Genomic DNA, 144,179 nt, shown 5'->3' on the forward strand with positions numbered 1-144,179 from the left:
AGTCTGCTGCATCCTTGAAGTGGGTCCTGAAGCCACCATTGTCAGTATTAATACAATTTTCACCTAATGCACCTGAAGAGCTCCACAGCCTGAGTGTGAGGAGTTTCTGAAGGGTTTCAGGTCCCCTTGAGAGGCTAATTAGGCTCAGAGTTCATACTTGGGGGCTTAGCTACTATTATGTAAAGGGCTTAGTGGCTGTAGCGGAAAGAAACGCCACAATCTAAAGAATGATAGTAGTATGGATTTCATGCATTTGCATAGCTAGAATCATACAGTAATGTACAAGTACATGATGGTTTCTTGTACTGCAGAGATCATTTTTCACACTGATGACATTTCCATTTTAAATCCTTCATATTAAATACCTCATTTGCAGAAGTAATGACTGCGCAACATCACTGATGCTCCGCTCACTAATTTTTACTCATTTCCTTTGAATTATTTATATGAGAGATTCTCCATATGCTCTCTGAGGATTCATGTCCATTCGTTTCAGAGAGAATTAGCATTTTACAGTGAAGAGTATAAAGAGCTTAACTGCCCCAATCAAATAGGGTGAATTAAATCCTGTCTAATCAAGATGTTTAATGGGTGTGTGTGTGTCTGTGTGTGTGTGTGTGTGTGTGGAGAGGTGCAGCTGGATGAACTGAACTAAATGGTCTGAAAATATCCTGGGTCAAAATCCCCCAGCAAAATCAGGGTCATTTCACCTGAAACAGTGTTTGAAATAAAATCCCTTTGAGGGAGTGATGCATTAAAAAAAATAATAGCAAAATTGACAAAATTATCTGATACAATAAATTCAGTTAAACATGATCTAATAACGAAAATCTGAAAAACAGCTCAGGGACTGACCCCAGAGAAGCTTCTTTGTGACTGGCCTGCTGCTATAATTAGTGATGCCTTATGAAGAGGTAATTTGTCCGCTAAAGTTTAATTGTTCAATTATCACTGGATGTGAGAGGATGCCTTGATGCCATTTCATCAGGTCTGAAAATAGTGTTGAACCCCTCGTGCCACGTTTTGTAATAGTTGGCAATTACAGAGAGAGCCCTCTACCTAAGTTGAGTGATGGAGGCTGGCCCTGCTGAAAAGCCTTTGCTACCTGCCTGCTGCAGTTGTTGGCAGTGAAGAGTGGGTCCATTCAGGCTCCAGAGCTGAACCAGACAGGCTCTCAGTGCAGAAAAGGACCTCAACCAGCTGCTGATAGACAGCGTAAATACCAACTATATAAGCACTGCTGAGGACTACATGTCAAAACAACATTATCGTAGAGTAAACAAGAGAGGACGGCGTAAGCTATCATTCTGTTCAGAAAAGAGACACTTGTTTCTTCAGGCTTTGAAACAAAGGAGGAATCAGTATGAGCTGAAATAAATTGCTTCATCCTCAGTGTCATTTCACCCTGTAAAACTTTGCACAGATACACTACAGCTTCTCAGTGCTTTTGTTGTTGCAGGTCACTCGCTGCTGAAGTGCTGGAGTGAGAGACAATAAAATAAAACAATGAACAAATGCACTATTACTCCTTTTCAAATACTGTTTTCCTCAATGTCCTTAATGTCCGATTCATTATTTTTGTTTTCTTATAAAATATTTCAAAACATTAAAAATCAACGATATTCAAGTAAATTACAAGGCAATCAAAATTCAAGAAATCCATAGTATAAAAGATTAAGATTAATATAGTCTATATGTTAAAGCAAGCTAAAAAAATGTTTTCTATATTTTGTGAGACGTTAAATTGAATTTGATCAACATATTAGGCTTTGTGGAATGATTCTCGTCATCTGTGTGTGTGTGTTGGGGGTCTGTAATACTGACATTTATCATGTAATTACAGCACTATAGTCAGTTTCAAATGACCTGGGTTGTTGACCAGTGATTATGGTCTTTTCAGGGGCCCAGATGGAAATCCAGGAGACAAAAGGGGACGCTTTCCTCTCACCCAGCAGCTTTTCAATATTCTCATTAGTGCTCTAAATTACCACGCGTGACCAATGCGTGATTAGTTCCTATAGAGCCAGGGGTGACGCAACAGGGAAAAGGTCTGCTCTATTAAAGGTCCCTCTGTGACAACACGAGATGTCTGCAATCATTTTTAATCTACATGGACGAAACTGTAAAATCTGTTTTATTTCTCTGCCCCTTTCCAATTGATAGACAATGAAAAATAACAATTAAAAAATTTTAGATTTCTTTTTTTTTAGTAGCCAGGTCATGATTTCTGTGTTGACTAAAACTTGAGACAATTTCTGTATATTTTTTTATTTTAGTTTGTTTTATGAGTACAAAATGTTCTTCCAGTTAGTTTCCATTGTTGTGAAGCCCAGGTGTTTTATTTTTATTTCAATAGATTTTTTTTTTTCCATCTGTTTTACCCTTTTCATTTAATTTCAGTTAACTATAACAACATTCAACATTATAACAATAACACATCAGTTATCTGGGTAACACACTTTCCACAAAATCAATTGGTTTTGTGCATTTATTTACCGTAAGTTAAACCTGTTTGGTTTGAATTGTATGGTAGTCCTGCTGTTACAATAAATAAATAACAAAGATCATTCTCCTTCTCACTACTACAGCCTGTGGTAGTGACAATGACAGTCTCTTTGATGAGGGATTTGTTAAACCAGGTATAACGACAGATATTTTCAGCTTTATCCAAACAGTAAATTCACCTTTCATGTTCCTCCAATGTGACATTCACAATCTGAAACAAGGGTACAATTGTGGTTGTCACCAAACAATGACATTTTTCCTTTCTTTTTACTCCCTAAATTTCCCGTATCATCTCTACACAGATGCACAATTTGTCTGTCATGAAGTCTGGGGCATCGGCCCACTCTGGGCCTATTTCCACTGACAACACTGTTATTAGCGGTAAGCTGAGCCAGTGGCCAATGAATCTGCTTACTGTTCACAAGGCCGGGGTTCTTTTCAGCGATTAATTTGATAAATGTATTAATTATGAATCTGGATGACAGTACAATCAGATTGTCAGGCTTCCAGACTTGGCCTTTGTGATAATTTGGCTTTGAGATTAGGGCTCCTCAGATTTCAGGAGCTATCATCCCCAGGGCTCAGCCTCTTATCAGCGCCTGACCCATTCACTCAGTAATTTCCTGTGTGTTGTAATTAAATGGGGGCTTTCTGATTGCAAGTGACTCTCTTTAAGAGGTCCTTCTTGGGTTTCAGGTGGAAGGGATGCTCAGTGGACTGGCTGTCTGCCTCGCCCTCTGCAGGACCTAGTAGGCACTGGAATTGTCCTACACAGCAGTGTGTACAATTTTAACAAGTCAGCTCTTTATCAGCAAAACATGCTGCCTTTTGTCTGTCTAGCTGGATATATATATATATATATATATATATATATATATATATATATATATATATATATATATATATATATATATATATATATATATAGTATTTAAGCTGTTTTGTCTCATCACAAATCTAATTAAATGATCTTAATAACAGAATCTAAATAAATTTAATAAAATTAAATCGAAATGTATTAATTGCATTTGCCATTTTTGTTGTTTTACTTCAGGCTGGCCCCAGTCACTACTCTCATATTGACAGTGGACTACTGTTTACAGAGTACCAGCTTCTTGGTTATCAGATATCTTTGCTCTTTGTAACTTGACTGATGGTATAGTTACTGATGTGCCAGGATCTTGTGTCTGCTGCTGCAAGGTTTAGGAAATCCTCTGCTGGCTGATGACAGTAGTTCATGGAGGTCCATTGTCAGTGGAGACTCTACCTGTCTATCTCCACGTGGATACTGTTACAGAACTGGCCGATCAGCCTCCCAAGCTAAGGTGGGGCTGAAAGAAGCAGCAGCCTGTCAGTGTTGCCTGAGTTTTTACAGTGAATCACCTCTTGCTGCTGTATAATTTATATCCTTGCAATTAAAAAAAAATAAAGGAATAAAAATGTAATTTCAAGTGTCTTTGTAAAGTCAAGGCCTAAGAAGGCAGATAACTTTGGCCCATTAACTGTGGCAAATTTAAAAGAAGGGCTAATTTTGACCGCGTCCAAATAGAATAGAAACATTTTGAAAACAAATAGAATTCCATTTGTGCCAGGGGACAGTAATAAGAGAAATGGAAGAAAGAAGACCAACAACACCACCTCGGGAATTGCACCCCAGGAAATATGAATCTAATAAATCTTAATTATATTAATAATTGGTAGCAAAAGCACACAGATTTGTTACTGGCAGGTCAGAGGTCAGGTCAGATTACTTTGGACAGTTTATCTGACAAATCAGTGAATCAATAATTAGACTGGGGCTGCAACAAAGCCAAAAAACCCCACAGAATGTGATAACTAAAATCTTACTTTTAAAAGCATTATTTTGAAGAGCTTGCTGCTGCCCCTCTTTCTCATTTTCCCTCTTTTATCACTGATGCCTACAGTTTAAATCAATTTTTTTTTTCATGTGGCCACGGAGCGCCATTAATATAGAGAATGGAGCCATTATGGCGGTTGCGGCTCCCAGGGTAGCACTGGGGAAGAGGTGGGACAATGACTCCTCAGCATTAATGGCTCCTGTGTGCACTTGTTATTAATCTCAACAAGGGCTGAAGTGGTGTTATGGCAGCTGCAGAAGCAGGACAACGCTCCCAAAACGATGCCGAGATTAAATGGAGTTAGTCATGGGTCCTTTACTCTGACCTCTGACATTAACATAGCCCCCAATTTACATTTACTTAACATTACTTTGTCTATAAAATCAAGAATATTGTTATGCTTGAAATCCAGTTTTAGCACAAGCATCTTGGCATTTTGTACTGCCTTAAAAAAAAAAAAATCTGCCTTGGCTGAAAGCCATATTTATGGGACAATCCTGTTTAGCTTCAGAAATGTCAAATAATTCATGTGACTGTGACAAGCCGGGCAAGCAATTTAGAGATTAAGTTCAAGGAGGCAGGTACTATAGCAGAAGGAATATGACAAAGTGGATAAAACAAGCACTGACCTTGCTTTGCCACAAGGAGGAACCACTGATTAAATTTTGCTGCAGTCTCATTCAGTCCAACAAACACTAGATGGCAGGAGTACAAGAGTTAACGAGCAAGATCCTGGTAATTAACTTCCAAGATAATCTCTTCTAGAAGCCGACCACCTGAACCAACAGGACAGCCACACTTTCTGCTTTTTAGTCTGAGCAGCAATGATCACTGAGCTGCGACCGAGGTTTCTCTGTAGTATAATAATTAAATATTGTCTGCTGTTAAATCCCGTGTGTGTTTGTGTTATAATACCAGGCTACATCACAAGCCTTCAGAAACTTAATTAAGCTTGTCATTCAGCAACCTGATCGGGTTTCCATCTGCACAACATTACATGTGTTAAAAGAAGACTGATAACTTAATACATTAATGATACATTAATGGTTATATCAGTGTATGAGCTGTATGCTGCACATGAGACACCAGAGGTTAATTGCAGTCTCCTTCAAGCTTGATAGGGTGCTTCCATGCAAACTGGGTGGGGGGAATTAGACCCTCATATATTCATGTAAACATGCCGATACGAGATAATTTTTTTTAAGCTGAAATCTGCTGTCATCCCCTTGTTCTATTGTAGTCGTGTGCTGCCTATGTTAAGCCGGAAATAAAAGAATAATTAGCGTTTCTAATTAGGGCTTCTCTCAAAGGTGAATGGAACGTTGATGAAATTTTGGGGGGGACTTATTAAATTACTGTGAAATCAAATTAGAAAGGCAAATTAATCCTTGGAATGAATTAGATCAGTGAATGAGAAAATTGACTTTTCAACACAAAGCAGGGATGAGAAGGGGGGATTGGTGTAGAGCACAAGACAGACTGCAAGTAGCTGAGCTCAGATTATTATCAAGGATGCATGGCAGCAGCTCTTATTTCACTGAACACACAAGCACTTTATTTACATTTAGGTGGGAGCAGAGAATCCACAACAAATTCAGAGGAGCAAGAAACTGATTCTTCTTTTAGTCTATGAGTAATAAGTAAGGGTCTAGTCCCTTTGATTCATAGTTGCTGATACACTTTCGTTTATCCCTTCTCACATAAGCAGATGCATACGTGACACACACTGTAGGCATGCTCTTGCATCCCATCACTGTATTTTGCTGGTATTCCCTCAGTGCCCTCAGACTAAACCATAGCCAGGTAATACATTATTTGCTTAAATTGCTTATATTTACTTAAAAAGAAAGGTGATTTCAGAGACTTTGATTTCTAGAACTGCTGATCTGTTGGGATATTTCCGCCCTATCATTTTTAGGGTTTACAGAGAAGGAGAAAAATACTGGAAAAGAGAAAATATCCAGTGAGCAGCGGTTATCCTCGTGAAAATACCTCATTGATGTCAGAGGTCAATAGCAATTCAAATAACAGCTTATTACAGCCAGGTTTTGCAGAAGAACGTCTCTGAATGCACAACACATTGACGCTTGAGGCAGATGGGCTACAGCAGCAGAAGACCACACCAGGTGTCACATTAGAAGCTTCGAAAAACAATGCCTGGTCTGATGAGCCTCAATTTCTACTGCAACATTTGGATGATAGATCGGAATTTGATGTGAATAACATGAACGTATAGATCCATCCTAACTTGTATTAGTGGTTCAGCATGTTGGTACTGGTGCAGTTGATATTTTTTTGGCACCCTTTGGGCCCCTTAGTATCAACTCAGCATCGTTTAAACCCCGTGAACTACCTGGCTGCTGACCATGCCAATACCTTTGTGATCACATCTTCTGTTGGCTACTTCCATTAGAATAACGCGCCATGTCTGAATCCAATAGGGCAACTTTGGGATATGGTGGAAAATCTCAGGAATGTTTCCAACACCTTGTTAAACCTATGCCATGAAGCATTAAGGTGGTTCTGAAAGGAAAATGGGATCCAACACAGTACTAGCAAGGTATAACTAATAAAGTGGCTGGTGAATGTACATACAAAAACACATAAATTTATTAATAAACTTTAATAATTGTAAAGTATAGTTATTCTGTTCTTGATGATAAGAGCAATCTCAGAACTCAAAGAGTTGCCAGTGGGCAAATTTTGCTTTGAATGCAACTGTTTCTCATCTATTTCTTCAGTCTTTTTTGCTGAGCTAGGCTAACATCTTCCCAGGTCCAGCTTCATGTGGACAAATTTCTGACAGACATGAGATTGTTATCAATGTTTTAGACTGCAAACAAACACATTTCCCAGCAATCTTGAACTATTAGTCTGATCTGGAATATTCAATATGAGATTTTTGCTAAATAATATTCAATATGAGATTTTTGCTAAATAATGATCATGCTGAAAGACAATTGATGGTAAAAATGTTTTCACACGATTAGTCAAATTCTACTTTAACTTTGTTTAAGGCATGTGGAAAGTTGGTTTAAATTTTCCCTTTTTTCATTTTTCCTTTCTTTTTTTTAACTATCTTGGTTATGATCACGATATCATTACACCCTAATTTTTTTTTTTTTTAATTTGATTTCAGTAATTAACTGAAGCAGATGGTTCCTGGATGGTCTTCATTACAGGAACACCAAATCTGATGGATTATTTATACTTTTTATGCCTGCCTTTACTGCCACTGAAGCAGGTTTCACTTAAAGCTCAGTGGGGGGATAACGCCAACACTTAAAAAAAAAACAAATTTGGCACAGTGAATTAACTGTTGCTATTAACAGCATAAATTTTGCGACCTGATATCAAAGAAAGATAAAAATGCAACAGAAGTGAAATTCAGTGGTATTAGATTCAGGTTTTATTAGGGTCACAAGGTTCAGTCACTCCAGCCTTTATGCCTCAGTGGCTCACAGGCTGAACTGATTACCTGTCAGATATGCTCTTTAATTTTTTTTTAGCCTTGTATTAAGGTGACTGACTCTTATCAAATTGTTGGTAGTAATAGACTATCTAGGTCTACAGGAAAAAAGAGGATTGCTTTCTGTTTTATGTATCTGAATGAAAAAGTGATTTAAATGCTGCTGGGGGGAAGGATTCAGATCACAGTCCAGCTTGGGGGAGGAATCTAATCAAGTCCAAGTGAACTGCTTTATGAAAAAATACAGACCACTAAAGTGCACTACAACAAAAAGCTCTCTAGAAACACTAAACGAAACATAATTATCTGATCACTGCTCATCTGGATACTTCCAAATAATAATGATTAAAAAAAACTCCGCAGCTTCACATCCTGACACTTTGTGTTCTGCCAGAGAATTGCTAATAATGCGATCAATACACTGCAAATTGTGTTTGCGTTATGTCTTTGATGTACCACAGGCGTCAAGGAACGACTGACAGTGTCACTGTGAACTCCTCTGTGAAATCAAGAGATGAAAGACGGATGCATTTGACTTGATAAATGACCTGAATTTACAAGGATGAACGTGTCTTTTATTCTGAAGCTTTTATGGAACAAATCCTTCTGGTATAAAAACTCCCTTGGACTTTTTTCCCCTGTGCCAACATAAAAAACAAAACAAAACAGCTATTTCCAGCTCTTTTCTGCAAGGTTCAATAGTTTTACATAATTATACTATAAAGCTGACACCATCCTACAAAGTCTGGGCAGCAAATGTTTGCATAAAACTGTCCTGCTAAAGATAATTATTGCACCCCAATGTTTTAGAGTGCAAATACTAAGAATGAGGCTGAAAGCAATTTGCCGGCACCTATAATAAAACACTGTCAAACTGGAATGCTTTGTGCTTGTGCCTGTAACAGTTGGCCAGCCTTGAATATACACAGGCGCTGCCTTCCAGGATCCATAATGAAAATAAGCTTGTGCTCAATAGTAATAGTGTCTGTATAATCCGTGTACTGATTATGTGGAAAGATGGGCCTCAGATACCACAGGATGATCGTTATGGTGAGTTGCTCAGCCTGGACATACGTATGGAGGGCATGAACAAAAGCTTCTTATGAGAGAGGCGTCTTGAATTCATGTGCAGCACTCAGCATTTTCCGTGATCACATTACTGTATTATTGCGACTGATGCATTATGCACACGAGCATCGGTTGCTTTTAATGTAGCGACTGATCAAGTTGGAACAAATTTGAAGTACTCCTGGAGCTTGGTGCATTAATAATAAATTATAATTTAATATAATTTTTAAAAGTTTGTAAATGCATTTGGTGGAGCGCATCGTTTTAACTTAATTTGTAATCGTGTGTAAAGTGACAGGAGTAAAATGTAAAAATTATGAGTGAAATGTAGTTGCTAATTTGTCCATTTAAAAAAAAATGCAATGGGTCTGGTACACAAATCAGTACCTACCTCAGTACTTTTAAGTACTTTTACTACTTTCGGTACTTTTACTACACTGTGGCCACACTGTGATATTTAATAATTCTACTGAATAAATACTGATGACATTTTGTTTTGACATTTAAAATGGCCCCCACACTCACCAGATCTCAATCCAACACACCACCTTTGGGAAGTGGTGAAACAAGAGATTCACATCATGGATGTGCAGCCAACAGCTCTGCAGCGACTGTGTGATGCTGTCATGTCAATATCGCTCATAATCAATGAGCTATGTTTCCAACACCTTGTAGAATCAACACCATGAAGCACTCAGTACACTGATATCAATGTACCTAATAAATTGACCAGTGTTTGTATATCAACATTTCAAATCACTGCTCACTTTATGGTTCCTAGACGACGACTCAAACTGACTCTGGTAATCATCTGACTTTTCATACGGCATCATGAATTATTTTGGGGTGAAGTTATAAAAATGTACCTTTTATTGGTGTAGCTATTCTCTACTTGTATGCACTTTTTACTGATACGGCAGAATTGAGTAATTTACAGGAAATTATTGTTAAATTATGGGTTACACATCTCTGGGGGTTCTGGGACTCCACTTTGGTGTAAGTTTTAGAGGCTTCACTAAGTTCACTGCTGCTTTAAATAACTCCTTTGTTTTTTAACATATGTACAAACTCTGTTAGATATCAGACTGGTTGCAGTGGTGATGACTAAGTGAGGAGTGACAGGAAACTGGCCTCTCAGCGTTACTGTTAGCTGTGTCAACATCTTCCTTTCTCCTTACTTGCAGAGTGGCAGTTCACTGTATTTATATAAAGCTTCTTGTGTGAGTGAGCGTCCCTCCTGTCTTCACTGTGAGACCTTTGTGAGCCATAGGACTGCTGTTCTACAGCTTGTATGTACTCTTCTGAGTTACATAACAGTCTCAAGTCTTAGGTTCACAAGTTTTCCAGTTGTCACATGTGCAGCACAACTTCTTCTCAACTCAACTTAGAAATCCTGAATCTTTTTTTTTTTTTTTTTTTTTTTTAAGATATGTTGGAAAAATAAGCCAACCTATCTATATTCACAAGAGTCAGGAAAACCAAGAAGCTAAAGCACAGCCTATATCAACTGTAGGTTTTAAATTTATACTAGCCTGCCAGTCAGAGGGAAGTCAAGTGTGGAACTGGAACTGGCAGCAAATTCAAATCCACACTGTCACAGCATAAAGGAGGAGTGCTGCAGGCTCTCTCTCAACCTACTGTCTCTCCACTTGTTAAATCTTTTGACAAGAGGAATTATCTTCAAAGTGAAGATCTGCAGACGTGAGATTTTGTCTCAGCCACAGTAAACCCAAAGGATTCCCCTACAAAATGAAGATTTTTAACTGAGAAATAACCCTAAGTTACATACTCTGGGGTGTCGTGATATGCTGGTATTTTGAAAAATAAATAAACATCATATCAATATAATGCAATAATGATAATAATTTGTATAATGTCGTCTTACACACAAACTGTCCCCAGCCCTGCTCTAGTGATGATATTTCAGTTGACAGTGTATTGACAGCAGGTGTTAGGCCTTGGCAGATATTTTATTTATCAGTTCACCTGGTTGCCTTATCATCTATTAAATGCAATTGTTCTTTTTGTGCCTTTTTCTAGAGTGATGCTATAGACTCCCTCCACCTCTGTCTATCTATTGATATTGTTAGCATGTTAATTCTTGATTATTGTTAGTTGTTTTTCTCCAGATGACCTTGGGCTGTATCTGTAAAGTGAAGCCTTTGCAGAAATGTCTTAAATCTGCATTATTTTTAATGACCCGCAGGGGGTAATTTCTCTGATTGCAGCTGGGTAGAAGTGCTGATGAAGTGATGCTCTTAACTGCTAGTTTCAAGTTTTGTTTAATAAATGATTTTAATTTTGGAACTTATATGGTCCCCATTAATGTCCAGAAGGACGAAAGCAGGGAATGCTTTGGTGTGGGCCTAGCTTGTGATTGACAATTTATAAGAGTGCAGTGTTCCTCGGTTTCACAGCCTGATCTGCTAAGTACTCATATTGCCTTGTGTCAAAAAGTTAAAATGACAGCAGTGAAAATCCTTCGTTCAAGGATTCAGAAATGTTACTTTGTATTGGGTGTACCTTTTATGTATTTTATAGTTTTTGTTTAAACACTCACCACTTTATTAGGTACGCTTTGCTGGTACTAGATTGGGCCCAATTTACTTTCAGAGCTGCCTTAATTCTTTGTGGCATAAATTCAACAAGCTGCTGGAAACATTCCTCTGAGATTTTGGTCCATGTTGACATAATCACACAGTTGCCACTGATTTGTCAGCTCACTTTCCACAATATCCCACAGATGCTCTGTTGGATCAAGATCTAGTGATTGTGCAGGCCATTTGAGTACAGTAAACTCATTGTCATGTTTAAAAAATCGGTTTGTGATTATGTGAGCTTTGTGACGCAGTGCATTATCCTGCTAGAAGCAGCCATCAGAAGATGGGTACACTGTGGTCATATGGGGATGGACATGGTCAGTGCACATTTGTATAATGTGATATGGTGCTCTGGATCAATGTGAATGTTCATCATTACAAATTTTAAGCAAAAATCTTAATCTTTGTCATTTTTTAAAGATAATTTTCTACCTAGAACAACAATATTCATAATAAGTAATATCCCCTCACCCATGCACATTATTCATCTATGCTCTTAGAGAACCTTCCTTTATAGACCTTATTGTCTCTGGACATTTAATAACAAAAAGAATAATTAAAGTGACATGTACAAAAATGCAATTGTGCTGGAGATCAACTGGTGGCTCTATACTGATAAGTCCTCTTTAGTGACAAGAGAGTGCCGCAGAAGCAGTTGACAGTACACAAGTGCCCCTTCCTGCAGAAACTGATTGTCCCATCACATGTACAACATGCTGATAATGCATCCATCACAGCCAAAGCCTTGTGGGGTCCAAGATGGAGCTCCATTTCAGCCTAATCACACCCAGCAGCTGCCAGGGTTGCCCTCCCCTGGAGCCACCTTCTCTTTGCATCAAGAACAAACATCAACACTTATACGCCAAAATCGCAGGACATAATTATTTAACAAGGCTCACTTTCAACACTCCTGTTTCAGTTCACATTTTGCCAAAGAAGGAGGACAAGGTAGACTGCGTGTATCACATCTTCACACTCAAATATCATGCGTATGGGTGTGCGGTAACAATAACTCCTTCCACCCACACGCTCTGACTCCCCCCCTCCCCTTGTGGCAACCACAACCACCACCTCACACACACTGCTCCAGCGCCTTCAGTAGCTCACGTGCAACAGCACACTCTGATGAGTCCCACGCTTCAGAGGAAAAATTCTCCCCACACTGAAGTCCAGAGGGACAGCAGAGTGCCGGGGCATTATCCAGCTTTCAGGGGAGCAGAAGATGTTGCTACTTTATCAATGTGATGATGCAGACTTAATGAGTAAAGATGAAGAAGAGATGCTGCTGGAATGCAATCATGATTTGAAAGAATGAGCTAAGAATCAGGCACCACAACATATATTAATCTCCATTTTATTAATGAGTTTGGTGGGTTTAATTAAGGTTTTAGATGATTTGGTGAAAAGTCAGAGACATTCCTCTTAATGGGGTACTTTGTATGCTCTATGGTGCAGTATTTGAATGTTTCTTTTACTTGAATACGTTATCTATTTTGTATTTATTGTCATGATATTTCTCATGATCAGTCTCCTTTTACAAGAGATCTGAAAGAAATATTAAATAAAACCTTTTATGCCCTTTATGAGTATAAGATTCCTAATCATCCACAATAAAAATTGTTTTAAATTGTTGAATAAATGAACAAAGAAGCTCATTTTAAACAGATCTGTCATTTCCTGTTAAATGTGTTTCAAAATGTCTCATTTTAGATGTTACTAATGCTTAATTTCTTTTACTTTTACCCAGAAGAGCTGAGAGGAGAGATCAAGTTGCCCACACACTGTGCAGTGTGTGCGGAGGGGTGATGCCTCGGGAGCGCATCACAGGACACAAAACCCCACTGCAAGACGCAGTGCCAGAATAGAGCAGCTTTGGCAAGAGAGCTTGTTTTCTGTAGATTAGAGGGGGGAAAGAGGGCGAGTTAGTCTCTTTAAAAAAAACAAACAAATATAGGTTTTTATCATGCCGGAATCCTCCTGATCATCTTTGCCGAAGATTTAAAAGAAAAAAAATGTAGTGGAAAGAAAAGGGAATCTCCACCGGTGAAGTGATCCGGAGATGCATGGACACGGTTACGGGTGATTAGTGTAATTTTGCTGCTGCAAAATAAGACCGGATATGCGCAGAAAAAGTGGGGAGAAGTGAGTTTCGGGTGTCCACAGGATGGACACTGCGGAGGTAATTCTCTCTGTGTTGGTGGTTGTGATTATTATAGTGTCGTTGCTGTCCAACGTCCTGGTGCTGATCTGCTTTCTGTACAACCCGGAGATCCGCAAGCAAGTCCCCGGTCTGTTCAACCTCAACCTAACCTTCTGCAACTTGTTGCTGACCGTGTCCAACATGCCGCTTACTTTGGTAGGACTTGTCAGTAAAGCTCAGCCGGGGGGAGACAGCTTCTGCCAGATAGTGGGCTTCCTGGAGACTTTCCTGTCCACGAACTCGATGCTGAGCATGGCAGCTCTGAGCATCGACAGGTGGATCGCGGTGGTGTTCCCCCTGAGGTACCACTCCAAAATGCGCCACAAAGACGCGGCTTTTGTGCTCGGGTACACGTGGGCGCACTCCATGTCCTTCTCCACGGTGGCCGCCTGTCTCTCCTGGGTTGGATACCACCGGCTTTACGCATCCTGTACCCTGTCCAACCCGAGGGCGAGCAATCGGACCCAGTTTGTTATCTTTACGGTCTTTTTCCACTCCTTCACCTTTCTTCTGTCTTTCATAGTATTATGTGTCACATACCTCAAAGTCCTTAAAGTAGCAAGGTTTCACTGTAAGAGGATCGACGTTATTACAATGCAAACTTTGGTGCTTCTGGTGGATATACACCCCAGGTGAGCTCCTTTGAGTTTTTCCTGTAATTATAATGTTATATGCTATAGCAATTTGATCTTTATATCTGTAAAGTATTAAAAGTATTTCAAGATTAATTAGAAGAAAGGATTTAAACTCTTTTGTTCTGTTTTCTAAAGGAGTGAATCTAAAGATGCCTTTCTTTGCTCTTATATTTGGATTGAGTCCTCACTCAAAATCTAATATAACTGAAATGTCATCTGGGGTTATTGCGTTACTCTGTCTCCATACAGAATAGCAAAAATGAAAATACTTTCTGTGTGTGTATGCGTGCATGTGTGTGTGTAAAATGTCAATCAGGGAGAGCCTGGTTGCATAGCCTACTGTAGATTACAGCTGCTGTTTGTATGCTGGGCTTATAAACCTTGATATTACTCACACAGATGACCTCCATTTCATATAAAAATTGCCCAAACCAATGTGTCACCATGGCATCACAGCTGTGGTGCACTCAGGTAACACACAAAGTCATACATACACAGAAAAAATGAACAAACTGAAATTCCTAAAACAAAAATCCCCACTTTGAGCGTTGTTTTACCCAGTTAATTTACCTGAACTCAGTCCATACTGGCTCTCCCTATGCTTTACCCCTACATAACACCCACTCCCTGTTGTTTCATATTAGACATTTTGTGGGCGTCCTTTTTTTTATGTGTCCCTCCGTCTGTGCTTGTAGTGTTCGTCAGCGTTGTCTGGAGGAGCAGAAGAGGCGACGACAGAGAGCAACAAGGAAGATCAGCACCTTTATTGGCACCTTCATGCTCTGCTTCGCTCCCTATGTGATTACAAGGTTAGTAGTTAAAAAGTGGAGGTGACGACAGGGAAACTGTGCTGGACCACAAGGCAGTGTATGCAACCCCTGGGTACCTCCCTGCTCTCCAGTCATAGCCACCAATATCCCTCCCCTCCTGCTTCCTTGCTCCCTTCTGCTTCCTCCCCATGCTGGCCAGAGCTGGAGGATGAGATTGGCTGACCTTGTGATAAGTAATATGCCTCTGCTGCTGCATTAGCACTTTTCTCTTCAAGTTCACGGGATGCATATCAGTTTGTCAGGTAGAATCCACTTGCATCAATCACTGAACAAAAAGATGATGCTAAATCAGGCCTGTAGTGAGCGAGACACATGACACATTGCTGTTTACCATGCAAACCTGTTAAATATATGTATTTGTGCCCCAAATCCACAGGCCACTTGGCAAAATATCCATTACAACAGGCAGACATACAGACCATCACAGTGACATCACTTTAAGAGGTTTTTATAATTTAGTGCCCCCATAGCTAAAGTAAAGTTTACCTACTGTCAGTAAGCTGTTAGTGTGAGTTACACGAAGACTAGATGACTATCTGACAACACATTAAATGCAGAAGATTTTGTTGTCTTAATTTTAAACTGTGCTAATTAAAATCTTAAAGGAAGATAGGGACTTTTTGAAATAAATATATATTGTGAGTTAAACACTGGAGGTTTTGACAGTAACCTTTTCCTCAACAAATGCTTCTAATTTACTATGATATCAGTAGTTAACAAAGCAGAGCTGTAAGCGTGGGTATAAGATCCCAAATTATTTTGTTGTCTCACTGGAAAACAGTTTTGTCCTCCTCAGAGTGTCACTGTGAATATATCTACAGTAGCCTATATTATGAGATAATATGCACTGAAAGCTCTTGTACTAATTATGTATGAAAAACAATGCATTTGAGGATTTGAAAAATGGACTCTGCTTAACAGGGCTTTGGTCCACTGCCTGCCATTCCCTAACTTCTTTACTTCAGCCATTTATTATAATAGAACATACATACTTGATGAATTTTTCAACCAGTTTTCAAGAGGTTCAGTCTGGGGTATTAATTTCTTATAAAATGATCAGATTTCCTGTGAACCCCTCCTTCATGGAGTTATAGTTTCCTTTCTGTTAACCCATGTGAAAAACATAGAAAACACCTCTGCAGCTGCGTAGTGCTGTTGCTGACTTACCGTCTTTGGTTCTGTGGAGTGTGCACACAAATGTCAGTGATGGCTACTAGCCCATGTAGGGCCGGTGGTAATATGCTGACAGAGCTCTATTTTGGATGGCCTAATCATACAGAGTGCAAGAGTAGACAATCAGCGACTTTTATACAGCTTTATGATGGTTTAATAGGTTACACTTCACACAAATGTGTGCAAAAATAAAAATATGTTTGGACTGCCATCAACTGCTTTGAGATGCCGTTAGTACAAGACTATAAAACTTATTAGGAGCAGCTTTGAATTAAATAAATATATTATATTAGGCACTGCGGAGCTGGGGGGGGGGGGGGGGGGGGGGTTGCCCAGACTGGAAGAATTCAATATCTGCCATTTTCTGCTCAGCCTTCAGTCTAATCTGGCAGTCAAGCATTCTTGTTTCCAGATACTTGTTACTGTTTGCCTGTTTTATTCTTCTTTTGCCTTTTCTGACATTCAGTACTGCTGACTACAAATAAGAAATTAAATAAAATGCAGCCTCACTCTGTAAATCCATACTCATGAGAAAGAGGGGGTGAATCTTGTACTTTCAGTTGACAGCTACCTACATTTTATCTTGTGGGTGGGTGCAAACAATAACATTGTACAAATAAGAACTTAATGAGATGACTGTATTTATACAGAAGCAAGATATTTTCATAAGAAACACCCTGCTGACAACGGGAAAAAAAAATAGAACAGTGTGTTGCAAATGTATTTCTGTTTCTGTATAATAAGCTTAAGGCATGCATGTCTTTTCCAGCATGTTGACTCGCCTTTCTACCACTCTCTCACTCTCTCTCACCACCCTCTGTGTATGCTTCCCTGCAGGATTGTGGAGTTATTTCCAGCGGTGCCTATCAACCCTCACTGGGGAATTGTTTCCAAGTGCTTAGCTTACAGCAAGGCCGCTTGCGACCCCTTTGTGTACTCCCTCCTCCGACACCAGTACAAGAAGACATGCACTGACATCATCAACAAGCTGCTGAAACGCAGCTCCTTGAATGCATCTGGGCGCCGACTTGAGAACCAGGTCAACAGCATACCCACTGTAGAATGACGGTCAGTGCCTTGATGGGAAGGCTGACCCGGCAACTGTCAGGGAAATATGAACCCAGTTTAATGTCGATGAAGAAAAGGAATACATACTGTTCCTGTCCATGTCTGCTTGAATTTGGTCTACAAAAAGAAAGAAAGAAAGAAAACAAAACAGACAAGGTCAAATCCCTGTACAGGAATGCCACTACATGCCCAGAGCAGCAGATCAGTGCAGTGAACTTGCTGTGAGGACAACAAAGAACAGCAGAGTCCATGACCACCTGGAAAGACAGATGAGCTCACCCAGGATGAATGCCTAGTTAACAGCATCATTATTTTAGGGTAGCTTTCAATCAGATATGACATGCAGTTTATTATATGTTGATTTTGCAGTGTGTCTGTTTTGACATAACTGTGGTATTCATCTTATCTTAAAAAAATAATGGGGTTGGCTGTATGTCTGTTTTAGTCTGTGCAAAGTGTTTGCAGTAGTTTATACATTAATTCTCTATGTAGCACTGAAGTCTAGCGTAACCAAAACTTGATAAAGTATAAGTCCAAGTCCCCTAATTGTATTAAAGATGAAAAAATAGAGTACAGCAGATGGTGTCACTGCACAGTACGGCTCAGGTAAAGCCCAGTCTGAATTAAACAAATTCTTTGGGTATTTTTATTTTTTATTACATTGTCTGGATGTATTAGTATCAGTGGATGGAAATAGCAAGATTACAGTATGTGCTTTATTTTGTTATATACGTACTGACATTGTTTGTGCTTTCAGCACCCATTTTTAAGGACTTACTGACATGTCCAAGCAGAGTTTCAATGGGAAAAATAACCCTTCAAACCGGCTGCCATTCCTGTCATGACTGACATGTGCCCCACAGGTTGTTTAGTCAAGTGAAGCATGATCAACTGTACTTGCCTGGGTTTGTACTCACAGTCACAAGTGACCCGTAGAGATTGCTTGATGCTCTTTCACACATAAAAGAAGGAAGAGGTACAGGATATGTTTTTGGGGGGAAAGACCAGATGATTCAATAGACATGACAGCCACAGATATAGGCAAATCTTAGAATAAAGCACCTCTGGAAGCAGAAATAATTAGTTTCAATGCTAAAAAAAAAAAAAAAAAAAAAATCGGTCTCTGAATAGCTAGAGCCCACTAAATGTGAAATGGTGATACCTGATAATATATTAAATCAGTCTGAATTTTTGAGTCTGCCCAAACTAGGTAGGATAATGATAGACTGATTGTTTTTTGCACCCAAAAACTGAATGATATTCTAGTCAGTGATTCCTAGAAGAGTTTCTTTCTTCGACTGTCAGCAGGTTTTACAACAACAAGTTGGCAGCTAAGCTACTAACACAGATTTTCTCATTATCACTAGATTGCATTATTGATACTAATACAAGGACAAATACAAGGACTTAGGAATATAGCATATTATTGTCTCCTCTGATAAATAGATTTCTACCTCCTCAAGATAACTTTTGTTTAAAAATAAATAACAAAAGCAAGAGAAAGCACTTGAAAATCATCCAGTGGTGCTCATATTTGCAGAAGAAATTACAAAATACAGGCTAAACATTTGTTTGGAAAGGCTTTGGCAATTGATTTTGAAAGGAATGACATGGAAATTATTAAAACTTTATAAATTTTATTTAATGGGGACCTATAACCTGCAAGACTCAATAGTGGGCTAGAATTGATTGGCTGGACCCTTCTAACCCCTGAACCAAACAGAGTCTAGCTGGAAGGAAAAGAGAAAAGCGGAATGACATTTTACACAAAATAAGCTACTGATACTATAAAAAATGTATTTGATTTTTTCCTGATAAAGAAATGAAATGAATAATTTTAATTATTAATTTAATTATAATTATATTATAAGAGAACATCCAAAGATATATTTTTTGTGTACAGTGCAATGTTTGATTGATCTGGAAACATTAAACTGAACATCTGACAGTGAGATAGGGTGCAGTGCCAAAATTATTGTTGATGCCCAGTGAGTCAAATATAAGGAGATATAATTCATTTTCCATCCAGCCCATTTTCTTCCACTTATCCAGGGATGGGTCGAGGGGGCAGCAGCCTAAGCAGAGAAACCCAGACCTCCCTCTCCCCAGCCACCTCCACCTTCTCTACTCTGAGCCCGTCATGGATGACCGCACTCCTCACTCTATCTCTAAGGGAGAGGAAGCTCATCATCTGCTTGTGTCCATGATCTTGTTCTTTCCCTCACTACCCAAAGCTCACGACCATAGGTGAGGGTAGGGATGTATATCAACTGTTAAATTGACAGCTTTGCTTTTACTCTCAGCTCTCTCTTTACCATGACGGACCAGTGCAGCATCCGCATCACTGCAGACGCAGCCACAATCTGTCTGTCAATCTACCGCTCCCTTCTCCCATTACTTGTGAACAAGACCCCGAGATACTTAACTCCTCAACGTGGGGCAGGAACTCATCCCTGACCCAGAGTGGGCACCAATTAGAGGTGTTAATTCTCATACCCGATGTTTCCTACTTGGTTGTGAAGTGTGCCAGTGTGAACTGGAGGCCACCACCTTTTGAAGCCAACAGGACTAAATCATCCGCAAAAAGCAGAGATGAGATTCTGAGGCCTCCAAGGTGGAAGCCTTCTGCCACTTGGCTATGCCTAGAAATTCTCTCAATACAGACCAAGCTCTCGCTGCAGTTGTACAGGGACTGACACGCCATACTACTCTTGAATCTGAGGTTTGACTAACAGACAAACTCTCCTTTCAGCACCCTGGCATAGACCTTCCCAGGGAGGCTGAAGAGTGTGATCCCCTGATAGCTGGAGCACACCCTTTGGTACCCCTTCTTGAAGATGGGGACCACTACCCCAGTCTGCCAATCCATTGGCACCACCCCAGATCCCTACGCAACATTGTAGAGGCATGCCAACCAAGATAGCCCTACAACATACAGAGCCTTCAGGAACTCAGGGTGAATCTCATTTACCCCAGTGGGCCTGCAACCAAGGAGTTGTTTAACTACCTCAGTGACCTCATCCCTAGTGCTGAGCAAATCATTCCCCATGTCCCCAGACTCTGCTTCCTCTACAGATGGCGTGCCAGTGGGATTAAGGAGGTCCTTGAAGTATTCCTTCCAACACCTGACTATATTCTCAGTTGAAGTCAGCAGCACCCCACCCATGCTGTACACCATGTGAGTAGAGAACTGCTTTCCCCTCCTGGTCTCTTGATGGTTTGCCAGAATTACTTTGAGGCAGTCTGAAAGTCTTTTTCCATAGCCTCACCAAACAGTGCTTCAGCCACTGTCTGAGCCATGTTCCACTTGGCCTACTGGTACTGGTACTCCTTCTTTGGCTTGATGGCTCCCTTCACCATCAGTGTCCACAATTTCGTTCTGGGATTACCTCCACAACAGGCACCAACTACCTTGCAGCCACAGCTGTGTGCAGCAGCCTCAACAATGGAGTTGCACAACATGGTCTGTTTAGACTCAATGTGCTCAGCCTCCCTTGAAATGCTTTTGAAGTTCTGCTGGAGGTGGACTGGGGCCTCTGCCGGGTGTTCCCAGCGTACCCTCACTATACGTTTAGGTGCCCCAGGTCTGTGCAGCATCTTCCCCCACCACCTGATCCAACTGACCACCAGTTGGTGATCAGTTAATAGCTCAGCTCCTCTCTTCACCCAAGTGTCCAGAACATACAGCTGCAGATCTGATGAAAAAATTTAGAAAATCTATCAATGACCTGCAACCTAGTGTGTCTTGGTGCCATGTGCGCTTTTTGACGTCCTAATGTTCAAACATGGTTTTCATTATGGACAAACTGTGGTTTGCACAGAAGTCCAATAACAGAACACCACTCGGGTTCAGATCGAGTAGGTCGTTCTTCACGATCACACCCCTCCTGGTCTCACTGTTGTTTCCTACGTGAGTGCTGAAGTCTCCCAGTAGAACAATGGAGCCACCGGGTGGAGTACCATAGAACACCCCGCCCATTGACTCAAAGAAGGGTGGGTATTCTGAACTGTCATTTGATGCACAAGTGCAAACAACAGTCAGGACCTGTTCCCTGGCCCAAAGGTGCAGGGAAGCAACCCTCTTGTCCACCAGTTAAAATGCCGATGTACAAACAGCAAGCTGAGGGGATTTAAGGATACCTACCACAGCCTGCTGCCTCTCACAGAGAACAACTCCAGACTGAAACAGAGTCTAGCCCCTCTCCAAGAGACTAGGTTCAAAGCCCAGGCCAAGCGTTGAGGTGAGCCCTACTATATCATGCTTGTATCTGTCAACCTCGACACCCGACGTGTCCTACGGGTGGTGTGTCTACAGGCGGGCCGGGCCATGTCTCATCTTTGGGCTGTGACAAAAGCCCCCAGACAACATAGCCCCTGGGATCACTGGGACACACAAACCCCTCCACTATGAAAAGGTGGGGATTTGTGGAGGTGGGGTAATTCATTTTCATAAAGAAAAGAAATGAAAACTATTTTATGTAGACTTAAAGGATTTATGATTACACAGAGGAGAAGCAGTTGTCTTGACTATATCATGCATTGTATAGAGTTCCATGACACTCCAAGACAGTTAATGCCTTAAATTATGTAATATGTAATAGTTTAAAGTTTTTCCAGTCAATGAAATATAGATATCTTGAACTATATTACTAGAATAATTGCCTTATTCACTTATGTTCATCAACATTACTCAGAATCTGCCTCCATATTTCTGTCCTCTAATTCTGATTTTCTGAAGTTTTCATTGATGCACATTAAGTTTTTATCATAAATGATGACTAAAGGGAAACAGAAAAGGATATGTATTGACATATTTAGATAAAGACAATGTGAAAAGTATTTTGGGGTCTTTTGATATGTGTACATGTAATTTATTAAGATGATGTAAATGTCTGAGTTTTACAGAATGTGCTGCTACAAATGCAAATTAAGTTTAAGCTGTTGTGGATAGGTGGCAATGAGTGGAGTGTAATACCTCATTTTGTTTAGTGGTGACTGACCTGTTTTGTTACGTACCTCCTAATTTATCAAACCATGGCTCGATGCTGCTAACGATGGCTAAGATAACAAACTGATGATGGTGGTGGCGATGGGATGACAGGTGGTAATGAGGAGATGAGTGCTGTTTCACAATAACTTGTTTGTTTTTTTGTTTTTTTGATGAGATTGTAATTGTTATGTTGGTGAAAATGAGGAAGATGATTGTTTTAGATTTTGATCATGATGATTAAACTGATGATAACTACTGTTGTTGGTGTGACAACAAAGCAAAGCTTACTCTTATACTTACACCATGGTATTTAAAGCCCAACAAAACACAGCTCACACACTCGTTGGATAAGAGGTCTCTTAGTTTCTTACAGATTATCTATGATCATATACTAGTGCATCTCAAAAAATTTGAATATTGTGAAAAGTTCATATTTTTCAAAAGGTAAAATGTCATATGTCCTCCTGAAAAACCAAGGAAAAAACTATCTTTCAATTTAACTTTTTTGTGACCACTACAGAGGAGATAACGTCTCAGGAGAACATTCTATATTAATTATATACAATGTGAAATGTTTTAGACCCTTTTGTTTTAATGTTGATGATTTCAACTTACAACTCATGATAATCCAGTACCTCAAATTATGAGTTGGAGTATATTACTGTTCAGACAGTCTAAATACCATGTATCTCTTGTTCACTACATGCAACCACCATTACTGGGAAGACTGCAGATTTCGCAGTTGTTCAGATGATGATCATTGACACCCTCCACAAGGACCCACAGAAGGTCACTGCTGAAAAGGCTGGCTGTTCGCAAAGTGCTGTATCAAATCATATTATTGGAAAGTTGACTGAAGGGAAAAGTGCAGGAGGAAAAGTTACACAATCAACAGGGATGACAGCAGCCTTGAGGGGATTGTTGAGCAAGGCTGATTCAAGAACTTGGGAGAGCTTCAGAAGGAGTGGACTAAGGCTGGTGTGAGTGCATCAAGAGCCACTATACACAAGTCTTGAGGAAAGGAGTTACAACTGATGCATTTCTAATATCAAGCCACTCCTGAACCAGAGACATCAGAAGCATCTTTAATGGGCTGAGAAGAAAAAGAACTGGAATATTGCTCAGTGGTCCAAAGCCTTTATTTTTTTTTCAGATGAAAGTACGTTTTTTATTTCATTTGGAAATCAATGTCCTGGAGTCTTGAGGAAGAATGTTTGAAGTCAAGTATGAAGTTTCTGCAGCTTGTGATGATTAAGGGTGATGCGTCATCTGCTGGTGTTGGTGGTGGTTGGTCCACTGTGACTTATCAAGACCACAGCATCAAATGATGCAGTAATTTATGGTAAAGGAGCCCCAACCAAGTATTGAGTGTATGAATATACTTTTCAGAAAGTAGACATTTCTGTATTGTAAATTGATCTTGATTTATCTCAGAAAATATTCAAATAATTTGAAATTCTGGATTCCTGATTTTCATGACCCATGAGTCATACTCACCAAAAGGTTGAAATATTTCACTTTGCACGTAATGAGTACAGAAAATAATGATATGCCGTGAAGAGAGCTGCAGGGAAGAGATCCAGCATTGTGTAAGTGGTCAGAATGGGACTTAGAGTATTCTGAAAAATAACAGTACCACTGGAAGTGGTCCAGAGGTGAAATGAAAAAACATTAAGGCCAAATCTCTTTTCCTTTTTGTTTCTTTTTCTTAGTATGGTTAGGATCACATGACTTTCTGCTACAGTACCTTATAAAAGCAATGACTATTTATCAAGTAAATATAGGTTTTTCTGTCTTGCTCTGACACATGTTCTTAGCTGAATTCAGCACCCACGTTTTTTCAAAACAAGGACCTTTATCAGTTTGCTAGCAAAGCAACTTTTTCTCAAAATAAACTGCACTGGTTCTGAATTAAGCAACCAAAAACCAAAAAAGACATTCAGTCAAAAGGATGAAATGATGCTACTTTATAATTCAGAAAGGGTCAGTTTAGGACAGAAAGGGGAAAAAATGCAAGGGTTTGACTATCATGTATTTTTGGCAATTCAAACTGTTACCACCAGTCTGAGTCAGAGGGAAGCCATTTCTCTGTTCACACTACAATGCAGGTGGTAATGAAACAGCACCAGCTGACAGAGAAGGGCTTGGCTGACATTCTGTACCACCTCAGGAGCCAGTGATTATCTACAGGTGGGTGGCACTGACCATCTAACACGGTTTAATGGTGGTTGGCTTCAACCCACTTGGGCAACTGACTCCCTTCAGTGAGAAATATACCACAACTCAAAGTGAGAAGTGGACACCTCAGATTGTAAAACGAAGGAATAGTTTTTTTTGTTTTTTTTTTACATGTCCACAACAGCAATATACAACAGTCTTAATCATGCCTTGTGTCTGGTTTCCCATAAAGATGTTGAGCTTTTCCTCCTTCCTTCATTAGCATCACATGCAGGATGCATACAGTGAATTTAAATGGAGTGCATACCTGTATAAAGGATTTTTTTATCATTTAATCCTCAGTTTCAGCAATGGTAAAGATAAAAACGATAACAATTTTACTAAATTCAATTTTATTTATATAGCGCCAAATCAAAACAAACAGTCACCTCAAGGCACTTTGTATTGTGGGTAAAGACCCTACAAAAATACAGAGAAAATCCAGCAATCAGAACGACCCCCTATGACCAAGCATTTGGGGACAGTGGGAAGGAAAAACTCCCTTTTAACAGGAAGAAACCTCCAGCAGAACCAGGCTAAGGGAGGGGCAGCCATCTGCTGCGACCAGTTGGGGCTGAGGGGAGAGAAAGACATGCTGTGGAAGAGAGCCAGAGATTAATAATAATTAATGATTAAATACAGAGTGTAGTATAAACAAAGTAAATAAGGTAAATGAAAAGAAACAGTGCATTATGGGAACCGCCCAGCAGCCTAGGCCTATAGCAGCATAACTAAGGGGTGGTTCAGGGTCACCTGATCCAGCCCTAACTAGAAGCTTGATCATAAAGGAAAGTTTTAAGCCTAAGCTTAAAAATAGTGAAAATGAAATGAAAAATAACTCCAAATTTAGAAACTGAAAATACTACTGGTAAAATACAGCACTTAAAATACAACACAAGCTAGGTTTGTATACAAATAAAATAAAGAAAGAAGAAAGAAAAAAAGGAACGTACATAAAAGTGTCAGTGGGGATCAGCCAACCTTATTACTCTGCTACACATACATAGTGAAGATGTCCAATTTAACAACTCAAAGTACTGGATGGGCCTGGCAGACTCCAACTGGGATACTTGCTAGATACTAGTTTGATGTTGTAGCATGGGGGTCTATGGGGATTGACCTACAGGCAATCTGGCAATCTCAAACGGCCATTCGAGAAACTACAGTTTTTTTTTTCATCAGTGAACCTAACACTGATGTACAGCAGCCTACAAAACCTCCCATGTTCGGCAATATAAGATTTTACTGAATACAGATCTTTCAGAAAACCATCTGTGTGATCACTTCCCACACTGTAGTGGCTGCAGTTGGTTTGCTCATAGCCTGCGACATCTGTGCTGGGGCTGCTACAGTTTAAAAGGTGCATCTCACTGGGTGGTAACCTCTTCTTGCAGCTTTTTTTGTAGCCTCCCACACAAGGCTCCACCACTGGTCTGTGCTTTCTGTTCTAATAGTCCTTCGCTGCATAGGAAAACTTTTCATGCTCAGTAAGAGGCTAAATCTGAAACCAAGCTGGCCTGCAGATTGCGACGCCTTCTTTAAGAATAATCTGGGCAATATATCTTTGTTCAAAACTTTTCGATCATCTGACTGCCCATGTTTCTTGCTTCATCAGACTTTATGTTAGTGATATCTCCAGATTTTCAGATTAGGATTTACTTTCTTGTACAGGCTACATAGTATATGGCCAGGCCTGAAAACTGAAGCTAATACAAAAGTGCATGTAACTTGAATTTCCCCCATGATTTAACTAAAACAACTAAATCAGACTTTCTGAAATATTTGTATTATGCTCATTAAGGAAATATAAACACAGTATAATGTGTCCAGACTTGGTAAATGAATCAAGAATTTACAAAACTTTTCAACCACCCTCCCTTTCTTCACTGATCTGCTTGTTGTATTAGATCAAAACCACAGTGTCTAATCTGTCTTTGAGGCTCCAGAGCAGCAGAGGGAAGACAGGTTAAGAGCTGGTTTACCAAAGCTGCATGACGACTCACTCCTGTTATATCCAGAATGACGCTCTAACACTTCAAAGGCTGGCCAGACTTCTGAAGAAGCACTGGCCTTTTAGCTTTTGGCAAGGTCGGCTGCTGCCTGTGTTTTCCCACACATGTGCACAGTATCACAGCTGCGGGTCACAGCAACTACACTGCACACATCCTGCACACTGTACAACTCCCCGACCCTCCTATCCTGTCATGATTTACATCCATCTTATCTCACAGGGATTGTCTGTTGTCCATATGGAGCAAGTTTGGACATCAGTTTGTCTTACAAGTTATTATCATTCATGAACATCACCACTGTTTAATAATCATTATCCCCTTTTCAGCAAGTGAATTGCTTCTTTGCTTCTGGATTCAGCAGTAGTTAGCAGATGTTTGACATTCAAAGGTAAGGATATAAATGTGAATTAAATGCAATTATCAGGTCTTTTTTGAGTCCCTGTATTAGAAGGTGTTGTCAAATAAAAATAATCACATTTCTTCTCTTACAGTAGAAGAAAGGGGAAGATCTAATTTTTTTCTTTTAAATCAAAGCTGTATAACTGTTGGACATTTACAAAAATAATATATGATGCTATACTATGTGAGTTACTCAAGTGTTGGTTTTATTCATGCTGGGATGGTGATTTTGGTCGGTCACTCAGTTCAGCTGAAATCAAGACTAATAAATTTAGATAGATCCACTGATCCACTGGGGTTTTCCTGCACAACCGTCTCCAGGTTTTCAGAGAATGGTCCAAAATAGAGAAAACATCCAATGAGCTGCAGTTTTCCAGGTGAAAAGGCCTTATTGATTCCAGAGGTCAGAGGACAATAACCAGACTGCCTCAGGTTGATAGGAAGGAAGTAACTCACATAACCACTCATTACAACCAAGGTATGCAGAAGAGCATCTCTAAATGTACAAATGTTGACCGTGAAGCAGTCCAAACCTACACTAGGTGTCGCGCCTGCCAGCTAAGTACAGGAAACTGAACCTGCAATTCATACAGTCTCCCCAAAATTGGACAGTAGAAGATTTGAAAAATGTTACCTGGGCTGATGAGATTTCTGTTGCAACATTCAGATGGTAGGGTCAGAATTTGGCATCAACAACATGAACGCATGGCTTTAACAGGAGTTTTAACAAGGAGTTTTTAGGACAACCTGATAACGATGAATTACAATACTCCAGCCTATCAGTAATAAATGCATGAACTAGTTTTTCAGCATCACTAATATGTGCATTGAAGGACATCCAGAGTACATAAGTATCTAGTTAGACCATGTTTCTAAGATTTTTGGAGCTGAGTACAATAACCCCAGTTTCATCTGAATTTAGAAATAGGAAATTAGAGGTCATCCAGGTCTTTATGTCTTTATGACATTCCTCCAGTTTAACTAATTGGTGCATGTCATTTGGCTTCATGGATAGATAAAGCTGGGTATCATCTGCATAGCAATGAAAATGTATACTGTGCCTTCTAATAATACTGCCTAAGGGAAGCATGTATAGTGTAAATAGAATTGGTCCTATCACAGAACCCTGTGGAACCCCATAATTAACCTTATTGTGTGAAAAAGACTCCCTGTTTACATGAACACATGAATGTACAACCCAGTTCTAGCAAGGTGTGCGTTATGAAGTGACTGGTGAGTGCATCTCAAAAGAACTGCCATTAAATTACCACACAAGCATTATCTCAATAAAAATAATTAATTAAGGAAATTCTTTGGATTTTCCTCTTTAGTCAAGAGTTAGAAATTTGTGGTGTCAACAAAAAACAGTACAGACTGGCATGTAATGATCTAGCACCACTGACAGATTTATTTAGTCTGATTACTAAATATCTGTAGCAGTGCTAACACCACTCTGGGTGCTGCAAAGTATAAATAATGTTTTCTTTTCTTGTGGTTTGCATTCAGTGATTTAAAACTAACAAAATAAAATTCTCTCCACCTCACCATCTGGACGTCATATACATCTCCTCTGTTTCACTTGCTGTGATATATATCAGCAGAAAATACATCAAATTAACAGGCTCTGTTATGTCAAATTCTCCAGTACTCTGAGATGATGACAGGTGTGCGAGCCTGCAATCAATAACCTTTGAAGAATGAGTTAAGAAGCTGAGGTCTTCCTCTAATTGCATGTTGGTCAGACAGAAAGAAGGCTGGTGTTGTTGTCAGAATAAGCCAGTTATCTGTAAAAGCCCAGTGGAGTTATGATAATTAGAGTCTTCCTCTCTGACACTCCCAAGATGCACCACTCACCACTGCAGAAATCAAATTAGGTGATGCTTAAAATTAACCACAGCCGTTACAGCCACAGTATGTTAAGGGGAATGAAATGAATTTTATTTTCCATTAGACTTTCAGTCAAGCAGCTGGAAGTAAAATATGTCCTAATTTGAAAATTAATCATACACATAACTTGCAACATCATAGTGAATCCCTTGTGTCTCTAAATGCTTAATCACCTTATGACTTTGCTTGGCTTTTTCTTCTTCTTAGTATTGAACTGCCCCCCCACCCCCACCCCACCCCACCCCCCTGAAATGTGCATGTTAGATGGGCTGAATGCTCACCACTGGATGGATGGATTTGAGGGTAGGTGTCAGGTCCCTGTCAGTATGTGTTAGCAATGTGCTGGAATGATTCTCTTCTTTCACTCAGTGGATGCTCTGGACAAAAATCCATCCATGTTGCTTTGGTAGCGATCAGTGAGAATACTTTCAGTATCACCTGAATATTTTTGTCATTTATCACCCTTTCCAAGAAGCACTAATATAGCACAAACTTTGTTGGGGTGTATTTTATTAATACTAGCATACGCCCATGCTACAGTATTGTTTGGCCTGTTTGCGCAAAGTCAGAGTGTCAGAACATATCCTGCATAATTCAGCTTTTATGAACATAAATGAAATGTCATTGTCTGAAATTAAAATGATACAATGCTTTTATAAATTGTAATAGGTGGAGAGATGCTTAAAGTGCTTAATTTTAGGTCCTAATATCTAGGAAGAGCTCACAGACAGACAGACTTTGTGTATCATAGTAGATGTAGATGTTAGCAGTAATTATCTGTGTAGTAGTATCTGTGGATTCATCCATAGTGTTTTTAGATCATTCACACCCTTTTCAAATTATCCAAATTATCCAAATATAACCTTTTCTTGCAAGATGGCAATAATCAATGGCAATGATGTGTAAATTTTATGGTTTAAAACTTGGAGGCATATAATGATTGATGTGAAATTTTAGCTTCATATATCAAATATTTCTATAGGTAAGCTTGAAAAGCCTACTAGCCAGTTGGATTAGGGGGTCAGGAGTGAGAGTTAGGGTCTTGGCAACATAGCCTTGCACAACATAGCATGAGTTACTAATGAGTTAATAATGAGTTACTAATCCTCTTTTCATTGCTCTTAATTGTCTTGTTACATTTATTTTTATGTACAAAAATGTTTACTTGTTGCATTTTTAATGCCTCTTAGTACATTTTACATTCAGATGCCTCCAGGGCAATATGCATACCTATGAAGTGATACTTGAAAAATACAAATATAAATATATTTAACAAAATTATTTTCTCTGTTATTACTATCTGTTGTCATATTTGCTCAATTCCAGCATGAAAATTGAATGAAAATAGCATTTTCTTCATTTTTATGAATGTTAAAACAAGTTCTACATGTTTGATTTTGTATTATTGTGAAATGCAACTATAAACCATTTAAAAATTGTCATAGTTGTCTTTTGCAAGGTGATCTTTTTTTTTTTTTTTTTAGTGTGTGCTGAAAGGGGAGACTTTACAGGATGGCTTTTTCATATTTTAACTATCCAGCACTCGGATATTTATTTGATATTTCTGAACAAAATTAAATATCCTTATTTATTTTAATGGTAAGAGAGGCCAGGGAAAATTTCAGGCTTTTATTCTTAATTGTTTTTTTTCCCGCTATTATTTAAGATGGAATGACCCAGTTTAAGATTTTTTCAAATTCAGCTGATAAGAAGTGCACTGTTTAAAAGGCACTAATAGTCAATCAAAATCAATGGTGTTTTCTCTACAATCAGCCAAAAAATATTTAGCTCTTTTTAGGATATCTCTTTCAAATTATTCAGAGATTGTTCTAAAGTTTTATACGTAGGCTACATATAGACATACTGAAGTGCAGAAATCTGCAAGGAAATTGCATTACAGTTTGGCTTCATTTTAACGGTGCTTATTATGAGTGTCATACACTACATAACCAGCTAAACAACATCACTTAGTGCAAACACAGCCTTTATTTTAAAAAGAAAAGAAAAATGTATAAAACAGAATCAATGACAAACCAAGGTCACTAAGTCCACAAGCTTTTTTAAGGACTCAACATTATACAATTGTTGGTAATAAAGCTTTTGTAACTGTTTACATAACTGTGTTACATAAGTTATTAAGTATGTACATAATGACATTCATGGCAGTTCCTCACAGTGGCATAAAGTTTCCATTCTCATTTATTGAAAAAAAAAAAAAAGCTCTAATATGATGGCAATCTCTTATCACTAATATCTGTATTTATAGCTCATGCCACAAGATTTGTTCTATTAATGAACAAGCCTGACCTGGGACCAAATGTAATGCTTAAATGTTTACCACGTATATGACGAAAAGTTGAGATGACGGCAGTAAACACAGACAAGCTCTAACCAAACAAAAATCAAATAGAGTGCCCTGTTTAAATTAATCCACATTTTTAGTCCCAAAACACTAATTCCACTGACAGCACTCTGAAGGAATCTGACACAGGTCCAAACCCAGGCTTGGACTTCTCCCCAGTCTGATCAGAGCAGATGTTTGTTTTAATTCTTCCTCCAGCTACCTCATACAGTCATTATGTTCCTCGACGTCTCCTTCTGGACTTGCTGGCTGGGAGCGGCCTTATGGGAAATCTGATGGGCTGCTTGTGGAATTTTTTCATTATTTCTTTAATTCGTGACATGTTGGTGCGGACAATGGTGAAGTCGCAGCGCGTGGCGCCCATCTCGTAGCCCACCTCACACTTCTTGCTCACGAGGCTGTATCCCTCAGCCCTGGCCGCTACTCTGTACTCTCCGGGGTTCAGCAGGCGCCAGTAATCACCATCAGCAGCTGAAGATGCAAACACACAGAAAATTAACATTTTTCAACATTGTTCACTTTACATTTGCGCTTCAAGAAAGTGCTATAGATGCCACGGCTGTCACTGAATGAAAAGGTGAACTGATTTTGAAAATATGTCATCACTATGCATGTTGCATAGTGACTGGCAAACTAAGGAAGAGCCCCAGCTAACCCTCATGTCAGAGCAGGAGAGTCCATATTTACAACTTGAATGAGAGCCACTCAGTTTATTTTAGCTCCTCTCAGAGCCCAAACGGTCAGCAGGTTTATGGGGCTTTTGTGCTTACAGCCCAAACTGTGTGTCTCAAAAGACCATGTTAGGAATATCCCCTCTCTCTGCGATTGTAAATAACCAAGAATTAAAGGAAAAAAAAAGCCCTGTCTAAATCAGGGCAATTTGTTAAAATCTGAATTATTGGGTCATAGGGATTACATCTACATAGCTTATTATTTGAAACTTTTGCCGTGTTTTATATGAGCTTCCATCAATGTAACAGTTGGCTTTACATACAGTAATGTGCAAAAGTCTTGAGCCACACTTAATTTCTTTATATTTTGTTAAGAAAACAGGTGCACTGATTTCTTAAAACATGTGAAAATACAGATGGGAATATAGTATATAAGGAAAAAACAAAGTTTGTACAGTTTTAACAAGCTTGAAAGTCAATAACTGGTATGGCCGCCTTTATTTTTCAACATAGTCTGAGCTCTCTGAGCCAACCTTGGGAATCACCTTGTTGGTGCCACAATACCATTTTTTTTTTGGTCAAACTGTGTTATCTTTGGTTTTTTTCAACAAAAGAAATGGCAACAAATTTGGTGTTTTTATGACAGACTACTAGTAACTGTTCTTTGCTAAGCTGTCTGTTGAATGAAAAAGCAGCCAATGCCCAAAGAAAAACTGTGAAACCTTTGAAAATCTAATGAAAGCCTGGAGAACTATTGTTCAAGACCACTTTAAAAAATTACAGCAAAGTCCTGGCTCCTTGGAAGCAAAATATAAAGAAATGAGGGGTGGCTCAAGACTTTTGTACTGTACAGTATATGACAGAAAATAAGGAGCATATGTCCATTTTAGGATTCCACAGAAAACTCTTATTCTACATTTGCAATTGATTTTGCCTTTATTAAAAGTGTCAGTCCTAAGAAGAGAAAAAAAAATCTATTTACCACGTTTATTTAATTGAAACAGTGCAATTAATTAGTTACTTTTTATCAGATGACAGCACCGTCACCTGCCTGTGTTGTCTGTGTACTAGCTGTATAGCCATATTATTATTCACTTCAGCTATACTGTTGGCAGACTAGTTTTTTTTTTCAAAAGCACAATGAACACATTGATCAGGAGTAAATTTTGCTAATAACATCTTCATGACTTGAGGAAAATATGCACTGAGTCAGCATTTCATCAAAGAAGCTGATACTGTACTTACTGAATAAGAGTCTACTGGATCCAAAGTTTTGCACCTTTACTGACACTAGATCTTAAAGCTTTCCCCCCTGCAGCTTCATTTTTCTAATCCAGTGGCTACGTCCATCGTTAATATACAGGTCATGATGTAAAGTTGAAGCATAAATTGCGGCGAAATTTATTTGTATAGTCTTGGCAGAACGATGAGTAAGAAATTTTATGATAGAATTTGCACCCTTAAGTGTTTTACATATTAAGAACCATGAAACACATTAAAATACAATATATATATATATATATTTTGCAACAGTTGCAAAATGCAAACTGTGTCCTAGAAATCTGAATTTGAACAGCCTACTAAGCAGTGGCAGAAAAGCAAGCATTATAAAAGCCTTCATTTAGAGCCTAAAATAAATGCTGGAGAGTCCTGTGCGCTCTACTTTTGAGGTGTTCTATAAATGTAGAAAGACGCTCTTTTCAAAGGAGCTCTTCTTTGTCATGTTGGATTTTCTTGTTCCCTCTGTGCTGAACACTGCTTTTACGTGACCTCAGCACACCAGTGCGCTTATGGAATATTTTCAGTCTTTGAGTCACTCACAAAAACGACAGTGTTGCATCCCTTCTGTCATCCAAACACCCACCTGACACGTCTGAACAACCACCGAGACAAATGAAATATGAAGGCAGGTCTGCTTCTGCTGCTGTCAGTCCAAATAGTTACACAAGAGCATCCATGCTCATATTACTGACACTTAGATAGAACACGGGATTTGAATTGTTTCCTGAAATTATTGCATTCAAAATGCAATGGAACTAATGTATTTTCACTCAGGAAATGCAGCAAAACTGTCTGTTGTCTCTTTTTGGTGACTACAGCTGTTTTATCTTGATAAGAAAAAAGTGCCTTGCAAATGTCTGCTTCTGACGGTTCACAAAGTTCCAAAGCAAATTTGAAGCAGCTGAAAAGGTACAATCATCAAAGTAAATACCCTGAAATATTTCCTCTATGCTGCTGAGAATAGCAAGAATTCTAAGAGGAAGAAGTGACTTAAACGTAGTTCCAGGAATAATAATGGCTAATGTCCTTTTGAACATTTGATTTCACGCTCTAAGAACAAAACTACTTTGGCTTGGAAGGTTGCATTTTTTTAAGGCATCAGAAGAGATTGCCTTGAGGACTCACACTCGATTGTTAAATTCAGAGCAGGAGGCCTTGACAGCACAGGCTATGACTGTGAATTGAGTCAGAGCTCTGCTAAAATACATAACCTGCTTTTGTTTGTGCCTTTTATTCTATCTTATACTGAAATACCAACTCGTTGTAGGAATGATTCATTTCTGAAGAATAAGCTGGGCTGTAGAGACAGTTGAGTCAGTGTGCCCCGAGGCAGCTTCTTCTGCTTTGATTGCAAAATCTGAGCTTACTCACAAAAAATTTCAGACAAAGGCAAAAACGCTGCTGCAAAACAGACGATGGCAGCTACCCATGTCCAGAAAATGGGACCAGGATTTTCTAGTGAATATGTTTACTTTGTACTGGGTTAGTAGCTCAAACCATTACTGACTCAGAGTACACACACAGAGATCATCAGTGAACTGGCTCTTCATTTAGATGTCAAGCACACACTTAAAAAAAGTTGGCAGACATATAAACACCCAGCAAAGTGCCCAAAAACAACTTTGTGGTCATTTCTGATGCAGCGCCACTCACCAGGATACGATTTTGCCATGTTTACACACATGCACAGACTGCAAAGACTGAATAATGCAGCACTTTACCTGTGCGGATGTCATGGCTGATGCCCTCCACAGAGATAATGGCATTAGCTATTCCACGACCTTGCTGGTCCCTGACTACACCTTTGATCCCACGTTGCACCTGCATGGAAAGCATGACACATACTGTCATGTGTAATTTAGTATGATGTGTACCACATCTTGTACCACATCTTGACAGTTGACGATGTTATAATATATTTCCACCAAGGTTCAAACTGGCAAGTAAAAAAGCCTGTTTTTGACAATAACAATAATTTAGAGCTGGTGTAACACTTTCAAGTAAGTACTTAAGGGAGCAGGTAGACAGAAAGGAAATTAGAGTAAAACCATAACATCATAAAACTGCTTTAAAAAAAATAATAATAATAATAATAATAATGAAGAATGTGTTTAAGTACCTTTATTGGTTATTTGTTTTTTTGTGTACATGTGTAAGATTCAGGGGCTCCTTTATTTCTGTACCTGCTCCATGAATACAAGAAGAGACTCGCGATTGTTCTCCCACTCCTCAGGCAGCTCACTCTCATGAGGAAATTTGTCACAACCCACATACATCGACAGCTCAAAGCAATTGGTGTGCAAATAGCTGAAATCATTCATACCTGCCAAGAAAAAGAAAGAGCAGAAGCTGGCAGAATTAGGTCAGAATTTAGTACACTGACTGGCCAGATCTGTGAAACCAGAAGTGGGTTTGAAACATCCTTTTGTTATTATTTGTTTGTCTGTGAATTGTTACATAATGCCTCAGGCTAAAACCTAGAAGCTTTGAAAGCAGAAGTTTTCTGAATATGCAGATTTATGCTAAACAGAGCTACAGCTCAAAGGCTCAGAGCTGAGCAGAGAAATCCTGTATAACACAGTGAGAAAACACCCAGATATGGACACTAACTGCCGGCTGCAGTGTGCCAGGATGCTCCATTGATGGTGCCGTCCTCCTTCGCAAAGTCTTGTGTGTGGCAGACCCGTCGGTTGGCATCAGTCATCAGACGGTGGGTGGACGCGTAGGAGAAGGCCAGCCAGCGGAAGATGTGGTCATCTGGGGTAGGAGTTTGCTCCCTGACCACCCCTTGGGAGCGAGTTCTGTCATATGGGAAGGTCACCACCAGCTCCCCACCCTGAAGGTTACCACCCAGCACAAAGGGCATCTTCTCCATCCATGCTATCAGAGCTCGTGTCTCCAAGGCAACCTACAGGCGGGGATACAGAAGAGGCAAGGATAATGTAATTTTTGCAATCATCTCAGCACAATCACTAAATTAACTCCCTCATGCTGAAAACAATTTCACTGCAATGTGCTCTAAAGAGGGAGTAATAGAGGTATTTAAATGTTAAAATACTGCAGTATAATTTCAGTAAAATGCATTTTGAAAAGTGAACAAATATTCATTAAGAGGCAGGAAATTGATAAAATTGCCCCTGCCGTTTGGGCTCATGTAACCCCTTTTATCTCTAAGCACATGCTGAACAAGTTAACCAGGCAGGCAAGGATAGTTTTCACAGCTTTGTGAGCACAGATGGGGATCCCGGCTCTACAGCTGCAGCAGCTATTCTGGAGGCTTCGTATGACTCACTCGGGGCTCTCGCCAACGTCAAAACACTCGTGAGGATGAGCTTTAAATAGATTGCCGGGTATATTTTAGCTCACAGCCTCTTTGTCGTCACACAGCAAATGCACCCACTTCTCCCAAAATAGACAGCGTTGATGTGCCCTTGTGAAAGGTTTACCCTTTTCAAAAGGCTGATGGTCTGCGCCGTGAAATTTGTTTGCTACGCTACTCGGGAATGCAGGACAAAAATACAGTGTGAAAATTTGTCACCTGAAGGAAAAGTCACTGGAAACCAAATGGCAATCACAATTTTAAAGATGCAGCAGCACTTGAAAGACTTCATGACTTACTGAGGCATTTGTGGACTGGTACCAATCTGGGATGGGCACATGGTGGTTGAACATCTTGCGAGGAAGCCACTTCTTGGCCTCGGCTGCCCACAGAATCGAGTTAAGATCAGGGAAGTTATGGTGAATGTCTATTCCATTGTTGCTCCATCGACCCCGAGACCAGCCGCTGAGCTCTGAACCCTGTGTAAAACAAAGGAAAACCACAATATTTTGGAAATTCAAAGACAGTGGGAGTACCGTTCTATGATTACAGATGGAATTCTGTGAGTGGTTAAGGTGGGAAGTGTGGAGTTGTCTTCATCAAATCATTAAGAAGCTTGGAAGAGGTATCAAGCCAGTCGCAGGAGGGACAGGGGTTGCAATGGCTGATAAGAAAAAAAAAAAAAATCCTGTGGTCCACTCGCACAATTTGCCAAATAAACAACATTCTATAAAACGGAAGGCCATCACCTGCAAGCAAAAAGGGCTTAAAGCTGCTTTAAATCATTTTTGGATCACATTTAAAGGATTCTGAATAGAAATTTATGGAAGATACTGTTTCCCGCCCCGCCCCTGCCCTCTTTTTTAAAAACAGCATTTTGGGGCAAAGTCATTTTTAATCAGATTTGACTGATGATGCATGCAGCACTTATACCCACTGAAATTAAAGTTAGCGGTCTTGTAACCCAAAATAACTCTGCCAAGTGGCGAGGCTTAAAAGTCTGTGGAAAGCAACATACATATCCATCAGACTTAGATCAACTCCACTATTTCATGTCATTTTTAATTTGGTCAATAAAAACTCAATTTTTAATTTTTATATAAATACATACCTGTGTTCTTAGCTTGTTCAAGTCATTTGCTGTTTCTATCTTTACATTTGTTGTTTGCTTGGGACTGTACACTCTGATAGTGTTTGCTGAAATGAACTGGTTATGGTTTCATGGCACTTGGGGCTAGTGAGAGCCAACTCAACCTTAAAGGGTATGTGCAGCCAGCGGACCAACTGCTAAGTTGAGATGCAGAGCTGAGTAAGTAGTTTGAGTGAACGCTCTTTCTTCTTAAAAAAATAACTTTAACTGCTGCATCAGCCATGATAATGTGATTATATAAGTAATATAAAAATGGTTTGTATGACGCCTTTCTGAAAGCATCCCAGGTACTGGAATAACACTGAAATTGGTTGTTAGCTTTTATGAAAAGTGTGTTACCGTATGTAGAGTGCACTCACGTTGTTCAAACTAATTTTCCAGAATGCACCAGCACTGCATGCACCTTTTTTAGGGTGAGACCAAGCAGAGAGATGCTGCTTTCACCAGAGGCCAGCTTGTGGTATGAGGTCACAGATGGCTGTCTTGCAGACCTACCACTTCAAAGGCTTTCTCGTACCCATCAGGGTTGACAGATGGCAGTAGATGGATTCTAGTCTCTTCCACCAGGTGACGTATCCGCTGGTTCCCAGATAGGTACTCCAAACACATGAACTGCATCAGCAGGAGGAGCAGCTCTCGTCCCAGCACCTCGTTACCATGTGATCCTGCCGTGTAACGAAACTCTGGTTCACCTGATCCACAGGTTCATATTAAGGGAGAGATAGAGGAAAAACATAAAGGTTTATAGTGCCAGCAGTACAGTCTCAGAACACTTTTTCTGTATTAAATTCAGCAAATATAACCCACTACTTAACTACTCACCAACTTCATGTTCTCCTGGATTGTCAGAGATCTCAATGGCATATAATTTCAGGCCACTGTGACTCTTTCCTATGTTATAGATCCGGGTGATGTTGGGGCACATTTCATTAACCACCTTCATTAGCTGTGAAAAGTAAATAAAGAAGCATTAACTGCTGATACATTGTATAAAATCTGACCTAAATGTGTGAATTACTATCTATTGCAGCACTCACATTATCTTGCAGAGGTACAAGAGACCAAAAAATACATTTATTCAAACACCTAAGTGCAATTTACAGTTCAGATACAAAATTTTCAAAGTCACAAAAGTGCTCAGAATAACAGAAAATTGGAACATCAATCGTTCCATGACAAGAGAACAGCTGTCATGTACTGAAAGCTGTCCAACAAACGAGCAAATCGACCTTGAGCTGAGATTGTTTTGTCAACTGCTGTTTTCAAGATAATGAACTGTTGAGCTCAACATTACACAGTCAGCATTACAGTCTCTAAATCTCCTAGAATAAAAATGTACTAGTTCAGTATTTAATTTATTTTACTAGTTAGTCATTCAGTCACTAATTTAACAATCTGAGAAGATCTGTTCTTCATTATTCATCATGTTCCCAGATGAACTGCTAATAGATTTGGCTATTTTTCACAGTATTTCTTTCTGTTTGTGCTCTTTTCACTTGTTTAAAGGGGCTCTTGTAGAAAATACTAAGTTATAAAAGTTTCAATCAGAAAATTATTACAAGTTGGTTGTTTGGTCATCAAACCATCTCTCACAACAATGCAGTTAAAGCTTGTTCCTGAGTTACATTATATAAGGACAAAACAGCAACGACTGGGGCTGAAAAATGTGGAAATGCCAAAAAACAAAGTGCTGTTTTTTGAATGGCCTTGGGGCTGACTACAAAAGTGAATCAATCTGCATAGATTTGCTGGAAACAATCACATTTAAATGAGCAAAATATATATATATATATATATATATATATATATATATATATATGGCTTCAATAGGTAATTCCCTGTCTTGAAAACTGTATGGTTTTTTTATAAAACTCGCCCATTTAAATGTTATTAAGGTTTCAACTTGTGCATTAATAGGGGCATGACCACGATGAAAGAAGTGAATGCCATATTCTTTTGAAGTGCCACACTAATGTGTCACCTTAGCTAACTGCACCTCTCCACTTTGTGTTGTTGGTGCCCTTTGGAGCGAGTCTAATCTGACAAACAATACTGCTTGCTGTGAGGTTCCTTACTAATAGCTTATCCAAGAGAGCCCTAGAGTGCTAGTATTTAGCACTAGCGATAATTAGCCAATTAGATACATCTACCTGTTCAGCCCATTCAACTTAATGGATGCACTTTACCAACCAAGCTTGCTAGTATTAGATGCTAATTCAGCACACCATCTTCTTGCTTCATCAAAGGTGGCTGTAGTCATAATTCAAACTAGAGACTTCAGAATAGCATGTGTCACAGTGGGTATCTTTTATCTACAGTCCACCATAATAACGGCTTAAGATGATTTTAACTTCAATTTCTATTTATTTTGTCATAAATATAATTTATGTTTTGCTTAGTTTTAAAGATATGTAAACATGTAATTAAAACTAAAATATAAAAATATTCCAAAAACAGTGTCATAGTGCTGTGCAACAGTCCACATTTAATAACACCGTAGTCATTGAGAGGTGCTTTGTAGCAGCAGTCAAGGCAATTATGAAACCTGGAAGACAGGCCCATACAGAGGCTGATTAAAATAGTAACAATTATCATGTACTCCGCTGCACGACTGGTGACACAAAGAACATGTGCAGTTGGAGAAAGCCTAACTGGCTGTTAAGTTAAGCAATTAATGTCAGATGTGTGTGTGTGTGTGTGAGTGTGTGTGTGTGTGTGTGTGTGTGTGTGTGTGTGTGTGTGTGTGTGTGTGTGTGTGTACTCTCCCTTCTAGCTGCAGCAGAACCTACTAACCCGTCAGGCACGATGGGATTTTAAGCAAGTCTGTGTTTAACTTAACTTTTCAAGCAAATCATTAAACAAATGTCTGCTTTTTATTGATAAAAATATGGGATCCCAAGTCTCAGTTTAATAAAGCGCAGCATGCCCTTGATAAATAAAACTGGACTGTTATTTACCATAACCGTTGTAGGATATCCTTAGAAGACTACCAATTCTTTATGTGTCATTTTTTCCTTACTGAAACATAATATGTGTGCTTCAACTTTATACTTACTCTAATGCTGTTATTAAAGAGAAGCATCTTGGCCAGGGTGTTCCCAGGCGATATTAATTTAGAATGTGAAAAGTGCTCTTTCCTCCCCATTTATAATGCCTTTTCACTGTCTGTGCTTTGGCAATATCAGTAATCCCAAGGGCACTGTATTATAATCAGCTGTGGTCTCAGAAAAGGACAGTCCTTGAGCAATACGGGGGATATCTTTTTCATTACTTTCATTGGGCATGTACTTTATTTGAGAACCCGTGAAGGGGCTATTTCCACTTTAAAGTTCTGGCACAACACTATTTAAGCAGTTACAGATGAAGGGGAGATATGGTACCTACAAGAAGAAGCAAAATGTCAAGGGTGGAAGGGCCCTACAAAAGGAGTTTTAAAAATAGCCATTCCTCTCTGTGGAGGCCTATTGAGGCTGAACTCCCAGTGTGATGCACTTTAGCTTTAAAAGAAAAGAAAGCAAAGAAAAACAGATTGTGTTATTCACTTTGATATTCCTATAGTGTAATTTCAAGCAGTCACAACAGCTCTCCAAAGAGCTATACATAGCAGTCCTAGTGTGCTAAAGAGCAGTTCAGAAACCCGCAGTTGAGTGTATGACACATAGAGCTGCTACATTACAGACAATTACGATTCATAATCACTCCAGCAGAGTGTACACAGTGACAAATACAGCTGTCCACCTTCTTGGTACAAACCGGGCTACTGCTCATGACAACTATATGAATAAGTAATGTCACAACCAGAGATGCTTTATGAATTTTTATGTGGCTGGCACTGTTCACTTCATTTGTTACAAGGGTACACTTTGTTCTTGCAAAGGACACAACTTGTCTACCGTTGGCTCGTAGTTACACAAAATGTTTTATTGCTTCGTGCCCTGGCCTGAATAAGAAATAGGCTGAGTCTTTTTAAGGAGGCCCATATCTGTCTGTTCGCTGTGACTCACCTGCCTCATTTCTTTGTAGCTGTGATGTCTGAAGTCTAAGTCATCTGTTGTTATGATTTCATTGCGTCTATGATAATAATTATTTGGATCTGGAATCAGAAGATATACAGTTATTGGTATTCAGAGAATTTAAAAAGTAGACTTTTATTTGCAATGATACCTGCAGAAAAAAATTAATCAGGCATGCCAGGTGGTTCAAGACTGTAAAAGATATGCACCTGCTCTCTTGGCTTCAGTTTAGGTTTATCTCATGCAAAATTAAAACATTTTCTTTCTTTGCCAAGACTCTGAGATAGCTGTTTTTGAGATTTCTACCACAACCCCAACACAAATTTCATAATTGCGCTTTTAGTCTTGTCTTTTCCAGCAAGTGTCTCAGTTACTGTGCATAATCTCTATAGAGCTTGAGTGAAAAACGTATCACTATTTGAGTAGAAAATATTCCAGGAAAGAAGAAAATGCATAAAAGCAAAACTAGCCCTGCAAGAAAAATTAAGGGTTAATTGTTCATGTGTTTGCTTTTTCCATACAAACCCGTCACCTGGCAAAGGACAGCCAAGGATCTCCGCTCTCATACAGATGCTGCCTCTGTTAAACCAAGAGCGAGGGTTAATTCGAATGTATCGAGCAACCACGGGCGTTGGGAAGATGTTCCGGACTGGGATCTCTTTTTCCCTGTTGCCTCTGAATATCTACTGAGACAAACAGATAGGCTTACATAAAATACGTGCTAAAGAGGCTTTAAAAATATTTTTAAAAGTTGAGGTTTTACAGTTAGTACATGCAAAGAACAATGAAAAAAAATATATAAAAACAGTTCCTATTGTTAACCCAAAAGCAAACGCACATCCATGCACCTGTACAATGTCATTAAACTCTGATGCCACTGGGAGTTTATTGCAAATTTTCACACCCATGGTTGGAGTTCTTATCTGCACCTTGTGGCATTTTGAAAGACCAACAGAGCAGTTTGGCATTTGGCACAAAAGGTAGGTGAGAGGGAAGCTCGTAACAGACACTAAATTACCATTGGGATATTATCTCCCACATCGATGACACCACCAGCCAAGGGAGTGCACAGTTACACCAAAATTTAATTAACTGGGATGTGCACCATAGTAGGGTGCAATGAGGATATGATTTTCCTCAAAAATATTAACGTAATCCAATTTGCATAAGTGATTATTAATCTTTCTTTCTTTCTTTCTTTCTTTCTTTCTTTCTTTCTTTCTTTCTTTCTTTCTTTCTTTCTTTCTTTCTTTCTTTCTTTCTTTCTTTCTTTCTTTCTTTCTTTCTTTCTTTCAGCTGTATTTGGATTCTATCTATTCAGTTACGTCAAATGCAGAAGTATCAAGTGGGAAAAAAAGATGGCTCTCTGACAATGAGCCAGGCTAAAGTTCCCATCTGCTTGAGTCTCCTCAGTGTTTACTACTTTTTCTCGGCTAAGCTAGGATATAAGCAGGCATCTAAATCTTTCTTTGTAATTGCTCCATAGCCATTTAAAAGTTCAAGTCAATGGTTCCATCAATGATGATGCTCAAAATCTTTACACCATCATAGAATTTTGTACATAATAGATATGTCACAATTCACAAAAATCTTGAGTCACCCTTCATTTCTATATATTTTTCTAGGAACATTAGAAAAAAGGTGCAGTTAAGCATTGAAACATCTACAAACATAAATAAAAATGCAGTAGATAAGGCAAAAACAGAGTTTGTGGAATTCTGACAAGCTTGAAAGTCAATATTTGGTATGACCACCTTTATTTTTCAGCACAGCCTTCAACACAACAAGAGGCAAGCGTTCTTGCCATTCTTTAAGCAGTCTTCAGGAATAGTTCTCCAGGCTTCTTGAAGGACATTCAAAACTCTTCTTTGGATGTTGACTGTCTTTTGTTGCATTCTCTGTCTGGCTTTGGAGAACAGTAGATGGATCAACTGACGGGCCAAATGCATCTCTCAGGTAATTTTTTCCTATTTCTTTAGAACATGACTTTCAGACATTAATAAAGTGGCTAAAGCTACAATTTCATTTTTTTTCTTTGCTATGTTGTCTGTCATTTGTTCCTCTGAAAATGGTCAGGTAGTTTCAAAAGGCCTGTAGAACTATCATTCAAGACTATTTTAAAAAAAGTTACAACGAAGTCTGGCTCCTTGGAAGCAAAATATAATGAATTGATGGGTGGCTCAAGACTTTTGTATAATGATGTAAATGTCTAGATTGTTACTCACCAAGTCTATTGAGCCATTCTTCAGCATTATCCAGGTATGGCTGTCATTGCTAAACATGACTTTGTACGAGGTGACCCAATCACTCCTGTTAAAAATCATTAAAAAAATCAGAGAAAGAGGGAGAAATGTCATTTGTGGCCTTTGTTACTTACTTTGCCTAATAATCACACTGAACTGCCATTTTGTTATATTTTATACATTTGAATCACTGGGTGATATTTTACTGACCCAAAGACAGCAAAGAGTAAGACCCCACATATTTCCAATTCTAATAAAATGCGGCAAATATTAGAAGATGTTTTTCAGGACTGTTAGCTGTTTTCTTGCTCACCACACATCCAGACACATTTAAATTGTGTGAAAACTCATTTACAAAGAGTATACCTGGAGAAGAGGTCAAGGAATTTATATCTGATGCAACCGCTCCAGGATCTACATCGCCCTTTGCCCCATGACAGCTGGCATATGTTCCAGTCCCTAACAACTTAGGGTTGCAGGGGGCTGGTAAACAAATGGATGGATGGTTAATTGGTGATTATAAATTGTGAGTGAGAATGGTTGTCTGTCTCTCTGTGTTAGCCCTGCAACAGACTGGCGACCTGTACAGGGTGTACCCTTCGTCTCACCCTATGATAGGTGGGATAAGCCCCCCCCCCCCCCCCCACGACCCTGAATAGGATAAGTGGAAGAGCATGGATGGATGGATGGATGGATGGTTGGTTAGGTTTAGCAATCACAATGAAGTTTCTATTTGATAAACTTGTCTCACTGTTGGCAAGTATGCAAAAACGTGGGGGCTATTCCAGGAAAACTTGAACCCAACAAAGTAATCTGAAACACTGTACTGTTTCAGGTTCAGTAATTTTGTTTTGTGGAGTTCAAGTGCATTAGAAAACTATATTGAGATTTTACACAGCGTTAACCATGTTAAATAAAAGGAACATTCAAGGCTAGGCCAAGCAGTATGCCAGATTCACTGGTGGGGGGGTCTACAGGGAAACACTTCTTTAAGGCTCTAAAGAAGTTACCTTATTTACATGGGCCCCATGCTCTGCAAACCATGTTGTCTTTTAGTCATTTTAATCTATTTTCCAGGCTTTTCCAGGCATCACTTGAGCTCTATTAATCTCCTTAAAGAATAAAATCCATTAGTGCACTCTTGTAACTTGCTCAAGCTGTTTAATCCATCACAGTGAGCATCAAATCTGTGAGACCAAGGAGAATATGCATTAATCTTTCCTAAAGTTACACCGTGCCAACTTTTAAAACCAGTCTTAAACTGCATTATCATACAACAATCAGTTCCATTGCTTCCACTAAAGATGCAGTTCTTCTTTGGGGAGATGAGGAGATGTAGGCTGGCTACACTGCACATTTAAAACTTAGTATTCTGACTGTTACATAGGCAGATTCCTGCGATATAACATAAATACGAATGAAAAATGAAAACTAAATGGTCAAGTGAATAAACAAAATATGAAAAATCCAGTCACGCATGTTTTTATATAGAGTAAAATAAATGACACAGAAAGTAAAAAAAAAAAATGTTAAAGAAAAAAACCCAAATAAACAAGCCTGGCACTTTTAAACATTAGAAAAGAGAGGATACAGTTAATTAATACTCCAGCTATGCCCTTTAGAGGTACTTTATGTAGAACACAGACAGGTGAGACATCAATCAGTACAATGCCTTTTAAGTATGCCTATAAAAAGAACTCACAGATGGTTTAATGTCCCATCATATCAGACAGAGCTCTAACCAAAGGCTGCAGAATGTAGGTTGGCAGTGACTCCCTTGTGCCTCCTATGCTTCTGGATAAAGACATCAGTGCTGAGCTGGTCCAGCCTGGTAAGAATTCCCAGCTCTGTTAATTAAAGCACTGTTATAGAAGGAAGCCCCTGAGCTGGCACCACAGACAGTTACATGCCCTACAGAGCTAATTGCAGAGAAATTCTGTCTCGGGCATCTGTGTCTTCCGTGCCATTAGGCTGCACCACCCTTGAAGGAAAATTACAAACACTGCTTGGCAAAGTATCTCCTCTTGCTCTCTAACTAAATAGCAGTTTTCGATGTGGTCCGTGTCACCTGTTCCAATTAATAAGTGCAAAGGTCCAAAGTTTTCAAATAATATTACAGAGAAAAGTCAGGAAAAGTAGATAGCGGGGGAAATGTGTCGGTTTTCTCACTTAAATGCAAATGTAGTCCTCAGTTCCCTCCGGTTTACCACTTTTTTGCTGTCAAAATTTATCTTAAAGTCATTCTAACAGTTTCCAAAAAAGAAGAGTTGCCACAGCTTGTAGCATTTTATACAAGTTCAAGACCAAATATATTTATTTAAGGCTTTCATGCTTAATAGATAAGAAGTTATTTGTAAGAAAAAATGTGTTATGCTAACATTAAACTGTTCATTAGTACAACAAATTGCTAGTTTTATACAGTCACAGTAAAAAGAAAGTACACGCTCCTTAAATTCTAGGGTTTTACATAAGAAAACATAATTAAAAATCATGTGGATCTGAGCAGGTCTTAAAATTGCTTAAATACAACCTCAGATGCACAACAACATATGACATATTACACTGTGTTATTATTTATTTAACAAAAATTAAGCCAAAATATAGAAGCAGTGTGTGAAAAACTGTGCATCCTTATTGCTTCCATAAGAATTAAGAAGGTAAGTAGCAGCCAGGTTATTGTTGCTAAAAGGGGTCCCACAAGCCGAATTGACCTGAGTGAAAAGGTGCAACACAAATATTTTCATTAAGCTTAATTTTAGCCCATCTTTTTTTTATCTTTTGGCTACATAGGGCTCAATTAAATCTAGTTTAAAGGTAATTTATTCGCATTCGCAGAGGAAGACTTGTGGGTCTGATGCACTAACATGTATAACTGCAGTCATCATGGCTATATAAACCTGTTTAAAGTCTTATTCCATTCTTTAAAAACACAACCCTTTCAGTGAGTGAATGAGTCTTCTTTCTTGCTAATACAGTACACACACCAACCAAATGAATTCGGTGTTTGCCTTTAAGTTGTTCTTCTTCTTATATTCACTGATTTCTAAGGAAAAAGCTAATTATTTTATGATTAATTACAGCTCATAAATCATCCCTTAGCATTCTTTATTCAAAATACTATCAAAAGGCCATTATTGAAATCTAGTTTAGGGAACAAGCCTAAAGTGACTTTTCTATAATGCAGCCAAACCTAATATGAAGTTCTAGTCTGGTCTTGTTAAAAAATGTGGGCTGTATTATGACTAAATATCTCTATCCTAAATAAAATACTCACATAATCCCTTTTTTAGGGCAGAGTGAAGATGACAAGGCTGTGTGGAATCATGTATCTATAAAGTATATCCTCTGTGCTATTCTTATACACATGCAAAAGCACACAAAATGAAACAAAGATGGCTTTAAAATCAGTACGCACTGTGGGACAGTAATTCAAGAACTAGTGATTTGTAGGTGGTTTCTAAATTTAAGAGTAAATGCATGTGTGGATACTCAAAGAAGACCTGGCACACTTGTTGCTGAGATGTGGCAGTGGGAGGTGGGAGATACTTATAATTAAGTGCATAAGATTCCACTGAGCCATTATGGTGTTGTAATTTTTGTCTTGCATACACTCTTAGCGGCACACTATGGTCAGGAAACACTCTTTTTAAAGTGTTTTTATATAAGAATCCCTACTTCCCCCTCTACTTCCCCCTCTACGTCTGATCATGTTCAACAAGTAGTCTATTTTCTCTGTAGTGTTATTTCTAAAATGTGGTGACCTTTTAAGAGTAATGAAAGAATCAAGCTGCACTCCAATCAGTCATATTCATAAATCCTTAATCCCACTGTGAGGGGATCAGAAAGGCCTCATGAAAAGGCCAAGTTCAGTGCCATGCAGACAAGACTGAAAAGCTTGTTTTGTTTATGTCCGTGGAGTTAAATTTTCCAGATGGGTTCAAGGGAAAATCTGGGAGTTTTGGAATGATTATTACTGTCTGTCTGCATTCAGTTTTATTATGCCGCGTCGTTTTACAACTCATGCCATATGCAGTCTGATTTTTGGCCATTACTGTGTTTGAGTTTGTATTAGCAACGTTAAGGGCATGGCTCCATGAATGGCAAAGCTAAATTTGGGAATCTGCCGGGCCACACTCTTACTCATACTTTTATGCAAACTGCATGTGGAGGTTGCATGTTTTCCCCATGTTTGAGTGGGTTTTCTCAAGGTACTCTGGTTTCCTCCCACAGTCCAAAGACATGTGTTTAGTGGGGGTCATGTTAATTGGTGATTCTAAATTGCCCATAGGTATGAATGATTGTCTATATCTCTGTGTTAGCCCTCCGACAGACTGGCGACCTGTACACAGTGTACCCCACCTCTCGCCCTATGACAGCTGGGATAGGCTCCCGCCCCCCCTTGACCCTGAAAAGGATAAGTGGAAGAGGATGGATGGATGGATGGATGGATGGATGCATAATAATCATTTTTTCATTTGATCTCTCTGTTATACAGAACAGGAAAAAAAGAACTTAATCAAGGTAAGTGGTTAATGCAAAGATCAACGCCTGCACTGACAAACCTTACATGATTCTGCCCATTTAGATTCCAGTATATATCTCCTTGCAGATTTTCTTTAGAGAAAAAGTTTTTCACGAATATATGAAACCAGCTTCCAGAAACACTCCACCGCCTTGCATAAACTCCATCCCACATATTTATATTATGTTTTATGGACAAGAAAAATCTAGATCCTCACTGTGCAGCAATCTGCAACTCTTCATACATGTCTACTACTCACGACCAGAGGGAGCTCCTGCCTTGTGTGACGACCCCAGTGAACTTAGTCAGCCTCCTGGCATCCACCTCTAACCACTGCAGAGGGTCATCTCTCCCAGCACACCAAGCACCGTCATAGAGGTCATCTTCATAAAGGCCAGCCTGCAGATCAGAAAAAGCCATGTGGAGGGCAATTTAATTCCACACATGCGTACAGTCCCAATATGGTATAACGCACTGACTGGTAAATGAGTTTTTTTTGTTGTTAAAATTGTATGAAAGGTTATTATTTCTGTCTTTTACACTGGAGACAGTGAAGTTAAAAAAAAATCTCTTCTGACATGATGGGAAGGTGTACAAGCGTACTCATAATTCTGTCCTGTAAAAGGAGTGAACAAGAGAGAAACCAAAGCCAGTAAAGCTGAGTTACAGGAATGAGCACATCAATAAAACAGGGCTTAGTTATGAAAACTGTTCTTCCTTTTCTGCAACTCTTTCCAAATAAATATTTCTTATTTCATGCAACAAGTTTTAGATTGATGTGGGAAGCTGGTGCAATAGCTGAAAATGCTGCATTGATTATAAGGGATTAAAGGGTACTCTGTAAAGCCTGTGCTGTACCAGTCATCACTGTTGGCTCAGAGCACAATGCATGAACAGTCATCGTCATATTGCATGCTTACAGGCTGCACTCTTTATTTTTATCATCCAAATTCTAACATTGCAATGAGATACTGTACTACAGATGTTAAGTGCATGTGGTAATTCCGTCCCTGTTGTCACTTGCATATACTTTAATCATAAAGATGACAATGTAAACAGTTGATTCTAATTCCGGCATACATGTACTTGTAAAATCCAAAGAACATGTGAACATGTCTCTAATTGCTTCTTTAATTTATTGTACTGTGTAAAAATGTCTTGAGAAACCCCTCATTTCTTTGTATTTTGCTTCCACAGAGCCAGACTTTGTTGTAATTTGATGCTGAATGATAGTTCTCCATTTTTCTTTCAGCCAATATCCAACTTTTTCTTTGGACACTTTGAACCAGTGTTGTGTCTGCACATAACAGAGAACTTAGCCAACAGACGACTTATTTTAAATGGTATCTTTAGGCACTTTTTTTTACTAAAATCATAATCATAAAGTTTAGCAGGCATAAAATTGTATTTTTGCACCAACAAGGTGATTCCTAAGTGTTATTATTTTAAAACTTGCCATATCCTAGCATGGTGTGTGTGTGTTCTTAAAACATCTGTGGAAACTGGACAAGTGGAGGACAAGAGAAGACGTGGCAAGCCTAAAACTGTCTACAGCAAAATCTGAAAGTCATGTCCTGAAGAAACAAGAAAAAAAGCAAAAAAAAAAAATCCAGCAAAGACCTGACACAGGACCTGAGAGATGCATCAAAACCATCCATGAAATTACAGTTCAAATCATCATCAATATCTACAGAGGAGGCCAGGAGAGTGGTACAACAGTGAGTGTCCACAACAATCTGTAAATCAAAGTGTAGGGTCTGTCATGATTTGGGGTTGCATTTCAGCCAGTGGTGTTTGGGATCTTGTCAAATCTATCAAATTACAAATGCAGAAAAATACTGTCAGATTTTGATCCACCATGCAATACCATCTGGAAAGAATCTGATTAGAAATAGCTTCATTTTTCAGCATGACAGTGATCCCAAACACACTGCGAGCATAGTAAAAGCATACCTGGATATAAAAACACATAATGGAACACTATCAGTTATGGAGTGGCCTCCCCAGAGTCGGACTTCAACATTGTTGAAGCAGCGTGAGATCAACTTGACAGAGAATACAATAAAAGCTGCCAACATCCAAAGAAGAGCTTTGAATGTCCTTGAAGGAGCTTGGAGAACTATTCCTAAAGACTACTTAAAGAAATTACAAGAAAGCTCAGCTAAGAGAGTTCAGTCTATGTTGATGAATAAAGATGGTCATACCAAATATTACATTCTGGTGTCAACCGAGGTCCAGGTGCAGACACCAGGACCATTTCATGAACTATTTAGTGGAATAAAAAAAAGATAGAACTTGTATCCTGATATTTTCCTTCATTTTATGCTGTATGTTCTGCTACAAGCTGGAGACACAGATTTGAAGCATTTATGTTACATACATTACAAATGTAGTTACTTTGTGCTTACTCTCTCCAGTCTTGCTTTCTAGAGTTTCAAATCGTGTTTTTAATGAAGGAAATAAACTGTCCATATCATAAATAAGGAAATAAGCCATGCTTTTCCTTTAGTAACATTAGTAAAAAAAAAAAGTGTTACTAATTTCAATCATAAATGCATAAAGAAATGTAGATTTCTTTATGCATTTATGATTGAAATTAGTAAAACTTTTTTTAAATTATCATTTTGTCTATCTATCTATCTATCTATCTATCTATCTATCTATCTATCTATCTATCTATCTATCTATATTAATCCCAGCACTTTTACAATATTTAAAAATATAAATATGTTATTTAGATTAAATATAAAATATTTAATCGAAATAACATATAACACTGAGCACAGGCCTGATTCAACAGACATCTGCTTTCTCTGTTCCTCCTTATTCTCTTGACACCATCTCTGTCTTTCTATCATCTTTGCACACACACACACACACACACACACACACACACACACACACACACACACACACACACACACACACACACACACACACACACACACACACACACACAGTTGTTTGCTGTTTGTGAATTAATACTGTATCTGGGTGTGTCATTAACTGTGCATATGGATCTGGGGCAGTGGAACTTGCAGAAGATAAGGTTCGCTGCAGACTGCATGCAGGCTAATACCCTCAAAGTGAAGCTTGCACTAACAGGAAATACTTCTCTTCTCCCAGATGCCAGTTCGTTTTTATTAGGTCTGGGGATGTGCCCCTAGTTTGATGGCAACTCTCTTACTTTCTGTGTTTAGTTAGCTTTGGAGTATTAAAATATGCAGTGAGCTGTGACAGGAGGATAATGTCATTCACATCTAACAGAGGAAAAGCCAAGTTATCACAACTTACATCGGTGCATGAAGCTTAATATGGATTTAAAAATAACGCTATCTTTCAATCTTATTTCTTTTGCATTTCAATATGTGGGGGGAAAAAAACACCCTCACAAAACATTAAAGCTTCCAAGGAAAGCTGAGGTAGCCCAGGGTATAATGCAAGTCCCAACATTTCTGATAAGCTTGCTATGCCATCACTTTACATTTCCGTCTTACCTGAATGTTAAGGCGACCTCTGTGTGCACCAAGGCCGTAGCGTTTGGTAGATGATGCATGAAGCTGGAAATCATCAATCTTCAGTGACTCCAGTCCAATGGGAGGGCATTCTAGGTCATGAGAATTACAAATTGGCTTGTGATGGTAATGTTGTGTATCTGCTCCAAGAAAGTTGCTTTTTGCAGATTATACAGTAGCTCCTGAGTCAGGGACAGAGCATCTGTTAATATCCCAAGTAAACATTAAAGTACAGTTTAGACTTTGCACAGTGAGCTTGAGTGTGAAGCAAGAAGAAAGTGAGAAGATGGGACCAATTTCATTCTAAGCAAGCTGAAATTTTAGTGGCCTTATAACTGCTCATGATCATTTTGCCCCTCAATCCAACTCAACAGGTGGGTCTCACATGAGCAGAATTTTGTTTCACAGTCTCAGTGTGATATGTGTTTCGATTTTTAAACTGATATGAATTCCAAAATGTGTCAACCTTCACGGGTGATTAATGACTGTACGCTATGAATGCTTGCTTTTTGTAATTTCGCAATGCAAACCTATCAAAGTCATCCATCTGCCCCCTGAATACATGATTAAATAGCTGAAATGACTAAAGCAATATTAGTATCCCAAGAGGGGGGAAATGGGAAACTGTAACAGCTACTGCTGTTAGCCTGCTGGGCTCTTTTTAATGTTGGATTAAAGCAAATTTAAAATCTGAGAAAAGATTCTTTTGGTGTTTTTTTTGTTGTTTTTTTGCTTGTTTGCTACATGAACCTTATGGATATTTCTGAGTGGGTACAACCATTGGCTGTAGAACTAGAAAGAACACAGCTTAAATTATTAAAAGGTCTATTTTTCAACTGCATTAATGTGCATTAACCTGCAATAAATAAAGATAATTAAAAGCTAACAGATGAAAAGATAAACAGGCCTGTCTATAGCTTGCTTTTTAAAAATTTCTTTGCCTCAAAGGTAGGATTAGAGTTAAAAGAACTATATTAAAAGGGATAAAACCATAACCATAATAAAACTTAGTCTCTTATGTGGCTCAGGCCGAAGAAAACCTTCAAGATGTGGCTTGCATTGTGGGACCTGAGTCCACCTTGTCAGATAGACTTGACAACCACAGTTTGCAAGTCTTTCTATAAGCCAAAGGTACAATAATACTGACTGCACGTAGCACAATTTTGCAGACTTTCTGACTTTCGAAGCCAGAGCATACTTGCATACTTTACAGGTTGAAAGAAAGAATGCTATTCTTCTTATGTCAAGCTTAATATAAATAACAGTGAGGTTACAACTTTTTTTTTTTTTTTTAATTCTGAACTTAGTTTTAAGTCCAAATAATAAGTTTAGAAAATGATGTGCACATAGTCTTACAACCCAAATCAAAAGATGACTAATCCATTATGCCCTGAACCCCATAATACTTTGGTAGTTCCAATGATGACAATTAACAGCCATCAAATCGAGTAATCAAATGGTAATTATCTCTGTGAGTGCATAAGTTATTCAGTAACACCAAATGATGCTACAGCAATGGTTTGGTTTCCAAGCTGCAATATTCATTCAAGATGCTGAATTATTTTTGAAATACACACAGAAAACTCAGAGCTGAACATCACAAAAACAGCTTTTGTTTGCTGCTATAGAGCATTTGGAGTTCACTTGGATAAATGCCTGTATTTAAGTGATTGCAGAAACCGAGGTGGTGTTTACTGAACAGAACTCTTTGGGTGAGATTGGTTCATCTTTTAACAGTACAAGGGAAATCATCCAGTGAGAGCCAAACGGGCAAATCAAAGTTGACATGTGAAATCTCTGCTGCCCAAAAGCTCTCTGGGTCAGATCAAGCTGTTTGCAGACTTCCCTGGACTACAGCGATGGAATTTCAGAGCAAGAATTTCCGATTGGACACCAGAGTGTTTGTACATGCAGCATATGCTGCACATGTCGCTGCCACACAGCCAGGCCTGCCTTCACAAATGAACACCCAGGCACAAAAAGACAATGGAATTTTCTTCAAAAATACTGCGAATATGGACTTGCCTTTTCTGAATATATGCATATGAATTTCAGCAAAGAGCTCTGCAGTAAGGTTTATATGTGTTTCAAAAAGGAAGCTGACTTTGCATACCTGACTGAAATATCTGAGACAGTGTCAATCACAGCTCCCGAGAGACGCCATAGACAAGGAGGATCAGCATCCAGAATCTACACGTGCATGACTTGATTTATGGTTGATGCATAACGCAAACATAGCTTGAGATCAAATTAATTCCTGCTGTAAAACTGAAGCGTAAAATTTGATTAACAAGCCTGAGGCAAAGCTACCAGGAAGACCAGTTAGTGTAGTATTTATAGTAACTCTATACAGCAATAAAATATGTGTTGCTGTACTTGCAACCCTGTGACTATATTTAAAAGGCTCTCAGACTCATACTGTAAGTCTGCAAGCTTTCTGAATGCAGCGGTCACAACATATTAGGGACAACCCTAGCCCACAAAGCAGCCCAAGGATCAAGGTTAGCAGGACAAAAAATAGATGGGCGCCTGCCCTGCTGCAAAGTCCTAATTCATTATTAACATCTGCATCCAATCCTTCACAAGAGGACCCCCACATGCACACATCTGCCTTCAAAAGTAATGTGTAATAAAAATGACAAAACAGACGCTGGAGGCATTGCTATTTAGGCTAATTGCTATTATCACTGAGGCCAAAAGCTAATTCTGGAGTCAGTCACCAGCTCTTATTTTACATCTGGTAGTATAATGTTGAAATACTTTCTGTGTGTGATTTATTCCTATTAGGATGTTTATGTGCTGTGTGTTTTAAACTGCTTCCAAACTAAGAGGACTCAGCCCTTTTTTATTAAGTGCACTTTGAGGGAACGCTTTGAGCGCTTAGGCAACAATCTAAACTATTTCCATTAAACTTTAACTAATATACTGAGACTATGTAGCATTTGTAAGTCAAGCTTTTTAATGACACAATAATTATTGATTATGTTAGTCCTCTTTCAATAGTTGCATTGTTTCACTATAATAGAAATATGATTTAACAACTCAGTGCGCCAGAATTAAACCCCAATCACATTTGGATGTCACAAGGCAGCTGTGCATGAATGAACCTCCTTACAACCCTTAATACATTTTTTACAGCACAGTAAAAAAAAGAAAAGAAAAGGATTTTATCAAAGCCAGCCTCTGCAGCTTTGCAGAGCACATGTGACAAATCCTAGCAGAAACATTTGTTTGAGCTGATTTCTGTTACATCCGACGGGAATAATGAATGAGCTGTTGAAACATCTGCAGAATGAAACTTTGAAAATCCCTTTTGGTCTCAGATATCCATCAATTCCCAGTTGTTTTGGTATGTGCATGTGGCAGACACTCATGTACTGCTCGACTTCTGACAATGGCCAAATAATTAACATTTCAGACGTGGAACAAGTTCTAGAGCTGAGTATTGGAGCTCTTGGTCTATAGTAAATATAAGCCCTGAAGTCCAGCCTCTGATAAATTAGCAGCTATCAGAAGCTGCTGAAACAAATGTTGAGTAAAAGTTTCAGTCATGAAAACATGATTTTGTAAGTCTGCGCCACATCTTGACTATGTGAGCCATGCCAGGCATGTCGGCATGGAGTTCCTATTTTCCATTATGAAATAATATCCATCTTTCAGCTCTGCTGCACATATGCCAAATTAAAAATGGCAGGCCTTCTCCATGTCTTGTTTATATAGCGTCAACATAAACACATAAATTCACAGTTGGCCATAGCCACTCTTAATTTCCCAGCATTATTAAATAGAGCTTCCTGCAATAAAACAAAGGCCTTATCCTGTCTAATAAGTTAAATAGTGGCAATATTACATTATGAGTTGTGGAAAATGTGAGGTCAAAACATGCACACTTTGCACTGAATCACACTTTGAGCAGCACAAGTTAAATCTATCAATTGACATGCCGAAAAGGCAACTGGGGCATCCTGGTTTTAGTTTAGCAAATATACTGTGATCCATGGAAACCAAACACAGTGCTTCATAGACAAAGAAGACATCAGTGCCTCTGCGGCTAGACTCCACTTCTGAGAGCATCATCTTATACTGCCAGACCTTTCCTCTCAGGGAAAATATGGTTTCTGAAAACACTTACTCTACCCAAAAGATTTGTCATCTCTGAGAGAGCTTGTTCCTTTTTTCACACCATAGCTGCCCCTGTGGAAGTGGAGAAACAATCCTTGCACAATGGAGGATAGATGAATTTTTATGAGATCACGAAGTTCCCATAACAAGTGAGTGTCAACTTTGATTTGCCTAGTTGGTTTTTCACTCACCCTCTTTTATCGGGTTGTATTGTTGTTCTCCTTCTGAGATGCTGTTTGGATTTTTCACAATGGTCTTCTTGGTCTTCTCTACTTTTTTATTGGGTGCTTTCACTAAGGAGAGAAATGAAATAAAAAAAAAATGTACAGAAAAGAAAATTATAAAGGTTGAAACACAATTTAAATAGCTGATTCATGGATGTCAGCACAGAATGGGTTAGCAGAAGTGATGACAAAGGAGAAAAAAAGGAAATGTTTATGTGATAGTTTTCTACATGTGGATGGATTCAGGATCAGAGACTGAACCAAGAAATAATTTTTGGGCACAGAATTTGAAAAAATTTAGCTCTTGTTGCCCCTTCATTCAGTTGAAGTGCATCTGCCACTCGTATTTGATAAATAATGCATTTTAATTTGTGCTTTTGTTTAAGTTCCTATAATAATATGCATGAAATAACTGGTTCAGCATTCAAAAACATCATAAAAACACCTTGTACACAAGGCCGGGTAGGGGCAGGGAGTTAACATTAAAGGTACTGAAGATAATTTTTTTTATTTAACTGAACTGCAGTTTGGGATGGGCTCCACACGACAACAGCCCCTTTCACATCTGAAAGTCTTTATCTGCATCTCTTTCTGGGGACAGGTTCAACTCCTCAGTGCTCTGAGCTCCACATGTGCTTCAGCATAAACGATTAAGAGACATCAACATATGGTTGTTGAGACGCTGGTGAAATACAAGCACTACTCGTGACATTCAGTTAATTGTAGGACAGTAGAAATATGACATTAAACTCAAGCAAATGCATTCCTTTTCAGCAGTGAAGGCATTGGGTCCTTTCCTTGCAATAACCATCAACTAAATACCATCACTTGTCACATTGAAACTCTACATATTTTGATAACAGTAAAAAAAAAAAAAAGAAAAAAAATGGCTACTCAGTGACACTAAGGCATTAAGAAACTTCCATTCTTCTTCCTTCTTTAACACTTTTAATGTAACTTAAAATACTTACTGTCATTGTAGCTTCAAGCTGAAACAAAGCAAGATTCAAAAACCTACTCATAACTAATTATTTTTATTTTTTGCCACTTCAATGCACTTGTAGAAGCTGGAAAAGCATTTAGTTTATCCAGTTAGGGTCACATTTGGGCTGGAGCCCATCACCGCTGTATTAGGGAAGAGTTTGGGTACATGCTGGGCAGGTCACCAGGACTAACACTGAGACACCTACGGCCAATTTAGAATCACCAATTAACCCAACAAGCATGGCTTTGGACTGTGGGAGGAAGCCGAAGTACCTGAAGTGGCACAGGGAGAACATGCAAACTACACACAGAAAGGCCTCAGACCCAACCAGAGATCTTCTTGCTGTGAGGTGACAGTGCAAACCACCACACCACCGTGCCACTAAGTACAGCTCAGATGCTGTAAAAAACTTTACTTGAAACTTGCTATTTATGTGCCAATTACATATAATCCACAGTGATTAAATACAACTACTTAGATAAAACTCTAATCACAGGGAAGGAGCTACTTCTGTGTATTTCACTGTTAACACCTTCCTCCTCTGGTCCCACCTGCAGCAGGTAGCCCTGCTGAGACACGCGAAGCCAGATGCCTGAAACATGAGGTTACTGTCTACACAGCTGCTCTACATTACCTGCCACCAACCAACAGAAACCCTCACAGCCTGTTCCTGTCTCCCAATCACCTGGCTGTATTTCAAACTTACCTACAAACCTGCTCCTGCATGAGCTGAGACTCCTAGAGCACAAGATTCAAGCTTTACATTTCAACATGGACTACAGCAAGATAGCACTGCTGGTACTTGTTTCTCTTTGGGAAGCATGGCTTTCACATGTGCACTGCACCACCGCACAGTGCAGTCCTAATCTCTACCATGCATGAAGCTTTAAATCCTGCTGTTGTGCTGAAGCCAAACAGAAACATGGATCTGAATGCATACTGAATAGTGAGGAGGAGGACTACATCATGAGATCATTATTTTTGTGAGTCAGTGAGCACATCAGGGTAGAATATGATGCCTTCAAATTTTCAGTCTTTAGTCATCAATTTGCATGAGCGCTTGCTGCATGCTAGGTGACTTTGAGAAAAGGTGAAAGGTGATCCAATTATGCCAAATGCCAAGTAACCAGGTGCTATTTTACAATATGAAGTTTGTGTTGTTATTTAACTCCAAAGAATATTCACTTTGAAACATAAAATGCTGTAATGGTTTTTTTTTTGTTTGTTTTTTTTTACTGCCTTAGCGTTGTCTTATAAGTTTATTTTTCTGTTAAAAGTTTTAGTATAAGAAGCTAACAGGTTGCAGCAACACAAAATACTGTTTAATATTTTAAAGATCGCTAATGCTGAAAGATTACTAATGACTATGATAACCATGTTTTTGTGGAGGATTTCTAGAGGAAAATTTACAGTTTACAGGCAATACAAAAAAAACTTGAAAAAATTGATACTGTTTTTAAAAAGTTGCTCTTTAAGAGACAGCAATTTGGTTTTTTTTTTTTTGGTTTTTTTACCTGTTTTTGCATCACCTGGGGTTTTATCTGTCTTCTTGCTGCTGTCTGTCTTTGCCTTGGGAATCTTCTTTTCAGGGTGCTGTCTTGGGTGTTCCTCACCATCGGGTATGAAGGGAATTTGCTTCTCCGACACCTGGACCTGGTTGTATTGTTCTCTTGTCAGCAGCTCCTGCATGTAGTAATCCTCATCCTCACCGACAGAGCCGAGGCTGAGGTCTGCCAACCCCACAAGGAGTCCCAGCATGGCCAGGGAGGTTAGGAGCCTGAGGTGTTTTCTTATCATTTTCTGGGGGATTACCTCCAGTCGAGAGTCCCGATGCCGTCTCCAGAGGAGCCTGCTTCTGCTGCTGGGCAGTGTCCCATCAACTGCCTGCCTTTCTCTCCCTTCCCACTCCAACACAAAGAGTTCACAAAGTTTTCAGAGCACTCCAAGTTACTGACGAAAGCGGCGGAGCCAGAGGGTCCATGGACGCCTCAGCCTGGGAAAAATGCAGTGAGGGAGGGAGAAACGGAGAGCAGGAGATGAGGAAGCAGAAAAGAAAGAGGCAGGGAGACAGACAATACAGTTCTGTTTAAGATGCTGCCACGAGGCTGCTGCCACATTTTACTGATCTTAGTAGAAGTATAGAGACAGAAACTGACACACTTGGGATCAGCTTTCTTATTAATCTCCTCCTACCTTGTCTGAGTCAAAAAAGTTGCTTTGACCAGAGAAACGTTTATTCTATCCTGTGGGAAAAAACAACTTGGAAACTTAAGTAACCCTTAAACAATGTTCAGTTTACAATTCTGGATCTTTAAAGGAAATACAGAGGCAACTATCCTGCTTGTACTAACGTGAGGTCCAAACTGGTACAACATACGCATTATCAAACAAACAGGAGCCACCCCTTTTAGTTTGAGGAATCGGTTATGCTGTGTGCATCTGATAGTTAAAGTGCATTTAATGGGTTCAGAATTAGTGAGCATCATACATCCTTTGCTTCAGCCAAAACATGTGTGGACTCTTCAGTAATTTGCACATTAACAAGCAGCGGAAATTTAACAAAACACGGTCTCTGTGGAGCATTCAGGCATGTTCCAACACAGGGATGGAGAGCCGCCCTGTGTGTCACTGCTTATCACATCATGAAGCTTTTCCTCTTTTTCCCCCCTCTCTCTCTCTTTCATATAGCCATGAGTACAGCAGCTGATGGAGCCTCACTTTGATAACAAGATGATAACAAAGCCTAAAGCGAGAGTCAAACTGGCAGATTCTTTATTAAAACCATAATTTGTCAGCTGAAATTATTTTTCTTTAGGTAAAATTGGGGAAGAGAGAGCGAGAGAGATGTTTTCTCATGAGACTCCCAATGTGTGTGTGTGTGTGTGTGTGTGTGTGTGTGTGTGTGTGTGTGTGTGTGTGTGTGTGTGTGTGTGTGTGTGTGTGTGTGTGTTTTTTTTCCCTATTATTGCTGAGAAAAGAAATGTCTAGCCTTGGGCTTAAAAGATGTAGTCATAAGGAGTGGGGATTCCGCCAAGCACTCGCACAACTAATAATTACAGCTTCTGACATTTTATCAAGCTGAGGCAAGACAAACTAAGGCAGATATAATAATCCCTTAACAAGCCTGGTGGCCTGCCTGAATGCTGCCCAATTTAAATGTGCTGGTTCATTACACATAACTCATGTAGATGGACAGAAAGCTCTGCAAAGGTTGCCTGGAAATCACTCACACCTGAGACTGAGACAGCTTCTGAACGGAGCCTAAAGTGGGCTGAGGCTGCAGGCTAATCACAGAAGAACAGGATCTGGAGTGGGTGGACAGCTCAGGGCTGGAAGACTCTGTTCAGCTGGCGTAATCCTTCACCAGCTAGGCAGACATTCATTGCTCGCCCACTTCTCATCAAGACTACACCCATCCTGAGCTGTTTGGGAGAAAGATGGAGGGAAGAAACGGAAAGAGGGATGAGAAGAAGGCAGCCAAACAGGACTGTAAGATTTTACAGCATAGGCTTTAAGACAAATGTCAGCCCTTACTGCTAAAGCAACCACACCGTCAGTGGATTTCCCAAATGCAGGACCAAACCGTGGCTGTGATGCCTCTGCAGACAAGACTGCTCTGTATTAAAAGACGGTGATATGACAGATTTGGCTGTGTTTGCAGTTGAATGACTTATATGATATAGCCTATAGGATTTCAGCTTTGATTCTAAAACAAGTTGTTTTATCCAGTTTTCTCTCTCTCGCTCTCTCTCTCTGTGTGTGTGTGTGTGTGTGTGTGTGTGTGTGTGTGTGTGCGTGTGTGTGTGTGTGTGTGTGTGTGTGTGTGTGTGTGTGTTATCAGGCGTAGATTTCCATCTTTTCTGGTATCTCCCATTATAATATTTGTGACATCAGTGTGGGCAGGTTCATTTTGGCAGTTTCAACAGGTTTGTTCAAAAGAGGGTTGGGTTTTCTTTTTCTGCCTATTTATTTATTCCTATTTGGCTCTGTGACCTTTTTGGATGATGCTTGATTAATTGAAAGCATCTCCAAAGCCAGTCATTTAAGGTTATGAGGATCAACCCTGTGGAAATCATCTCCAAATAATTAATATCAGATATAAATTGCAATTTATTTCTCTCATATACATTTTAAAAAGGCAACGTGTATATGTGAACTAAAATGAAGGTGTTTGGAGTGTGCAGAATTATCCAGGCACTACTTTATGTAAGATTATGTCCCCAGATGTCCTTGTGTTTTATTTCTAAGCTGCTGTTGTTATTGATTCCTTGGTTTGCTTTGAAAATTAGTTTTCACTCTTGTTGCTGTGCAGCTTTCGAAATGAAACGTTGATAGCAAGGAGCCCTTACGCTACACCCTCTTATGCAATCTATACATCTTCCACTTCATTTGGCAGCAGAAACATGGCCCACACAGAACGTATATACTGGAGCACAGACGCTATTCAGTCTTGGTTAATATTTATTAAAGCATGAAATTATTTCCTAAACCTGCTGTCAGAAAGCCTGCACTAAAATACCTGCTGTGGTCGAAAGCGGGCAGATCAAACAGCTGCTTATCAGGCTGTGAAGTATAGAGCAGCTTGAGGCAGGAATGTTGTGACAATAGCTGCCTTTCTCAGTGAAGAACACCCAAGGTAGGAGTGATGGCCTCTGCCTCCCTCTATAATCTCTCACACGAGAAAATCCCCTGGCTGAATTCTCATTAACTGGGCGTCACTGCCTAGAGTGACAGGTTGGAAGCTCAATGGCAAATTTCTCCCTGCTGCTGCTTTGTCACCATGTAACTGATGAAAAGGGGACACTTGACTTGAGATTGAGTGAAACGCCCAGAGATTCACTCTGGGCGAAAACAAAAAGTACAGTAGGACATGGTGAGGCCAAATTCGGTGTACGGGGATAATTACGATGAATTAAGAGTGCTTAACAAGATTCTCTCCTTGTACAAAAAGCAAAGCACTCGACATTTTTAATCTTTTACAGTCTACACACACAGAGGCTGAAATGTATGCCTGAAAACACCTTGTGTGATCATCCATCAAACACAACCTTGGGTGTGCCAGACTGGCTTGCTCCCCATATTTCTACTGAGTTCACATCAAAAAGTTTATCCTGCCTGAAAGGGACAAATCCACCTTGACCTATTTATTTATTTATTTATTTACATGTAAAACAAAATGTAATATGACACATTTATAGAGCCAAAACGGGGCAGCCTTGGGATTTATTGCTTTAAAGCATGTGCATTTCATTGGGAACGACTCTCAAATCTTGGCACTAGTTCTGACAAGCGTGCAAGCTAAACCTAAAAACGAAATCACCGAAAAATAAACGTATTCCACACAAGGATGAGGCGGGTGCTGTCAGTGTATGAATGTAATAGGGGTGCTATATTAATCTAAATGACACGGATGAGGAATAAGGGAAGTAAAGCAGTGGCACTGTTAAGGCTTGAAATGCATCTTAGAATGATCATATTTAACAGTCCAATTTTTTTTTTTTTGCAAATGAAAAACATGCCACATGAAATCTCAAAAAGTCTAAAACAAAAAACCTGTATCTGTTTTCGTGAATTTCTGGTTGCATACGACGCTTAAATTGGCTGAATTAAGTGGTGAACATTTCTCATCACAGCATCGGCTGACAAGAAGGTAACAGCCCAGAGTTGGGTCTTAGCAATATTTCTCCTGTGTCCATGGAAACTGTGAGAAATGTGGCAATGGTCAATTTGCTCGACCAGCACACATGCAGAGCAGTCTGCTTTGAGACTGAAGGTCTGTGTCAGCTTATGTTTTCATGGTGTCCTTCATGGAACTCAGACGTTCCAGCCTGTTTCAGCACTCAAGATGCCAGCCAGCAATTTTTACTGGTCTGATTACAGCCAATAGGCCCAGTACTTAAACTTGTTTAAAGTACCAGGGTTGCATCAGGATAGTGATATTTCTTGCTGTTATCTAATGTTCAAATTAATTAATGATTGTATTGAAATAACAGTAAACCTGTCTTTCAGTTTCATTTGATTTGAACCTAGACTACGTGAACGATGGCTGTAGCCTCTCAATATAAAGTAAGTATGGAAGTAGCTTGTAATCTGCATTCTTTTAATGACCAGCAGGGGACGACTCCTGTGGTGGCAAAAGTAACTCCAATTGTATAAAAGTCAATGACAAAATGAACTTCTCAACTGATTTATGACCTCAGTAAACAACTCCTAATTATTTTATGATCTTACTCAAGTTTCAAGTCTTATATAAAAGGTGACTATGTCCATCTTTTATATACAGTACAGTCTCTGGACTTGAAGCATTAGCCCTGCAACAGACTGGCGATCTGTCCAGGGTGCACCCTGCCAATGAGAGCTTGGATAGGCTCCATCCTTGTACATTGTTTTGTTGTAATGGTTAAAAAAAAAAAAAAAACAACTTAAAGCAAAGTGAATACTCATAAGTCATTTTACAGTAAGAGTATTATATGCAATTATACCATGCTTATAGGTTACACATCCTACCTCATCCTTGACTATTAATTAACCATTAACTATTAGACTTTTAGGGCTAAATATCACTGACTTCAATGCAAAAATCTGTTAAAGTTACTTCTGTTAAATCTTCAAAGCAAATGTTTGAACTGGAAAGTGAATGGTGCTTTATCAGCGTGCACAGTGACTGATGTATTCAGGCCAAATGAATATACTTGGACATCTGTCTTTAACACTGGGTACAAACCGGCCTTTTGGTTTTCTGCTTTCACATTGGCTGTGTTCTCGTATAACTGCACTGTATGGCTGCTGGAAAAACGATTACATTTGTTTTATTTCTACAATTATATGAAATTTATTTCTGTTTTTGGTTTGTTTGCTCAGGACTTTGCCCCACTGGAGACCTGTAAAGGCTTTTTATCTATTTATCACACACTTAGACCTCTTCAGCAATGTCAGTTTTATAACACAGCGGCCCAGATCCTGTTGCTGTGCTGATGTGTTTCACCACAGCCGCCCTCAGTTTCCTCCATGAAAAGATTCCCTTCCTGAACACCTGTGTTTCTAATTCTTTGTCCGCATTTACCCTGGCTAGGGTTAGGGCAGATTCCAGCTGCATATGACCAAAATCAAGCCAGATGTTCACATCTAATATCAATGATTTTTTGATGGAAGAATACAAATGAGCACAATCAAATTGGTTCAGCGTTGCAGCTGCATCCAAGAAAATGAAGCTAAAGCAGCGTTCATGTGTTCTACGGGCACCTCAAAGGACATGTGTCAGCTTTGCTGCTTCGACACGAGGGTCCACACAGACACAGATGTAACCACATTAGAATTCTGCACTGTTCCTGTTTTCAAATGCTTGGCTGAAGTCTGAGGTGAAAGCTAATGCAGAGCAATGACCCTGGATGCAGTGTACCTTGTTGAACAATGACACAACTGCAAGGGCACAAGAGGCCTCGAAGTACAGAAGAAACATCTGGTTTAACACAGATGTTAAGTTTTGTGAATTTCCCCTGATTAAAAATAGCTGAACTGATTAATTCTGCCATGTGGAGACTTGTCAGAATCATATCAGAACAAGAAGGCAAACAAGCATGAAAGGACATTTAAGAGTTGTTTTGTTTTTTTTTTAAGGATGTTGGCTTCCTTTATTTTTGGAGATACAGCTTTCTAATGGTGCCATCACAATAATGTTTTAGCTTAGGTTAGTAGACTCTGTGGAAAAAAAATAAGCAGGCCAATCAGCAATCACACACTCTGCCAGGGACCATTTCTATTTCTATGTATGTGTCCAAAACAGATAAAACTGCATAGCACTGTATATCACAAGCAGATGTTTTCAGCTGAGCCCTTCCAACAAACGCTAGGAGAGAAAACTGAACAGAACTCTCAGGACTCTTCTGTTTAATATCATCAGCTTGCTTTAGCATTCCTGTGTATATTATTTTTAAAAAATAACTGATATTGCTAAATTTTACCTAACTGAAAGAATAGGGTTTTTTTTTTTAAAAAAGATCCATTTTTTCTTTCATTCCTCACTCCCTCTATCTTCAGTGGGCATAACTGGGCCTCACACAGCCTCTTCAAATACAACTGGCAGGCTATCAGAGCACTCAATTAGCATGATGGATTGTAAATGTTTGTTACATAAACTTGTTTATCCAGATCTTTCTTTCTCATTATCTCAAGAAACTCCCCATGACTTGCTTTCAATCTCTCAGTGACAATAGCAACACAGAACTGTGATTCAAAAGAGGATTTTGCATGTTTTCCAAGTTCATTTGAGGGGATTAAGGAATGGTTATGAGCTAGGATAGCTGTAGTGGTGGTCTTGACTGAATTTTATCCCCTGTTGGTCAAAGGTCTGAAGGTCTAATACTAACTTAAAGGACCAGTATAACATTAAGAAGCCCCCGAAGATCAGTGAAAGTTTAATTTGACAGAAGATTGAAGAGAGATGAGGAGGACAGCAGAAGAGTTGAAGGAGGACAGCAGAAGAGTTAAGAGATACTTGATGAGAAGGAAAAGGAAAAGTGGCATGAAAGTGGGAGCCCTCACTGCTAAAGCCTGGCTTCAAAGCTTATCCAAACTGACAGAGGAGAAATGGACCTGGGGAGAAAATGTCTCCCAACCACATATAAAGTCCTGTTGTGAATCTCGTAAATGTGACCTGAAACCCTGCCTACCCTACACGTTACAGGTTTAGGGACTCCATCCTCATGCTGTTGGCATACACCCCCTAGGACGATGGAGCCAACTCTTTTTTTCATGTGTTCCTTTTTGTCAACAAATCCTATAAAAGAATATTTTAGCCTTTCATTATCTTCCAACCCTCCTAGCCTGTCCGTGCCACTTAGACCCCAGCCCACTGATTTCTACATAAACCTTTGCTTCTAACACGAAGTATAATTTCTTAAAGTGCTGGTGGGGATCTAACATTAAAACAATGTGCACAGACTGACTGAGACTGAACATGTTTGTGGTTAAAAAAGAAGGAAGAACAGTGCAGCAGTTTGTCTCACTCACATGCTCTTTGATAACAGGTCATCATGAATTTGGAAAATCATTGCTTGTTGCTACAGCTGTACTAGGTCTACATATTCACTCACCTGATACTTCATTAGTTACACTCTAGTACGTTGGAGTACTTTTGCCTTTAGAACTGCCTTAATTCTTCACGGCACACACTGAACAGGGTGCTAGAAACATGCCTCAGAGATTTTGGTCCATACTGATATGATAGCATCACACAGATTTGTCAGTTGCCAAAAAAAAAAAAAAAAAAAAACATCCAAAAGGTGCTCTATTTGACTGAGATCTGGTGACTGTGGAGGTCATTTGAGTACAGCAAACTCAGTGTCATGATTAGGTTTGAGATGTTCTGAGCTTATATATCCTGCTGGCAGCGACCATCAGAAGATACACACTGTGGAGGTCATAAAAGAATGGACATGGTCAGCTACAATACTTGGGTAAGCTGTGGAGTTTAAACAATGTTCAACTGGTACTAAGGGCCCTAAAGTATATTACACCATTACACCACTAGCAGCCTGAACTGCTGATACTGATGCTCAGTTTAAACTTGAGCAGGTCTCTTGACCATGTCTACATATTTGCCAAGTGAACAGCAGTGAACAGAGTTTATGTGTTAGGACTAGCTTTGTTAGTGGCTGCTAGCACTTGCTGGTGACTGTGTTGCTAAAGCTACTGGTTAACTTTATGGTTTTGTTGTTTTTTTTTGTCCTCTTTGTGCAATAGGATTTGTGTATGCTCATGTGTTGGTTTCATTTTGCTATGTATGCTGCATATGACTCAATTCTCATTTTCCTTGATTTTAGGATTGACTTCAGGAATGGAAATATGCTCTATAATGTCTCACTATGATTCTCTGCACACATAATCTTCAGGCAAATAATAGATCAACAAGTGGTGTCTGGCAAACCTCACAAACCTGTCACTCACCAAACATTGAATCACTGACATAACACATAAGTCCTATTGTTCATGCCCATAATTTTCTAAGATTTAAAAAGTTGAACTAAAACAAATTGTAATTTTATGAATGTTACCGGAATGCAAATGGAGTCTCCCATCTTAAATCCAGAATCTGGATTCGATCAGTTTCACTTTTAAACCAAATTTAAGCATGAAAATATGTTTTCAATGACTGAGCAAAAAAATAAAAATAAAAAATACTGTCAGCCATCAGTGCTACATGTCAGCCTCCTGGCAGTAGAAATTTTAGGTGGCACAAATCCCCTGGAAGCACAACTTTTAGAACACATAATTACCAGGTCTCAGTAGATCTTATAATGTTATATCATGTAACATTATGGTAATTTGGGGCTTATAATGATTTGTTCAAACTATTCTTTTTCCAGGGTGGAATGATTGTACAGCATACACCAATCAAACATCCTGGTGCACATAGTGCTCCCCAGGTAAGCAAAGCACATGCACCCAGCCATCCATGTGATGTAAAAGAAAACACGATTCATCAGACCAGTCCACCTTCTTCCATTGCTGAGTGGTCCAGTTCTGATATTCACATGCCCATTGTTGGCTGTTTTAGCATTGGACAGGGGCCAGGTGTGGCTATGCAGCCCCATACTCAACAAACTGCGAAGCACTGTGTATTCTGACACCTTTTTGTCAGAACCTTTTCGGCAATTTGAGCTACAGTAGCTCGTCTGTTGGATTGGACCACACAGGCCAGCCTTTGCTCCACCATGTGCATCAATGAGCCTTGGCTGCCCATGACTGTGCTGCTGGTTCACCAGTATTCTATCCTTGGACCACTTTTGATAGATACTGACTAGGAACACACCACAATAGCTACAGTTTTGGAGATGCCCTGACCTAGTCATCTAGCCATTACAATTTGGCCCTCATCAAACTCACTCAAATCCTTACACTTGCCCATTTTTCCTCTTTCTAACACATCAACTTTGAGGACAAAATGCTCACTTGCTCCCTAACATATCTGACCCACTAACAGGTGCCATGATGAAGAGCTAATCAGTGTTCACTTCGCCAGTCAATAGTCATAATATTATGCTTGATTAGTGTTCATCTTTAATTACTTTTAAAAAAAAACAAGAACTGGGTGCATAAGTTTGAATTTTTTTTGGGATTTTCTTTAATCCACATATGGTCAAAAGTATACATACATGCTCAAGTCTGCCATAACAGTTAAGAACAGCATTTCTTCTCATGTGAGGGTGACAGTTTGGGTCTTCTTCCAGACTTTGGCAAAGTGGCGACACATCCAAATAACTTGTACTTACATACAGTGATGTTCTCGGAATCTGCAGTTGTTTAGAAATGGCTCCAAGAGACCTTCCCAACTTGTGTAAATCTACACTTCTCCTTCTTAGATCCTCACTGACTTTCTTAGCCTTTCCAATTATTCTGAGTATTGGCCAATCCAGTGAGTGTTGTCGAACAAATCCTCTTTATCCCGGCAAAGAGAAACTACCAGTTGTAGTCAATCATGATCACTAACAAGATGTTAATAGGCCTTGGCCTTGACAAGTTAAAAGACACTGTAGAACCTTCTTACCTCACATACTGTATTAAAAGATTTAAGGAAATGTATGTACTGTATATATTTGAGCCTCTATGGATGCCTTTGACCATGTGTGGATCAGAGAAAAATCCAAAATAAATTTGAATGTGTGCACCCAATTCTTGTTTTTTTTTTTTAAGTCACTAGCGATGAATGCTGTACAATCATTCCAGCCTGGAAAAAGAGCAGTTCATATAAATCATTAAAAGCCCCAAATTGCCATGACATTCATGCCCATGATGACTGTATGTAAACTTCTGACCACAACCGTACATACACACTAGTGCACTGTATTTCACTTATAGTCTATGGTCCCCTTTGCCCTGCTGCGCTTGCTCTGTCCAGCTCTTCTGCTACACACTGCAGCATTTCATAAGCTCCACCTACATCAGCAGCATCCATCTGTGGGCCAAACTTCAAAGTTCCCCTGGGCTGACGTTTAAAATCCTTATTCTCCTCATTCTCTAACTTCTCAGTGCTGGATTTAGTATATCCATGTGGGAAATGCCAATCTGTTCCATGTTAGGTGATTCATTAAGAAAATTGAAATAGTTGGCTCTAAGGCTAAATGTGCATTTCAGAAGGTTTTATCAGAGGCAATATTTGTCCAGTCTTCTCTCAGTCACTGTATTCTGATACAGCGCAGACTATGATGATGGATACTTCAACAGTATTTGTGAATTCCAAGGCAGTTGAAATTGGTTGGAGGCTCTCACTGAAGCTGAACCCTTCAGCCAGCCAGAGGAGCCGTCCAACTCTAAACACAGTATGCAAATGATTTGGAGTCACTATTTTTCTAGTCACATTGTCTTGATTTCAGTGAGGATGAAGCACTCAAAATTGCTGGCACTTTGAGATTGCACAGTGAAAGGACTGCATTACCCTTTGAAAACAGCAATGAGAAGAAGGGGATCTCATGTCCTTGATGCATGATTGCAAGTTTCTGAACTATGGTCTCTCAGTGGTATTTGGGTCAGGTTGTCTTGATATACAGTGACGATGGAAGGCTTAAGTATTGTCAGGAGAAAAAAAACTACCGATATGATTTTTTTCTGCACTTAATTAAAATTGAGGCACATTTTCTTAAAGCATTGTGTGCTTAATAATTATTTTTGTTAATGATGCCATTAATAATTATACAGCTGTAACTTGTTAAATATCTTGCTAAAGTCTAAGTTTCATCTCTGTATAGGAAAGTATTGTCTGCCCTCTGGTGTAGAGAATGGATTTTGTTCTAATTTTATTTTCACAATTTCATATTTCCTTAATTGAAGTCATTCTGCACTTTTTTAAACACATTAAATATTTGTTAATGTTTTCTGGTAACATTTTCCTGTGTTCGGGCAGCTTTTCTCACCTGTTTTTCACCTGTTTCCATGTGTGTCTGTATAAGCTGTTCTGATTTTTTTTTTTTTTTGCATTGCTAAATTAATTTGAGCAATGTGTTTTAGCAAACCTCTGCAGCTATTTCTGTTCAGTACAACTTTGGGTCACGCTGCCTGCAGAAATATTCAAATTTATTCTGCAGTGGTTGGATGTGTAAGTGGCAGAAGGATTGGACAATTTTGTGGAGTGGTTTCATCTGCTTCTGAGTCTGAATAAGACTAGAGGGCTAGCGATCGAGGAAGGGGAAAGCTACACAGCTTATGTCTCTCCTGGACCAGGATTTTGATGGAGTGGAGTACCTGGGCATGCATCCATCCATCCATCCATCCATCCATCCATCCATGTATGTTCGCAACAGGCTGAACCAACACAGAAGCTGTAGGGATGAGCAGGCTCTATTTCCTAAGGAAGTGGGAATCCTTGGAGATTTTGTCTGTTGTGGTGAGTCCAGTGTACTTTGCTGTAGTCTGCTGGGGGAGCAGGATCAGTGCTACTGACACCAATCGACTAGATAAACTGATGAGGAAGGCTGGCTCTGGACTCGCTGAAGCTGTGTTGGAGAGGAGGTCACTGAACAAACTGTTATCGACTAATAATAATCCTGACCACCCTCTGTACCACTTACTGGACAGGCAGCTCTGCTGCCTCAAAGACAGATACAGGAAATCTTTCATACCACATTCAATAATTCTGTATATGTCTGGGAGAGTCATCTGCCAGATAATAACTCCTTCAATTTCTTACAGAAAAAAAAAAGTTTTTCCTCTGATAAATACAGCCCATCATTGTCTTAAATTTTGAAGACAACTCATATTCCATTTGATGTCTGTATTTTTAACCTTTTAGCTGTAGCAAGTCTTGAATGAGGCCAATTTTTAAGATTGCAACAACACGTGCTTTGCAGTAGAGGGCGCTGCTGTTTCACTAATCCAATGTGCTCAGATTCTAGTCAACGCCTTGGGGCTTGGTTAACTGCCATATTTACAACACTCCAAATAATGATCGACACACGTTTAAAATCATTTATCTCTTTGAGTATAGCTGTCTTGGAAGAAAAGGACAAAAACTATTAGATCTTATCCTTTCAGTCCTGTGAGATGCGCTATCTTTAAATTAATCAAACATGAAAGACAACGTAAGACCTTTGTTTTAATTTCTTTAGATTCACTGTTTAATTTTTGTACATCTGGTTAAAAAAAACAACAATCAAGGTCAACCTGAAACTCTCTCTCACACACTCTCAAACAAAACCACCACACTTGCTTGTGCTATTTTTCTATCTTTAATACATCTCTGCTTTTATAACTTAAAAAAATAATTTAAATAAAAAAAACACTGATTTATTTTTTTAATGGGCACTTGAAGGAGACGAAACCCAAAGAGGGCTGGTTGACGCATAAGTGGTATTTTTTTTTCACTAAAGTAACACGAGGTGGGTTGTTCAGAGTTTAGAGTTATTCTCCCAGAGGAAGGAGTCATTCTGCAGCACTTTTGCCAATTTTTCATTGAACGGCATGTAGAAGTCCCGCAGGATGTCTTTAGTGATGGACAGCATGGGTCCCAGGTTTTTATCAGCTGGCCTCCTGGTATTTGACGCTGGGCTTCTTGTGATTTCTGACTCGATTTCTTTTGTCAGTGGCCCTGTAAAACACACACAAACACTTCTTTCACATCCCCTTGTTCTGGACCACTTAAGATTTTGCCGCAGCACTAAACAAATAGGACTCTGAGGCAGAAGAGTCTCTGGAAGGTAATCACACCTTAGATGGTGCTGGCAGCTCTTTGAAGAGTTAAATCTGAGCTTTGGGGCAATTACACTATGGAATAAACTAGTGAGAAAAGATGAGGAGGCTTCTGCTGTAATATTCAGACACTCAAACCTGTGTGTATGTGAAACTGTTCAGCAGGCATGCTGAGATTTTCATCCCCCTGTATTCTGCATTATAAAAGATTGTAATCATTCAATCATTATTGCATACCATTTCAATATGACAATGTTTGGCTGATGCTGCACTTGTTTGATCAACACCTGTTTTAGATTGGTTCATTCTTTTTTCTAATAATCACAGCCATTGCTACACTACACTATCCATATTTGTATGTATCTAGGGCACTGTTTTGTACTGTACTAATTAGAGTCCCCAGAAGAAATGACTACATTTAACTCACTTTTTCACTTACCCAGGTTAAGGAACTCAAAGACTTGATGCATTGTGTATTTCCTGTTAGAGGCATGGTCTTCCAGCCTTAGGACTAGAATCTGTTCCCTGCTGAAGACGGTCAGCCAGTCCATTAAGTACACAATGTATAGGCCAACTTGCAATCTGACCTGAGGGCACAAAATAAGAAAATCATCATGAGATAAGCAAGTTATCTAATCAAGAGACTTTTTCTTAGCAAAGTGGCGCATGCATACACTTCTTTGAGGAGATAAAGAGGTGGAGAGAGGGAAGGCCAGAGGGAGGAAATTTTAACGGCTTTCTCTTTCATCTTCTCCATGAAGGTGATACTGTGCTAGACACAGTGTGGACATGTGAACATGCACTAGTATTGTGTAGTGTTTATTATCTGGAGTGATTGAGGGATATGAGAAAGCGGGAAACCTGCATCACCACCTGCAACTGAACCAAATAAAAAGGTGTTCTTCCCTCTTTCATACAACTACAGATTGAAATATTTGGATTTTGGACTTTTTTTTGGACAGAACAAGTATTAAAGATGTCAGCTTGGGCTCTGGGAACCTGAGACATGCATTTATAATTATTTTTTTTACAATATATTTTTTTGTGGAGATGTAGATTGAGCTACTATGCAGTTCATTAGTTCCTGCCCCAGATATAAATTAGCAGACTGATCTTTTGCGAGATCTCATCAAAGCATTTGCACGTAGCCTAACAGCTGCTGAAATTGATTTCTGGATTCCTTTGTGACAGTGCACTGCAGAACAGTAGGTGTGCACAAAATACCTTGTCCTTTTGCCTTTTTAGCAAAACTGAAAGGTCATTTGGAATCAATGATTACAAGCCAGCTCACCAGTTCCTTCTTTGTTAAATCAATTTGGTACAACAGTTTACTTCAATCATGTTCTCATGCTGGGATTTATTTGTTTTTGTTTTTTTCTTCTTTCGCCTAAGACACTAATCCAAGCTCTAAAACTCTTATCGAGAAACGGCAGGCATGAGAGACTGCTGTAGTGCTGTAATGCTTCTCACATGGGCTAATAACTCTTATAGATATTTGTGGATGAACAATTAGGCCATCGGCAGAGAGCAAGCATGCTAATAAAGGGCCATAAAGCTTGTTGGTTACAGTGAGGAGGACCTCTATATACAAGGCAGCATATGGCAGAAGCTAAAAGAGGACAGTCCCATCTCCTCCTCCCCTGCCTGCCTCACAGTGCTGTGAGAAAAGCTGCCCAAACACCGGGGCTGGGCACTGGCTGGCACTAATACACGGTCCGTGAGTACGAAGCAAGTTCACAGCAATGGTAAAACAAGCTTTTGTAGTACACAAAGAGGCTTGAGGTGTCGAACTGCTCAGTGGTCCAGCAGTGTTGCCAATCCTTTCCATTAAGTCTTTAGAGTAAACTTTAGAGTTTGCTAATGAAGTGTGGATTTCTCTCCATCTGTCTTTTCTTATTTTCTTCATTCCCACCAGCTAATAAACTGGTCGCATAATACCGGCTTTGAGACAAAAGCAGGAGGCAGGGAACACTCACTGGCATGGCATTGTTGACAGTGGTATTGTACACACAGGAGCGCATTGTGAACTCCGTAAGGCACCCCTCGAATAACTGCAGTGACTCTGACACCTTCTCGTGGAAATCCTCTGCAGACTTATTGGCACTACCGAAGTAAAGGTAGTCAGAGTAAAGCCTGCAAGAAAAGAGACGCTCTGTAAATATATTTGACCAAGAAATAGACACCTCATTATATTTCAGGTTTTTACAGTTTTAAATCATATTATCTTCAGGCATTTACAAGCTGTGTTTTTGCTGTAATATTACAGATACATTTCCTCTTCTCTTGTATTTTTAATATGTCTCCTGATTAAACTGTAGACAGTCATCATATTGGTCCAGCAAGAAGAATCCCAAGTGCCTTAGCCTCCTCTGATTGCAAATTATTTTACTTGTTAAGCCATCCAGATGTTTACAAAACTACTGCTGCCACTCTTATCTCCGTCATCTGAGTGCTTCCATAATATGTCTGTTGTTCTCCCTTGAAAAAAGATATTTTGATTTTAATTAGACCGCCTGATTAAGTGAGGATTAAATGAATTAAAAATAATAATTTAGGGTTCAATTTACTAAAAATGGCTGCTCTCGTTTGCTTCCAGCCAGCGCCTGTGAAAGATTTTCTGTCTGTAATTAATTTGATTTCAGTCATTAATGGGTTCCAGAGTTGACAGGCTTTTATGGAGAAAGCTGGATGTCCAAATTAACATCTACAATGTGGTATTTTGCAGTTACCACTCAACATGTTTCCAGCCAACCTGTTAATGTTTTGTGTTTAGATTCGTTTAGAGTTTGAGCAGCAAAGAGCAGCTGATTATCTTTTTTTTTTTTTTTTTAAGTCAACCAAAAATGTTTGCAGTGAACTCAACTCAGATCTAAAGCTTTATTTGGTTGACAAAGTACATGTGTCTGCTGCCTCTTATCATATCGAGGAGAGAAAAAAAGTGAATCTGGCGACACTGAGTCATACAAACTCGACATAGCAATTTAGTTTGAAATGTAAGATTGTACAAAGGAAATGCAGTACAGGCTGTAAACAGGTCTCACCTAATAAAAATGACACAGCTAATCTAACTGAACATGCAACTCATTTTTCCTGGAATTGTTTTTGGGGAGAGGTTCTCCAGGACATGATTTGACAGACAGAAGCAATTACACAGAGCATGCTTAGACATTCTCTGAAGTAAAAATCAACATTAACAGCATTAAGAACCCCCCAGTCTAAACAGATTATCACACAGGCATTCAGCAGCAAGGTCTCCATGTGTCTGATAAAGGCATCATGATACTTGCGTGGAGGCCTGCCTGAGTAAAAGCCGACATATTTCTTGTGACAACAGCTCTTTTGTTTCCTATAAACCTGGAAAATATCTGCCTGTGTCAGCAGTGTAAACAGTTATGATAGGGCTGCAAAGGCACGCGCATCAGAACTGTATCTGCAACATTGCTGGCTTTTTAATGCAGCGAAGCAGATTTCTCCTACCTTTCCACTGGATCCCTGAGCATGACAATGAAGCGGGCATCAGGCTGCAGGGCATGGATGAAGTCCTGGATAAGGAAGGGAGGCTCTCCCTTTGTAGTGTTGTCATAGAAATATACCCAGGCATTGTTGTCCCACATGGTGGACGCGCTGGCTTCTCCTAGAAAATACACCCACAGTGCTTCAAGTAAACCTTAATGCTGTTCTCCATCATTGTGAGTTGGGTTTTGGATGGTGGCTCACACAAAACAAACAACAAATGTAGGTTTTTGCAATCGTTTCATTATTAAGAAATAATGGACATGAATCAAGAAAATAATGAATTGTTGTTGCAGCTATTTTTAAACCCATTTTCAGATGTAAAGAAGACTCTGTTTTGAGATTGTCATTACCCGCAAGTGAATGTCTGAGATTTTGATCGTGTTTTATTAGGTTTTGCCTGATTTTCCGAGGTTTGGTATAACTTGAAATGTGTAGCCTTTAAAATTAGGCTTGAACTAAGAGCAAAAAAAAAAAAAAAATGAAAACAAAGGTCAATGAAATGAGAGATTCAACAAGTGCTCAAAGAAAAAAAGAAGCAAGTGCAATTAAATAGTAGAAAGACTGCAATCCACAAACCCTTGTCCGGAGTACTGCTCATAACAAGTCAGAGGACACCGTTTCTCAAACAATTTGAGAGCAGAAACTTTATCAAGCTAGGCTGAAAAATGATATCCAGGATTCATTAGACTGTCTGCGCCTTCATTATCCTCTTATCTGTGAAGTGAAGCCGTGATGTATTCGGAAGGAACACAACAGGAGCCTTATCTGCCTCCCTTCCTCAGAAAAAAGGGATGATAGCCAGGACCTATTTTTTTTTTTTTTGCGATGAAAATGGTGAGAGTGAAACAGGATCACTGCTAATGCCGTTAACGCCTAAAATGATACACACTGTGCTCAAGTCTATTTAAAAGTCTCTGTGTCCATAAAAGGCTTATTTTGGTCCACGAGGAGAGGCTGTAATAGGACAAACAAATGGAGGAGCCAGACACGTCTGCCGCTGGTGTTTTAAAGTGGCTCGGTCTTGGCCAGGGGGTGAAAAGAGTCAGAAGCCCAAGATCCTGGCCATAGGCCTGCACCATGCTGGGCTCTCCCAGGGCATCGTGTGAATACTGAGCAGGGCTTTGCTACCCCACCCCACCAACTGGGATTATTTATTTAAAAAGGGACACAAAACTGTGCAACATGCTAAGCTAGACCCAATGCACTGAGCCCAATGTGAAAAGCCTGTTGTTGAAAATTTAAATCAGTTTTTCTTTGCGGTTGAGCAATTTCTTTGATATGGTGTTTAAGCGATGGAGAAAAAAAAAAAAAAAAAAGAGAGACTGAAACAGAAAGATGCAGAGAGGCTGGAAACAGGATATGCAGATAGAGGAAGGAGGTTTGTAAGACTTCACCACCCCGCTGCGGATATTATTGCTGTTCTAACACACATACACACAGAGACACACACACACACAAAACAATGATTTCCTTATACAGCACTTCAGTGAAGTGGCTAAGTGAGGCAGAAGGAAGTCCAGTATTATTAAGCTGTTAGTGCTTCTCTTTAAGGCTGAGTCACTAGTTCTTTTAGAAATACCGTTCCTCACTGAAGTGAAAGTGGCTGCTACAGAGCAGCCCCATGCTTCAGCCTCACTACCTGCTGCTTTAATAGTAGCTTTGTAATATTGGACACAAGATTACAAGCGAAGTTTAAAGTGAGTGTCAGGTCACCCCGGGCTGAATGGTATTGGCTGCAGCCTGATGAGGGCACAGAATACTTTCGGACCACGTTCTGCAGATAGATCACAACACTGATACATGACCTGAGAAACTAATACGATTCAGCAGAGAGTGGGGAGCAATAGCTGTTCCCTGAAACTGTGAAAGAAAACAGGAAGGCAGAGGTTATGCTGAACAGGAAATGTTTGCGCTCTGAAAACTACAAAGAGATGTGATTAGCAAGATATCAGGCACGCTATCATCTGTATCTTGTTCTGTTGTCTTCCCAATAACACGTTATTCTGAAGATAATCATTCTGTAATAGTTGGGTTGTGGTTTTTTTTGTATAGGTAAATGCTGATATGCAGTTTCCTGTCAATAATGTGCCACACTAAGGTTTGCTGAATTTGATATTCTGCATTACTTTGCTTGCGCAGCACAAAAAGTAGAATATGATATTCAGTGTCTGTGTTCTGTGCGATCTTAGGAGAGGAGTTCATATGAAATTCAGAGTCTAGTTGGGTCACTTTGTAATATGAAGGTTACATTTAAACTTGATTGATGCTTTAAACAAGAGGTTAGCAACTGTCTCATTAAGGATAAAGCTAGGTTTTAATTTATTGCTCATTGTTTAAATGATACCAGTTCCTATCACCGCATAATACTCACAGCGTATTTATTCAAAGGTCATTTAATTTGAGAGCATCAGTTCATGTTTTCACGTTCACATATTGCAATAGTCTCATTCGAAACTTTGCCTTTGCACTCAAGTAAACCTTGATCACACAGATTTGTCCCTCTCTCGCTCAAAATTGTATGTCTGCCCCGAGACAGACTGCTGCCTGCACAGACATCTTGTCCTCCAGCTGAACTCCTCTATCCTTGCACTCAAATTGCTTCTGTTTGCTTGTAAAACTTCCACTTCTGAATCTCTGCTCCTGCACTCCTGCACATTTTGCATAATGCATGATAAACCAATTGCCGAGTGGTTAGTACCTATACCACATGGCTGCTAATCGTCTGAGCAATAAGTACCAGGTTCAGTTCCTGACTGATCAGACTTTTATGGCATTCCCCTGATCTTTGGCAGTCCTTTTTAGATCCATTAGACTACTACAATGGGACATAAACCAGGAAGTTAACGTTGCTCATGTCCACTGGAGCATGCTTTGCAGCAGATGTAGGGCAGCTGCAGGTAGGCATTCATTTGTGCTGACTGTTTCATTCTAAAGGTCATCTAGCATTATACTACTTTTTATGCCTTTGTTAGCAAGTTATAGTAGTAACAGACAGGACACCTTGTGGAAATGACAGGGAGTGAAATTTCAGCCAACTGGAAATCGAACTAGATTTGGGCCCACACCTCAGGCCACTTGCACATAAGTGAGTAGAAATAGCAAATAGAGTACATAAAGCTAACAACTCATGCTGGACAGCTCAGTTAGAAAATGCTCTAATAGATTTTAACTCAGTGTGTTTGTTATGTGATAACAGTTTAATTTCTACAGATGTGAACTGACTGTCATTTCACTTACCTATGATGATGTTAGGTTGGATGGATCCGCTGGTATTTGCTGTGAGGTTGCCCTGGATTTGGTAAGCAGCCTGATCGAACAAGTCTAAGTAGTCTTCCACTGGGTATCGATCATGGAAGCCTTCACTGAGACGAATGATACCTGGCAGAGAGAAAAAGATGGAGTGTGTTTTCAAATTTTTGGCAAGTTATTACACCTAAAAACCTGTTGCAGTGGATATGGCTTTAAGTAGGAATCGGCAAGCAAAAGTGGATGTGCTTTTATTCCTGCCTTTCCGCTTCTCTACATGTGTTTCTGTGCTCACACTAAAGGGGGTCATTAGGGCTTTGCTGTTGTCCTGACTGCAGGCTGACCTAATAAAATCCAAGTTGAGATCCAATCCAAATTCAGCAGGGAGTACTGTATCTGCTCACTTTCTTGTGTTTCCAATTAAGGGCCAATGTCAAGTTAATCCTTTAAATGCAGGACTAGCAAATGTGTTTTCCATCTGAGCTGCTGTGGTGCACAGTATAATTATAATTTAGTAGGCAATTGTGGAGATATGGTTTAGGACTTAGGAGTATCCATGCAGCATAAGGATAATGAGGTAACTCTGGCGGTTGTTACTTTCAGTGATGCTTTGATGGTGTCCCATTAAAACACCTTTCTTAGGAGGAAAACATGATTAAAAAACTCAAGTAAACTCTCCAAACACCCAGTCTGCATCATTATTCATGCAGAACGGTCACACTTGTATGAGGTGTAATGGCTCTGGCAAGTCTTGCCTCAGTGCCCCCCCGATTTATTTATTTATTTTTATATGAATTAAGCATAGAGCAATGTTCAAATAGGCTGTGTTTCTTGATAGGAACTGTACGCAGCAGACACATCTCCTTAAGATTCAAACTGCGCCTCTAAGAGAGTAATGTGGCACGGATCGCATCAAATCACCTTTTCGCTGCATCGACTGAGCAGAGCCTCAAGGGGGATCGAAATAAATAAATACAAAACAAGACCATTTGAATTCTGAGAGTCCTCAAAGGATGTCTTAAGAGAAAAGTGCTGATTAGCAGCCCCAAGTACAAGACTAGAAGGAATAGAGAGAAAGAAAGTGACAGCGAAGATGAAAGCATGCAGAATGAAGGGGGACAGTAACTGAGGGGGACCCACGTCCTTGGGATATAACTGCATTTGCTGCTACGCAACATCACAAGCAGAAGAAAACACGGAGCATGAGGCAGACAAATTAAGGCAAAGAACTCATCCACAATCCACCGCTTTACGAGCCTCAAATAATTATCAACTCAAACTAAACCCAACACATTAAAATAAGTATTGCATGCAGACTGATCAATCCACCAATTAGGTTTTGTGAGTCTCAAAGGGATTAGGGGCATAGTCAGCAACTGGATAAACTTCAAAGGGATAGATTTGGCTGTGACAGTTAAGCCTCTTTTGATATTTGTGGTGTGAATTTGGATAATTTTTGGGTTTTTTTGTTTTCAAAGAGTGTGGCCATTACTGTATGTAGTGCCCTTAACGAGAATTACACCAAAGCCATGAGTGAAATTATTCAAATCATGAAATAATCTTTCGACAGATAGCTGCAGGCAAAACAAAATGTATTGCAGAGCAGAAGGACGGCCCCTATCTCCAAAAATCACAATGAAAATTGAGCGGTCGTGATAGTGGGGCTTCACTTACTAGAAGATAATTGTGAAATAATCTACACATTGCATATACGCAACTCAGTATAAAGCTGCTTTCGGCTTTTAATTTTGAAACCAGAGCTGAAAACAGAGCCATCAGTCAAGAGGCAGATTGTTGCCCTACAGTTTAACTGCTGGTCTTTGTGTTTCTTTATTTCTTCACAAATGCGGGCACACATTAGTGGCACACACGCACTGACTCACTGTTGCCTGCATCCTGGGCTGCTGAAGGTTTTCCATTATTCATGAGTCCTAATGACTGTTTCAGTTATAAAGAGAAACAAAAAATCACAGGTACTGGGGGAATGATGATCTGCCTATTTGGGGACAAAACAATGCAAGACAGAAAAAGAATCTTTGCTCCTTAAAAAATTCTTACTGCACAACTTATTATCAGCTAAAAGTCTAATTAAAAAAATACTTGAGATGTAAGAGGAAATAGACTAAAGACTTTATGGTGTCAAAAATCACCAAATCAAACCAAACAAGCAATTTAACGTGAAACTTTGAATCTATCCAGACGGTTTTCGGCTCATATTAGGTGCATTCAGTCTCACTCTCGGGTTATGTGTAGCTTTTAATCCCATCTGTGATGGTGTGGTGGTTCTTTTTCATCACAGATGCTCATGGAGAAAGAACACCACAATGGCAGCCGCACTGTTAGAGCTGCCATAAGACCCAGATGTCTGCTGCAAGGCGGCTCTTACTTCTTGACGCGCAGGGTTTTCTCTTTGTTTGTGCAAATGACTTGTTTGAGTTACCACCTGTTCAAACGCCTCGAGTGCCAGCATTGTAAGCCGGAGTTTGGCAGCAAGTTGTGTGTGTCTAAACAAACAAGCCACTATATTAACAGATAGTGTTAAAGTCTCCACAAAGTCGTCCAGTATTTTCAACATTTATTCATTATGTAGTCAATATTATCTCCAGTAAGAAGTAACATCCTTGAATGCCTTTGACTGTGCAGCAGCTCTATCATAAAATGAAATGATTTGCTGTGTAATTAAAGAAACCTATAAGTGCTCTGTTACTCTTTTCAAGGAAAGCATAAAATCCAAGTTTGCAACTAAAAGCTGAGGGAAGCAAATTTCCTGGTGGAGAGATGTGTCATAAGGAGCGACTGCAACGTTAACGTGCTAAACAAGTGCAAAATAGCAGCATGAGTCTGAAGAAGCCTCAGTTGTTTTCATCTTCCTTTCAAGTGGTTTCCACAACCTACAAAAATCAATGTCACAGATGACAGTTAATCTAGATCCTTCTGCGTATACTTCTAGCTGAGCCGTTAATGAGCGTTGTTGGCACATGAGCTTAACCACACGTACTGAGCTGAGAAAGTTGCACTATAAGAGACTAATGGAGGTGCGAATGCGCGTAGGCGGGGAAAAGAGAATGAGAATTCAAATTGCTGAATCAAGATTGTAAATACACAATTAGGGCTGTAAATCTGGGGCAACTCTCAGGCAGAAAATTAGGAGTTTCTGTTAATTATAATGCATTTGTTTTGGACATTAATTTCTCTGTAACTGTATTGTAATTGCACTGGGAAATGGACTGGTGCTTATGTAGCACCTTTCTACTCAATTTTGAGCACTCAGGGCATTTTCTACTATAAGCCTCATTCACCCAGTCACAAATACATACCTAATCTATACCTAAGCACTTTTATCTTTCATGGACACACTCACACAGATGCATCAGGGACAACTCAGAGTTCAGTATCTCGTCCAAGGATACTTCAACACATGGACAGGATCGATCCACCAACCGATTGGTAGATGACCCGCTGCACCATCTGAGCCACAGACAGAAACTGAACTGCATGCATTGGTGCATTAGTTGCGGAAAAGTCTCAGTTTGATAGTCAATACCCAAGGAACTTTCTCCCAAATCATATACTGAAATATGAAGAAACTGAGGAATATGATCAAAACAATCCACACATCGTAACAATATAATGATAATTAAGGTAGAGAAGACTGTCACTTGGTGCTTCTCTGGGGTTCCCTGAGGTTTTCCTCTGCTATAATGATATGATAGAGAGGCAGGCTTCACACATGCTTGCATTATTGTATTCCAGCCTGGATGCCTATACCACAGGAAATTACAGCATTCCTTACTCACCAAACCGCTTGCGGGTCCACCAGTGTGGCTCTTTGAAAGTCGTGAACTTGATGTCCGGGTGCAGCTTCAGTCTATCATACAGATCTGTTGTGCCACACTTTGGCTGACCAATGATATAGAAATAAGGAAGGCAACGCATGCGGTAGAGTTTCCTGTTGCGGTGAAGCAAATGTTCGTGGAAAGTGCTCCTCAAGTGCTGGAAAACTGTTCTGAAGCGCCGCGAATAGCGTCCATATAAGTTTGTCCTGTATGGGTCGGAAGTGATATTCCCAGTGTATTCCTCATACCAGCAGGGATTCTTGACACCAGGGAGGAATTTGCGAGGGATAGCAGAAAACATCTGTAAAGGCAGAGAAAGCAGGATTGCATCAATCTGCGGAGTCAGTTTAATTCCCGAAACATTTCACACAAAGCTTTTTGTAAACTCTGTATTATCATTGCTAAAGCTGTACGGTAGAAGACGAATACATTCCAGTCAGTGTGTGTATGGATTCCAACTGTCTGCTGACAAGTTTGTGTAGGAAAATGAGATTTCTGGTGAATGAGATTTGCACTAAATTGGCAACAACAGTGAGTGGCCATAGGCTAAATTTGATGACATACACATTAGAAAAGAAATGTTAAAACAAACACCAGCAAACTTCATAGTATCTGTACTGCTGCTGCACTGCCAAATATGTCAACCATCCTTCCCTTTTTCCTTGTTTAGGCTTTTTGCTTTCAGTCTTGTCTTCAACAGTTAAAACGAACATTAGTTGAGTTGAATTTGGGGGACTGATTCGGCCAGATGGGTCCATTACCTACCCTCACACTTGCTATCCTAAATAGGGGCTCCAAATTGATTGTTCAGCAAGTGTAGAGGTGCAAACTCAGAAAATTTTAGCCTTCATTCTAGAAACCTTGTAACCAGACTGACCTCTAATTTCTTCTAATACTTTCTGGCAGCACTTTGAGTGAACGTACATGCATTCATTCACATTTTTAAGATTTTCTTTTTTCTTCTTTTTCTGTTGATGAAACAAAGCAGAGAGCCATTTTACTATGACTCACTCACACTTTGGAAGACACGGCTACTTTAAGGACAATTAATGCCGGATCCACCCACAGATGCAGTATTGATTGTCCCGCAGCCACTGTCTACGATTCATTAGCTTGTTCAATAAGAAATTAGTTATATTGCAAATAGCCCAAGCACAAGCCATTATCATTAGGATTGGCAATTAATTGAACCAGGCTTTGAGGTGAGAAGAACAGTAAGAAAGCCGCGAGGCCAACATGTTGAAGGACCTCAGGACGACTTTGAGCTTTAGGGGACCCATGCAATTATCTGGTTTGGCATAAAGTGTTATACAAGGATTTCAGTGCAGGTTTATCTTTATATAAATTAAATTAGACACTGCAGCCAGTGGGGAATTGCACCAGTGTCGCTGTATTCAGGCCTGGATAGACAGCATATAGGCAGGAGTACTGATTTGAATCACTTTTTCAACACATTTAATCACAGCACAAGACTCTTCAGGCTAGACCACTATTTTAAAAAAGCGATAATATAAATAGTATATAGTACTGAAGTATGAATTGAATCAATTTTAAACAAATCTATTTTGTGATAGCATTTGATATTAAAGGCCAATGTCCATGAATTAAACTGGAAAAAGAAGACATAAAATAATTTGGATACTCACATGTGGCTCACTCTTAACCAGTGCTTTAAGCTCTGGAAGCTGTCTACTGCTCCGAAACTCCACCTTGGATGTGATGGACTTGACCACCATTTTGATATGTACGTAGTCCTTGACTGAAGACAGGTTAAAGGCCAAAGGTCCTGGACTGACCAGGCTGCTGAAGTGGTAGGGTGAAGGGGTGAGGAGGAGGCCCTTTTTGTCTCCAGTCAAAATGTATGAAGCCATGATGAGGAACGTGACAGCCAGGCCAAATAGGAAGCTGTAGACTCGGATCTTTCGGAAGCACCCCAGGGTGCTCCATCGTCTTGGTAGATCTCGTTTCACCTCCAGAATTGCAAACAGGTTCATAGGTGTTTCATCCACCTGCAGGAGTAGCGGCCTCTTGCGGTAATCCTCCACCGTGGAGCCCAGCAGGCTGTACTTGTAGTCCATCTGTGTCATGATGTCCACAGCCTGTGAGTCCTGGGCGTCCCAGCTCAGACACAGGGAGGTGTTACAGAGCAGGAACCATTCAGGCAGGATGTTTTGAGATGGGTGAATGTCCAGTAGTTGATATCCATGATGGGTTATGGAGAACAGCCCACCTCATTCACTGACTTCTGCTGACTAAACAGAGAGAGAAAGAAAGAATATTGAGAGGTGACTAGCTGTCAACATTATCTCAATTTTCTTTTTAATATCTGCCTTAAATAACGCAACTTCTGATGCAGAGTTATTCTAAAACAAAATAAAAAAAATAAACTGAGCATCTAAACCTCTTTGCATGTGTAAAATTTTTATTTTGCTATATTGCAATCACTTGCTGTGTAAAACACAAGTCACAAAATGTCATAAAACAGAGGTATAATTGTGACAAAAAGTTTGACTAATTGGTCTGACGTCTTCTTAAACTTCCTTTTTCAATCAGACAGCACAGCAGCACCCTCCTTAGTGTCCATCCTTCCATCCTTCCTGCGCGCTGGAATCACAATATGGAAGGAACGATAAGGACGAGAGAGGCATTCAGCCAAGAAACTACGAGGCTGCGTGTCAGACTCTCCTGGGGTGGGACATGGATATAAGAGATACGCAGCCAGGCCTGGACTGCAGGAGGGATTATATTATCAGAAAATAGTATTCCTCACTGTGAAGTCACTTGGATCAACACTCACCTGCAGATAAAAAGAAATGCCAATGTCTAAAGGGTGAAAGAACTATGGATGTTTAAAGATAATGCTCCCGCCGTACTACCGTCTGGTTTTATCCTTGAGGTTTTCTTTGTGTCTGAAGCTAAGCCATAATGATTTGCTGTGAATACAATACAGCACGATGACAAAAAGGATGCTTTTTAAAAATATGAGCAGGATGCTTTTATAGCCAAAGCCTTTGGTAATGTTTCCCACCTTCACACTTGAAAGTGCACAGATATAGCCGTGCAGTTGAAGCTGATGTATGCCATACCTGGTCCTGCTCGCATACATCATAAGATAAGGGCACTATGGAAGTGAGTCATTGCTCCTCCTTGCAGCTGCTGACATTGTCCCCTCCCCAACCACCCATCGCAACTCTGTATTCATACAGCTTGCAGGCAGAGCTGATAAGAAAACGAAGAGAGTGACTGCCCCCCTGTTCAAGCATTGTCATTTACTCCCTGCTGGGCCATCAGGTTCACCCCACAGCAACAGTCTTTATAGGAAACAGGTGTAAGAATAGCAAGCTCCACTCCAAAAATGTTATTTCCAAATTACAAGAAGTTCACCTGACAGTAACTTGAGTTTGAAAAAAGAAGTGGATGTTTATATGTGTTTGCTTTAAGCCAGAAAACAAATGTGTTGTTTGCAGAATAATGGATCTTAAATGATAGCTTCTTCAGATAAAGGATTGTACACTGTAATCAAAGCACTAAAGTCAGGATGACATTTACACGATTATGCTTAACAGCCCCACTGATTACTGTTGATGAGTGTATCACTCTTCTGTAACCGTCATGCCTTTAGCACAATCTGTGTCCTTCATCAGTCAATGGGGAGTCATGCCCAAGTCTACAAATGAAGAGGGAGTGAGACAGTTAAAAAAGAGAGATGGGTGGAAAATGCAAAGGCAAATAAGCAACAGTGTCATTGACACAATGTCACTCTTAAGGGAAGTTGCATCTAAATCAATCAGTCAGCTAACTGTAGCAGAGGGTGACTGGCAGCTTGACAGATCTCCTGTACTCATAAAGCAAATATGTTGCTCCTGTCAACCAATTATGATGAAATAGCTTAACTGGAACAAAAATACATCTGGGGGCAGTGGACAAAGAGGACACAAGGTTGCATCATCTACCTTTTTCAGTTGACAAACTTTCAAATCCATAATAAAGCATGGATTTGAACACTTACTGCGCTGAAGAACACCCATGACATTTATTTTCCACCTTTAGCATCTTTAATGCCTCTGGACACTGCCTGTAAGAAAATAGCTATTTATAGCTATAAGGGTTTAAGCTAAAGCTTTAAAGATAAATAATAACTCTCTTATGAATGTGTAATTAATCTATATTAATCATTAATAAAATGTTTGGACTGCAAGGCCGTGAAAAAAAAAATCACGCAAAATATCATCTTTCCACTAGCTGTTCAGTTCAAGTGTATTTCTATAGTACCAATTTGTAAAAAAAAAAAAAAAAAAGACATCAACCAGCTGATGTAAGCAGAGTAGAGTATAAATGAGTAAATAAATAAATAACTAAGCATAAATGTAAGGGAAATTTGTTTATGTTGTACATATATGAAAGAAAAACTTTATATCAGCTGCATATGGAATATTGGATTTTTAAATCACCAAATATCAGTATTGGTCAGGCTCTAATCCCCTTTGGCGAGTAGTGAGAATAAACCTCCTTTTCACCGGAAAAAACTAATTTTGCAATGCAGAAGGCTGTGTATGTGTGGTTTGTAAATATAAAACTTGGTATTAGACTAGGTGCTAGAGCTGTGAATAAAAAAATATCTCTGGAAACTAAAATCTAAATAGCACAGATTTGAGTGTGACCCTGAATTGGAAAAGCGGAAAAAAATCCATGGATGGATGGATGGATGATACAGTAGAAAAGTTTTTGTTGAGCATTTTCAGAACTTTTCAAATGACAGAATAATAACACCAGATAATGTTGATCTCTGTGACCATGATATAAAACTTCTGAACCTTGACTCAATATTTTTTTTGCTTTCTGATGCACCACTTATGATACCACAGCCAAACAATCAAACAGATAATTATTAATGATCACTAAATGCTAAACAATTATTGTAAAATCAATACCACCATTAGGTACAACTTATAAACTCTTTATGCCGTAGGTTTTATTAGAAATTGGCACTGAGAAATTAAATTTCACTCATGAAAGGAGACCGCAGATCAAAAAACTGCGGTCTGGCTGGGGAGATCAAACACAACCACACAGATAACTCAAATTCATAATAACTGTAATTAACTTCGAATACACAGGCATCAGTGGTAGTGGTCTTCGTGCTGTGCTGATGGCTCCTTCCCTGTGTGGTACAAATGGAATTGGCCACAGTCTTAATAACTCATCAAAGGGAGACCTCTCCATACTGTCTACCCTGTCATTTAGGGATATATCAGTGCAGCCAATCAGGCAGATTTGTTTAAAGTCTGCTGTCTGCTTTGCTCCAAGCTCCTCATCCCTGATCTGGAAAAAAAAAAATATTCACACTAGCAGTTAATTGCTGTTCTCTTTTGTACGTTTCCTTCTGTGACAAACAATTATTTTTCTTTGTGTTTATTGCTGTCAACACAGAATGTTTCTTTGTGTGAAAAGCCACTGTGCATATCTTATTTTCTATCCAGTCTAAATCTATTGTTGGCAACCATCGTCAGGTTATTGGCTGTAGCAAATCAAATTTAAACTGCAGCTTTTCTGATGCTTTGAAGACAAAAATTTGCATTCTTTGGCATCAATTTTGCACACAAAAATGGAAAAGTGGTGACACAAAAGCAACATGTCCATGAGTTTTGGTCACTTCTTCCGGAGAAAAGGAATGATGAAAACACTCAACAACCCTCTAACCATTCATTCCTCAAGCCACAGCAGGGGATTATTGTTATACCTGGCTAAAGAAGCAGTCTGTGTAGCAGAGAGCACACCGTCCTACTTCCTCAGCTCTCGGATATTTCAAATGGAGGAAATTAATTGCATTGCCTGCTGATGGGCCCCAAAAATGCCCTCAATGTTTTGATTCAAAGCAAACCAGCAGCGATCTCTCAGGCTGCAGCGAGCACACTGCTCCCTAACACGGGAAATGTTTAAAATACCAGAGCTCTCTTCATTTTTGACTCATGGAGAAGATTAAAAAGTCTTTTTTTTTCTCTACTGGGTATAACACTAGCCCATTTTCCGAGGAGATCGAAAGTTTTTTGCTTGTTTTCTGTTTGAAACATGGAGCAAGAAACTCTTGGAAGATGCTCTGCAAGATAACCAGTGCGTTCGGGTCTTTTTAAATGTCAGACTATCTAATATTCAGTGCTGTTTATATTGCTTGATAGCTAAAACTTCGCTTATCAGGAGGAGCAATGGGCAGATTAGATGTTGCACTGGTGTCTGGGATGCAGTGAAGCAATATCATATATGAGGTTTTGCACTGGGTGAGTCGATAAGCTCACGTGAGCTTGAGTCATATCACCACAAAGACTCCAAGATTTATTAATCACTGGACACCCAGTCTATAAGCATGTGTTGTGCTGGTCCCAAGCCCAGATAAATGGGAAGATTTATGTCAGGAAGGGCATAAAATCTTGGCCAAATCAAACATGCAGAGGAGGATGCTATGGACAGGGTGAGATGGAGGCAGATGATCCACTGAGGCAACCCCTAAAGGAAGCAGCTAAAAGAAGAAGAAGAAGTAAAACTGAATCTGTAGTTTATAAAACAATATCACTCACTGCATCCCATCCTTGTAGATTTTGCCATGATTAACACATGAAGTCACGCCAAAAAGGAAGTTTACAGGTTATCAACAAAATATCACATTTATCAGGATGGATGGCCTTATGGATGGATGGCAGACTAATGTGCAATTCCAGAACAATCCCAAACACATAATGCCTCTAGCCATGGCCATCTCCAGCATGGAGGCACAAAAGAGCACAACAGAATCTGACAATACCATAAAAAACAAATCTACTACCAGCTTTCCTCTATGACCACAGGGCCAGAGAGCTCAATACTTCTGCATTACTCAAGGTGCAGAGGAATATATAACATGAAAATGTCATAACAGAGTGGACTGAAAACCCTGCAATGAAGTAACTTGAGAGACCTTGAGAACAGAACAGCACATTCTGTCCGGAGAGTCTTTCTGGGCAGCTACCCAGAAGTGTCCTCGACAGGTTGATCTCAACTATCCATTGTTATAGTGAAGAAACAGTTTGTCATTCAGGGACAATCCTGTCCACACACCATTATAAAGCCATTTCCCTTTAAAGACCACTTACAGATCCTCCAAAGCAAATAAGCAAAAAAATAAAACTGAAGAACAGAGGAGACAGCTAATGAGCCTACTGCCTGCAGACTCAGGCAGTTTCCTGTTGTGGTGTTTTCTACAGAAACAGCTGATAAGCTGACTGGAAAAGCCAGTAGTAACTGAAGACATGCATTTACTGTATGTTCACATCTGCTAAACCATCTGGTCCTTCTTACTGCCTCACCTCTCCTAATATTTCCAAGAAACAGGAAGTGGAATTTGGTTGAAGTCCACCAAAAACACAGGAAGTACTGGTGGGGGAGGAATGTGATAGAAGTAATAAGAGGGAAGAACAAAGGGGTGTACTTGCTGGGTCAGCTAAAAAAAATGTTTTTCAATCAGGCCACTCGCAATAATTAAAGTTCAGAATGAGGCCACTGACAGGGTGGTACAGCCTTGAAACTCCGTCTGACATGTAACACTGCTGCAGCCACTTGATTGGTCGTAAGGGATGGTGATAAATAGCTGCTGATGACAATGACACTGCTTCCTTCTGTGTCAAGGATATTTTATTCAACCAGGGCGATTTAAAGGGGCAGAAGCTTCCTTAAGAAATGATGCATATGTCCATCCAGCCATCCATTTTCTTCCGCTTATCCAATTCAGGGTCACTAACCCTATCCCAGCTGACATAGGGCAAGAGCCAGTGTACACCGTTGACAGGTTGCCAGTCTGTTGCTGGGCAAACACAGCGAGACAAACAACCATTAACGCCCATGGGCAATCTAGGATCATCAAGCAAACTAATCCTAATAATTCCATGTCTTTGGACTGCTGGAGGAAGCTAGGGTACCTGGAGGGAAACTACACAGTCACGGAGAGAACATGCAAACTCCACACAGAGTTTTCCTGGCCAGATGGTGGATTCAAAACCAGGACCTTTTTGCTGTGAGGCAACAGTGCTAACCACCGTACCACCATACTGCCGTTTAAATTAATATATTTTTCAATAAATGAATCTACAGCTCTAAAAAATTAATAATAATAATAATAATCACGGCCACCATCAAAACTGAAAAAGTTGCGTAATATTTTGCAACAGTTTCCTGGTTGAACAACCTGTTTAACTGAAACAGATTGAAGGTACTTTTCCATCTCTTGTTAGGTGTGTCAAAGTGTTACCCAGTCAGCAGTCTTGCGTATATAAAACCCACACACTATGAATCAGTTGCCAGAACTGAACACTGACTATGTTGTTTCTATATCTTTCTTATTTTTAGTCACTACATTTCAGGCAGTCTTTTGTAATGAGTCTATTGTGATAGTGATGAAAATAGAATTTATCCGTCAGCACTGTTTCCCACACAGTGTTGAGACAGAGTAAACTTGGTCATCTTGTAGAGGAGTTGCACCATAGCGCACTGTGATCACTTTTTTGTTCCACTTACTCCCTGGAAATACAAACATGATCGAGTCAATCAGTTAGTCTTTTTTTTTTTTTTTTTTTTTTTTTTTTTTTTTTTTTAAGACTTATGGTCCATAAAAACAAAAAGTAACAAAACACAACAAATGAGATTAAAAATAATAAAAAAAAAATAAAATAAAATACATCCAGGTAACTTTCCCGCAAGGAGACAACGATACCAGCATCTCCAAAGTACAGACTGCTAAAGTGTGATGCCAGACCTTATATCCATTAAACTAATGATCTCATTCCCAGAAGTATTGAGTGTGCAGATACATTTATACATGATATTCTGAAATAAGGTATCAGCTGCAAACATTTCACTTGCGGTGAACCCTGTCAGGCTCTTAAATCAACTCATAGCATCATGATAAGCTACATAAACTTTGCTTTTTGTTTTCCCAGTCTTTCTGTACGTGCATTAAACTTCCATTCAAGGATGCTTGTGCATACATCATCTGGCATTCCCTATAAATATGGTCATCATCGGTTATTTCATCTGTCCGAGATATTTGGCCTTATTAGAGCCAATAGGAATATTCTCTGACAATTTAAATTCTCAAACTCTTAGATGTGTATCCTCCTTGGTTCTACAAATCATGACAGGGCTCTTACAGGCTTTGTATGCAATGTCATGTTCCACAGCATGAGCAGAACATATGTGAAGGAGCTGCTGGAGATCAGCACTACTAGGTCTAGAGACCACAAGATTAGCTACATATAATAATATAGCTCACTAGAATAACTCCAACCATACACCCAGTTTTACAGGCTCTCGACTTCTTTGGCAAATCAACATGAAGCCCAAAAAGAACTGGGGATAAATCTCCACTGCTCTCCCCAAATGAGGCTTGCAGCTTCTGACTGGCATATCAGTAAGCCAGAACTCTCGTGATGTATTCTGGCACCCTTCCTTGACTCCGTTTAACAAATAACTTTATCTAGGCATCAATAAAACACATGAAAACTTGTGAATTATTTTCTTTATATTTGTTGACAATTTTCTTCAAAGAAAATATACACAAATCAGCACCATGTTTGCTTTTATAGCATCAGAAGAAATATATCAGTCTAAGGTTATTTTCAGCTGCCCCTTTATTCACAAGGCAATGCTCCACATGATGGATTTGGCAGAGTTTTTAATGTCGGATGCCCTTCCTGACTCAACCCCGAAGGGATTTGTGTCTCCTCCTGGGAGAAAAATGTTTAAACCAGTATGCTATGGAGCATTCTACTATGCATATTTATTTGATTCAGTTTTATTTATATAGTGCCAAATCACAACAAATAGTTGCCTCAAAGGTGCTTTAATCTATTCTGCAGAATTCTTTCTAAGACTTCTGACATTATACTGGATACAGCTATTGGCCTGTGATTGCGCAGATACATCCCTGTGTCTGCATCACAGTAAAATTTAATGTTTGTAACACCATTTAAAAGTTTCTGTGTGTGAAGTGCCAGCATAGACTGTATATTAAAGATGGATGTCATTTCTGGGGAGGGGTTAAATTGAAATTTGGTACGTCGGGAAACCTTCCTTGATGCAGTTTGGATATGCTTCAAAATAACTCCCAATTGATTTCTAATAGTATACATATAATTACTGAATACTTTTCTATTTAATTTTCTGTTAAGTTTATCTGGCTTCTCACTCTTGGAATAGAACATTTGTTTATACTTGCAGCCACTCTCGAGGCTTTTAACTTATACTTGTGAGACATCTGTATACATGATCAAACGATAGAGATAAGAAAGCAAAATAAATGACATTACTTTCTGGTTTGTTGCGTATCTCCATGGCATTAGATGAAAGAAACGCCGGGCTGCAGCACGTCAAAAATTAACTCGCTCAATGTTATGATGTATTAAAGTGCCTATCAGATTTAATTACTCATTATTGAAGATACATGGGTGTGCAGCCAGGACAAGCAAGGCAAGATGTGCTTGATGACTGAAGTCTAAAAACAGACATCAATTAAAATGACAACAAAGTGAAAATGCTCTCTCTTCTTACATTCTTCTGCCCTACAACAGATCTCATCCATGCTGTAATTTATTGCCACATTGAGTCCACAGTTGGTTACTGACTCATCACGATTGCTTGTCTACCAGCTACTGACTCGGGGGAACGGGAGGGGGTTGTTTCATTTTCACGGGCGTGTCGTGTCAGTATCGCCTATGTTTGCCTTTCTTTTGAAGTCGCCGCATGTAAAAATGTTGGAATGTTGTTCCAGATTGTTTGCGCTACTTTAACCCCTGTTTGAAGGGTCTAAAAACGTATAATACAGAAGTGCCGTACACCTGCATTCTTTCTAGTGGCCAACAAGGGACAAGTTCTCTGGTTAGTCAAGGATATAATGCAGGGGGGCGCCTGGGTGGCTTAGTGGTGAAGCTGGCGACCACATACACATGCGGGCGGCGCAGGGTCGCGTCCCGGCCCGTCGCCAATTTGCCTGCGTGTCTTCCCCTTTATCTTTCCCCCATTTCCTGTCTCTCTCCACTGTCGATAAAAGCCGCTGTGGCCAAAAATGCAAAAAAAAAAAAAAAAAAAAAAAAAAAAAGGGATATACCGTATTTTTCGGACTATACGTCACTCCGGAGTATAGGTCGCACCAGCCAAAAAATGCATAATAAAGAAGAAAAAAACATATATAGGTCGCACTGGACTATAAGTCGCACTTTTTTGGGGGGGGCGGGGGGGGTTGATAGAATCCGAGACCCAGAGCAGAAATTCCATCTTGAACGGCAATTTAAAATAATAATGGATTAAAGAACAGGACGAACACGGTTACGCCTACGTTATGCTAACGTAACACATTCAGCTACATGACGCACAACGAACACGTGTTCGGTATGTTAACGTAACATTAAGTTATTCAGATAACCATAGCATAAAGAACATACTAACAAGTTAACCAAACCATCAATCCATTGAATTCTTCATCCTCGGTGTCACTTCTAAACAATTCCGTACACTCCGTAGACGAAGCGCCGCTTCCTCTTCTGTGTTGCGTTAGTCAGACTCGTCGTCAGCTGCAGTTCCAATTATTCCAGCCTTTCTGAATCCCAACAGGATGGTTTGTCACTGAAGCCCATGTTTTCTTGATCCATCCAATGACTTCCAGGAAAGTTGGGTGGCGCATTCTCCCAGTTGCCGTTAAGCTGTGCTCTCCGTCCATCATCCACTGCGCCCACAGGTTACGCAAGACTGCCTTAAAGCTGCAGTTCACGGAGATGTCAAGTGGCTGGAGTATTTTGGTTCATGTGTTATAAATGTCACATATACGTCGCTCCGGAGTATAGGTCGCACCCCCAGCCAAACTATGAAAAAAAGTGCGACTTATACTCCGGAAAATACGGTAATGCAGCCATTCTTGACCTCACAGTGGCTATGTCCTCATCTTTTATATACAGTCTGTGTAGTAATAGCAGTAGAATATGCTGTTGAGTGTGAGAATCTGTAAAAACACAAACTAATCATTGTTTTTTTTTTTTTTATTGATTTTCACCCATCTTTTTGTATTAACAGTTTTTCATTAAAAAATCTAAATGTAATCATTAAATGCTCATAATGTGACAAAATGAGAATTATTAGCTTTAACCATGGAGTAAAATCAATTGAAAAATGCAGAGTTGGTTAGTGCAAATGAAGCCCGAACCAAAGCTAACTGCTGAAGCATGAAATTAATCTTTAGTATAGCTTAGGAGGAACACCTGGCAAAAGGATTGCATTATGTTTCACGTCTACAGTATGTCACAAAGATGACTGATAATAGAGTGAGCAGGAGTACCCTGACTGTCAAATATGTCACTTCTTTCTGCAGTCCATACCACCCCCACCACCCCAGTTGAAATATGTAAATCACAAAAACAAGGAGAAGCTCAGTATTCACTGTGGCTTAGAGTGGATTCATTTGTCACATTAACCAGGGAGAAGTCATCCATCACATTCATCCGCATCACACACTCCGTGGCCCAAAAGATCAGAATCTAATCCCCAGGAAGTCAATCTGACCTCAAGCCGACCGTCGAGCCCACCGGGTCAAATTAACAAACACAGCCATCGGCTGCTCTTACCCCCGAAGAGAGGTGGTGAGAAACGTGGCCTCTGCCCTTCATTCATAACTGCTTCTCAGCAGGGATCTCAAACGGCTGGAGTCCCAGTTCAGCACTTTCCTCCAGCTTATCTTTTATTCATTATTTTAATTTCACTGGCAGCTTCCCACAGCCTTAGCTCCCTCTGAGGTGAATAAGTGCTTATGATGGTGTCATTAAAAAGTGCAGAAAAACAATGGCTCCTATTTAAATTATTGCTTGTGGTAATGGCTATGCTGCGAAGAGCACTGGATGTTCTATATGAATAAATTGGGCACGAAAATGATAACAGGGTAGGTGACAGCCATGTGTCTTATCTTGGATGGGAATATGCTATATATGAAATCCTCAATTAGTGATGATTATTTTATTTGAAGAGCTCTGTCTTTAACACAATAAACAATCAAGGTTTCTTTGGGTGTCTGAATGAAATGGTATTTCAAATTTGGGAGGCATACATATGCAAAACAGTGCTGCGTTCAAACAGCAGTTTCCAATGAATAATTTATCAGGATGAACTAGGATGTGATGTGTCTGTAACTTATTATCTAACTTTAGAAAATGTATGCCCATGTGAGTAAAAATAATTCTGAAGAGATCTTTGTGTGCATTTCAGTTTTTTCCCTGCTACAGTAATCTTCCAGTCAATTTAATTCAGCTTGTCTGTTATCTTTTATCTCGGGTTTTGTGTCACTGTCCAGATATTCTTGCCGCTTGATGTTGATTCTTATTCTTATTTTTGTGAAATATTAATCTGTCTTGCTGACAGATTTTGAGATAGAAGAGAGCCAGAGATCCAGAATACAGTAATAACTTGTCAGTAAGTTGCGGGGAATGGGGAAGCAGTGCGGACGAGACATCATGAAATACCACTCCAGTTAACACAGATTGGAATTCTGTTTGTGGTAGTGGCAATGAGTTCAAAAGGGAGCAAACCCACATAAACTATACCACTTATAAGTGACATAAGGTAGTTTTTTTAATTGCAAAGCATGTTGAGACAAATAGGAGCAGATTTTAATCAGCTGGGAGTCCCTCATTCTGCAGATGGACACCAAATCTAGTTGGTAATCATTCTGCCCTGCAGCTTTGGTGATGCCAGCAAAACTGATACCTTTTGATGCCAGAATTCTGAAATCATAGCATTCTAGTGAACATATTATGTACTTTTTTGTCTACCATAGGTAATGTAGGTAGGACCTTTGGTAGGCATATACTGCCTGACTCAGTTCAGGAAGAACTGAGTGGGGCAGGATACGATGACAAGTATTCTAGTGCATCTTTACATGGTGAAGAAGAAGAATGCCCACAAGCACAAGAAAAGCTCATAGACAGTATAAAAGATGGACATAGCTACTGCGATTTCTGAAATCCAGTTTTGAAGCCTCAAGATCAGCCTTTCCACTATTGTGGTTGCAAAAAACTTGATGTGATAAGGAAGAGTGGGTCTGACTGTGAAACAGCTCACTCATTGGCTAATGACTTGTGTTTGCCAACTCGTTAGCCAATGAGTGTATGGTTTCATACCACAGATAATGTTCCACTTTGAAACATGGTATGGGCAAGATTTACAAAACAGATTTAATTTTTTATTCAATACGACCCAAAATGAGTGACTGAGCCCCAAAACGCAGCAGGATAATAGAAGGCTTCGTGCAACTACAGCTATAACCATCTGGTAGCCTTCAGACAGAATGCAGGTTTTTCAGCACCTCCGCATTGGCTTCATTTTTCCAACCCAGAACGTTGTCCATGTTTTATACTATCTATGGAAAAACTGCACATGGAAGATGGTGACTAGAGCAGCTACCGCATTAGCTCTACCCCGACCCGTTGATAATGAAAGCATTAAAGTTCGGGGATTACTGATTTACTAAAGGCAATATGTAAATGATGCTTTCATGCTTTTCAGATCAAGGGGCAGAAATACTTTCAATTTTGTAAACCACCTAAAAGACCAGCATCCAAATCTAATCAAATAATTCAAGACGAATGAGCTTCAATTCAACATCCAACAACATCAAAAGCTTTATCCTTCTTATGTTAGCCTGAAATTACCATTATTTCAGACAGCTCACATTGCTGTTGCAAAATCAGCTATGTTACATAGGCTAAAATGTTTACAATGGCTAACACTAAATAGTGTATATTTAAGTACACGAGATAATCAAGAATTGTATATTTCTACTTTTAATGGTTCCAAATACTAAATTTTTGTTATCGGGGCATCCTTTGTTCTCTCTTTACTGCTCCTTAGAATAGTGGCCCTCCAGCTGTTAACAGATCTCCAATGGATAACAAGGACCACTTTTGCCAACTGCAGTCAAAAACTGTGGTGTTGGAGGTCAGCACACCAGGGGTCAAAAGACTCAACTGAATGATTAATGGCCAATGAGCCATTAGGAAAACACAAGACAACTAGGACTAGCCAGTTATCAGTGAGTTAATGAAAGGAGAATGAAAGGAATGTGCAGACAGTTTGGTTTTTAGATGAATGAAAAAAATAAAAATGCTAAAATGAGATGCCAGATATATCAGGCGGATGATAACGCACCCCGGTGGCCTGCTCAAGTGAACTCTATGTGTGAATCACACTGAGTGTAAGAAGACTAGCTGTTTTGAGGATTTTTAAAAGATGAACCCGTCAAGTATTTTTATCCCACGTCTGGAATTTTAAAAAGCCAGTAATGTAAGTAGAAAACGCAGGCCGTAACATGTACAGGTTATCTTGCACCATCAGAATCTCAGCAACATGCCTGTTTTCTTAGTGGGTGGATTAAAAAAAAAGGTTACTCATACACAATACAACATAGAAATGGAAAACCACTTTTTTTTAAAAAAAAACTTGAAACACTGAAAACAACTGCAAGATGCTTCAAGTTGTCCCTTTTACCTAATCTGACCTCTTCTTTCAGACAACCAACTTTTCATTTGTTCAGCACTCCCACTGACACCTGGTCCTGCTCGCCTCCTTGTTCTCTTTATGAGACCTGACAGGCAAACTCTCTACATGTGGACCAAAGTTCATTCTACTGTTAATCTTCCTTTCTGACAAGAAACAGACAGAGCAGAGGAAAAGGAGTTGGTAATTAATCCAATGGGAATGTTTACTGTTTCCGGTGGAATGCCTCTCAACCCACAGAGTGGCACAAATGACGCTGATCCCTATTGGCTTACAGAAAAATTAAGGGCAAAACATATATTCAGTCAGTAACACTTGTATAAGAAAAAAGAAGCCAAACGTTGTGGGTAAGACTGTCAAGACTAAATTTAGATGTAAAACAATACTGCAGTTTTATTTTTCCACCCTCAGTTTCTTGCCCAGTGACCCTCTTAACCATCACATCTGCAAATGCTATTTTATCCTCTGGAATCACGCTATACTTCAAAAGGGTAATCCACTACTAAAACGAGACTTTATGGAGCAGCTTTGCATACATAAATATATTTAAGGTTTTGGTTTACGCTCAGTGGAACTTGGTGAGAGTCTGAGCTTAGAAATTAAAGGATCTATGTGAAAATCCTCATAATGTTTTTTTCCCAAAAGAAGGCATGAACTTTGAAAGTTCCTGGGGAGCCATTTCAAATCCTTTCAGCATGTGACATGAGCTGAAACAAGTAGTTTTAAAGGAAGGTTTCTGGGCAAATAGACATTCATAGTTCCCTAAAGAGTAAGGATCAGAGGATGAGTTCTTAACATATACTTCTGTCACCAAACAAATACATTTAAACAGCAATTGATTAAATAGTAGAGTGTGTTCACAGTTATCACCCAACACTGTTGTCCAATCCCTCGATTCCCCAGCTGTATTCTGTGAAGGAGTTTGCATGACCCATAGAGCCACAATAGTCACATGAGGTCACATGAGTCACATGATATACCCGAAATATCCTTTAGTACCTGAAAAATTGCATTCTCATGTGCATCAGCAAACATATAAATATTGCATCTGCTAAACCTAAGCATTTAAGCATTGTCATCATGAGTGCAGCCTTTGCCCGACTCATTAAAATGAAGATATGCAGTGGCATTTCTTTTTTTCCTTTTTTTTAAAATACAAACAATGTTTGTAAAATCCCGCTGTTATGACGATTCCAGGAGCAACTCGGCATAATCAGAGAAATTCAGCCTCTCTCTCTACAGACACAACTTGGACACTCTTGACACCCAGCAAGGCACCGTCTCCACTCAGTAAATTGGAGTCAGACAAGTTTTCATCTGCGACTATAGGTGATGATGAGGCAAAGCACCACAGGCTGCGATGTGTTCCGGGCAGCTTCCTGTTTTATCTCTAATTCCCTGATTTCCGAAGGTTCTCAAGGAGATGTATATAGTAATCCTATGCAATAGTGTTTCACACCTAGTTAGCAGTCAGAGCTGCTGAAGTGTGCTGAGAGTCTTGCCAGATATGGATATGTGCATGGTTTGAGTGTTAGCCTATGACTGCCAAGGAAATGTGTGAATTAACAAAACGTAGGCTATTACCAAGTCGGTTGGCTCCCTCGCTTGGGAGCAGGTCCGCTGCAAACAGTTTTAAGGAGGCTACTTGAGGGCATCCCAGTGGATGCATAATATTAAATTGGCCTGTAAGTTTTCATCTTATAAGATGGTGTGCTTTATTTTCTTCCTGCTGCATTATACAAATGACTCCACAATAATGAAGGCTTGGACAGGCTTAACAGGCAGGCAGGCGGGTTAATTTTCCAAATTAAAGGTGAGCATTAAGAGGTCTCCTTTTAATAGCTAGGATTAATTCTATGGTATATTTTAATTTATAATGCTGCCAATATGTTTCACCTCTAGCAGAAGGATTACTTACACTTTAATTTGAGTGTCAGGTAAATCACGGTAATACATCTGTCCTGTTCTCCTTCCTCCTGGAAGTAGATTATATATACACAATTCTACCTGCTTGGCCACATCCTGATAAATTGCAGCGGGGTGAGGGATGCTCTAACTACAACAGCACATCCATCTTGCAAAGTATAACAATTTCTCTGCTACACCAAAGGTTCATATTGGCAGCAGCTGCCGGCACAGATATAAAACTCCAGCTCCAAATTAACTTGGCAGGGATAATCCCACAAAAATGATAGCTACAGCGATGGAAATAACATCTGTACAAATTCCTTGTGACCCAAGCCATGTCTGTGTCCTCACTGCCAAAAATTCTTAAAAATCTATAGCCCTGCAGGTACGTCTGACACTTCAGCTGGACATTTCAGACCTGTCTGGTAAACGGAACTCGATGTTGGCCTTTCATCTGAGCCAGACGTGCAGCCAAATGGCACATGCATGTTAAGATGCAGCCTCTTCTTTGGGTTAAACAAGCCCCGGAGCTGTTGCTGTTGATAATTACAACTTTAACCTTGTGTTAAAATGCACTGCAAGCAATAGAGAGTAAAATGACACTGAACTCATATACAGGTTGGTGATGGTAGCAAAGAGCTTTCAGCGTAGCACAGTTATTAAAAACAATCTCAGATGAGTCATTCCTTGTAGGTGAGAAATGACTGGGACACTGAAAGGTTTCCCAGTTGCTCATCAGAAAAGAGTAGCCAGGGGTAATTGGAAAATCAACACATCTATCTGTGGTGCTACTTTGTTGAGGTGCCCACAGGTGCGCGCACGGGTCCATTAGAGTGACATCTGGAAGATAGATACTGGAGTCACACACACAGAGAACTGCTGGGTCTTTCTGCTACCCTGCAACCCTAAGAGATTCCATGGCAACACATCAAAGCCTCCCTCTCTCTCGCTCTTGCTGTCTCACACAAACTTATTTAAAACTGAAAATTATATAGTAATTTATTTGGTCAATAACAAACTGAATTCATGTTTTTTATATCCAAATTTGAGCCAGCCTCATCAGAAATGATCAGTCATGAAGACTGGAGAACTTTCCTGAAGAAATTAGAAGAAAGCTTGCCTAAGAGAGTTCAATCTGTTTTTAAGAATAAAGGTAGTCATCCCAAATACTGACTTTCCTGCTTGTTAGAATTGTACAAACCTTATCTGCTGTATTTCCATGTACGCGTGCACGTTTCGATAAATGTTTGCACCTGTTTCCCATTTTCCCAGCAAAATATAAAGAAATGAGGCGTAGCTCGAGATTGTTTGCACAGTACTGTATTATATATCCATGAGTATTTTTGAAAAACACATTCTAACACTACTTATTTAAATATCATATTAGACATTCTGGTTGCGCAAACCTCTGTTGTTCAATTATTTCTTAATTATCTAAATTTAATTGTCTCCCTTTTCTGCCTCTTTTCTGTTTTTCTTGGGGTTTTTTTCTGAAGGTTTTTTTTGAGTTATTAACCAGACAAAAACAGTTGAAATCAGTCAACTTCTTTTTGAATATTTAGTGAAAAACAAAAAAATAATAAACTATACATTGAATAAATAATATGTATATTGTGAATGTGGACATTTACATAATTGCAAATAGTCTTCTCTGCACACTTCATCCCTTCGCGCCACAGTCCCATAAATCATGCTACAAGCTGCAAAGGGGGGGTTGTTCTCACTTGCCACAATCCATCTACATGGCACAACTGGATACAGATGGTGAGAGAAATAAAAGGCAGTTCAGCTTCCCATGCATCATTAATACAAGCAATGACCCCCAGCTTGGCAGTGTCACGCAACCGTAAGCTGCCAGACACACTCAGTACCTCAAAGTCCCAGTGAGATATCACAGTTACACACGGTTTATGTTATTGCAGAAATATGTGTCACAAAAATCATTTCTGCACACATTAAAATTCACACGCTATCTGAAAACATGTCGGTTTTCATGTGTGAATAGTTGTTTTCAGGCTGTGTCCTTTATTTCCCTTTTTGGTCATTTTTCCACATATCAACACATATAGCAGCTCATAATCTCTTTTTCTTTTTTCTTTTAAATTTGCACTGAGTCAGAGACAAACCGCTGTTTGCCCAGAAAACCGCTGTGGCTCATGAGTTTACACCAAAAGGAAGATGAAGCATGCAACTTGCCATTAAACTTCCCATTGTTTACTAGAGTCAAAACATTTTCCATGCAAGTCATTCACTTGATAAAGCAGATGAATGTCTGTCAGCATGGTAGTTTAATCACTGGACGCTCAGCAGTGACAAACAGCCTCAGACTGCTACTTCATACAGACAACATCTTCCGGAGTGGTTGCTCCTCCACGGCCACATAAATCCTCTCCACTGATCCACTAGTCTCATCAGGAATACATAACGCAACTTCATTGGAGGATCCATCCATCACCGGATGCCCTGCATGCACCATTATTTTCAAAGTCCAACTCCCACACTAAAGCACAGCCAGAATGCAGCCGGATACTGTTTCTAGTACAGATCATTCAGTCTTACACTGAAGCCCGCTGTCACTTAGATGCAAGCTTACAAAAACAACAGTCTGTTTATGAAATTTTACAAAGGCAACAAAGGGTTCCCTGTGACAGGCGAGAAGCAAAAGATGGCATCTTTAAGCGTTGACGTCTTTTGATAGGCTGCTTGAATGGCCTAAGACTTTTAAATAGACATAGAGAACAACACAGCATCTGACAGCCGGTTTGTTTATGGCGATGCAACAACTCTTCCGCATGCTGATGAGGTAGATGCATACATCCACTGAAGGCTGTAAGATGTGCATTCTTCACAAGACATTGATTAACAATATTAATTCCTAATGAACTGATGAGTCAGAAACGTTATTAATGTCCTCACATTGCTCGCTTTGTTCAAAGATTCAAAAATATTCCGTTCTGAATAAGAGAAAATCCTTGAAAACTGAAAGTAAAGCGAGGGTGAAAGTTTTTATTGGATAAATAACATAAATCAGCATATTTATTAGAAATGTTGGCAATATTCCGCTGATAATTTGAGTTTCAACACTAACCAGAAATCTCTAAACAAAATGGGTGTCTCACCCGCAGAGATTAGTTTTAAAAACAGGCCCCGCTCTGTGGCCGTGAGCACAGTTTATGAATGCATGTTGCTGGAACACAAGTATTATAGGGTTTTTCCACTGTGGTGGAGTTAGTCACACCAAACCATGCCGTGAACAACTGTAAGCAACTGAGGTGCCCTGCCTCAGTACAAGTGTTCACCTCAATGTGAACACTTGTACTTGCAAACAGTGAGGACCCAGCCACGTGCCAACATTTTCATCTCACTGCGGCTGTTTCTTTTTTTGCAATTGTCCCACACATTATTTAAAAGTCAGGCACTGACCAAATAGCGCAGAATCTGCACTACATTGCATTTCTGATAACAGCAACCACACCCCAGCAGTAAAAAAAAAAAATTAAAAAAGCAGGAAAGCTTCAGCGTGCATCAGTAGTAACACAGCAGAGCTCCAATGACTGAAAGAAAAAGAAACAGAGAACAGAAAGCACCACATACATTAAAGCAGAAGTGATTACTAAACTTGGAAACTTTTAGAAACCCAAGTTTTGTTGACAAGACAGCTTAACAGAACAGACGTCATGTGCTGGTGGCAGGAGGGGGGTCATATTGCTGAGGCCTGATTACATACTTGATCTACAGTATGCAACATGTAGCCAGAGAACAAAAACAGAGGGTTGACTGTTTTTTGTTCCAATATGCACCATTGAGCAGAACCACAGCAGTGTGGTTTAGTGTCCCATATTAGGAAATTAGTTCATATGGTTTGGAGGCTTGAGGGGCCCTGTTTATCAGCCCCTAATGCACACTTGATGCAATGCATCCTGTAGCAGTGGCTGAATTAAAAACCCCTTAAAGGGAGGTCAGCTTCACTTGTGAAACAGTGCTGCTACAGGCTGAAAATGGGCATGATAGAGAGAGAAAAGGGGTGTCAGAGTTATCAGAGCAGGACTGGAATGCGTGAATCCCTGGGAAAAAGAAAGCTATGTGTTCAATATCGAAAGCACTGATCAGTGCTGTGGTGTGGGGTGCATTTTTGAGGAAGCCAAGTGAGGCTATAACCCTAAACCACTGGATTACATTTTACACAGAACATACAGATGTGAACATGGTATGTAATATACTAGATGAAGAAGTTTACCGACATAGTGCGTGCTTTCTTTCATCGTGAATCTAAAAGGAGCATTTATTCCTAATGCAATTGGAGCAGGTTTAAATTTTCTCTTTCACTTACAAACCCTGTTTTACTTGCCTGATATCGTGTGTCCTTTCTTATCATCTAAAACTAGATCAAATGTTCAGTGCCCAGCACAACAGACTAACGACAGTATCAAGCCTGCACAAGCTGTAAACAAACACAATCTATCCAGCATTCAGAGAGGTGCTCTTTCAGTGCATTTTACAGAGGAGCCCTCCGTAAGGCGTGAGAACGATAACAGCAAGTGCAGAGAAGAAGTACTGAAACTATCCGTCAGGTTGTTTTTATTAAAAATAACTACTGAAATCTGAAAACTTAAAAAAAAAAAAACAGGGGAAACTTTGCTTCCCTTGGCCACCGGGAGAAAATACCACAGGTGCTAGTTGGAGGCTTTTGGGATGAGGCACAGGGGCTCTGGGACACTCTGTTGCCCCATCTGGTGCAAAATGTCCCAGACGAGCTCTCGTTCTCACAGAAAACAAAGAAATGTGGGGCAAAAGAACGCTGGCAGGAAGACAGGCCATGTAACACAGTGTTTATTATTGCTTCTGCTTTCTAGCTCATTTTGATAAATCATGACACCGCCGAGGCCTCAGTAGAATATGAATGCATTTCAAGATTTATGGACTGCATTAACCCCATGAAAATCTCAGCTAAATTAAAACTGTGTGAACAAACAAAAGCACCGACGTGGTAAATACATGAGCCACTAAATGCACGACGGCATGATTCACATGAAAGTCCACACTTGGACTTCACGTCTCTCTGCTAATAAAAGTTGCTCCACTGTTCAAAACACTTGGTTCATCTTGTGAGCTTGCACTAATTGCGTGTAATTCTGCATTCGGCCAAACATTGGGATACGTTTCATCACTGTCAGTTTCTATTGACCTTAAATCCATGACTGAAAAGAGCACAGCTCTTTGCATATTTTCTTCTAAATTCTCTACGGTATTTGTAATGCCAAAGGTCACTTAAACTGAATTCCTATAGATTGCAGCTGCTATTTCTATTGTATTCCCTTCCCTTGAGAAAATCACAACAAACTTAGATTAGCATTCCCTCTTTGTTGAACTTGCAATATGTAAGTGTCTACAGCTGCATCCTAGTTCATAAAAAACCTTCTTGGATATATAATTAAAGTTAGCCCTTGCCATTTGCTCAACAGCATGCTCAATTTTATATTCATTAAAAAAAAAAAATCATTAGCATAAAGAAACCCTGCTTAAACAGCTTAAGCTTGTTATTTACGTTCCTGTGATCTACGCATAAATCTCATATCAACTTAAATTAACTCTGCCCCTTTTGGAAGATTCATGGTGAAAGTAGAGGCGGTTGGAGCCAGGCAACATTTATTATTCATGGACTAAACGGTGGGTTGATAAACAAAGGAAAACACACAACTTGAGAGTGTGTAACTGATGCAGTGAACAAAGATAGCTCAGGAAAATGGAACTGCAAAGTTCAGCACAGTCTTGGATCCATATGCAACTCCCACTTCATAACAAGCAGAAAAATTGTTTCCATCAAGTCTATACCATAGCTCCTATAAATAAGATATAGGCATGTAATGGTTTGGAGATGACGAATTTTAAGCCTCAAGTTTATTTAGCATTTTGGCCATTGCCTTCTCGATGTTTTGAAATCACACATCATGAGCAAGGAAGGAGTGTAACCTGTTACAATCAGTCCCTGCTTTATCATGTGTTTTACTTCAAATGAAGCTATAATTTTGCAAAATAACTACCGTGCTGCAATAAATGTGACTTGAAACTAATAAATTAGGCCAAAAAAATTAGGAAATTTATAGTGAGGAAAAGTATACTGAGGTCATAAATCAAGAGAGAAATGGGGTTATTTTCTCACTTCTGTTTTTTTGTCTTCTTCTGTAGATCATGAGAAAGCATGCATTCCCCCCATCATTTTTCAGAGCCTAAGGTATCTTTTATATACAGTCTGTGATCTGTAAAATTTATATGCATTTTTCTCCTGAAGTGATATTTAACATCAAAACTGATCTTATCCTTTCTATGAAAGAAACATCATCTTCGGGACACTGAGAAAAACCAGTGTTTGAAGCTCTTAATCCTGCTGTGATCACATTTACATGTAATCAAAGTGTCATTGAACAAAAATTTGTCTTTTCATACTTGACAGAAATATTCATTCGTAGCTCTGCTTCTTCAAGTTGAAAATGAATACTTCATCAACCCAGTACGAAGAGCGACGTTAACGCTACACCGGTCAGCCAGAAGTCTGATGTGATAGCTCAACTTACGCTGGCCAGGGTAATTCATCAAAGTGCTTCAGTCGCTGCACAGAAATCTGTTGAGGGAGAGATGAAAAGAGCTCAAACAAAACAAAGAGCCTGCTAGAGGCCATGCACGCTACACCCAGCCGAGGCATTTAAATCATTTTAATCATCCATCCCACTCACTGTATAATAATATATTGCAGTGAGAAAGAGAATCCCCACCACACTTACGCCTACGACTCGGTTTCCCACACAGACTCTGTCAACTTGCAAACAGCTACACACCCTGGCACAGCCACACACACACACACACACACACACACACACACACACACACACACACACACACACACGCACACACCACACACTGTATGTCTTGCCACACCATGTAAACAGCATGACTATGAAATATAAGCTTTAAAACTAAGTGCTCTTTATGAATGATAGTAATTATTAATTTCGTAATTGTTTTGTTTTGTTTTTGAATGAGTGATTATTAGTGTAGCTCATGAAATGTAATTTTGAAAATGATGATGTCTTCGCATTGCTTGCCCAGTTAACTGCCCTTAACCCACAAATACGAGATGCACAGTGACGCAAATCATTTGAGCTAAGCACTATAGGATGCTTGGCATTTCTGCTTGATAAATGTCTCAGCTCTTTAAACACTTCATTAAATTTCTGGCTCCATCTAATCAATGAACTGCTCCAGCACTAGTGCTCTTGACAGATTTCCCATCACCTCTGCATTGTCCTGCCATTTAAGTGCTTTTTCTCCAATTAAGTTTCCTCAGTGTTTGAGACCACTGCAGTCAGTGTGCTACCATATGCTCAATTAAAAGCTCAGTTACAGTAATTAAAACCCCTTGTAGTAGCTACTGTGCACATTAACTTAACCAAGCTGAAAGTTAAGGGGGAAGGGGGTTAAAGTGATGTGATTCACACTGAGGGGCAAGTCGCAGTCATTAACCAAGCACATCGCACAACTCCATATAGCAACAGCACACTCTAATCTAAATGTCTGCCTTCTGCAAATTGTTTCAGCCAGTTAAAGATAAATTCGCAGGTGCTTTCAGATCTTGAACACATAGCCATCCTGACATATATTAAAGCGGACTATAAGGCGCGCCTTTACGCGCAATCTCAAAAAGATGCCATCTGCCTTCCAAACACCCCCAGTCACACTGGCTTCTCGCGGAAGGCATCAGTGGTCGCTTTGGTGTTGTTGGACAAAGAGAGGACCGCTCCGTCCCTCCAGAGGCTTCCCCTGCTCTCATTGGTCAGTAGGAAATCCTTTTGTTTTGGCTCTCATGGTTGAAAATCCTGCATCTCGTGAATGGAAGCCAAAATTTCCCGCAGGAATTGTGACCAAAAACCTCACGCTGGATAGTTTAGAATAAACTTCAATTCACTTAAATAGATTTCCTCCATAGTTTTGAAAATAATCTGCCCGATATTCCCTCACGACAGGCGCTCTTGTTGTTAACTCTAAGAGCAGCAGGAGAAGAAAAACGAGTCAAATCTTACGTTAGATTAGAATACATAGTGACCCATTCATTTCCTATACGGAAAGCGGACGCCTCTTTGCTGAAAGGAGGCTGTTATACTGGTGATGTCTCCGGTCGTAGCTATACAGGGCGCACACACATTCAAATCAGCCATAAACTTTTCCATTTCTGCACCCACTCCCGTCTGACACACGGCCAGAAAACCGAGGGCATGAACTGTTTTGAACTGGCGCAGACAACAGGTTTCACAGAAGAAAAAAAAAAAGAAAGAAAGAAAAAAAGGAATTCGTGAGCGATCAGACGTCAAAAAAAAAAAAAAAAAAAAAAGCCCCAGGTTAAACAGCCCTGAGAAAATAGCAGGCTACTGTGTGAAATATAACCTACCATGAGTTTCTTTATTGGAGCCGGCAGCGCTCACACGTCCGGTCGGATCAAACAACTTCTCATTGCCGGCTCATATTTCCTGGTCAGTGGTCACGGGATTTAAAAGCATTTGTAAATCCGTGCTATTGTTTCTTTTCTCTTTTTCTCCCCGGTTACATGAGAACAGTTAAAGCATGCCAGCCAGGTTGTGTGACAGTTCGCTTCTGCTTCTCTCTCAGGCTGCAGACGCGAACAGTGGGAGTCAGTCTCTCTCTCTCTCTCCCTCTCTCGCTCTCCCTCTGCTGTGGTGTGATGCAAGGGTGAGGGGTCAAACGGATGGCACACGGGTGTCTTAAGAAAAACTGTAGCAATCAGTGGCCGCTCTAGAGTCTGCTTGGGCCCTAGGCAAAAATTCACAGTAAGGGAGCCCCTCCAAACCAGCATTCATCACTATTATATTATATATAATCTGAAACTAATGAATGTAAACAGTTTTTATTTCAAAATATTTCTTCCATTTTCTTCCACTCACCTGCAGCCTATCCCAGCAACTATTCTAAACCTAAATCATTAAATAACTTACTCTAGAAATAGAGTAGTAGAGATTGCGTGTCCCAAATCTGGCTATTTAAGTAAACTAATGTCAGACATCACAATAAATAAAAGAAATAATGTGATGCTAGAGGAAGTTATGCTATTCAATTGCTTCTCCCCATCTTAAGGCCAGACTAGCAGCATTTAATTATTTAGTGTTATATTTAATAGTTATTATATAACAAGAGTTAGTGCAGTCAGGTGGAGCCTTAGGCAAAAACAGGGGGCCCCTCTAACCGGGTTCATCACCACTACAAATGATCTGACATAAACAAAAAACTGTAATATCTTTTTTTTTTTTTTTTCCCAAGAGTTCACTTTACTGTTATTTTCAAAATTTAAATGTACACAGCATTTTAAAATTGAATCAAAAATATAAATATGAATAACAATACAAACAATTGGTTAAATAGCTTACACTAGAAATGGTAGAAGTGTTTCTAGTATGTAGTAATTAAGACATTTCCCTTCCACAACAACGATCCCCGGGTTGATTCTGGGAGGAGACATCCAGTGTAAAATATGTCACACATGGATCCACCTGCTGTGGTGACCCTTGGGAAATAAGAGAGCATCTGAAATTGCCTTCAACACTAGAAATTGCCAAGACCATATATGCTTTGACAGCAATGCCCAAGACCACACTGACTGGTTATGAAGTGTTAAAACTGTAAATACTAGCTTCTTTGTTCTTTCGGCACCACTGCTCATGTCCCAAATCTGACTTCTAGCAGCATGCACATCCAGCACAACTGGTCATACTCGGCTGCTCTGCTAGCTAGCTTCCCATGATCCACTGTTTCTTCTTCACTCATCTCGTTTCATTATCTCTGTGTTTATACACCACTGCTGCGTTTAATCATTAATCATTCTCTTTCCCCTCACCACTCGCGACAGATGTCTTCCCCTCCCTGAGCCTGGTTCTGCCGGAGGTTTCTTCCTGTTAAAAGAGAGTTTTTCTTCCCACTGTTGCCAAGTGCTTGCTCATAGGGGGTTGTGTGATTGTTGGGGTTTCTTTCAAATATTATAGTCTTTACTTTACAATATAAAGCACCTCAAGATGACTGTTGTTGTGAATTGAATTGAGATTGAACTAATGTTAAATATCAAAGGAAACAAAAGAAATAATGTGTCACCAGAGGAAGTTATGTTGTTCAAGGGTTTTTCCCCAACAGTTAAGGCTAGACTAACAGCATTTGCTTTTCTATGTATATATATATATATATATATATATATATATATATATATATATATATATATATATATATATATATATATATATATATATATATATATATATATATAAATCAGGAGGTAAATGGTCTGGGACTAATTTATCACCTTTCTTCTTAATTTAGGCACTCATTGCACTTTCTACTCCAAGTCTCATTCATGCAGTAATTCATAGAGTGTTTTTACCATACGTATTCCTAAGCCTTTTATCTAACTTTCCCTCGTATACTCACACTGGATGCATCAAGGGCAACCAACTTTGCCACCTGAGCCACAGCTGCCCCTCAGAGGCTCCCGCACTGACCTGAGGCCCCAAGCAGAAAAATATCATCTGCTAGAATATAACGAGTAAATATTATAAAACATTCTAAAATACACATTTATACCAATATATGTGTTGAAATGATCAGCTTATAGAAAAAGATTAAAAAGTACTACAAGAAAAGCAGAACAGATGTGCTCACCTTAAATTGTGCAGTCACAGAGCAGGCTGTTTTTGTTGTTGTTGTTGTTTTTTGTTCTTTTTTCCATCTGGAAGGTGCCGGTGCCGTGCTAATTCTGTTTTGGTGCTTTTTACAAATTGGATTTCGACAGGTTTTTAGAACAGAAGTGTTATGAAGGCGACGATGTGCTTGACTTTTGCACAGAAAAACATTTTGCTGTTGCTGATGAATAATGAAAGTTATGCAGAAGAGCCAAAAATATGTAGTTCCTGGAATTCCCACTTGAGGCGGGATCCAAAAGCAAGTCAATCCCCACAGGCTCCCAATGTGAAAAGACCCAAATACACTGCATCTTTACTGCCTGGGATTACAAAACCATATTGTTCTCTGTAGTTAATTTACCCCTCTCTGAGTACAGTGTGATTTGTTTTTGGTTTTGTTTTAATTTATTTATGTAATAGCTTAAACTTTATTCATGAAGTACAGTATGGCCACTTTGAGTGACAGTGTGGAGTTCTGTTTTGTTAAGCGTTCAGTTGTACTAGAGGAGACTGGACAGCTGTTTTCACATGAGCTAAAATATTGAACAAATCAGGTCAGAGTATTGTTCAAAAGTCATCCATTCTGATATGAGATTGTTCCCATCAACAAATGGAAAATTTCTGTTTCATTGAGGGAAAGGAGATGCCTGAGTATGAGAAGCAGAACATGGCACAACCATACTACCTGCACTGTCCTGGCATACTAATGTGGAAAAAAACATAGCTATGGCCAAAATGTCAGCCTCCAAGGCTTCAAAGCTGTAAGTCACAGTAACTGGTAGTTCATACACTGTCAGTCTCTGATTTTTGACACCAGCACTAGTCAATGTTGGAAGGAAATTTGTGGTACCAGTTTTAGGTTAGGTAAGGTACCAGCACTGTATCTGTAGAAAGGGGCAGATAGGTTATTTATTTTTATTTATTTATTTTTTTTCACTTTTCTGATTCTATACAAACACAATGGAAGCACATGGAATTTCTTTTGTGGTCCACACAGCAGGTCTACTGAGAGATTGCTCTGATAAAAAATTTAAGGCCTGTTCCTGTCTCTTTATATAGCCACCTATAAACAAAAATCTCACAAATAAAAACAGGTTCTAGAGAAAATGTGAGAGCACGTGTTTGTTACAGTGTTTAAGTATGGGTATAAACTAACAATGACAAAACGTACTGAGAAACTGATTACACAAATGTTTTTGATCTTTTAATGAGATTTCATGAAATATTACTGTAGTAAAATAATAGAATAGGAATAGTAATCATAGTAGTGAAAGCAATACACCATGAACCTGCTACTGTTCAAGTCTTCATTCGACTGCTGTGAGCCTTTTTCTTCAGAGAGCAGCGTGACAGTGTTTGTAATGGGATGCCTTTAAACAACAGCATTCTGTTTGCCTCTGAGACAAATGAATGTAGCATAATGCACTGCACTTACATGAATAAAGCAAAGGCCAGCAGTGGCACATTCATGTCTATGATTTTTTTTTTTTTTCCCCTGTTGGTGTTTCAACAGCAAACACACATTCTTACATGCTGAAGGCCAATGGGGAGATGCAATCTCAGCCAGAGATGTGGGAGATGATTCATCGTGACGCATCTGGACGATTCAAAGCTAAACGGGTAATAGCTTGACTGTGGTGACCATGTAGCACATGGACACAATTTTGTGTGAGTGTGTCTGTGTTTGTGTGTGCGTTGGGGGGGGTTCAGTTAAGAGCAATCTCAGCTGGTAAATGTGTTGTCTCATATGATGTTTCGAGGATGTTGCCACAATTCTGTAACTGCTGTCACTGAGTCAGCAATCACCATCATCATCACAGTCATTGCAGTGGTTACCATTAAGCCTTCAGATGTAGTCTCCCTCATGCTGGTTTCACAAGCCTCCAACATCCATTATTGCTAATATACAACGTGCCCAACAGGCGTTATGGATTTCGTCTTCTTGCAATGTGAATTTTTATGTCTGGTGGCTATATCTCACTCATGGATGATATTAATGTAATCCACTACTGAGACCAACGTGATGATGGTGATGATGATAAGGTGGTAAAGCCTGTTTTTTTTTTCTTCAGAAAGTCATCCAGAGCACATGAGTCACCCTGCCTACATTGTGCTCCACGTTCGCAGTCAGACATGCCTTTCAGCAGCAGCCTGTCTCAGCCTCCACTTCTGCTTAAGCCTGCTGGAAATGAGAGAAAAAAGAAACAGATGCAAAAAAAAAGCTCCTGGTTTTTGTTTGTTTTACCTTCCTGTGTGGTTTTAGCTAAGAACAATTGCATTCCTGAGTTTATTTTGTGTGTCGCATCACATGCAGCATTGAGGATGGAGCAAAATATGCGAGTTCATTTGCAAGCGTGTGTATCAGCTTTTCACCTTAGTGCCAGTTCACATAATGAATGGTAAGGTATTTGAACAAGAACTAAGTAATTCAGTTTGTCTGTGGCATTCAATTTGTTGTTTCATCACACACAGTCCAGGGTTGCTTTCTTAAAATATGGCTCACCAAAGATCAAAGTCCTAATTTCTGGCAGTGTTGCTAGAAATGACTTCTCCCTTTACAGGCATTAACACATCACTGTAAAATTCAATCATCTGCAGTGCAGTGCAAAGCAGTATCTTTAAACCTTCAAATTTGATCAAAGGGCCACAAAATATTCCGTGAATTAAAGTTAAGTTGTCGTCATATGCTTTCAAAATTGGAGCAGAGCTATATCAAATTGAAAAGCGTCTTTTTTGTAGTTTAGTCAAACTTTGTGGTGGGTTCTTTTCATCTGTTTCAGGTGTGCAACATTTCAGTCTCCGTCTCACTTGGATTGAGATGAGAACATTGCTTCCATACCAATTTTGCTAAACTCAACAAAGAGTCTGTGAACAGAGTGAGACGGTTCACCGTTCCTCTGTTAAATATCTACTGTTGAGTATTTTTATGACCCGCAGCACTACCAAATCTAACATGGTCTCTTTTGTATTCTGCTTAACAGGAAGAGTTTAATTTGTTGCAAAGAACTCAGCAGGACAGTCAGATGAGATTAGAAGCAGCAGCCTTTGCACAAGCCTGTTGTTAAGAGGGGGTGGAAAAGATGTCTGATAAATTCATGTGGATTTCTAAGGGGAGGATAAATGCTGACCTCATGTTTAAATTATTGGGTTTCCATTGAATACAGTATGTTTCCAGTATTTTGGGCCATGAAAAGGGGGTGAAGTATGTTTATTTTGTCCTCTGTGAAGATGTGTTTGTTGCTAAGTCTGGTTTTAACTCCCAGGAGCTCAGGCAACTGCTTCCATGCAGTTCTTTCCAGCACATTACTCATCTCTTTCATTTCATGTTGTGTGAGTGAAGGCTGAGCAGTGATTACAGCCTGACCCTGATGATATTTGTACACTGTTCAGCACTAATATGAGGACTAAACAAAGACCACGGGATGCAATTTCAACGATAGAATAATGGCTTTATTATTCCTCTTCGACAGCCGTGCCTTGAGGCATTATGTTGTAAGTTGTTAGTTGTATTCACATGAAGGCGGCATCTCCTGATTTAGCACAAATATTCATTTGGATTCAAGGATGAACTGATCAGAATTTGATGGTCAAGGATTTAACTCAGAAATTCATACTAAACAAGAAGCACACCTCCACTAAGGCAGCTCACTCTCTGGGCAGTATTTACTTTTGAGGCAATAGTATTTTATTTTATATATATTCATTATGTTTTCTTTTTTGTTTTTAAATGTACTTTAAGGACCCAAAAGCAGGACACGTGGAGGTAAACAGGGTGAAACTGAAAGCGAATCTGTCTGAAGGCAAGGAACACGAAAGGAAACACGGAAACCAAACAGAACTAGAAGCTAATACACGTAGTGCAGGGAAACCCACTGGGAACTATAAACTATGGAAACAAACACTAGACAACACTGGAGCACAGAAAACAGATACATGAACAAACAAATAAGCTGACAAGGGACAAACAGACAATATATACATGGGGAAAGTGGAGACAGCTGGGGAGGACAAGGCTCGGGTAAACAGAATCACAACAAATGGGACACAGGAAGCAAAACTCAAAGCAGAAGGACTACTGACTCTCAGAATAACACAGGAAGTGATAATTAAACAGGGAAGACACAGACATGACCTAAACACATGAGCCTTGACACAAGAGGGAGGAATAAACTCTAAAGCAATGGAACTAGGAATAACTTACATACACTAAAGAGAAAACACATGAACCATATAAACATTAAATAAACCAGGGATCACTAAGAATAACAACTTAAACTAGAGCACTAAGAATTAAGAACATGAGTTAATATGCTAAGAGGGAAATATACAAGAAAACAATATAATCATGAGGCAACCAAGAATTTCAGGAACCATTTAGACCAAAAACTAGAAATGTGATATTTAGAATCCCCATATACAGGTATAGTTTCCTAAAATTTGCCAATACTAACAAAGGGAGCCACATTTTATGCACAGCTTTAAAGATAAAAGAGATATTTTATGAAAGTTTGACCTGTAAATGAAAATATAAAGAAAGTTAATAACATCAATATGGTAATTTTGTCTCAATACTTTCTGCCTTCCCTTCCCTTTCTGTGGCTACATCCCAACTGATTACTACTCAAAAGACTGACAAAACATTACCAATCTTTAAAAATAGGTCAAAAAATATATAGTTTCCATTTCTGAAATAATCTTACCCTAACCTTAACATCACAGTGAGGCTCAGTGTCTTTTAACTCCACCACGCACCCTGGCAATCTCCTTAAAACTTGTATTTGCATGAGGCACAAAATGGAGCGTATCCTTAATTTAGAAAATGTTCCTGCATTCCTGAACACAGTCCAAGCAGAGATCACATTGCCCTCAAACTCTGTTTGCTTTAAAAAAACAACAACATGATTTGATTTGGTGGGAGGCAGTGCCGTGCACGCTTATAAGTATTTCCAGCACGCAGATGATGTTTGTGTCGTGTTGGCTCATTGATGTGTTTTAGTAGTTTTTGAACAATAATTATGGTCTATGGCAGAGAGGAATATCTCAGTAGGATTTTCATGATCATTTTCAGCTCTAACACCAAATTATCAAAGTCACAGTCTGCAAGTAATCGCTTTTCTCAGACCAGGTTAAGGATAAAAGAGAATTTAATAATTCATTTATCAAGTGTGGGTTTTCATGTTTTTTTGTTTCTTTTAAACTACCTCTCTACTGGAAAGTATTTTGGGTCAAGACCATTGTGAATAAATCACCAAAAATTCCCCTGTGGTTTTACACAGAATAGGGTATGAGATGATGATTTTCTGAGGAAGCAGGTTTTTTTTTTCTTTTTCCTGTGGTCAAATGACTAAAGCTGATGTGCACCCTTAGCCCAGATCAAAAGAAAACATCACTGCATGTTTTAAACTACTTTATTCTTTATAAATTATTTGATTCAGCAATCACACGGAGACATCTGTACCTGACGCCACAGTGAACATTGCTGCCTCAGCACTTCTGCAAACCAGGACTTTAGGCCGGAGCTGCCAAAATCCATTGTTTTCATCATACCTCTCTCTGCTCTTTGTGAATCGCCGAATGACTGGAAAAATGCAATACTTTCCTTGCAATACTCAATAAACTAAATCATGTGTTGACTGAGTTGAGCAAAAAGAGTCACCGAAGAGGGAACAGACAAATTTTCTTTTTAAAATACATGTTTGATTTATAAGGGCCTGTTTGTTTGTCTAGTAGAAAGAGCTTTTTTTTATGAGGAGGACTTCTCTCTGGAGAGAGCCAATAGAGACAAATCCTGCAGTGCTGGACAGGATCCCATACATCAGTTTAGCAGGCAGGGTCATCACCCATTCTTTTTTTTTTCTTTTTATAACAACACAAAACAGTTCCCAGAAATACTCACAGACTCCCAGAAACACCGAAATAAATTGCATGTGTCCCATCATGATTCCATGCTGGCTGAAGAGATCTTTTTGGTTGACATTACATTATCACTCAGAATAAGATCATTAATAAGGACAACTAGGACAGCATATTAAGCAGATGTGTGAAACATTACTAATTTATGGCAATTCATAAATTACAATCAATCCAAAGTGAGGTGGTAGAACAAATTGTGGTGTTCATATATCACAAAAAAACACAGATTTATTTAAAAAGGTTGGAGCTCAGAGAATAAAAACAGTCTAATTGTCATTTTAACCTTCTGTCTTTTTTCTTTCAAGACTGTATGTTTGCTGAAAGCACTGAAATGAAATAATACACCTGAGGTTGCAATGCATAAATAGTGCAGATAGCACTCAGTATGAAAATCTGTGGAATGGTGTGTGATGACCATATGACAAATTATTTTTTGCAAATTTGTCGATTTTCTCTTGCATTCATCATTCATACATCATGAGAAATGATGCTAGTACTGAGTTTGTGACTTTGTGGCATACATTGAACAAGTTTCTGGAAACATTCCTCAGAGATTTTGCTCCATACTGGCATGACAGCATCACACAGTTGCTGCAGATGTCGTGGCAGCAAATCTATGATGTAAATCTCCCCATTCCACCACATCCCACAGGTGCTCCATTGGAAGCTGCGCACTCATCATGTTCATGAAACCAGTATGAGATGATTTGAGCCTTGTGACGTGGTGCATTAATTTGCACGAAGCAGCCACCGGAAAATGGGCACACTGTGGTCATAAAGGGATGGGCATGGTCAGCAAAATTGCTTGGCTAGGCTGTGGTGCTTAAATGATGCTCAGTTGGTAGTAAGTTGCCCAGAGTATGCCAAGAAAATATCCCCCCACACCATTACAACAGCACCACCAGACTGAACTACTGATACAAGACGGGGTGGATCCATGCTTTCATGTTGTTTGCAACAAATTCTGACCCTGCCATCTAAATCAAGACTCATCAGACCAGGCAACATTTTACCAACATTTTTCAGCTGTAGACCATCAGCTTCGAGGTTTGACAGAGATGCTCTTCTGCATACCTTGGTTCTAACAAGTGGTTATTAGCCCAAAGCAGTGTGACCATTCTCCTCTGACTTCTGGCATTAACAAGGCATTTTTGCCCAGAGAACTGCCACTCACTGGATGTTTTCTCTTTTTTTGGACCATTCTAGATCGGCAGTTTCTGAAATACTCAGACCAGCTCATCTGGCACCAACAACCAGGCCACGTTCATCTTTCTTTTCCACTCTGATGGTCAGTTTGAACATGAGTTCCTGCCATGTGATTGACTGATAAGATATATGCATTAACGAGCAGCTGAACATATGTGCCTAATAAAGTGGCCAGTGAGTTTATAGAAAATATTGCCAGATCATTTTCCGCAATAACTGTGAACAGGACTCTCCTAATAGAATGGAAGTGTTACTTGCCATATCAGTTGTGCAGGTTATTGCTGAGACTCTGTGCAATTCCACTTACAGTAAAGGAAGTCTAACTCTATTTTTGTGGACAGGAAATTCTTTGTCTATCACCCTTCGTGTCTTTCTGAGAAAAAAAAATGACATGCCTGATGATGTGAAACAAACATCACTGGTTCGGCACTGAAGATTTTAATGAGCCAACAAAGGAATTCAAACAGCAACCCAGACAAAAACATGAACTGGAAAATGGCTGAAGGACAATAGAGGTTCATATCATTTTTTCCCCCATTTGCATCTTCTGGGTATTTAATGATATTTTAAAATGCACCATCATGTAAGTAAACTGTAGACACTAAGAGGGCAATGATGAAGTAATTATTACAAAATATCGGAAACCTGTCCATCAGATCCAGATTATTTTCACCCACTGGCTCAGCATCTTTCTTCACTTGTTTGACAGTCAATGGCAGCCCTTTGTTGCCGGTTCAGTAACCAAAGACACGGCTTGAGGAACATCTTGCTGTGATGTCTATGTTTGAAATGACTGGGACCGCAGAGAAGATTTTCTGAAGTGCTGTGAATTTTGCTCTGTGCCAGAGTATAGATGCATGTTATTTTTCATTCAGCTCACTTCCTTTGCTCAGTGTTTCAGATGCAACACGAGGGGGGTGGGGTGTCACATTTCCCTTTCTTCATACGAAGCAGTTTGCTAGAATATCCAGTTTTGATATTTCCACCTTTCCATACTTTTGTCCTTCTTTAGGGATTCATGCTGTGGACCAGGAGTCTCAAAACCACATTTTCATCTTGTCGTTGTTGTTTGAGGGAGTGCATTACAGTTTGAAGTGGCGCTGCAGTTGTGCTGCTGTTTCTGCCAATCAATATCAATTTCCATGCAAATAAGTGTGATTAAAGCTGATTAGACAGGCACGAGGTTTTCTTGACGTTCTGGTCACAGATCAAACACAAATAATTAGTTTAACCCAAATTGCTCTTTGCATTGTGTGATAAGATGAATGTAATATATTGCAACAGTATGATCACATTTGCCTTCACATTTAACCGCAGAGAAATTAAGATGGTTCTGATAGGTTAAGATACTGCAGAATACTTCCCTGAACCAAAGCAGAGCACGTAGCGATACCAGTGGCCAGCGGCAGCCATTTCATTAATATCAGTGCCTGGTTGAGGAAGCTAAATTGGATTTCGTAGCTCTTTGATTACTAGAACTTTTCAAAGAGCACAAGGTCATAAAGCCTGTAAATTTGTAGAAGAAAATGTAATCCACAGATTGGGCACAAAGACAAGTGCCATTAAAGAGGATTCTGTGTACCTAGGAAGCGCAGCAATGAATAAAACTGGTCAAGCTCAGGTTGTTCAGTGAGAGACAAGAAAAAGCAAATAAGTTCATGTTTATTTATTGTCTGTTGAACAAGCATATCGGATTTTGTTTTTTTTTTTATAAGTTTAACTTCTGACACAAGAGACAGTATGATAATCTACAATAAAGTAAAGACTATGGAGCAAAGTGCAAAAGGCTATCTCTGTATTTTGTTAGAAAAATGGGAAATAAGTGCAGCAGTTTTTGTTTTTTTTTTAAATGTGATAACCCAAATTACCTTTCATTTGTTTAGGCACACTTGATCCATCATTTCATCCTTCCATCCATCCATTTTCTTCCACTTATCTGAGGTCACGTTGGCAGCACCCTAACCAGAGGAGCCCAGACCTCCCTCTCCTCAGCCACCTCCACCAGCTGATTCAGAGGGACCCCAAGGTGTTCCCAGGCCAGCCAAGAGATATAATCTCTCCAGCAAGTCCTGGGTCTGCCCAGGCCTCCTCCCGGTAGGACATGCCCGGAACACCTCACCCAAGAGGCGGCCAGGAGGCATCCTAGTCAGATGCCCGAACCACCTCATCTGGCTCCTTTCGATGTGGACACTTGAACTCCTCCACTTGGGGCAGCAACTCGTCTCTGAGCCGGAGTGGGCACTCCACCCTTTTCCTGCTGAGGACCATGGCCACAGACTTAAAGGTGCTGATTCTTATGCCAGCCGCTTCACACTTGGCTGTGAACTGTCCAATGTGAGCTGGAGGCCACCACCTGATGAAGCTAACAAGACCGCATCATCCGCAAAGAGCAGAGACGAGATGCTGAGGCCACCAAGGCGAAATCCAACACCCACAGGAAATGAGTCAGACTTATTGCCAGCAATACGGACCAAGCTCTCGATGCGATTGTACAGGGACTGAATGGCTGCAATGGATGCAAACTATAATGTGATATCAAATCCTTTCGAGCCATCGTGTTTGCAGACTCATTGCATCACCGGGGCAGAAATCTGATTCCCTGCTGGGGATCATATCCATGACACGCTCGCACGCAAACGCTACCAACAACATAACCTCCTTGGTAATGAGGAGTGGCTCGAGACTTTTGCACAGTACTGTATAATTTAAAATAGATATTTGTCTTGAAAAGCTAATTGGCCAACTCACAGATCATTATATTTTTACCCAAACCACAATCATTTCCTAAACCTAACAAAATCGTTTTGGTGCCTAACAAAACAGCTAGCAAGAGCTGACATGAACAAAAAAGTGAAAGGAAAGAAATTCTTGAAAATTAGTACAAGTACACTTCTCCATTACTCAGGCATCCTCTCACTTTACAAGATTGTGTTAAACAGTCTGGTTACTGCCCTCTCCCCTAGACATCTCCATACCGCCCTAGGTGATCAACTGCCTTTCCACTCTTCATGATTTTCATAGCTGCCCTCACTTTCTCCTTGCTAATCCTCTACACTCCCCGATTCACTAACTATTCTCCAGTTGTTCACCTTTCTCTCTCATTTTCTTCAAAGAAAAGCTCCTCAAAGTACTCCTTTAATTTTGTCAGCACACTCTATTCACTCATTATTACATTTCCATCTCTGTCCTTAAACACCCTAACCTGCTGCACATCCTTTCCAGCTCAATCTCTCTGCCAGTCATTTTCTCCTTCCTTAGTGTCCAGCCTCACATACAAGTTACTATAAGCTTTTCCTTTGACTTTGCCAACTGTCTCTGGTGTACACCAGCTTCCCAGTACTCCTGTCTACTATCTTCATCTCCCTGACTATCCCACTTTTTCTTTGCTAGCCTCTTCCTTTGAATACTTCCCTGTACTTCTACATCCCACCACCAAGTCATCTTTCTTCTGTCCAGTGGAAACACTAAACACCTTCTTGGCAGTTTCCCTCATCACTTCAGCTATAGTTTCCCAGTGATCTTCCTCTTCTTGATTTCCAAAGTCATCCTACAGACTATCATCCGATGCTGCTTAGCTACATTCTCCCCTCACACCGCTTTGCAGTCTCCTAGCTCTTTCAAAATTGCACCTTCTGCATTAGATATAGTCCACCTTCCTCCACTCTTATATCACCCCATTTTCCTCCCTCTTCACCACAGCCATTTCCATCCTTTTTGCAAAATCCACTACCATCTGTCCTTCTGCATGCCTCTCCTTAACACCATAACTACCCAATACCTCCTTATCACCCCTCTTTCACCTACATGTCCACTGAAGTCTGCTCCAATCACCAGTCTCACCCCCCTGGGGACACTCTATACCACTTCATGCAACTTACTCCAGAATTCCTCTTTCTCTTTTGAGTGATAATCTGTGGGACATACACACTGACAACATTCAACATCACCCCTTCAATTTCCAGCTTCAAACTCATGATCCTGTCTGACACCCTGTTCACCTCTGCAACACTGTTCATGTACTCTTCCTTCAAGATTACCCCTCCTACTACACCATGGCAGAACAGCTTGAATCCACCGCCAATGCTCCTGGCCTTGCTCCCTTCCACCTGGTCTTTTGTATAAACAATAGATCTACCATTGTTCTCTCCTTCATATCAGCCAGCTCAGTTACACTGATTCAAAAAACGATTCACGGATTTTCTATCTACTAATCCATTGATTGTTTTTGCTCTCTGAATAATTTAGTATTTCAATATTTGAATCAAGTGTCCTGCGACCCTGAAAAGGATAAGCGGAAGTGGATGGATGGATGGATGGATGGATGGATGGATGGATGGATGGATGGATGGATGGATGGATGGATGGATGGACGGATAGATAGATGGATGGATGGATGGATGGATGGATGGATGGATGGATGGATGGATCAAGCGTGCCTAAACAGATAAAAGGTAATTTGGGTTTTCAGATTGACAGACTGTGTGCCTTCATGGAGACATTTACAGCAACTTCAAACGATGAGGTTAATAGTTTGAGAAAACGCAAGCAGTCATATTTGCACAAAAGCCAAAATAAACCTCTGTGCAAAAGATTTGCTGGTCATGTTACAGTGGAATTACATCCTGCTGGACTTGCCTTGTGGGATCTGTCAAATGTTGTTCTGTCAGAGAAATATAGAGGTCTGTGTATCCATTTGTACTGTCAAATCCTGTGGATGTGTGTTTATCCCAGGTTGGAGAAATGGAAAAAAGGGATATTGTCTAGCTGGCTCCACTGTTCTGATTTGAAGTGGGAACACAGGTGAGTAAATCTCCATCAGAGTGGTAGTGGCTGAGTCATAATGGCTGTGAGATTGATGGTGGTGGGAATTAATTGAATGGCTGGTATCCAGTGCACTGTCTGTGTGGCTGTGTTTCTGCTCATCCAGGTTCACAAACTGCAATCTGTCAGTCACACACCGTGAGACAGCTGCTTCGTACAGGTGCCAGTCTGTGTTCTTCTGCCAGTGGAGTGACTTCACATTCTCCATTAACAGTGAATCCCTTTCATTCACAACTGGAAGACTGCAGAAGGAGGGCAGGATCAGGCAAGAAGTTGAGGAAAAGTAGACACAGAGTATCCATCACATGAATTGGCAAAATTAAGTATTATGCTCACATATAAACTGGAAAATGCTGAACAAATTTCACCATATTGGGTTTATGGGGATTAAGGGGCTTATGACTGCAGGAAATTATTGTTTTCATTAAAGGTTCTCTGCGTAACATCCAGAAACACATTGGGGCATATGCTGCTTGAAGCGTGTGTTTGCATCCCTTTAGCATAATATAACCATCTAGCCGGACAGGTTTAACTGCCCTTCTCTTTTCTTAGCTTACCTGGAAACACAGGCAAATTCCTATCTACCGATCCTAACAGCTACCTGGCTAACGTTGGTCGGTTGTTGACATTAGTGACTGAGTGCTCCATTCTGTAAGCTAACCTTACCTAGTGTTACCTCACCGCTGGCATTTAGGAGAGCAAAAGAGAGGTATTGATGCAAGGTGCCTGGCAATAAACAGACAAATGTCACTGAAAAGAACATGAGAAAAGCACAGACTGTTTAATGGTCCACCTGTTCACAGTTTTGACATAAACCGAGTAATCACTTGGTCTTTTAACTCTCAGCCAGCCAACTGAGACATCTTCAAAGTGCTTTTTCAACCAGTAAAAGATGTTGAACATCCACTTGTAAGTTTTTTTCTAAATTATTTTCTTTTCTCTCATCATTTCAGTAAAGGTGTTTGAAAGATTGTCTAGGTTAAAAACACTGAAATTAAGCATGAGACTGCATCCTCTCAGACAGATCTGATTCCCTGCTGGGGATCATATTTAAATACAGCTCAAATTAAAAACCAGCACGGGGCGGGGGGGGGGGGGTTGCTGCTCATTGCCCCAAATGACTTGTTTCATTTCAACACTGCTCTTATTTTGAGTCAAAGTGAGTAATGCAAAGATAAGAATTTGTGAATGTTGCACTGAGAGCTGTCTGTAATCATCATATCAATGGTTCCACTCTCCTGCAAATTCCCCCTCACACCCACCTCCTCTCAACTGAACATTATTGTGATGGCTTGCTGTTTCACGCTCATTCAGGTGTCGTGGCAGCAGTGCTCAAAGCAGCAGCACACAGTCTGCTGACTGAAACAGACGTGGGCACACATCCAAGGTCATTATCCGCCTCCAAGCTGCTGTTTCCTAAATACAGGTTTCTGCACATTTCCTGTACTGATTTAAACTTATTGTCATCATCCTTCTTTGTTAATTAATAGGTGCTTTAGCTCACAGCTTGCTAAGCTACACAATGCATCATACCTGTTATAATTTCTATAAACTGGAATGAAAACAAGATTTAAGTAAAAAACAAACAAACAAAAAAAAAACAAAACAGAAAGTTGAACATTACCAAAAATTGACCTTGACAACACATAATGCATGTTCAGGTGTTTTTATGTGACAACATGCTTCACCTTAAAGCTGACCAAAAATCCCAGTTCTTTTTCTAGTTTAACCCCTTTTTGCTCTTGTTTCTTCTACCTTTGTGACATTAAGCGATTAAACACGCAATATCAATACAAAAGACAAAACTAAAGGAATACAAGTGTCTTGACACAGTTTTTCCACTTTGCACGATTTGGTGATTGATATTTTTGTAACTGAGACATGTGCTATCTATAGTTGGAGCCAATACCAAAAATGCAGCTGGACAAGACATATAAATAAGTCAAATCAAAGTATAAAGCATACACTGACTCTGCTTTAATAAGTGAACAATGAGTGAATGGATTCTCTAGATCTAACTTTGGAAGACTTAGCTAAGTTTGTGTTCAATGATAGTGTTAAGTAGTGATGCCACAACACAGATATCATATCACTATATGCCCTATTTAGTTACTAAATGCTTGCATTAATGCTTAACAATGTTATTGAAAAACAGTCTTCAAGAAATTTGGTTTGTTTCCATGCTATTTCTGCTGACATGCTAATGTTGCCAACATGGGATCGACTGTACTGTAAAGGTCTACTGAAAGTGCAAGCTTTCCTGTCAGCAATTTGTCTTTATTACCGATTAGGCAAAGTCTTATGCCACCCCTCATTTCTTCACATTTTGCTTCCATGGAGCCAGACTTCTTTGCAATTTTTTAAAGTGGTCTTGAGCAATAGTTTTCTAGGCTTTCAGAAGGTCTTTAACAGTTTTTCCTCTTAAACTGGCTGCTTTTTCACTAATTTTCAGTCCTATACTGGTACCGAACCATTTTTAGAGGAATGTTTCTTAGCTTGTGAAGCCACTTAGCACAAACCTATAAATCATTCAAGCATTAAAAAGGTATCTAACTCAAGGGATGAACCAGCATTGTAGACACACACAACCGACAACTTAGCAAACACCCACATTTAAATTGTATTTACACTCTTCGTTACTAGCAGCCTATTGCAAAAAACACATTTGTTTCAGTTTCTTTAGTTGAATCTATAAAAATGCTAAAGATAACACATCTTGAAAGGCAGACAGTTTTTGCACCAACATGGTGATTCTAAAGAGTTATCAACTGAAAATATGACATATGTCAGCATGTTGCACAGGGTATCCTTAAAAATTTAAGGAAACTGGACAAGTGGAGGAGAAAAAAACAGAAAAAAAAACTATCTACAGCAGGTAAACAGTATATGAATGTCATGTCTTTAAGAAATGGGGGAAAAATCCAGCAGAGACCTGACGGAGGACCTGAGAGATGCATCCTTTTAGTTTATCCATCTACTGTTTGCCAAAACCTCATCAGAAATGGTCCCATGGAAGGGACTGTCAGTAGCAATAGGTCTTATGGAGTGAATTTTTTTGGTTCAAATTGTTGTCAGTCTGTATGGAGAAGGTCAGGAGACAGGTACAATAGTAGGTTTCTAAAGGCATGGTGCTCTGTCATGGAGTGGGGCAGCATTTCAGACAGTGGTGTTGGGGATCTTGTCAAAATACACAGTATCGCCAAAGGTACAGTATTCACTCATCTGCCTTCAGACACATACTCTGTTAAATTAAATGGTTAGTTAAATTCTTCCACACCAAACTTGCTCATCCACTTCTTTATGGACCTTGCTTTTTACACTGGTGTGCAGTCATGTTGGAACAGGAAGGGGCCATCCCCAAACTGTTCCCACAAAGTTGGGAGATGGAATTGTCCAAAAGGTTTTGGTATGCTGAGGCATTAAGAGTTCCTTTCACTGGAACTAAGGGACCGAGGCCCACTCCTGAAAAACACCCCACACCATAATGCATCTTCCACCAAATTTTACACTTGGCACAGTGCAATCAGACAGGTACCGTTCCCCTGGCAACCACCAAACCCAGACTCGTCCAGTGGATTGCGAGACGGAGAAGCGTGATCCATCACTGTTCTAGAGTCCAGTGGTTGTGTGCTTCATATCACTGCATCTGACCCTTTGCATTGCACTGTTTTCGAGCTGTTCTTGAGCTAATCTGAAGGCCACATGAAGTTTGGAGGTCTGTAGTGATTGACTCTGCAGAAAGTTGGTGACCTCTGCGCACTATGCTCGTCAGCATCCGCTGACCCCGCTCTGTGAACTTACGTGGCCTACCGCTTCGTGGCTGAGTCATTCCCAGTTGCTTCCTCTTTGTTATAATCCCACTAACAGTTGACTGTGCAATATTTAGTAGCAAGGAAATTTCATGACTGCATTCTTTGCACACGTGGCATCCTATCACGGTACCACACTGGAATTCACTGAGCTCGTGAGTGACCCATTCTTTCACAGATGTTTGTAGAAGCAGTCTGCATGCATGGTTTATACACCTGTGGCAATGTGTGCTGCAGATTTTATATCAGGAATATGCAATCTTATTCTCAATGATTTCATACAGTTCAGTCTGTTCATTTAATGGCATGCAACTATAACCCTCTGCCTTTCACTTCCAATGACGTCTTCGACAGAGGTATTCTGTAGAACTGAAGGTCATTTCTTTTTGCATTTGTAACATCACAAAATGCCATTACGTCCTTACGGGTTCTTTCATTTGTCCACTGGTATTCTGCTACCAGAATTTGCACACAAGTGCAATAACATTACCATAACGTCCACTCCTTACTGGGCTGTAGTCTTTATTTGCTTTCTCCCCAAAGGGCTTGAGAAGATAAGTACAACATCATATATGTTGTTTGTATAGTCCACACATACTTTGTTTTGTTTTTTTTGTCATTCTATAAAAACAGTCTTCCTCCCTTTGCATGTTTTCTGTATTTATGCTAGACCAAGCTGTTTTCTGGTGCTAATAGCTTCATACATGCAGATAATAAAGTGTCAGACAATCAAATAGCAGAGAAAATATAAAGCAAATATTCCTCTAATCTTATCTATCAAATTTTCTCCCTCACATTTCATATTATTACATATTTGTATTGGTGCATGTCATTACACTCTTCTCATTATTCTTTTTTTTTTTTATTTCTTCACCCCTCTGTGATCCCTTTGTCGTTTTCCAGACTGCTGTTTGTATAAGCAAAGCCAATTGGATTCTGTCGCTCATTTTCTTTTCATGGCCTTGAGCTGCCCGAGTCCTTTTAGCCAATTAGCTCAGACAGCAACAGTCTCCAACATGAGCTGAGAAGAGGGCATGTAAAAAAGATTTACAGCTTTAAAAGCCAAATCCACCCTCACGTCTTATCTCATCCCCCAGGGCTTTGGCCACCATACAGCAGCGCTAAAGGCTTTATTGCCGGATAATGGTTGGTCCGAGCCGCTTTCATGGAGAAACACTGAGATGATGCCTGCTGTGTCCGACTATGAGAAACTGGGGCATAAAAGTTCAAAGTAGGCTCAGCTCTCTGTCCCACATAATAGACACCATGGGCTCAACCTCCCCATAACTGCCTCACATTTTCCAAGCAAAAGTGACTGATTTTACATATTAAATCTTCAGTAGTTGTGGGTTAGTTACTATCCCACTCATATTGTTTGAATTAAATTGGGTGAATTATGCTTTGTTACTTGTCCCACCTGTGTTCTGTTCCTCCGCTTGTTTTCTGCGATTTATCATCAAGTGTCGGCTAAGATTTAATTTACACCGCTTAGCAGGCAATGTGTCTGAGATGTTTATAGATGGAACATCTAACTGCTGCTGGGGAAATTTATTTTGTTTTGTTTACAAGTAGAAAGTAAATTAGCCCACAACCAAAACTGCAGTCTCAAAAAATGAGCAGACACAATCACAGTCATTGTATAGACAGCAGTGTTTTTTTGCTACATTTTGCATAGATGAAGTATAAAGAGGTAAATTGCAGAGAGCCTGTGCAGGACACCGAATCCTACTATATCTTGTGTAACCCACAAAAGTACATTTAAAATTGCATTTTTTTAATCCGGATTATCGCAACGAGTCAAGCTGAATAAAGATGCTTTCTTGTTCATCAGAACAGGCCAGAGGTTGCAAAGCCTGTGGCACAAACTTAAATATAAGAAGGGTTATAATAACTTTTTAGGTTTTTTAATTTGCTCTTTTTGTTGAGAATGCAAGGAAGTAATAATATAAATTCCTGACCGTGATTTGACAGGGAGGTGTCAGAGGAAACACAGTCTCTAGTTTGTGCAATATGAAAAAAAAAAAAAGAAAGAAAATCATAAATACCAAAATGTGTCATAATATATAACGTGAAAGATAAAAAATTAAATCCCTATTATGATAAGAGAACAAAAACAACCAAAAAAAACCCCCGCTCATATTGTCTTGAGACACACATAAGGAGCCAGATGGTGGCCTTGAGCAATAGTTCTCCAGGCTTTCTGAAGGTGTTTCAAAGTTTTTCTTTGGACATTGGCTGCTTTTTCACTTATTTTCAATCCAGTTCTTATACTGTACCTGACCATTTTCCAAAAAGTGCATTTTTTCTTAGTTGTTTGTTTGTTTGGTAAGTGACTTTACACCAATCTATGAATCATTCAAGCACAAAAAAGGCACCAACCTCAAGGGCTGAACCAGTGTTGTGTCTACACATAACAGACAAAAAGAATAAATTTTAAATTGCATTTTTATGCACTTAGCAGCCTGCTGCAAAAACAAATTATTTGTTCTAATTTCTTCAGTTGAATCTACAAAAAAAAAATGCCAGAGATAACACAGTTTGACAGGCATAGAATATTATTTTTATGATTTACCAGAGTACTTAGAAATCCAGATGGTTTGATTTTAAAGCAGAAACTATTGGGTGCCTTTCTATTAAACTGATACAAGGACGCTGTATTGTGGTGCTGAACTCTAGTACACTACACAGCATGCACAATGCACCAGGCATTCTTGGTGAAACTGCAGGTACTAAGAAAGAAAATGGTGAGCAGAAAAATCCATATATCTCTGTTGTGGAGCATTTCACACTCTCTCTTCTATATTCTGCTAATGACGTGTAAGCTGTAGCATCATTGGTCAAGCGGCAGGCGTTTGTGGAAGAATATACATCTGTATCTTGATGTCCCACAAGATCTTAGCTCAGTCATTCTCAATCACCCTTGGGAGCATATCCCATTTTGACCTCGGGACTTCCAGGCCATACTCTGGCACAGATGTTCCTGTATACTATGCCAGCCGCTTGGTTATGGCGTTCCATGTATGCCCTGCCTGCTAGCATCTTGCACCCTGCTGTTATGTGCTGGATTGTCTCAGGGGCATCTCTACACAGCCCGCACCTGGGGTCTTGCCTTGTGTGGTGGACCCCAGCCTCTATCAGTCTTGTGCTTGTTCCTGCGCTGCTGTGATTAGTGCTTCTGTGCTGTCTTTTAGTCCAGCTTTGTCCAGCCATTGGTAGGATTTTTTGATACTGACCCACTTCTTCTATCTGCTGGTAGTACATGCCGTGCAGGGGCCTGTCCTTCCCTGATGAATTATAAACACAAAGTACCATCAGATCCTCTTGACAGGGAACAGGGAATGTCCTTCAAGAAGCCTGGAGAACTATTCTTGAAGAGTACTTAAATAAATTACAAGAAGAATAAAGGCGGTATTACCAAATATTGACTTTTAAGCGTGTTAGAATTACATAAACTCTGTTTTTGCCTTATATACTGTATTTCCATGTATGTTTGGGCATGCTTTAATAAATCACTGCCCCTATTTCCCATTTCCTAGCAAAATATAAAGAAATGAAGGGTGGCTCAAGGCTTTTGCACAGTACTCTTTCCATTACTACCACTTGTTTCCACAGTTTCACTGAAAAACAAAGCAACATGTCAGATTTGGACAACGATCTCTGTATTTGATTTCAGCCTGCAACATTCCTGTTCCATAAACACTTTAAAATATGTGTAAAACATATAAAAACAACTGGCCTAATGAACACTAAGTGTTTCAAATGGAAACAACAATTTAATATGTGTTTAAAACACATTGGGTTTACTTGTTTCTTTCATGTTTGACCCAAAAATACACATTTTTAATCTATTTAAATAGATGCAAAATATTTATGCAATTTGAGTACATTATTGAGTTGAGTATAAATAATAATAATAATATAAACCACTGACTGTTTTTAAACTCTTCTTTTTCAATATAACATAAAAGTATAGTGCAGTGGTGGAAAGTTTCAGATCACAGACCCCAGCAAGATTGCAGGTCCGTTAAAGGACTGAAGGTTTTTCTGTAACCACTTATAGAACATGATTTGATCTATAAGTTTCTCTTTTTTATACATGTATAGCTGTGAGGAAAGCTGCTATTTGTTATTACTTGCAGCATGACAGCTACATAACAGCTCCCTCTCCTTTGACAGAGGACATCAGAGTGTGGGATCGATCCGAATTTTTGATTGTGCTGCACTGACTTTTTACGATGTATTAATGGAAACTTCATTTGACCGCACGGGCCCACGTATAAACCTGTGAGGGGCTCTGTTGTCTGTCATTGCAGTTTTGCCTTCAAAGAGACGTGCTCTTGAAAATTCACAATGCTCGTGTTTCTTAAATGTGGAAATTATGAAGGTCACATTCCACTGGAAACTACTTTCTGGTCAGTGCTGATGTCCTCATAGGTCACCAGCCAGTACAGCGTGTCTCAGAACATCCACACACAGTTTCCTCCTCATTTATCTTAGAAAAGGTCAGTGTTGTGAGCTGCAGCTGTAAATGCAGCTGCACATTTATGCGCTTTCAAATGCAAAGTTGTGAAATGTGACAGCGGAAGCAGTTAGAGGAGATAAATTGCAGGTTCAACAGTCTTGCTTATTTATAGATGAAGTTAGCATGATTGTCTCCTTCTGTTCAGCTTGCCTCTGGAAAACAGCTGCAGAGAGGTTGGTATATTTTTGTGCTTTTCGCCGTGATCTGAGTGAAGCTGTGGGGAGGCCACATGCTTAGTCAAACTGTCACACACAGGATGTCAGAACAAGATTTTGGAGGCAGATATTGATCTGTTCCGGCTAGGCTTAGGCAGAATCTGTTTTTCATACCTACATATGAATGTACAAGCTGAACTACTAGTGAAGTCAATGTACCATGTATACTTGGGCCCATGTATTTCTTTTCTTTCTAGTGGAGTAGCCTATAGAAAACTTATGGAGTTCTTCTTGTAAAAGCAAATATTTTTGATATAACAGTGCATTCGGTTCATCATTCTGACTGTGAAGAAAGAAAATAAGAAAGAAAGAAAGAATTAACTCTTTAGTGATTACAGCTATTTTTATACACAGCCCCCCATTTTCATAGGCTCAAAATTAATTGGACAAACTAACATAACTTTAAATATAAAGATTGTTTTTAATACTTGGATTAAAATCCTTTGCAGTCAGTGACTTCCTGAGGTCTAGAACTCATGGCCATGACCAAACGGTGTGTTTACTCCCTTGAGATGCTCTGCTAGGTCTTCACTTCAGCTGCCTTCAGTTGCTGCTTGACTGTGGGTCTCTCTACCTTCAGTTTTGTACTTAATAACTGAAAAGCATGCTCTGCTGGGTTGAGATCAGGTGATTGACTTGGCCACTGAAAAGGGGAGACTATGTATAAAAATAGCCATAATTCCTGAAGAGCGAATGCAATACTTTTGTTAAACTCATTGAATTAAAGCTAAAACTCTGCACTTCAATCACATCTTAATTGTTTGATTTAAATTCTCCTGTGGTGGTGTACAGACTCAAAACTATTAAATAAAAATGTGTCATCACTCTTTCTTTCCTCTGCCCTTTAATTCTCTCTCTCTCCTCTCTCTCTATCATGTGTTTGTTTGTATTTCAGGGGCAGGCCCTACAGCTGTCCCACCATTCTTATCAACTCACCTGGTGGTAATCAGCTGAGTGCTGAAGCACTATTTAAGAATAAGGAAGACCTTCAGTTGGCACTGGGTTGTTAAGTCACCAACAGTTAGTGTTGCATTCATTCAGTGATTGTTACCTGCTCCACTGTCTGCCTTCAGCTTAGAATCTGTTCTCTTCTGCACAGGAACCCTGAGTGAGTCTGAGAGTAGGAGTGAGAGTGAGTCTGCATTTTCTTTGTGGAGAGGATTCCCTTTTGGAGTTTTGTCCTGTCTGGAACCCGAGCCTCATTAGAGAGGCTGTTTTTGTCTACGATATTTGCTTGTCTTTGGTGTAAATAAACTTGTGAACTTTTCCTCAGTCTGTGCCTGAGTCTCCTCCACAATACAAACAATGACAGTTCTGAAAAAATATCTTATAAAAATGAGGTCAGGCATGCCAGGAACCATCATATGCTATTATAAGCACCCTTTTTCTACAAACATCTGCTGTTTGACCAATGACACTTGATGCTACAGCCTACACATCATAGGCAGAATAGAGAGGATGATAGTTGCTAATGTAACTAATAAACTGCTTTTGTAGTCAGAAGAGGTCGCCTCAAGATGAAGGTATGAATGGTAACATGTTTGCTGTCTTTATCATTGGGAGTATGATATGGAATGCTCCAAAACAGGGCATATGCATTTTTCTATTTTACTAGTCCTGCAGTGTTGTCCTGGGCAGGCAGTGACCATTTCTTTTCTTAGTAGTTTCACCAACAATGCCTGGTACATTGGGCGTGCTGTGCAGTGCACTACAGTGCAGCACCACAATACAGCATCTCTGTATAAGTTTAATAGAATGGCAGCCCATAGTTTTAACTGACTTGAAAACCATCTGGATTTCTATATACTATGATAAACCATAAAATTCTTTAATACTGCCCAGGCCTATTTCCTCTAATACATGCTATATTTTCCACATCTATAGGATTTAAACAGGTGAATACTTAAGGACTGATACATGAAGCATTAAAGTATTTAAAGTTGGTTCAAGCTTCTTTACTTTACAAAAGTGCCCACATGATTTATATAAAATAATCTGCCAACAGAATCTGCCAAAATAAAGTTTGAGGAAAGATAAATTGAGTACAGAGGATCAAAAGAAGCTTCAGATTTCCTAAAAGGCCTCAGGTAAGTATCTGCACAGAGCTGATAATGAGACAGATTCAGTTACACTTGCACCCTCTTGCCGCGCATGTTCATGAAGTTGCATCCCTAATTGTGGATAATTCCTTTCGTTTGTGTGCTCCGTTTATAGTTATATATCACACATGGGATTGCAGATCTCTGACCCTTTAAAAGCCGCCATCTATCAGCTTAACACGCCTAACCTGATTTTTTTAATTACACCAATTTCTTTGATTAATGATGTAGCCTAAATTAACTTGTAGGTTCAGTCAATAACCCAGACCCTTATTTCACATTCTTCAGATGTTGCTGCTCACATTTATACCTTTAATGAATACTAGAAGATGCTTCTCAGCGCTCGCAGCACTCCCTGCCCTTCATTTGGGTAGTTTCTGTTTGTAATCTCAACAGTTAACCCTGGGAGAGATCTTTTATACCATACTTACTGGACAAATGCCCAGCTCATACTAAAAAGTATTCATTTGTATTCACAGTGTGAACAACAAAGACCAAGACAGCATGCATTTCAGTCCTGTATGAGCTTGTGCAGAAAAAAGGACATTTTCAATGACCTGCTGTAATCTACATTTTCAGTTTGTGTATTTAAAAAAATGAATCTGGGAAGCAAACATTTTTGTTTGGCTGAGGAGATAAAAGCAGTGTATCACAAAAATGCTTTTCTGAATGCTCCCTAATATTGATTGTTTATGCTACTATTTCTTCTGCTGTAGCCTGTATTGCAGATATGGGTAAATATAACAGAGAAACATTCAGTTTCCTGCCACCTGATGAATGGAGTTCAATGGAAACTCGTCTTTATAGCTCTGTTTTAGTCTACACCGCTTCTCTGGGCAATATCTGTTAGCTACTTTCCTTACCAGCTAGTCCCTTTGATTGCCAGTTGGTTTATTGGTCTTTTGTAGGTGACATATATTTGAATTTAGTTCTGATTAAAATCATAATCAATCTTTATATATTGCCTTATATATGAGCTAAAGATGTTTGGGCCTTTGCTGTTTGTACCTGTAAGTACATCTCAAATTTCACTGAAAGCTTTCTTTTATGATCAGGCTTTTTTTTTTCAATCTGGTGTATATTTTCAATAAATTTTTTTATTTCATCATTGTCGCTTTACTTTTTTATTAGTTGCTTTTGTCCTTGCAGTTTTTGTAGCTAATCTGGCTGAAGGACCAATGAGTTCATGTCCCTCGTACACCTGTCTACCCCTCCACAATTCACCAGAACATCATCTAGTCTCAGAGAATTGGTCAGATTTTAGTGAAATGTGCACACAGTGCATCAGCTAATGGGTCTGCACCCAAATTGTGCTCAAGGACAGGGACAGGGTCATATTGTTGTTGTGTTTCACAGCATAACCTTCATGGACACATTTTCACCAAATTCTCACTCGTGATGTACTGAACAATATTCAATTCAAACCATTTTGCAAAGTCATTGATGTTCATAAATTTTACATACACTAAAATATAAAGAAAGGAATTTATGAAATAACAATTAAAGTGATAGCTTGAAATATCACTTGTGTTGTATAACATATATCCTGTCAGACAGACAGACAGACGCTTCCTCCTTCACCAAGCTTGAAAATTACATTTTTTTAACCCCGTAGTGAAGCTACTGTGCAGAACCTCCTTCACACACCAAACAACTGGACTAGTTGATTGAAGTTGTGACCTGTGGAGACAATAACAAATCACTTTTTGAGAGGAACTACTTTCAAATCATATATGTAATCAAACATAAACAAGCAATATTAGAGGTTTGGACATTTAGAAGAAAATCCTTTCAGTCATACAGTGTTTGCTTTCTTTGTTGATTCAACCAAATGCTACATGATTACTCCCATAAGTACACAAATTCATACCATGAGTCAGCCAAAGCTTAAGGTATTAACGGACTTAAACAGGGATAAGTGTGTGACACTGTTTTCCCCTTTATACTAATGCACATATCAGCATTCAGTTGCTGTTTGGGATTTTGTGAATTCATTATAGAAAGCTGAAAAAAAAAAAAAAAGCAGGCCAGTTTGCCGTCTTTTGCTGAAATGGATACTAAACAATTTAATGCACAAAATGAAATGCTGTTATCTTGCAGGTAAACATTCAGCTGCAAAAAATTTAAAATACACAGCTTATCAGTTGTGAATTTAAATGGTGCAGTTTGCCTCCATTTGCCTTTTCCTCTATTTTCTTTTTCTTATGGTGTTGTGGGAAGTGTGAGAAGCTGCATCAGCTCAGTGCCACTCAGGCTATTAACAGCACAAAGGGTCCCGAAGGTCGGAGTGCAGGTGCAGAGCTGACATGGGGGTCATCTATTTATTCCAGCTGAAATCAAACCACAAGCACTCTGTGAATGCTAAGCTGGAAAATGCTATTTGGGGTCGATGCCCGTGTTTCAATATGAAATGTGATTTTTTTTTTTTTTTAGGTCAGATTTTTAACACCAGTAGAAAAAATACTGGTAAGAAGAAAAGTTAAACAGTTAAACATTAAAAAAAAAAAGACTTTATAATAAAACAATAAGCGTGTTAATTTAAGAACATAACATTGTTTAGTTTACCCAACATGCAAGTTTATCAAAAATAAATAAATAAAAAATGATGGCTTCCCTTCTTCCTGGCAGAGGATAATCCTATAGTTAGGGGGACATTAGCTATCTGGAGCCAATTCAGGAAAGAGCTTGGCTTGCATGGGCCTTCGATATAAACACCTTTAGCCAAAAACTGCAACTTTATGCCCTCGGTTACTGATTTTGTTTTCAGCTTGTGCCATAATAAGGGGATCAGGACTGTAAAGGACCTTTATAGCAACAATGTCTTTTCATCCTTTGCTGAACTCTCATCTAAATTCCAACTGCCCAACTCTCATCTCTTTCATTTTTTTCAGGCCAGAGACTGTGTTAAAAAGGTGTTTCCACACTTTCCTAATCAACCCCTGAAACACTATTAGACACTCTTCTAGAAATAGACCCACAATGAAAAAAATGTATTTCATTTTTATATAATCCTTTTAATAGTAAGACCTGAAGGTTTGCAGCTTTTGTTAAAATGGCATGGGAGGAGGAACTTGGTGCAAAGGTATTAGAGGAGCAATGGGATGCTGCTGCCGTGAAGACACAAGTCTTCAATTTGTGCCCAACATGCCTTGATCCAGTGCAAAATATTCTATAAAGTGCAGTTAGTAATAGGTGTTTTGGGTCTGCCCTAAGTTAAGTGGTCAAAACACTTAGTCAAGCATATGGTCAGACAATCCTCCCCAATTCACTGTCAGCTATTTGGCATCCCTCGAGACCCGGACCTTTCACGTTCTCTGAAACAAGCTTTAGCTTTAACCACCCTTTTGGCTCGCAGACTTATTTTACTTAAATGGAAAGCATCCCTCTCTCTCATGACCACTGGGTGAGGGAGGTTCTCTACAACCTGAAGCTGGAAAAACTCTTCACTTAAGGGCTCTACCAGCAAATTTATGGAGACTTGGAGACCTTTCCTATCTTTAGCAGGCACAGTCACTTTGTTCCTTGACACAGAGGCAAATTAGACTATTTGTAGGCCCTTTTTTTTTTTTTTTTTTTGTTATCCCCTGTTTGTTTTGGAATGTGTGCGGATGGGTGGATGTGTAAGTACTGGACTGGATTTCTGCTAAATGTTTGTTTCATGCTCAGACCTAGATTGGGGTGTGTTCAGGATGGGGGGGTGGGGGGATTTAGGGAAAAACCAGCCTACATTTTTCTCTCTTTTTCTCATTGTTCTAATGAACAATGTACTTAATGCTTCGAAACTACAGACTGGGACTCAATGAGGGCTGCCTGTGACAGTCTGGATGACTACACGGACACTGTAACCTCGTATATCCACTTCTGCGAGGACAGCATTGTGCCATCACGCACCAGGGTGTGTTATAACAGTGACAAACCCTGGTTTACTCCCAAACTGAAGCAGCTGTGGATAGAGAAGAGGGAGGCTTTTAAAAGTGGGGACAAAGACTGCTACAAAGAGGCCAAGTACAGGTTTAGCAAGGAAGTGGCCACTGCTAGATCACATCACTCTGAGAATATACAGCAGCAGATCTCAGAGAACGACGCGGCCTCTGTATGGAAAGGTTTTAGGCAGATTACCAACTACAAGCCTAAAACCCCCCACTCCACAGACGACCTACAAACTGCAAATAGACTGAACGAGTTCTATTGTCGTTTTGATGATCAGTTCAGCAGCCTTCACACCTCCACCAGTCCCAACTACAATACAGCCAACACAAATATTCACCCCCCAACCTCCCCCACTCCCCACACCTCAGAGAAGCCCACATCATCAAGGACTCCCACCCCAGAGTCCCCCTCCTCCCCCACCCCCACAGTCTTTTGTATTCAGGAGGACCAGGTGCTAAAGCAGTTCAGGAGTGTCAAAGCTCGCAAAGCTCCAGGTCCAGATGGTGTCTCACCTGCCACACTGAGACACTGTGCTAACGAGCTTGCCCCATTGTTCACGAACATCTTCAACTCCTCACTGGAGGCTTGCCACGTGCCTGTCTGCTTTAAAACCGCTACCATTGTTCCTGTCCCCAAGAAGCCAAGGATCACTGGACTAAATGACTACAGACCTGTGGCACTGACTTCTGTGGTCATGAAGTCATTTGAGCGTCTGGTGCTGTCCCACCTCAAGTCCCTCACAGCCCCCCTTCTGGACCCCCTGCAGTTTGCCTACAGAGCCAACAGGTCTGTGGACGACGCCATCAACCTGACTCTGCACTTCATCCTACAGCATCTGGACTCCCAGGGAACCTACGCCAGGATCCTGTTTGTGGACTTCAGCTCTGCCTTCAACACCATCATCCCTGATCTCCTCCAAGAAAAGCTGTCCCAGATGAACGTGCCTGATCCCATCTGCAGGTGGATCACTGACTTCCTGACGAACAGGAAGCAGCACGTGAGGCTGGGGAAGAATGTCTCGGACTCCCGGACCATCAGCACTGGCACTCCTCAGGGCTGTGTCCTCTCTCCTCTGCTCTTCTCCCTGTATACCAACTGCTGCACCTCTGACCACCAGTCTGTCAAGCTTATTAAGTTTGCAGACGACATGACTCTCATCGGACTCATCTCAGACGGGGACGAGTCGGCCTACAGGATGGAGGTCAAACGTCTGGCGTCCTGGTGCAGCCACAATAACCTGGTACTGAACGCCCAGAAGACAGTGGAGATTATAGTGGACTTTAGGAAGCACACAGCCCCTCTACCCTCCATCATCCTGACTGACACCCCCATCACCACAGTGGACTCTTCTCGCTTCCTGGGAACTACCATCACCCAGGACCTCAAGTGGGAGCCCACCATCACCTCTGTCATCAAAAAGGCCCAGCAGAGGATGTACTTCCTGCGGCAGTTGAAGAAATTCAACTTGCCAGCAAGGACCATGGTGCAGTTCTATACTGCCATCATTGAGTCCATCCTTACCTCCTCCATCACTGTGTGGTACGCTGGAGCCACCACTAGGGACAAACAGAGACTACAGCGCGTTGTGCACTCTGCTGAAAAGGTGATTGGCTGTAACCTCCCATCTCTCCAGGACCTGTACACCTCCAGGACACTGGGGCGTGCAGGTCGGATCACAGCCGACCACTCTCACCCTGGGCACAGACTTTTTGACCCTCTCCCCTCAGGCAGGAGGCTACGGTCCATACGGACCAGAACCTCCCGCCATAAGAACAGTTTCTTCCCCTCTGCTGTTGGACTCATGAACAATTACCCTAAGACTGTTACCACCACCCTCCACAAACGCTGATGACCCTATGTCTATGCACCTGTCTGACTGCACTGATGTACATATTAGTGGAATATAGTTTACATTCTTCTATCTTTTAATTAGTCTCTGCACTGTATATTTTGTAATTTTGTAATATTGTGCTATAGTTATAGCTCTAATATCTCTGTATATTTGCAATTTGTATACTTGTATATTGTCTTATAGTTTTTATACTTATTTGTTTTTTTCTGTAAGCACGAAGTACCGCAGCAATTTCCTAATGCTGTGAACCTGTTCACCCATATGGCAATAAAAACCTTCTGATTAATATTGTACGTTAAGCTGTTAAAATTCAATAAAGAAAGTTGGACTAATAAAAAAAAATGATGGCTTGGTCTGCTTCAAGAGAAAAGTAGGATCCAGTATTTGAGATATTGACTGATATTTGATGCTAAAATCAAAATAACTCATGGCCACATTATTAAGTACATCTATTCAACTACTTATCACCCAATCACATGGGAGAAACTCAATGTATTTAGGCATGTAGACGTGATCGAGGCAACCTGCTGAAGTTCAAATTGAGCATCAGAATGAGGAATAAAGGTGATTTAAGTGACTGAACATAGTTTGTTTTGTTTTGTAACAAACAGGCTGAGTATTTCACGAACTGATGATCTACTGGGATCATCAGTAAACCACCTCTGGGGTTTACAGAGAATGGTCTGGTGAGCAGCAGCTCTTTCAGCAAAAATGCCTTTTTGATGTGATAAGTCAGAGAAGAATTGCCAGACTGCTTTGAACACACCAGTAACTCAAATAAAGACTTATTGTTACAACCAAGGTATGCAGAAGAGCATCTCTGAATGTACAACATGCTGAATCTTGTAGCAGACAGGCTACAGCAGCAGAAGACCACACTGGGTATCACTCCCGTCAGCTAAGAACAGGAAACTGAGGCTACAAAATTGGACAACAGAAGATTAGGAAGATGTTGTGTATTCTGAGTCTCAGTTTCGACTGCAACATTCATATGGTAAGTTCAGAGTAAAGTTTCCAGCACCTTATTGAAGCTACAGTGGGGGAAGTAATTATTTGCCCCCAGCTGAATTTGTAAGTTTGTGCACTTACAAAGAAATGAACAGTCTTTTTTTATGATAGTTTCATTTTAATTGAGAGACAGAATAATTCAACGAAAAAAAAAAAAAAAAAACATGCATTACATAAAAGTTATAAATTGACTTGCATGTCATTGAGGGAAATACATATTTGATCCCCCTGCAACCCAGCCAGAATCAGTTACAGATACTCCTGATCTCAAGATACTCCTGAAGCAATGAGTATAAAATACACCTATCCACAGAATCAATTTTTTCTATTCCAACCTCTCCACCACCATGAGCAAGACCTATGAGCTGTCAAATAATGTCACGGACAAGATTGTAGACCTCCAGAAGGCTGGAATGGGTCTAGACCCTAGCAAGACGCTCTGTGAGAAGTATTTGAAAATGGAAGAAATATAAAATGACCATCAATCGCCCTCGGTCTGAAGCGCCAAGCAATATCTTTCCTTTTGGAGTGAACATGATTATGAGAAAGGTGGTGGATCAGCCCAAAAGAGAAATGGAAGAGAGAAATGCTGAGTATGACCCAAAGAACACCATCCCCACAGTCAAGCACAGAGCAGAGGCGGAAACATAATGCTTTGGGGCTGATTTTCTGCTAAGGGTACAGGACAACTTCACTGCATTGAGAAGTCAATGGCCATTTAAAACCCTCCTTCCCTCAGCCAGAACACCGAAGATGGGTCGTGGATGGGGCTTCCAGCATGACACTGACCAAGGCAACAAAGGAGTGGCAAAAGAAGAAGCACATTAAGGCAAAGTATTGCCCTAGCCAGTCTTCAGACCTCAATCCTATAAAAAAAAAAAATCTGTGGAGGATCCAAAAGGAGAGTTTAGAGAGTTTCTTTAAAGAGGAGTGGGTGGGTCTCTCTCTCTCTCTCTCTCTCTCTCACACACACACACACACACACACACACACACCCCGAGATGTGCACACACCTGATGACCAACTACAAGAAACGTCTTACCATTGTGCTTGTCAAATAGGGTTTCTCCACCAACTATTAAGTCATGTTTTGCTTGGGGATCAAATACTTATTTCTCTCAACGACATGCAAATCAATTCATAACTTTGATGCAATGTGGTTTTTTTCTGGATTTTTGGTTGATATTCTGTCCATTAGCATTAAAATTGAACTAGAAAAGTTAGAGACTGTTCATTTCTTTGGAAGTGAGCAAACTTACAAATTCCGAAGGGGATCAAATAATTATTTGTATGCTATGAAGAATTCAGGCAATTTTGAAGGCAAACAGAGATCCAGTCAGATGCATCTTAGATGTGTCTCTTGCATGTTTCATAGCTTCATGGAAGTATAATATTAAATGTCTATATTGCCATTCATTTGTCTGAATGTTGCATGTGTAGGCAAAAACGGTCCAGTTTTCCTGCTCATTTAATAAATAGTTTTAGACTCAATTTCCCTTTTGTTATTGTCTCAGACCAATAAAGAGGTTTGCACTGGTATATTCCCTTTGTATATTTATATTCATGATGTATCCTGTGACAATTATGACTGTGCCCACCATCATCGCTGCTGGCATTGCCTCTTCAGACGTGTACTGTTGTGTACTCCTGGGACACCAGCCGATGCGCTTCTCAACAATGTGCAAACATGAAAAGGCACATCAGAGTAATTGGTGCCCTCCCAGCACGCATTGCTCTGCATAATCAACGTCTCGGTGCTTCACTGGAACAGCTATTCAGGTCCAAAGAGTGGAGGGAGGGAGGCAATCAGGGCGCTGGTTTTGCTGTCAACAGCACAGTGAACAAGCCAAGAACTCTCTGGGAACTTGTTCCAGCTCGCAAGATATTAGGTGCTGTCTGAAATGTCCTCTAACACCATCACACACAAGGGTCAGAAGATTAGACCACCAAGCTTCTCTGAGACCCCTGTTCTAAAAAAAAAAAAAAAATTCCACCTTTCTGCTCCCAATATCTTTGCACGCTGAATTTTCACCTCCTTGTGGGTCCTGCGGGTGGAAAAACAATTCACAGACAGAACTGTTTACTCATAGTTTTATACACATTTTAAAGGTATTGTCAAGCATCTCAAGAATTTGTTTTGTAACCCTGGGTTTCCTGTAAGGTTACGGATGCCATACACAGAATGGGAGAGACTTTCTATTTAGGCCTGGATCAGTAGACTGTAGTGAATTTGAAGTAAATTGCCAGCACATGGATGGATAAGCTTCATTTTTCTGTCCACTAGTGGAAAATTCAGCTGGGATATGAATCCGTAATATCAACAGAGGAGGCAAAAACCAAACAGACTCCATGAAATTCAGGCTTAATATAGTGGTGATACGCTCCTGTGTTTACAGTAGAGGGAACGTCAGTTATTGGCTCATACTGCTGGTTTATCTGAGGATGCTACATAATCATGTCAGCTTCCAGCGCCCTTCTGAGCTGCTTCTGTGCTAAACAGCAATCGCTCACTCGCTTGCAAGCTCCAACATCTTTTGCATCAGGCCAGCATTGCACATAACACTTCATTATCACTTAATGACAGGCCATAAACATATTCTTAGAATCATTCTGGAGAGGGGAATCTATAGTATATTGCATAATTCTCTGCCAACTTTTAAACAAAACTCTACAGAGCCATGTGTCAGAGTTATAAATCAGAGTTAAAAATACATCAGATACGTATTTTGTCAAAGATACGGCCCACATGTCTTTCACAATATTATAATTCCCTTTGAGCCTTCAATTGTGCAGGCTTTTCAAAGTCTCATGTAAAATGTAGAGCGATAGCTGAAATCCATTGGAGCTGCGAGTCTCTCTATGTGTGCGTTCATCTGTGTGTGCAGTGGAAATCCATCAGAGCTGTGAGCCTCTGTAACGTGTGCGTGTGATCATTTGTGTATGTGTGCACTTCAGGCTGGATACTCTGGAGTTTCGATATTCCTCTGCTTGTGTCTCTGAAATTCTTGCATCACACTGACAAGGGGTTAAACCTTTGATGTTGAAGACTGTCAGTCATTGTTTCCTGTAGGTATGGAGCTGTTCTAGTATCAGAAATTTTCTTTAACCCTGCAGGTTTCCCTCAGGATAGAGGTTGGAGTGCTGAAACTGTCAGATGAGAAGACAGGGTCAAGGCCGTATTGGAAGTCCACAGTATTTTAGCTTGAGCTTAGCCAACAGCCACGGGCTAACCATGCAGGAAAAAATCTATTTGAAAACTCAGACAGACTAAATGATTCATTGAGTTTTAAAGACTTTTCACTTAAGTTTTTGGATGTCTTCACTGTTGCCTCAGACAGAAAGATAAACAATCACGTCCATGTTCAAGTGCCAAGACGTATAGCAAAATAAGAGCTGTGTTTATGGAGTTTGATATTCCCAGGTCTGATAGACCCCTGTGGGGCAGCATTGTAGAAGTGTCTCCCTCCAAACTATTTTAGGTACTTTCCAACACCTCATAAACCACAGCTAAATATAGGCTTCTCTGTTACTATGGACTTGGCAGGAGCACCGAACAGTCAGAGCACTGTGCACCAACCCCTCAGGAATTTCTGATCTTGTAATATGAAACGCGGGGCCTCTCGTAGATGTAAACTCTGGCTTGGCCTGTCACCAAGGTGCAGGCGAGCTGAGGGGAACAAGAAACTTCTCACAGTTTTCACGGTGCTTGAGGAAAAATACAGACAGAATCATGACACCTTCACAGAGTTACACAATCAGGAGAGGACCAAGAGGCTATAGTTACACACTAATTTTTCACCATGTGACCATAGTTCCTTTATTAAGACGTCCGTGGATCTTAAATTACATCTCTGCCACAGATTATAAATTTGATCAGTGTAATTATCACCAAGAGCACCCATCCATCCATTAATCCATCCATCCATCCATCCATCCATCCTCTTCTGCTTATCCTGTTGAGGGTCGCAGGGGGGCTGGAGCCTATCTCAGTTGTTATGAGTCAGGGTACACCCTG

The 144,179-nt window shown here is 39.8% G+C and overlaps 3 protein-coding genes across 5 annotated transcripts; 1 reads left to right on the forward strand and 2 right to left on the reverse strand.

Annotated features, from left to right (window-relative positions):
* The first annotated feature begins 13,665 nt into the window (after nucleotides 1-13,665).
* On the forward strand, nucleotides 13,666-17,405 carry LOC115798786 (G-protein coupled receptor 26-like). The gene is made up of 3 exons (XM_030755750.1): nucleotides 13,666-14,333; nucleotides 15,032-15,145; nucleotides 17,177-17,405. The coding sequence occupies exons 1-3, from the start codon at nucleotides 13,666-13,668 to the stop codon at nucleotides 17,403-17,405; spliced, it is 1,011 nt and encodes a 336-aa protein (XP_030611610.1).
* Nucleotides 17,406-30,878: 13,473 nt separating this feature from the next.
* On the reverse strand, nucleotides 30,879-59,602 carry cpxm2 (carboxypeptidase X (M14 family), member 2). Of its 2 annotated transcripts, XM_030755903.1 has the most exons (15): nucleotides 59,513-59,602; nucleotides 58,834-59,312; nucleotides 56,302-56,403; nucleotides 51,971-52,080; nucleotides 48,733-48,872; nucleotides 43,934-44,018; nucleotides 42,241-42,391; nucleotides 41,700-41,788; nucleotides 38,518-38,641; nucleotides 38,191-38,387; nucleotides 36,845-37,024; nucleotides 35,837-36,134; nucleotides 35,410-35,549; nucleotides 34,948-35,047; nucleotides 30,879-31,745 (listed from the first exon to the last, which is right to left on the reverse strand). In XM_030755903.1, the coding sequence occupies exons 2-15, from the start codon at nucleotides 59,114-59,116 to the stop codon at nucleotides 31,489-31,491; spliced, it is 2,256 nt and encodes a 751-aa protein (XP_030611763.1). In that variant the 5' UTR covers nucleotides 59,117-59,312; nucleotides 59,513-59,602; the 3' UTR covers nucleotides 30,879-31,488. The 2 variants fall into 2 exon arrangements, with proteins under 2 accessions (XP_030611763.1, XP_030611764.1); XM_030755904.1 differs by lacking the exon at nucleotides 59,513-59,602 and having other exon boundaries at nucleotides 58,849-59,404.
* Nucleotides 59,603-71,441: 11,839 nt separating this feature from the next.
* On the reverse strand, nucleotides 71,442-108,724 carry LOC115798367 (carbohydrate sulfotransferase 15-like). Of its 2 annotated transcripts, XM_030755202.1 has the most exons (9): nucleotides 108,500-108,724; nucleotides 106,632-106,678; nucleotides 84,243-84,848; nucleotides 82,558-82,897; nucleotides 78,752-78,892; nucleotides 75,476-75,632; nucleotides 73,975-74,131; nucleotides 72,438-72,585; nucleotides 71,442-71,897 (listed from the first exon to the last, which is right to left on the reverse strand). In XM_030755202.1, exons 3-9 carry the CDS (start codon nucleotides 84,681-84,683, stop codon nucleotides 71,698-71,700), a joined length of 1,584 nt encoding a protein of 527 aa, XP_030611062.1. In that variant the 5' UTR covers nucleotides 84,684-84,848; nucleotides 106,632-106,678; nucleotides 108,500-108,724; the 3' UTR covers nucleotides 71,442-71,697. The 2 variants fall into 2 exon arrangements, with proteins under 2 accessions (XP_030611062.1, XP_030611064.1); XM_030755204.1 differs by lacking the exon at nucleotides 106,632-106,678.
* Between the last annotated feature and the right edge of the window lie 35,455 nt (nucleotides 108,725-144,179).

Source organism: Archocentrus centrarchus, chromosome 19 (assembly GCF_007364275.1).
Source record: "Archocentrus centrarchus isolate MPI-CPG fArcCen1 chromosome 19, fArcCen1, whole genome shotgun sequence".
Lineage (NCBI taxonomy): Eukaryota > Metazoa > Chordata > Actinopteri > Cichliformes > Cichlidae > Archocentrus > Archocentrus centrarchus.

Bases quoted from the DNA above. Each gene is read 5' to 3' on its own strand.
- LOC115798786 (XM_030755750.1), top strand. From the start codon at position 13,666: ATGGACACTGCGGAGGTAATTCTCTCTGTGTTGGTGGTTGTGATTATT. The intron at 14,334-15,031 runs GTGAGCTCCTTT...CTGTGCTTGTAG, and splicing joins CTGGTGGATATACACCCCAG to TGTTCGTCAGCGTTGTCTGG. The intron at 15,146-17,176 runs GTTAGTAGTTAA...GCTTCCCTGCAG, and splicing joins GCTCCCTATGTGATTACAAG to GATTGTGGAGTTATTTCCAG.
- cpxm2 (XM_030755903.1), bottom strand. From the start codon at position 59,116: ATGATAAGAAAACACCTCAGGCTCCTAACCTCCCTGGCCATGCTGGGA. The intron at 41,789-42,240 runs GTGACGGGTTTG...TTCTGATTCCAG, and splicing joins CCTTGGCTGTCCTTTGCCAG to ATCCAAATAATTATTATCAT. The intron at 36,135-36,844 runs GTAAGTCATGAA...CCCCGCCTGTAG, and splicing joins ACCAGTCCACAAATGCCTCA to GTTGCCTTGGAGACACGAGC.
- LOC115798367 (XM_030755204.1), bottom strand. From the start codon at position 84,683: ATGACACAGATGGACTACAAGTACAGCCTGCTGGGCTCCACGGTGGAG. The intron at 78,893-82,557 runs GTGAGTAAGGAA...TCTCTCTGCCAG, and splicing joins GTGGACCCGCAAGCGGTTTG to GTATCATTCGTCTCAGTGAA. The intron at 72,586-73,974 runs GTGAGTGTTCCC...TTGTGCCCTCAG, and splicing joins CTGTCAACAATGCCATGCCA to GTCAGATTGCAAGTTGGCCT.